At 42.4% G+C, this 115,804-nt stretch overlaps 3 protein-coding genes and 1 pseudogene across 4 annotated transcripts; 1 reads left to right on the top strand and 3 right to left on the bottom strand.

Moving 5' to 3' along the window:
• The first annotated feature begins 37,974 nt into the window (after positions 1-37,974).
• NUDT15 (nudix hydrolase 15) lies at positions 37,975-63,646 on the top strand. Its single transcript, XM_079779621.1, has 3 exons — positions 37,975-38,180; positions 57,566-57,762; positions 62,618-63,646. The coding sequence occupies exons 1-3, from the start codon at positions 38,023-38,025 to the stop codon at positions 62,773-62,775; spliced, it is 513 nt and encodes a 170-aa protein (XP_079635747.1). The 5' UTR covers positions 37,975-38,022; the 3' UTR covers positions 62,776-63,646.
• On the bottom strand, positions 44,305-44,969 carry LOC307104445 (diphosphoinositol polyphosphate phosphohydrolase 2-like; annotated as a pseudogene). The gene has a single exon. The product of its transcript is annotated as a diphosphoinositol polyphosphate phosphohydrolase 2-like (transcript).
• An 11,149-nt stretch (positions 63,647-74,795) lies between the features above and the next one.
• Positions 74,796-98,855, bottom strand: MED4 (mediator complex subunit 4). Its single transcript, XM_079778869.1, has 7 exons — positions 98,710-98,855; positions 91,904-91,970; positions 86,591-86,761; positions 83,928-83,985; positions 82,402-82,488; positions 79,354-79,485; positions 74,796-75,737 (listed from the first exon to the last, which is right to left on the bottom strand). The coding sequence occupies exons 1-7, from the start codon at positions 98,832-98,834 to the stop codon at positions 75,565-75,567; spliced, it is 813 nt and encodes a 270-aa protein (XP_079634995.1). The 5' UTR covers positions 98,835-98,855; the 3' UTR covers positions 74,796-75,564.
• LOC307104160 (3-hydroxyacyl-CoA dehydrogenase type-2-like) lies at positions 93,104-95,358 on the bottom strand. Its single transcript, XM_079778870.1, has one exon. The coding sequence runs from the start codon at positions 94,237-94,239 to the stop codon at positions 93,577-93,579; it is 663 nt and encodes a 220-aa protein (XP_079634996.1). The 5' UTR covers positions 94,240-95,358; the 3' UTR covers positions 93,104-93,576.
• Positions 98,856-115,804: the final 16,949 nt, after the last annotated feature.

Below are 115,804 nucleotides of genomic sequence, written 5' to 3'. Positions count from 1 at the left end.
TGTTTCTAGCTCTCTATCCCTCTCTCTTCCTCTCTGTAAAAAATCAATAAAATATATTTTTTCAAAAAAGAATAAGTGCTGAATCTCTGCTTGGAGGCAAACCCTAAGCTGAGTCCTTGGGATGCCACGGCGAATCAAACAGAGCGATTCTCAGTTGGTCCCAGCGTCGTCCTCTACGCCATAAGGTTGAGGTTTCCACTCCGGTGGGCACACACCTAGGTGGCGGCTCTTCCTCCTCAGGCGGGAATTAGGGGCCACGGATGGATGTTTCTCAGACCGATGTCTCTCCTCCCTCTCCTTCCCTCTCTTTCTCAAATCAATAAAAACATATCCTCGGGTGAGGGGGAAAAACACGCACAAACAGCGATTCCTGGGCTTGAAGGAAAGAGGGTCGCTACCACTTATCGATGCAGAGCGCACACCGGAGTTACGTGGGTAGCTTCTCTAAAAAATTCCTTTACCAGACTCTGTCTGAGGAGAGGAGTCAAGACATCTGTATTTCTTAGAGTTCTGCAGATTAATCAGGTGCACACATTGTGCGTTGAAAACCCTGATATGACGTGTGCCCCACCAAGGAACTGACCTCTGGACAAATGACTAGACGCCTCATCTGCCCTGGACGTAGGGCTTCAAGATGTGTCAGTGGGCAAGATCTTAATCTAGGAGGAGGTGGGCGGTGCTGACAAGCACTAAGCCAGGCTCTGGGACTCACTTCTGATGCAGTGACGGGATTCACAGAACAACACTGTAAAAAGAAAAAAGGAACCTAATACAAGCAGCTTATCGACTTAGGGAATAGAAAGGGTTTTTTGGTTTGTTTTTTTGCAGCCACAAAAATCTCAGTTCTTTTCTTTTTTTTAATGAAGTTCTAACTCTTTTTCTCCCTCTTTTTCCTTTTAAATTTTTTCCCCTATTTATTGATGAGAGAGAGAGAGAGAGAGATCAAGTTGTTGTTCCACTTATTCACGCATTCATTGGTTGATTCTTTTTTTTTAAATATATTTTTTATTGATTTTTTACAGAGAGGAAGGGAGAGGGATAGAGAGTTAGAAACATCGATGAGAGAGAAACATCGACCAGCTGCCTCCTGCACACCCCCCTCCGGGGATGTGCCCGCAACCAATGTACATGCCCTTGACCGGAATCGAACCTGAGACCCTTCAGTCCGCAGATTGACGCTCTATCCACTGAGCCAAACCGGTTTCGGCATTGGTTGTTTCTTGTATGTGTCCTGACTAGGGACCAAGCCTGCAACCTTAGTGTATCCGGATGATGCTCTCACCAACTGAGCTAACCGGCCAGGACAAAAATCTCTATTCTTAAAAGCAGGACTTTTTTGTTCCACTTGCACTCATGGGGGACTAACCGCAAGGCCCCATTCACCCCTAATAGATATTCCACACAGTTAGAAACAGGGTGAGAGGAAGCAAACATCGGTAGTTCATATAGCTCTTGCTCCACCCTTCTACCGCCCATCATAGCCAAATAAAATCTGGATAATGTGTCCAAAAAGCTGGGGCTGGGACCTGACAGTTTCTATTAGGAGCACATATCCCATCAAATATGAATACGGTGTACTTATTTTCAAGCCAGCTCATTTAAATTGATAGTAAACACAGTAGGTGAGTTACCAGTACAGCCAACTATCTGATTCTAAGGCCAGTTATTTAAAGGCACGTGGATAAACACTGAATAAGTCCATGTACTAAAAATGCAAGACTATATCCCATTAGGAGTCTAACTGGGTTAACTTTGCTTCAGATTCACATCACATCTCCACAGCTCTGTCCCTGTGATCCTGGCTTAAAAACAGGCACAATAGCAGCAGAAATATGGACAAGAGCAAGAATGAGAAAGAGAGTCTGCTGGTCCATGGGGCCCGTTCCGTCAGTGGCCTAAGCAAGGGGGAAGGGGCACTTTTCCCACAGTGCTTCTTGACTGTGTTCAGATCGCTGTACCTCTTGATACTTCATGGAAGAATTGAGTTATTGTTCGTCCAGTACAGTGGCATTCCTGCCCTTGAGCTTTAGTCTCCCACTTTGCCTATCTCTGCCTTCTACTAAGAGACGATGTATGCAGGGAAAATGGGAAAAGACATTTCCTGAGGAGAACACTACTTTTTTTCTTTCAAATCATTAAAGTTTTTCTATCCTCCACATTCGGATGCCCCTAGAGAAAGCAGAGAGAGGAGAGTGGAAACTGGTGGTTCCTGGACGAGGGTCCCTGTGCCGTGCACTTGCCAAAGCCACTGTGTCCAGGATGAAGGGTATTTCCACCCCTAAAGAGATCTGGAGACCTAAAACAAGGAGTACTGGAGTGAGAGCCCAAGTGCTGGTGCACTCCTGCAGATAGAGTTGAATCGTGTTCCCAGGATTTGTACCAACCCCAGCAGAGTAGGAGAAGGGCACAAGAGCTTCCAAAACCCCTTGAGAGTTACATTCCTGCATGAAGAGCCAGCAGGTGTAGCAAGGAGAATGGACCTGTAAGGAGCAATGATCCAGGGTGTTTGGGAAGAGGGATATGTCAATAGATGCTTACTTAGATGAGAACACCAAGGACTAGGTGTTCTCTGCTGATCTGTCACTGGGTATTTCCCTGGATGGAAGGAGAAGCAAGGGAATCAAATGTAATAGAGGTTACATTTCTGGCACTTGATGTAATAAGGGTTAATAGAATTTAAACTCAGATGTAGGAAAATAGTCATGGTTTTCATACACATGAACATATGAATGAACTTGGCATCAGTGCACCTTTGGTTCTCAACCTTGGCTGCACCCTAGGACTACTGGAGAGCTTTTAAAAATACCTTTGCATGGGCCCCACCACCAAAGAATGTATGTAATTCAGTTGTCTGGGGTGGAACCTACAGCAGTATTTTGTAAAAGTTCCCGTTTTTAATGAGCACCCAAAGATGACAACTACTCCTGTCTTACTCTTTCTACTATCCTCTCTGTTGTAAGGGAGAGTGGGGTGGTTAGGGTGTGGGGGAAGTGGTGGTTCAGTAAGGGAGGAGGCAGCCACCGTGATTGAGCATCGGATTTAAAGTCAGTGAACCTGGATTTGAATTCTAGCTCTGCCACCTACTAGCTGTATGGTCTGAAATTTCAGGTTCCACATTTGTAAAAATTGATGTCAAATTTGGTGGCTTTAAAAATCTCAGTTCTGGAGCCCAAAAATTGAATCGTTATCACCTGGCCACATTCAAGGTATAAGTAGAGTTACACTCCTCTGGAAGCTTTATGGGGAAATCTGTTCCTTTCCTTTTCCAGCTTCTGGTGGCTACTGGTACTCCTTAGCCTGTGGCCACTTCACTCTAATTTCTGCCTCCTTCTCTTCTCTGTCAAATCTTTTCTCTTATAAGGATACATGTACATTAAGGGTCCAGCATAATCCAGAATAATCACCCCATCTCAAGGTCCTCGGTTTAATTACATCTACAAAGTTCTTTTGCTATCTAAGGTAACATTTACAGGTTCCAGGGATTAGGAACTAAATATCTTTCAGAGGGCCATTATTGAGCCTATCACAATACAGCTAATAATGAATCCCCTGACCATCTGATAGGGTTATAGTTAGGGACAAGTAAGGTAAGTAAGTGAAAGCACCTGAAAATGTTATGCAAATGTAAGCTATTATCATCATTGCCACTTTCCATGACTCACCTATTAAAACCCCCCAATGACATGTGCTGTAACCCTGGCAACCCTAGCAGCTTCCCATATGTTCTCCCAGAACATTTCCTCTGGGGCAGAGCCAGGGCTACCCTAAGTTTATACAGGCCCTTGTGAGAATTAGAAAGGGAAGTGACTCTATCCTCAGTACACTTTACTTCTTTCTGTAGAATATTAACAAAATATATTCTACCATCCCTCAAAACCTTGTAAGGGATTTTGAGCAAATAAGTAAATATATTAAAAATAGTGGGAACTAGATTTCTCTATATCAAGGAAGGAGTTAAAATATGAAAAAAAGAGAATGTTAGAATTTTCTCGTATTGGTATAAACTCATGGTTTTCAATATGTAGCGATAGATATGGAAATAATTTTTTAAGGAAGAGTGATGTCAGAGAAGGACACTGAAAATCTTATTCCCAGTGACCGCCAATGGGTGCCCCTCCTCCCACAGTCTTAGTGAAAACCACATGGGGAGCCTGGACTTCTGCCCCAACCCAGAAGTAATGAGGCACTTCTCATCTTCCCCACTGGGGTGGTGTCAGAAGAGGCCTAATGGAGAGGCCTAACAGTCAATACTTTCACTATTGTCGAGTGATAACAAAACCACCCTCTGTGGTGTCAGTGAGAATGGGAACTCCCACCCTTAACCTGAATTAATGAGGAGCTCTCCCACCTTGGGGGTTAATGAAGGCCAAGGGGGGAACCTGGATTTCTACATCTACCTGACTGTACCTAAGCAGCACTTTCCCCTTTTTCTTGTTAAAGCTGTGTAAAAAAAAAAAAAAAGAAAAGAAATAAAAAAAAATCAGGCTAAAACAGACTCTCACAATATAATACAAAAATTCCAGGTTTTGAGAAACCAAGATGGCGGCATAAGGTAAACACCTATACTGCTGCCTTGCAGAACAATTTTAAAACTGCAACTGGAAGACAGAGTGGACATCGTCCAGAACCACCAGAAAGCTGGCTGAGTGGAAATTCAACAACTGGAAGGAAAGAGAAAAGGACACAGCCTCAGAGGAACTGTGGAGGTGCGGAGACCCGAGCACGTGGAAAGGGCAGGCGGCTGAATACGCGGCTGGCTTACTCGCAGCACGCGGAGAGGGCAGGCAGCTAATGCGCGGCTAGCTTTCTCGTTCGGGAGGAAAACAAAACCTCCCGACTGCACTGAAATCCAGCTCCGGGTGAGACTTTGGGTACCAGACTCATTCGGGGAAAAACTGGACTGTCTGGCAGCGTGCAAATCTCGAGAGCAGCCTTCTCTCAGAGGTGCGTGCAGCCATTGACGCGGGACACGGAGACACAGGGCCCTCGTAGGGCAGGGCTGATGGGAAACCAAGGCTGTCTGCTCCGCTTCTTAAAGAACACCCTTCAGCATTTCATATAATACTGGTTTGGTGGTGATGAACTCCTTTAGCTTTTTCTTATCTGTGAAGCTCTTTATCTGACCTTCAATTCTGAAAGATAGCTTTGCTGGGTAGAGTAATCTTGGTTGTAGGTTCTTGCTATTCATCACTTTGAGTATTTCTTGCCACTCCCTTCTGGCCTGCACAGTTTCTGTTGAGAAATCAGCTGACAATCATATGGGTACTCCCTTGTGGGTAACTAACTGTTTTTCTCTTGCGGCTTTTAATAATCTCTCTTTATCTTTTGCTCTTGGCATTTTAATTATGATGTGTCTTGGTGTGGTCCTCTTTGGATTCCTCTTGTTTGGGGTTCTGTGTGCTTCCTGGACTTGTAAGTCTATTTCTTTCACCAGGTGGGGGAAGTTTTCTGTCATTATTTTTTCAAATATGTTTTCAATATCTTGCTCTCTCTCTTCTGGCACCCCCATAATTCGGATGTTGGTACGCTTGAAGTTGTCCCAGAGGCTTCTTACACTATCTTCAACTTTTTGGATTCTTTTTTCTTTTTGCCTTTCCGGTTGGGTGTTTTTTGCTTCTTTGTATTTCAAATCTTTGACTTGATTCTTGTGATCCTCTAGTCCAGTGGTCGGCAAACTCATTAGTCAACAGAGCCAAATATCAACAGTACAACGATTGAAATTTCTTTTGAGAGCCAAATTTTTTAAACTTAAACTTCTTCTAACACCACTTCTTCCAAATAGACTCGCCCAGGCCGTGGTATTTTGTGGAAGAGCCACACTCAAGGGGCCAAAGAGCCGCATGTGTCTCGCGAGCCGCAGTTTGCCGACCACGGCTCTAGTCTGCTGTTGGATCTCTGTATATTATTCTTTATTTCAGTCAATATATACTTAATTTCTAGTTGGTCCTTTTTCCTATCCTTTAGGGTCTCACTAAATTTATTGGTGGTTTCTAGAAGATTCTTGAATAACCTTATAACCGTGGTTTTGAACTCTATATCTGGTCATTTGCTTTCCTCCATTTCTGTCATTTGTGACCTGTTTCCTTGTCTCCACATTTTGGCTGCTTCCCTGTGTTGATAGAGTGGCTTTGTGTGCTAGGTATCCTATAGGGCCCAGTGGCTCAGCCTCCCCAATTACCTAAGGTGGACACTCTTGGTGCACCCCTTTGTGGGCTGTGTGCACCCCTTTGTGGGCTGTGTGCACAGTCTTGTTGTAATTAATCCTTGATTATTGTTGGTATCTCTGGGAGGAATTGACCTCCAGGCCAATTGGCTGTGAGGATCAGCTCTGTCTACGATGGGAGAACTTCTGTGCTGGAGACACCCTTATGGCGTAAGATTTGCTTCAGTGGGGCTTTGGTGCTCACTGAGTCTGCCCCCTGAGTATGTCCCTTATGAATCTGAAGAGTTGTAATCTGGATGGTCCCACTCTGACCACTGGGTACACTGGCTCTTGGATCTCCAAGGAGGTGCAAATTTAGCCTCTGCCTGAGGCCACCCAGCAGGAGCTACAGAGAGATCTGCAGATTCCTCTTCTTTGTTTGGGGTTTGGAGGTGCCCAGATGAGGCCCAGCTGTGAAGCAATGCAAGCTGCTGTGGAGCCTTAAGCCTTATTTTGGAAGTTCTGGGGCTCTCTGACCCAGTTGCAGTTTGTTGGGTAATTTTAGATTTCAAAGGTTCAGGCCATTCATATGCAAAAACCTCTGTGCACAGGTGGGGTGGGGTTGTAAATTGGGTGTGGTGGGGTCTCAGGGAATCAATAGGGTAGAGCAAACAGCAATGGCTTCCCATCTGCCCTGCCCAAAGAGGCCCCGGGGTCTTAGTGTCCCGCTGTAATCGCTGCAAGCACCTCTGAGAAAAAGCTGCCCTCGAGTTCTGCCCGATGCCAGACAGTCCAGTTTCCTCGCCCCCCCCCCGCCCCGCCCCGTATGAGTCTGGGTCCCCAGAGTCTCACCTGGAACTGGAGTTCAGAGCAGTCGGGAGTTTGTATCTCCCTCCCGATTGAAAAAGACAACTGCGTACTCAGTTGCCAGCCCTTTCCGTGTGCGAACGCCTCTGTACCTCCGCACTTTACTTCAGCACCTCCTCTGAGTCTCAGTGTGCTTTTCTCTTTCCTTCTAGTTGTAGAATTTCCACTCAGCCTTCCTGTGGTTCTGGATGTTGTCCATTTTGTCTTTTGGTTGTAGTGTTGAAGTGGTTGTGTGATGCAGCAAGTTCAGATGTTTACCTATGCCGCCATCTTGGTTTCTCTCTTTGGGGACTTTTTCCATTTTGTACTTTAAAAGTTGTATATGGTAAGACATATTTTATTTTTGCTATATATTTTTACTGAATCATTTTATTCCCCATCCCAAGGCAAGCATGAATAAAATTAGGTTAAATGTGGAAAAATACCTGTGATTTATAAAGAGAGACACCGCCACCTATTGGCCTCTGAACTGGCATAGCAAGTTATGTTCCTGCAAAGATGTATGAAAATGTATGGAGATCTAGATGTCCTATTCCTGAATATGATAACAGTTCTCGCTTATGAAAACAAGGGCAAGGTTGACCAGGCAGCTGACAAGGCAAATCCTTTAATGGGTACCCTTAATAGCATTAACAGAATTCAACAAGTGGAACTTATTTGTCACTATAATGACTTAAGACTAAACTTAAGGACTATCTAAAGAGATTTGCTGATGAAGGCATGGTTGTAAAGAGAAGGAATATCCTGCAGTTTTTTGAAGAATTTCAGTAAAAAAAGAGAAAAGTGGATGGTATGCAGTATTATTGCAGCTAGAGTGGAGTATGGAGCTTTCTCATACAGGCCACCACGTAGACAAGTGTCCACTGATTCCTGGATGAGATGAATGAGAACTACAGGAAGTCAAGGCCTCAAAGAAACGGTCCATCCAGTGTTTTTCTGCATCACACCTAATTATAGATCCTCCTGAAGAGTGACGTATGGAGCTGGAAGGTCTTATGGTCACAGGAGATGCTTGTGTGGCCTGGACTGGCCTTGTAGAAAAATGGTAAACAGGCTAAATTGGAAAGCTCAGGATATCTTAGAGGATGTTTACAATCTCCAGCTTGGGAACTCTTCCAAGTCAAGATGTCTGCACCCCATTTACAAGGTTACACAAGTAGTGGACCTTTGTGTCTTGAAAGTTTATAACCTCTCAAATGTTTTATTTAACTACCAGAAAGTTACTTACTTCTTATGATAGGTCAGGACCAGGTCTCAGAGGTGACGCAATCCTGTGCAACACAATAATACAAATCATCCAGTGCTCAAGGGCTAGTTTGATGAAAGGTACTCTTCCTTCTTTTATGTTAACCAGAAAATCTCTCTTTTTAAAACCTTTTGTTCACAACTAGTTTTCTTATTGACTGTATTGGACTATCTCTTCTTGTAGAGACTGATTTTGGCCAACATGTGGCAGTTAATGAATGTTTCATGCAAAAGTATTAGTTGCTTTGAAGAAATTCTGGCATTGTATGTTCATTTTTGTAGAATTGTTACTAGACTTATAATTACATACTAAACTCCAACCAGGCTCTTGTAAAATTAAATAAAACGAATTCAAAATAGTGGGGAAATAACCCAAAACAGTAATTCGAAAGGATATATGCATCTCTATGTTTATTGCAGCATTGTTTACAATAGCCAAGATATGGAAGCAACCCACATGCCCATCACTAGACCAGTAGTGGTACAGATATCTAATGGAATATTACGCAGCCATAAAAATGAAATCTTACCACTTATGACAGCTGAATGAACCCAGAGGATATTATACTAAGTGAAATAAGTCAGAGGAAGACAAATACCATATCATCGCACTTAAATATGGAATCTAAAGGGTAAAATAAATGAACAAACAAAATAGAAACAGTCTCATAGATATAGAAATCAAATTGATGGTTGCTAGAGAGAAGGAGGCTGGTTGAAAAAGGTGAAGGAATTAAAAAGTACAAATTAGTAGTTACAAAATCATGTTTAGTTATTAAACAGAGCTGCCTGTTATAAATAACTTCACTCTCATTGTCTTCACCACTCTTTGTCCTTCTCCTAGGCCACCAATTTTCAGCCTTTTTCATCTCATGGCCCACAAACTAATTACTAAAATTCTGTGGCACACCAAAAAATAAAGTTTTTGGCAATCTGACCCCCAACAAAGGTATAATTTTGACTGATTCACACCACATGATGATTGTTGTGTTGGCTGTTATCATTTTTTTTTAAACTTGACAATCTAAGGGAAAAGAGGTCAATGCCCCTGACTAAATGGGTCTTGCATGTTTTAAAAATTCTTGCAGCACATCAATGTACAGTGGCACACTGGTTGAAATTGCTGTCCTAGGCAATGTTAAGAGCAAGTTAATTTGGGGATTTACATGGAACATAGTAGAGAAACCCAAGAAGCAAGATGACTGGTAAAACCAGATATGTGAATTAGTAATGAAGAGAATACAATGTCAAAAATTCACACACACACACACACACACACACACACACACACACACTAAAGGCTAGAAGTCACAGCAAGAAGGGTTAAGGTCTTTCCTCCACCCCCTACCCTGATACAATGAGGGCGTGGCATTAGGAGGTAGCTGAAACTAGAACAGTGTACAGTGATGTGTTAGGAGAAGGGTTTCCTTGTGAGCTGAATGTGTTTGCCACAAATACATACATTTGAAACCAGCTCAGCTATCCAGAATGGCTCTTTTACATGTTCTTTGACTATAGGAAAATGAAATCTTCCAGGAGATCTCCTTCCATGTTGATCTTTGTCTTCTGTTAAATTACACCAGGAGTCTAAAGAGGAAATAGTAATTTTTTTAAGATTCAGCGGATGGGAGGGCTGGCAACACTAACACATTTTTTTCTATTATCTAGCAATATAACCATCAAGCAGTCAAATAACCACTTTATGCTTCAGATTCTTTTTTAAATATATTTTTTTTATTGTTGACAGTATTACAAATGTCCCCTCCACCCAGCCCCTACCCCACTCCAGGCCTTCACCACACTATTGTCTGTGTCCGTGAGCTATGCATATAAGTATACAAGTTCTTTGGTTAACCTCTTCCCCTTCCCGGTCCCCCTTCTCTATGAGATCACTCAGTCTCTTCCATGCTTCTATCTATGCCTCTGAACCTTTTTTGTTGGTCAGTTTACTTTGTTCCTTAGATTCCACAAATAAGTAAGATTGTGTGATATTTGTCTTTTTCTGCTTAGCATAATATTTTCCAGGTCCCTCCATGCTGTCTTAAAGGATAAGTGGTCCTTCTTTTTTACAGCTGCATAGTATTTCATAGTGTAAATGTTTCACAGCTTTTTTTATTCACTCATCTACTGATGGGCACTTGGGCTGTTTCCAAATTTTAGCTATTGTAAATAACGCTGCTATGAACATAGGGGATCATATAGTCTTTCTGATTGGTGTTTTGATATTCTTAGTATATATTCCTAGAAGTGGGATCACTGGGTCAAATGGCAGTTCCAAGATTTCAGAAAGGAAGGAAGAGGGAGAGAGAGAGATAGAAACATCAATGATGAGAGAGAATCATTGACTGGCTGCCTCCTACACACCCACTGCTGGAGATCAAGCCCGCAACCTGGGCATGTGCCCTTGACCGGAATCGAACCCCAGAACCTTCAGTCCACAGGCTGATGCTCTATCCACTGAGCCAAACAGGCTAGGGCTACTTTTAATTTTTTGAGGAAACCACATTGTTTTCCATAGTAGCTGCACAAGTCTGCATTCCCACCAACCATGTAGTAAGGTTCCCTTTTCTCCACATTCTCACTAGCACTTGTTATTTGTTGACTTTTTGATGGTAGCCATCTGTCAGGTGTGAGGTGATACCTCACTGTAGTTTTAATTTGCATCTCTCTGATGATAAGTAACATTGAACATTTTTTTCCTATGTCTATTGGCCATTAGTGTGTCCTTTTTGGAGAACTGTCTATTCAGATCCTTTGACCATTTTTTAAATTGGATTGTTTGTCTTCCTTTTGTTAAATTGTATAAGTTCTTTATATATTTTGGAAATGAACCCTTTATGAGAAGTATCATTTGTAAATATGTTCTTCTTACAGTGGGTTTCTTTTTCATTTTGATGCTGATTTCTTTTGCTGTGCAGAAGCTTTTTAGTTTGATGTAGTCCCATTTGTTTATTTTTTCTTTTATTTCTCTTGCCCTAGATGTAGTGGCAAACATATTGCTATGAGAGATGTCTGATATTTTTCTGCTTATGTTTTCTGCTAAGATTTTTATGGCTTCACTACTTACATTTAAGTCTTTCATCCATTTTGAGTTTATTCTTATGTATGGTGTTAATTGGTGGTCTAGTTTCATTTTTTTGCATGTGGCTGTCCAATTTTCCCAACATCTTTTGTTGAAGAGACTGTCTTTATTCCATTACTAGTATATGCTCTTGCCTCTTTTGTCAAATAGTAATTGACCATAATGGCATAGGTCAATTTCTGTTCAGATTCTAATCTGTAATATGAGAGACCTTTGGGGTCTCTTTCCATGCTAAAGTGCTGTCAATCTATAAACCCCCATAAATTATTTCCTGTTCCCTCAACAATCAGCACAGGATAAACTACAATTGTTTCTTCAAATCAGAGGTTTTCCAAACTCCTCTCATTTGTTTCTGTAACAAATTCAGAAAAGCTACACCAGAATATTACATGTTACAACTGACCATTTCTTTCCTGACTAGCCTATCCCGTGATCTGGCAGAGAGAAAAATGTCCCCTTTCTAGGAGACAATGTCTGGGGAGAATGGCATATCTAAGTGAAGTAGTTGCATATAGAAAATGAGTTCTCTTTCCTATGCAAACATGACATTGCCTAATGAAAATAGAGCATATCTCTGGTGGTGATGCTAGTCTCTATGACACCTTGAGGCCCTTATTACTTGAGGTATACATTTGAAAGATTGCCAGCCAGTTTTAAGTATACAATCTGTGGCTATGCACCAGAGCTAAACTAGATATTAATTAATTCATCCATTCATTCATTCTATTCAATGCCCACCAAAGCAAACAGTGCAATATAGTGGTAAATACATGGGCTACAAAGCCAGACAACTTGGGCAGCAATCTCAACTCTACCACATGAAATCAATGTGACATTGGGCAAATTACTTAATTTCTCTGTGCTTCATTGGCAAACTGAGGGTAATTGATAAATAACTTTACTTTAGAGTGTTGTGAGGATCAAATGAGTTCATAAATATGTAGCATTTAGAACAGTGCCTTGCCAAAACCGGTTTGGCTCAGTGGATAGAGCGTCGGCCTTTGGACTGAAAGGTCCCAGGTTTGATTCCGGTCAAGGGCATGTACCTTGGTTGCGGGCACATCCCCAGTAGGGGTTGTGCAGGAGGCAGCTGGTCGATGTTTCTCTATCATCGATGTTTCTAACTCTCTATCCCTCTCTCTTCCTCTCTGTGAAAAATCAATAAAATATATTAAAAAAAAAAAAAAAAGAACAGTGCCTGGAACATACCTCTCGTTGTCATTGTTGTCATTATTCTTATTTGCTAGGTACTAAGTTTCCAAATAAATAAGCCACTTAGGAATTACGTGATTATGCTTAGAATATAAAACAAAAAGTGTAAACATTTGCCAAGACCTTTAATAGTCAATTACATATTTTGGACATTCAGTAAATGTTCACTAAATAATTTAATGAATTAATTAATGAAATTAATCTAAAACTAGTCAGCCAGTTAGCCAGGCACATGGATAATTTCCAGATTGTTGATTTGAATGTATAAATTTTTGGTTTAAAAATTTTACCTTAAAACTAATTGGTAAAGAAAACTTTTTGTTTTTATTTCTTGTCTTTTTATTAACTGAGCAAGAATTTTATAAAGTTTATTTTGATAAATATCAGAATATTTCATCATGGCATTACAAAACCTTGGGTGTATGCATTATAACCAAAGTGTGTTTGATTCAAGTATTGTGAAAATTTTCAAGAAAGGGTTTGCAGCCCAGCTGATGTGGCTCAGCGGTTGAACGTCACGTTGACCCAGGAACTGAGAGGTCACCAGTTCAATTCCTGGTCTGGCACATACCCAGGTTGTGGGCTCGATCTCCAGTAGGGGCCTGCAAGAGGCAGCCAACCGCTCTCTTATCAATGTTTCTATCTCTTCCTCTCTCTCTAAAAATATTAATAAAACATTTTTTTAAAAAAAGAAATGGTTTACAGCCATCTTAAATATTGCTCAGGAATCCTATATAATAAAGAGGTAATATGCAAATTAACCCACACGCCCTCACAAGATGGCTGCCTACGACCAGGCTGGCAGGGGGGTTAGTAAGGGATGACTAAACGACTGAACAAGCAGGCTGCATGGGTGATCAGGCCGGCAGGGGGGTTAGTGAGGGATGACCAAACAACTGAACAAGCAGGCTGCATGGGGCAACCAGGTCGGTGTGTGTGTGTGTGTGGGGGGGGGCATGAGGGGCCACCAGACCGGCAGGGGGAGCAGTTGGGGGCAACCAGGCCAGCAGGGAGGGCAGTTGGGGGCGACCAGGCCGGCAGGGGAGGCAGGAAGAGGTGACCAGGCTGGCGGAAGAGGTGCAGTTGGGGACGACCAGGCTGGCGGGTGGGGGGGCAATTGGGGGCGATTAGGCTGGCAGGAGGGCAGTGAGGGGTGACTAGGCTGGCGGGGGGAGGCAGTAAGAGGCGACCAGGCTGGCAGGGAGGTGCAGTTGGGGGCGACCGACCAGGCTGGCAGGGGGGGCAGTTGGGGGTGATTAGGCTGGCGGGGGGGCAGTGAGGGGCAACTAGGCCAGCAGAGGGGGGCAATTGGGGGTGACCAGGCCAGCAGGGGGGGCAGTAAAGGGTGACCAGGCCAGCGGGAGGGGGCAGTTAGGGGTGACCAGGCCAGCAGGGGGGCAGTTAGGGGTGATCAGGCCTGCACACAGAGGCAGTGAGGCGCAATCAGGCTGGTGGGGGGGACAGTTAGTGGTGACCAGGCAGGCAGGCAGGTGAGCAATTAGGAGCCAGCGGTCCAGAATTGTGAGAAGGATGTCCAACTGCCGGTTTAGGCCCGATCCCCAGGATCGGGCCTAAACCGGCAGTTGGACATCCCCCAAGGGGTCCCAGATTGGAGAGGGTGCAGGCTGGGCTGAGGGGACCCCCCGTGCATGAATTTCGTGCACCAGGCCTCTAGTTATATATAAAATGTATGCATCAAATAAAAGAGAAGAATCATATCTATAACAGATCTAGAGGATAACATATGCCTGAATTAATTGGGCTTCTTCTGTGTTTCTATCTTTTTTTTTTCCGGAGGTTGTAGCTTACTTGATAAATGAAATAATTTTGTTTCCTGAACAATGAAAATAAATCCATTCAAACTGTAAATTTGATTTAATTATTATAGACTAATGTGTAGAAATCTAACCCTTTTTGTTATTTTTAGAGCGAAAGGAAGAAAGAGGGAGAAACATCAATGTGATAGTGAAATGTCAATCGGCTGCTTCCTGCACGCCTCCAACTAGGAATCAAGCCTGCAACCTGAACATATGCCCTGACTGGGAATCAAAACAGCAACCTTTCAGTACACGCAATGATGTCCAACCAACTGAGCCACACTGACCAGGGCGAAATCTTACGAAATTTTCAATAATAAACTATAAAGGTGCTTTTTGTTATAAATATTAATTATACATATTACTAGTGGCCTGGTGCACGAAATTCATGCACATTAAAACAGAATTAGAGGAAATATTTTAATATTGCTATTTGCCCTTTCTCTATAATAGAAGTGTCAGAGATGAAAGGAAATTAGTAAAATGTGTATGAAAATAATATATAAATTTATTAATAAACTGGGCAGGGGTCACATCCCAGGCCGGGGACACAGGCAGGCAGTGTGACGTCTCAGGTCAGGGATGCAGGCAGGCAGCGTCACGTCAGCGCTGGGCAGGGATGCACACAGGCAGTGTCACATTAGTGCTGGGCAGGCCTGTGCGCGCCTCTGCTGGGGGCCATCTCCACCGGGGGCCGCCCTCGGGTTGGGTGGCCTCCGGGTCAGGCAGCCTCCAGGCCAGGCCGTGCGGGGGCTGCCTCCACCGGGGGCCACCCCTGGGCCAGGCGGCCTCTGGGCTGGGCCACATGGGGGCGCTCCTGGTGATGGCAGTCCCCGCCCACCCGCTCCTGCTGTGCATGCCTCCTGCTGAGCGGTTGTGATGTTATGGCATCCTGGACAATTTTCATATTCCTCTATTATTATATAGATAGGTTCACCAAAAGGAAATAAAAAGGCAAACAACAATCACAAAAGGACAAAATGAGGTTTATTTAACTGTCACTGTAATATGGATATCAAAACTATCCTAAATTCTAGCTCTAAGTAAGCCTTTAAATTCTTCCTTTGTTTAGAAAGGCTCATCTAAAATAGTTCCATAGGACAGTTCCAGCTGGGTTTATGACTTGAAATCTATCTTGTTAATGTGGAGAACAGCTTCCCTTTGGCTTATGGGCCATGGTGACTGGCTGTGGTACTCTTTGGCCCATAGCACCCTAAGAGAAAGACACAAAAGTGATGTATTCTTCAATATCCACTCTATCTTCTATGAATGGTAACGTCAGCTGGTGTGAGCTGTAACGCCTTTGCCCAGGTCCTGGTAAGCACTAAGAGTTCCAAATGAGATAAGGTTACAATCCTTAAAAGAATCTAGGTTACATATACAAAACACGCTACACCAGCAATTCTCAAACTTTTTTTTATCTCAGGATGTTTTTACACCCTTAAAGTTGTTGAGGACCCCCAAAAGCTTTAGTTTATGTGGTTATATCTATCAATATACCATCTTAATTTTCATTTAACCTGAGAAAATTTAGATTTAACTACTTACTTTAAAAATAATATAATATGCCCTGGCTGGTGTGGTTGGTTGAGCATCACCCTGTGCAGTGAAAGGTCTCTAGTTTGATTCCCCGTCAGGGCACATGCCCAGGTTGCAGGTTCAGTCCCCAGGCAGGGCACATACAGGAGGCAACTGATCAATGTTTCTCTCTTTCTCTCTCCCTCTTCCTTCCTCTCTCTCTAAAATCAATAAAAACATATAAAAGTAATAATTACATATTACATGTTAACATAAATATACTTTTTATGTTTTTATGAAAATGAGTAAAAACATATAATAACATATTACATGTTAGTGTAAATATACTTTTTCATAAAAACAAAACAAAAAAACATTAGTGAGATGAGTGGCATTGTTTTACACTTTTGCAAATCTGTTTAATGTCTGGCTTAATAGAAGACAGCAAGATTGTCATATCTGTTTCCACATTGAATCTGTTGGAATATGTGTTTTTGTTGAGGAAAATATGTGCGGATACATAGTTAGGAAAGAGGGGAGTGTTTTATTAGCCCTTTCAGATAATCTACACTATAAAAGAGTAAGAGGCAAATTGACCATACCGTCGTGACGCCCACCAGCCAATCAGGAGTGAGCATGCAAATTAACCCAACAAAGATGGCGGGTTAATTTGCATATGCAGGCGCTGAGTGGCCGGGGTCGGTGCGGGATGCCTGTGTCATCGCCATGGTGACGATGCAGGCATTCCACACTGCCCCCAGCCACACCGGGCCTCTGGGCAGCATGGGAAGGCGGAAAGGCGGCTCCAGGCCAGAGCAAAGGCAGAAAGGTAGCTCTGGGCTGGAGCGAAGGTGGTGCTGGCAGCCAGGGGAAGGAGGGCCCATTCTTGCACGAATCTTTGTGCATCGGCCTCTAGTCTATATATATAAAAGGCTAAGCAACCATCTGACCATCTGACCGGCCAATAGGTATGATGTGCACTGACCACCAGGGGGCAGACACTCAATACAGGAGCTGCCGAGCTGCAGTGACTTGGCAGCAGTGGTTCTTGGGTGACGCACCCTGGAACCAGAGAGGAAGGAGCCTGATTCCTCACGAGGCCCCGCGATTTCCACCTTCGGCCATGGGTGGAATATTTCTTTTAATTAATTTCCTTTCAATGTGCACAAATCTGGGCACCAGGCCACCATTTATAGATATTTGTCTTTGATACTGTACCAAAACTCAACCAGTGGTAGTTTCTTAAAGATTTGCTGCAGTCTGGCCAGTGTGGCTAGTGGTTGAGCATCAACCTATGAACCAGGAGGTAATGGTTCGATTCCTGGTCAGGGTGCATGCCCAGGTTGGGGGCTCAATCCTCAGTAGGGGTTGTGCAGGAGACAGCAGATTGATGAATCTCATTATTTTTTTTAAATATATTTTATTGATTTTTTACAGAGACGAAGGGAGAGGGATAGTTAGAAACATTGATGAGAGAGAAACATCAATCAGCTGCCTCCTGCACACTCCCTACTGGGGATGTGCCCGCAACCAAGGTACATGCCCTTGACCGGAATCGAACCTGGGACCCTTCAGTCCGCAGGCTGACGCTCTATCCACTGAGCCAAACCGGTTAGGGCTGAATCTCATTATTGATGTTTCTATCTCTCTCTCCCTCTCCCTTCCTCTCTGAAATCAATAAAAATATATTTTCTAAAAAAGATGTGCTGCAATGTTGAATCTGAAACCATATCAATGAACTTTTCATCCTGTTACTTTGAAATCTATTGGTCTACTGTGAATGTTGAATGAGTCTTTACCCAGGAATAATTTTGTACTGGCATGTGTTGTTCATTTGAAAAAAAAAAGTTTCTGGTTCTCTGAGTTATGTAGCAATTCTAAATGTTGACATAATTATTATAAAACACTTTTACAATGACATTTCTTAATATCACCACTTATTTCATCAGGAAAACCTCTGAGTACTGGGAAGCTGTCCAGTTCAGGGTGGCAGATAAGTTTTCCATAATTCTTACTTCCAATTAAAAGCTTAACTTGTATCATTTTAGCAATAAATAGTGTAAATTGTTTACCTTGATAAGACAAGCTTGCTTTGTTCATTTTGGGGGACAATGTCTATCAAATACCCAAGTCAGAAAAACATAACTTGTCTATTAGTCATTGGAAGTAAAAAACTGGTGACTCATGAATAAAAAAGCAGCTAGTTCAGCTCACAACTCAATCAAATTGTTTTCCTCAAGACAACCAACCTCCTTCAACTGCAGTACAAAATACTTTATGAACACATCCCATTTCATCACACAGAATATTAAAAAGAGGTACTTGTGGGTTGAGTTTTATGAAATTAATAATTTATACTGATTCATCAAGAACATCCTATATAATAAAAGCCTAGATGGTGTTGCGTGATGTCGTCACAAGATGGCCACCCCCATGTTGTCACAAGATGGCCACCAAATATGGCCACCCCCACATTGTCACAAGATGGCCACCACAAGATGGTCACTACAAGATGGTTGGCAGGGGAGGGCAGTTGGGGGCAATCGGGCCAGCAGGGAAGCAGTTAGGCATCAATCAGGCCGGCAGGGGAGAGGTTAGGGGGCGATCAGGCTGGCAGGTAGAAGCAGTTAGAGGCAATCAAGCAGACAGGAAGGCAGGTGAGCGGTTAGGAACCAGCAATCCTGGATTGTGAGAGGAATGTCTGACTTCTGGTCAGTCGGACATCCCCCAAGTGGTCCCATATTGGAGAGGGTGCAGGCCAGGCTGAGGGACACCCTCCTAGAGCCCCCCCTCCGTGCATGAATTTTGTGCACTGGGCCTCCAGTTCTTAAATAAAGTTGGCTTGAGCTTGTGTGTGTGTGTGTGTGTGTGTGTGTGTGTGTGTGTGTTTGTGTGTTGGTGAATAATTCAATGATTATCATTATGGTTTGGTGCCACAGCCTTGATTCTTGCTAAGTTCTAGCAGTTTACCCACCATTGCTTTTGATCCTAAGTGCTGGTATCAACACAAGGTTTAAAAGAAAAGTCTTTGTATTATGAAAATTGTCTTGGCATCACAGATCCTCTGAAAGGGTCTTGTGACTCCCAGGGGCCTTTTTGACCAAATTTGAGAACCACTAGACTGAACTTTGCAGAAAGAAAGAAACGTAGTCAAGACATAAGTGATAATGACTAAAAATAAAGAATTGGGTTTTATGTAGTAACCTACAATGTAATTCCTTATGCATGACCTCATTTGATCCTCATAATGCCCTCTTGAGGTGGTAGATAAAGCTGGTATTTTCACACACTTAAAGTAACATCCTTTGAATTGAAATGATGTGCTTATCATCCTAGCTAGGAAGTAATGGAGTTAACATTCAAAACCAGACTTTCTGACTCAAGTGCAGAATTTGCCCCACAATACCCCATTTCATCTTTGCCCTTCCATGAGATAGATATCTGCTTCTCTTCCTCCACCCCCCATTAATATGTCTGTAGCCTAGCCTCTGTTGATCCCCACCTACAACCCTCACCATGCTGAATTCAACAGGAACCTTCATATAGTGGATAGGATAAGGAACTGCAGAAACTGGCCCATGAAAGGAATTGAAAATTTGAGAGATATTTTCCAAAGGGAATGGAGTATATAACACCTGTCACATGAAGATGGTAAATGGTAAGCAGAGGGCATCTCAACAGACTGTTTAATTGATGCTGTTCTACAGAGGCCATGACGATGTCCTAGGAGCTGACAGAGCAACTGCTGTAAGCAACTTGTATACATAAATGACCCCAGGCATTGGAGCTACCCCACCAACACAGACATTTTACGTTGGCATGTTATTTGAGAAAGAAAGAAACCCGTCTGTTCTTCAAGCTACTTCACTGTTAACAACAGCTTAGTTTTGCCCTGATTTAATATGCCCTCATTTCTTCAAGATTTTAGCTCCTGGTTCACTCTTCCTCTCCCCAATCCTAATCCAGTGATAATGCTTTAGGATTTTAATGCCCACAAAGGTGATCCTTCCAACCCCTATACATTTCATTGAAAGTGCACTTAGCAAGATCACCTTGACCTCCACATTTCTAAATCGAAGTGTCACTTCTCAGTACTCTTTGTATTGGACCTATTGACAGTATTTGAAACACCTTCTGCACTTGTTTTCTGGAACAATACACTCCCCTGGTTTTTCTCCCATTTCTCTGGCATCTCCTTTATTGGTTTCTCCACATTTCCCAACCAAAACGTAGAACTATTTCTTACAGCCCTCAACTCAAAGATCAATTCAGTTTATAAAACAGAAACAAAAAATAAAGGTGTGGCATATTAATACATAAATAATCCAAGAACCCAGGCCAATGCAGGGATATATTTTGGAGTCTGGATTAGCAGGTGAACTGAATGTAGGTCTTTTAACCTGTTAACCTGAAATATCATTATCTCTTATATGAGATTTGAATAAAATTTTAAAGACTACAAGCTGAACATTTAACTGTCTGGCCTGGAGAGAAGCTACTCTAATGTTGCCAGTTAGAATCAACTAGACTTGTTAAGGATCAGGTAGACTCTATGCTTAAATAGGCCATCTCATTCCTGTTCTGGACATGCCTTGTTTTTCCTTAGAACACTGTTTCTCTAGAAAATAGAGAAAGAGGAACATCATGTCTTAAATAGATAAGCTGGGGTAGAAATTGCACAAAGGCTGTTAGTGTTTCTAAGACTCTCCGGGCAGCAACAAGAAGTGCAGTCACCTTAGGTAGGCCCTCGGTCTGACCCTTCCTCCCTCACTTATTTGGTATTTCTCCAAAGTTGCAAAGGAAACATTGAAGTGAAAGGGGAACCCAAAGGTTGTCTCCAGACTCTTTAAGCCACCGTTCAGTCCATCTTCACAGTGTGACCAGTTTACCAATGTAAATGCAGCGTTACTGTAGCTTCAGGGGCACAATTGTGTTTCCAAGTATAAAGGCTTCAGTGGTTCCTAAGCATACAAAACCTCTTCATCTTTTAGCTTGCTCCACATCCTTACATGCTCTGGAAACTCACTGAACTACTTGCTTTTGATCCTAAGTGCTGATATCAATACAAGGTTTAAAAGGTCTATTGCAATTAAAGGTTCTGGCACCAGGCCAGTGAACATGCTATTCTCTCTCTTACCCATCACTCACTGGGCAACAGTTTCCTAGTTGGCTTTTTGGACTCAGTACAATGGGAAACTCTTCTTGGGATCCTTTTCCACTGCTTCTTCCTGCCTCTCATCACGCCCCACTCCCATGCTGGCTGAGGCAGAAGTTGCTGTGATGTGCAGTCTTTTCATAGCACATATCATATTGTATTGAAATCACTGGGATGTTTAATTTCTTTTCCTTACTGAACTTGAGTTTCAAAAATAAGGACTACATATTCTTGATCATTGGTGATTAATTCAGTGCCTGGCAGCTGGTAGGAAACGAAGAGTTGAATAAGTGAAAGAATTCAACAAAAGTAACTATTATTTAATGTCAACTCTGATCTAGGAGCTGTGGAGCTAGGTAGGCACTTGGAGATACCACGGCAAGGAAAAATACACACAGCATCACCACTCATGTGACTTACACACTGTTGGGGGAACATACGTGAGTAAAATACCTTTATTAATGAATAAATACTGAAATTAAAATATGTGCTCTACAGATGAATAGCACAGTTCACTGAGAGCAGTTTAAAAAGACCATGACCTAGACGGCTTGTCCCTTTTGTTTTCTGGTTTTGTTTGTTTATTTTATAGGTGTAGATGGAAGAGAACTAACCATGGTTTATAATTGATGGGAAGGATTAAAACAAAATAAGTGGGAGAAGTTAAATAATATACACGAGAGACAAGAGGATGAAATAAAGCACAATTCTGCAGGGGATAGGTAGAGAAACTGGCGTTGGGTAAGAGAAAGAGTACGTCTTCTGAAACTACTAGAGGGAAAATTGAGAGTTGATGCAGCAGGTGGTAGATGGTAGATTTTGTACTAGACAATTAAATGAGGTCCTGTATGAAAGACTGTATTTACTTTGAGGGAGAGGAATCCAAGTTGTCTTCCTACCTAATAATAGACAAATATGCAAATTGACCATACCTACGACACACCCACAAGCCACGACCACAAGCCACGCCCACCATCCAATCAGAGCGAGTATGCAAATTAACCCAAACCAAGATGGATACAGCCACAGAGAGCAAGGTTTCCTAGGTAACAGAGGAAGCCAAGCTTTCCGCCTGCCCTTGCCAGGCCTAAGCCTCCACTCAAGCTACAAAGTTTCAATTATAGAAAGTAAACAAATTCAAACAAATGGCGGCAGGATGGAGCTTGAGAGAGCAGGCCAGGGTTGCCGCTGGCAACAGGGGAAGCAAAGCTTTCTGCACACCCTGGCCGGTAAGGCAACAAAGTTTCAATTATAACCCCAACAGAAATGGCTGCCAGCCTCAGAGGGAGCCCCAGGCTTGGCTCTGCTCCAGGCTACAAAGTTTCAATTGTAGAAGGAAAATAAATTCCAGATACCAGGGCCTCCCCTTGGGTTGCTGGGGGGCGTGGCCGGCCTGCAAACCACCACAGGCCCCTTGCTCAGGCCGCCCCATGCCCCAAGGGAACCCCCACCTGATACGGGATGCCCTTCAGGGCAAACCAGCTGGCCCCCACCCCTGTACCAGGCCTCTATCCTATCTAATAAAAGAGTAATATGCAGATTGATCATCACTGCAACACACAATATAACTGCCCCCATGTGGCAAAGATCCTGCCCCCATGTGGACACAAGATGGCCACCACAAGATGGCCAGCAGGGGAGGGCAGTTGGGAGGCACCCGGCCTGCAAGGGAGGGCAGTTGAGAAGGACCAGGCCTGCAAGGGAGGGCAGTTGGAGGTGATCAACCCTGCAGGAGAGGGCAGTTAGGGGTGACCAGGCCGGCAGAGGAGGAAAGTTGGGGGCCAACAGGCTGGCAGCAGAGTGGTTAGGGGGTGATCAGGCTGGCAGGCAGAAGTGGTTAGGGGCAATCAGGAAGGCAGGCAGGCAAGCAGTTGGGAGCCACAGTCCTGGATTGTGAGAGGGCAGTCGGACATCCCTCGAGGGATCCCATATTGGAGAGGGTACAGGCTGGGCTGAGGGACAACCCCCCGCTGTGCACGAATTTCGTGCACCGGGCCTCTACTTTGGAAATAAGGCCAAAGGTAAGAGAACCAGAGATTTGAAGAGACTGAGGGGGTTTGAAGTTTTCATTACAGAGTGCAGAAAGCAAGTGAACTGAGAAATGTAGCAGGATTATTGTGTTAAGAAGCTATATCTGGCTGGTGATGGTGACTATATACTGACAACAATCTGTCTATTGTATGATTTTTCTTTTATAGGCTTGGTGGTTCAGGGGGAAAGTATACAATTGGTTTCATTCAGGGTTGGGGTTTAGCCAAATTGTGATAAGGAAGTGCCAGTGTGTCAAGGGAAGTTTAGGATAATTATTAAGAATTTTGTTGAAATAAAAGAGCATGGAATCCAAAAGGAGAAGTTTGACGGATTGGAAAAAGGGGAGGGATGTCAGTGGACTGGAGTTCCCAAGGAGAATGACAAATAACTGTAGTGACAATCGTTGATCAGAAGGCTAGAAAGAAAGACTGGGGCATAGCTGGAGGATAGTGGGATAATAGAGCTACTACTGAACACATTCTCCAAACATAGAAACCTTTTAACAATATTGAAGATACTAAAAGTATGATGAGAAAAATGGTGCTTGCCTCTTCCCACCAACTACATCAAAAGTACAACTAAATTATAGAACAACCACCCTTGAGAGTCAGCTGAAGACTAGCTGAACAAAACTCCTATGACTAAGGATATAAAGAAGAAGCTGCATACAGACAGGTGGGAAGGGTGGAGATGTGAAACAGGCTGGTCCCACACCTATGTGTGACAGTTAAGAATTGAGAGGGATATCTTGGCTGTTGAGGTCCCCCATGAGGAGCAAGGGGTCTCAGATCCATACCAGTCTCCCGAGGCTGGGGCACCAGTGCCTGGAAGAGGAGTCCTCACAACATCTGACCATGGAAATCAGAGGGGTTTCTATCTGGGTGAGATGAAGGGCTGCTGGAGTCCCAGGCATTTCCTTTAAAAGGCCTATACAGAGACCTACTTTCTCTGAGCTCCATTTTGGGGCAGCAACACGAAAAGCACTAGAGACAGCTCTCTAATAAAATGGCAATATGCAAATTAACCATCACTCTGCTACATAAGCCACGCCCACCAGCCAAGCCACGCCCACCATCCAATCAGGGTGAAGTATGCAAATTAACCCCAATCCAAGATGGCTACAGCCACAGAGAGCAAGGTTTCCCAGGTAACAGAGGAAGCCAAGCTTTCCATAGCCGTTGCAGGCCTAAGCCTCCACTCAAGCTACAAAGTTTCAATTATAGAAGGTAAACAAATTCAAACAAATGGCGGCAGAATGGAGCTTGAGAGAGCAGGCCAGGGTTGCCGGCGGCAACAGGGGAAGCAAAGCTTTCCGCACACCCTGGCTGGGCTCACCCGCTTAAGGCTACAAAGTTTCAATTGTAGAAGGTGAATTAACTGCCACAGAGATGGCTGCCGCCCGGAGGGAGCAGCAGGCTTGGCTCCGCTCCAGGCTACAAAGTTTCAATTGTAGAAGGAAAATAAATTCCAGATACCAGGGCCTCCCCTTGGGTTGCCAGGGGGCGTGGCCGGCCTGCAAACCACCACAGGCCCCTCGCTCAGGCCGCTCCACGCCCCAAGGGAACCCCCACCCTTATCTGTGACACCCTTCAGGGCAAACCAGCTGGCCCCCACCCATGCACCAGGCCTCTATCCTATCTAATAAAAGAGTAATATACAGATTGGTCATCACTGCAACACACAATATAGCTGCCCCCATGTGGTCAAAGATCCTGCCCCCATGTGGACACAAGATGGCCACCACAAGATGGCCAGCAGGGGAGGGCATTTGGGAGGCACCCGGCCTGCACGGGAGGGCAGTTGAGAGGGACCAGGCCTGCAAGGGAGGGCAGTTGGAGGTGATCAACCCTGCAGGAGAGGGCAGTTAGGGGTGACCAGGCCAGCAGAGGAGGGAAGTTGGGGGCAAACAGGCTGGCAGAGGAGCAGTTAAGCATCAACCAGGCTGGCATGGGAGTGGTTAGGGGGTGATCAGGCTGGCAGGTAGAAGCGGTTAGGGGCAATCAGGAAAACAGGCAGGCAAGCAGTTGGGAGCCAGCAGTCCTGGATTGTGAGAGGGATGTCCGACTGCCCGTTTAGGCCCGATCCCACCAGGATTGGGCCTAAACGGGCAGTCGGACATCCCTCCAGGAGTCCCAGATTGGAAAGGGTACAGGCTGGGCTGAGGGACAACCCCCCGCTGTGCACGAATTTCGTGCACCGGGCTTCTAGTACAACTATAAACTGAAATGTCTGGCTTTAGGGTGAGGGCTGGAGGGGCAGCTCTAAAGTGCTGGCAGGCACCACTGTGTTTTTGTTGAGCCTTACCCCCACAGAGCCAACAGGCAAGTACTATAGGTCCTTCGTTAAGCCCTACCCAATCCCAGCCTACAGGCACAGGCAGGCACCAAATCTGAGTTTCTATCAAACCTGCTCCACCCTGTGGATATCTGAGAACTGGCACTATACAACTCACACATAGGCCAGAACCTCTTTCAGCAACTGTTACTCACAAGCTGATGGCCTCAGCCCATGCTATGAACTTCCGGAAAATCTCTGAAAGGCCTACAAACCCCAAACAAACCAGCAGCTGATCTTGGCATGCCCTCAACCTCTTGCTAATCAATCCACATCCTGACACTAGTGGCAGCCAGCCTTGGCTTGCAGAGTATCTTCTCCCAAAGCACATCCAAGCCCAGCATAGGCAACTGCCAGTAGCAGATCTTTGTAGCTCCTACCTGGTGGCCCCAGGCCAAGCACAGGCAAGGGTTGACCTGGATGTGCACTGGAGCCCCTCCCAAGAGGCCCCAGGACCAGCATACCCAGTAACCAGCTTTAGATCACACCAGATAACCACCAAATTAGGTCTACAAACAACACACCTAAGGGGTGGACACAGCCGGCACCGGAGGCCCACTACAGCAAATCCACTCTGTGGGATCCTCCCACCCCAACAGCTCATCCCCTGTAATTACAGCCAGTCCTCATGGTCAATCCAACCCACTGCATAGTCAACAGCAATCAAAGCTGAACTACGACAGAAGGGTACAGACAACTCATACAAGAGTCACACCTGAAACATCCAGCTCAGGTGAACATGGAGATTGTGACACTGGGCCCCAAAGGACACACTACCAATGTAGCAGTGCCGGGGTTCTTTTCCCAGCCTTACAAAGGGTTCAGCATTCTGAAGAAAGGGGCTGCACATAGATTCAAGAAAGAGTCCAAGGACGAAAGATAGTTTTGAAAGGCATTGGGGGTCAGAGGAGCTTCAGCGAAAAGGAACTGAAGACTCTACCTTGACCAAGGACCCGTGCTTTTATTAAATACAATTTGTCCCAAGGCAAGGTGGAAATATACACTTCAAAGGGTAAGGTATCAAAGGGTATTGTCAGTTTGGGGAATAGCCGACAGCTGTTCAGGTGTTTGGCCAACAGGAGGCAATAAAATGCCCTGAGCTGTCTGGCAGTTAACAACCCCATTCAGGTTTGGGGGAAGTGCCATTTAGCCGTTTCCAACAGGTAAATTACATATGTGGCTCACCCTTGTTGAGCCCCCCAAGTCCCATCAACCTTTTGACAGAACTCTTGTAATTATTACATGCTGGAATTGGTTCTCGGCATAGCAGCTCTACCTAATACATAGAAACAAACACAGGGAGGCAGCCAAATAAGGAGACAAAGAAATATGTTCCAAATTAAAGAACAGAACAAAATTCCAGATAAAGAACTAAAAATCAAGACAAGCAATCTACCAGATACAGAATTCAAAATGCTCGTTATAAGGATGCTCAATGAACTTATGGAATAAACAGATGATCTCAGTGAGAACTACAACAAGGAGGTAGTAAACATAAAAATGGAGATAAAAAACAAAACCAGTCAAAAATTAAGAGTACAGGAAATGCAATGAAGAATACATTAGAGAGACTTCCGGTCAAGATGGCGACGTAGGTAAACTTGGCACTTGTATCCTCCCACAACCACATCAAATTTTCAATGAAGCCAGAGAACAATAATAATTCAGAACCACCTTCAGTCCTACAACTAGAGAAGTAAAAAAGAAAGCACATGGAGACTGGTAAGAGGGGTGGAGGTGCAGAATGAGCTGGTCCATGTGTGGTGCTTTTTTTTTTTTTTTTTTAATTGGTAGGGATATCTTGGTTGTGGAGGTCTACATGAGGAGCAAGGGGCACCAGCCCCACACCAGACCCCTTAGCCCAGAGTTCCAGTACTGGGAAGAGAAGTCCCTGTAACTTCGGCTGTAAAAGCCAGTGGGAATTGTGTCTGAGTAACACAGAGGCTGCTGGAGTCCCAGTTGTTCCTCTTAAAGGGCCAACACATGGACTTACTCCAACTCACTCCCTCTGAGCTTCAGCATTGGGACAGCAGCTTGGAAGGATCCAGGGACATACGGGAAGGGACTAAATTGTCTGACACCAGGGAAAGAAGTTGGGGGTGGGGGCAGCTTTCTCCCAGACAAAAGTGATGCCAGAAGTCATTGTTCTTATGCTGAAATCTCCCCTGCAACAGAGCTGACTGATAGGTGCCATATCTGAGTTTCAATCAATCTGGCTCACACTGTTCACCTTGCCCTGATGACTCCCTGAGACCTTACCCTATCCAATTTGAAGCTCCAACCAAGCTGTTTGCAGTGGTCTTTCCATATGAATAGCCTGTCCTGGCTCAGGCTTCAGACTTTTCTAAAATCTCAAACAAGCATCAGCTGGCTTCCGCATACCCCAAACCTCTCAATAAGAGGCCCCAGGCCTGACATTAGCAGCAGGTTGCCTTGGTTTACAGTGTAATATTTCATTGAATATGTGCACCATTTATTCTCCTGGGTACTTTCAAGCCCAACACAAGTAGCAACCACCTTCAGATTGCTCTGTAGCTCAAGCCAGTTGACCCCAGGCAGGGAACAGGCAGTAGCTGGCTTTTCACCTCCTGGGAAGCCCTAGAGCCCATGCACAAGCTAGAAGAAATGGGAAAGTACCTAGAAACATACAATCTTCCAATACTGAGTCAAGAATAAATAGAAAATCTGAAAATACCTATAACTACTAATGAAGTCATATTGGTAATGTTAAAACTCCCAGCAAACCCAAGTCTTTTTTTTTAATTTAATAAATCTTTATTGTTCAGATTATTACAATTGTTTCTCCTTTTTCCCCCATAGCTCCCCTCCACCCAGTTCCCACCCCACCCTCTGCCCTTACCTCCCCACCACTGTCCTCATCCATAGGTGTACAATCCAGTCTCTTCCTGCACCCCCCATACCCCTTTCCCCTGAGAATTATCAGTCCACTCCCTTTCTATGCCCCTGATTCTATTATATTCACCAGTTTATTCTGTTCCTCAGATTTTTAATTCACTTGATTTTTAGGTTCACTTGTTGATAAATATGTATTTGTTGTTCACAATTTTTATCTTTACTTTTTTCTTCTTCTTAAAGAATACCTTTCAGCATTTCATATAATACTGGTTTGGTGGTGATGAACTCCTTTAGCTTTTTCTTATCTGTGATGCTCTTTATCTGACCTTCCATTCTGAATGATAACTTTGCTGGATAGATTAATCTTGGTTGTAGGTTCTTGCTATTCATCACTTTGAATATTTTTTTCCACTCCCGTCTGGCCTGCATAGTTTCTGTTGAGAAATCAGCTGACAATCATATGGGTGCTCCCTTGTAGGTAATTAACTGTTTTTCTCTTGCTGCTTTTAATATTCTCTCTTTGTCTTTTGCTCTTGGAATTTTGATTATGATGTGTCTTGGTTTGGTCCTCTTTGGATTCCTTTTGTTTGGGGTTCTGTGTGCTTACTGGACTTGTAAGTCTATTTCTTTCACCATGTGGGGGAAATTTTCAGTCATTATTTCTCCAAATAGGTTTTCAGTATCTTGCTCTTTCTCTTCTTCTGGCACCCCCATAATTCGGATGTTGGTACGCTTGATGTTGTCCCAGAGGCTTCTTACACTATCTTCAACTTTTGGGATTCTTTTTTCTTTTTGCTTTTCCGGTTGAGTGTTTTTTGCTTCTTTGTATTTCAAATCTTTGACTTGATTCTTGGGATCCTCTAGTCAGCTGTTGGGTCTCCAACAGCTGACTAAAAAATATAATATTTTTTTATTTCAGTCAGTGTATGTTTAATTTCTAGTTGGTCCTTTTTCATACCCTTGAGGGTCTCACTTAATTCATCAGCCTTTTCTAGGAAATTCTTGAAAAACCTTATAACTGTGGTTTTGAATTCTATATCCAGTCATTTGTTTTCCTCCATTTCTTTTGTTTGTGATCTGTTACTTTGTCACTGCATTTTCGCTGCTTCCCTGAGTTGGTAGGGTAGCTTTGTGTGCTAGGTTTCCTATATGGCCTATTGGGTCAGCCTCCCCAGTTACCTGAGGTGGACACTCTTGGTGCATCCCTTTGTGGACTGTGTGTACAGCCTTGTTGTAGTTAAGTCTTGATTGTTGTTGGTATCACTGGGAGGAATTGACCTCCAGGCCAATTGGCTGTGAGTATCAGCTGTGTCTGTGCCGGGAGACCTGTGCTGGAGACAGCCTTATAGGACCAGACTTGCAAAATTGCAAAAGCCTCTGTGCTCAGCTTGGATGGGGTGGAGTCTCAGGGCTGAGCAGACAGTCTTGGCTACCCGTCAGCCCTGCCTTTGCGCACATGCCTCCAGACCTCTGTCTTCCGTGGCTCCCCTGAGTTTCTGCCTGACAGTCCAGGTTACCCCTGTAAGAGCGTGGGTCCCCAGGAACAAGAGCACTGACCAGTGTGGCTCAGTTGGTTGGAGCGTCATCCTGTACACCAAAAGGTGGCAGGTTAGATTCCCAGTCAGGGCACATATTGGAGGCAACAGATCAATGTTTCTCTCTTACATCAATGTTTCTCTCTCCCCCCTCCTTTCCTTCCCCTTCTTTACTCTTCCTTACTCTCAGTGCAGTCAGGAGCTTCCAACTCCCTCCCTCTAGGGAAAGCCAGCAGCAACCTCAGCAGTCAGTCTTCTCTGCGCGCACTCGTGCACGTGCGCGCCTCCAGACCCCTGCCCGCTGCAGCTCCCCCGAGTCTCCGATTCTCCGTGTGCCTTTCTCTCTACCTGACAGTCCAGACTCCCCCCGTATGAGCCTGGGTCCATGGGGTTTCGCCCAGAACTGGGGTTCAGTGCAGTCGGAACTGGGGTTCAGTGCAGTAGGGGGCTTCCTTCCCCCTCCCTCCAGAGAAAGCCAGCCAGGCACTCAGCCACCCTTCCTCTCTGCGCACGTGTCTCCGTACCTCAGCCCTTTGCAGCTCCTCTGATTCTCCGTGAGCTTTTCTCTTCCCTTCTAGTTGTAGAATTTCCACTCAGCCAGTTTTCCTGTGGTTCTGTATGATGTCCGTTCTGTCGTTTAGTTGTAGTTTTGAAATTGTTGTGTGAGGAGGCAGTTTAAGTGCTTACCTATGCCACCATCTTGGTTTCTCGCAAACCAAAGTCTTAAACTGGATGGCTTCACAGATGAATTTTACCAAATATTCAAAGAACTAACATGTACCTTTCTCAAACTATTCCCAAAAAAATTGCAAAGGAGGGAAGCCCCACAAGCTCATTTTACAAGGACAGCATTACCCTGATTCTAAAACAAGAAAAAAAAATTAAAAAATAGAAAATTATAGGCCAATATCCCTGATAAACATACATGCAAATTACTCAACAAAATATTAGCAAATTGAACTTACCAATACATTACAAAGTTCATACATTATGATCAAGTGGGGGTTTATTCTGGGATGCAAGGTTGGTTCAATATCCCCAAATGAATTAACATGATATAACAAATAAATAAAAAAGGTTAAAATCATATGATCTTATCAATAGATGCAGCAAAAGCATTTTAAAAAATCCAGCATCCATTTATGATGAAAACTATTAGCAAAGTGAAAACAGAGGAAACATGCCTCAACATACTAGTAATAATGGCTATATATGAGAAACCCACGGCTAACATCATACTCAATGGTGAAAAGCTAAAATAGTTTTCCTTAAAATCAGGAAAGAAGAGCCCTGACCAGTGTGGCTCAGTTGGTTGGAGCGTCGTCCTGTACACCAAAAGGTGGCAGGTTAGATTCCCAGTCAGGGCACATATGGGAGGCAGCAGATCAATGTTTCTCTCTCACATCAATGTTTCTCTCTCCCCCCTCTTTTCCTCCCCCTTCCTTACTCTCTAATAAAACCCGAACAATCCCCCCACCTAGAAAAAACAAACATATCCTTGGGTGAGGATTATAAAAAATAATCAGGAATAAGACAAAGATGTCCACTTTCACCACCTCTCTTCAACATAGTATTGGAAGTCCTAGCCTCAGTAATCAGAAAGGAAAAAGAAATAAAAGGCACTCAAGTTGGAAATGAAGTAATATTTGCAGTTAACATTGATACTATATAGATAGAAACCTAAAGAATCCACCAGAAAATGAACTGATTCATTAATTCACTAAACTAGCTGGATACAAAATAAATGTTCAGAAATTGGTTGCATTTTATATACCAACAAGGAACTATCAAAAAGAGAATTTTAAGAAAACAATCCCATTCACAATTACATAAAAAATACCTAGTAATAATTGTAACTAAGTAGGTAAAAGACCTGTACTTGAAAAATTATGATATTAAAGAAAGAAATTGAAGAAGATACAAATAAATGAAAACATATACCAAGTTCATTAATAGGAATAATTAACATCATTAAAATGTCTATACTCACCAAAGCAATCTAAAGATTCAATACAATCCCTATCAAAATACCAATGACATTTTTCACAGAACTACTAGTAAAACAAATAATCCTAAAATTTATTTTTAATGGTTTTAAAATATATATTTTTAATTGATTTCTGAGAGGAAGGGTAAGGGAGAGAGAGATAGATAAATCAATGATGAGAGAGAATCATTGATTGGCTGCCTCCTCCACACTCCTTACTGGGGCACAAGCCCGCAACCTGACTGGGAATTGAACTGTGACCTCCTGGTTCACAGGTGAATGCTCAACCACTGAGCCACACTGGCCCGGTAAAATCCTAACATTTATATGAAAGACCCAGAATAGCACAGCAATCTTGAGAAAAAAAGAACAAAGTTGGAGGTATCACACCATCTAATAACTATACCGCAATACAACTGTAATCAGTAAAAGTATAACACTGGCATAGAAACTGACACATAGGTCAATGGAATAGAATAGAGATCCCAGAAATAAACTTACACCTGTTCACACCTATATGGTCAATTAATCTATGATAAAGGAAGCAAGACTATACAATGGGGTAAAGATAGTCTCTTTAATACATGGTGTTGGGTAAACTGGACAAAAAATGAAACTAGACCACTTTCTTACACCATATACAAGAATAAACTCATAATAGATTGAAGACTTAAGTGTAGCCCTAGCTGATTTGGCTCATTGGATAGAGTGTTGACTTGCCGACTGAAGGGTCCCGGGTTTGATTCTGGTCAGCGGCACATACCTCAGTTGCAGGATCCTTCTTGGAATGGGCCCTGGTCAGGGCATGTGCAGGAGGCAACCAATTGATGTGTTTCTCTCACATTGATATTTCTCTCTGTCTTGCCCTCTCTCTTCCACTCTCTCTAAAAATCAAAGGAAAAATGTCCTTGGGTGAGGGATAATAATAATAATAATAATAATAATAATAATAATATAAAGAGTTAAGTGTGAAACCCAAAACTATAAAACTCCTAGAAGAAAACATAGGCAGTAAACTCTCCTACATTGCTTTTAGTAATATCTTTTTGGATATGTCCCCTAAAGGCAAGGCAAACAAAAGAAAAAAATAAACAAATGGGACTATATCAAACTAAAACGTTTTTGTACAGCAAAGGAAACCATCGACAAATTGATAAGACAATCTACTGAATGGAGGAAAATACTGGCCAATGATACATCTGATAAAGGTTATATCAAAAAATATAAGGAACTTATACAGCTTAACAACAAAATGATAAACAATCTGTTTAAACAAGGGGCAGAGGTCCTGAATAGACATTTCTCCAATGAGAACATATAGATAGATGGCAAATAAATATATGAAAAGATGCTCAACATCATTAATCATCAGAGAAATGCAAAGTAATACCACAATGAGATATCACCTTACACCTGTCAGAATGGCTATCATTAAAAACTCAACATACAAAAAGTGTTGGTGAAGATGTGAAGAGAATCCTCATGCACTATTGGTGGGATTGCAAATTGGTACAGCCACTACAGAAGTTTTTCCAAAAATTAAAAATAGAACTGCCAAATGACCCAGCAATCCCATTTCTGGGCATTCTGAGGAAATCGAAAGCACTAATTCTAAAGAATATATGCATCCCTATGTTCATTGCAGCATTACTTACAATAGCTAAGATATGGAAGTATTTGAAATGCCCATCTACCTAATAAAAGAGGAACCTGCTAATTGACCGTACCTTCGTGACGCCCACCAGTCAATCAGGAGTAAGTATGAAAATCAACCCAACAAAGATGGCGGGTTAATTTGCATATGCAGGCGCTGAGTGGCTGGGGGCGGGGTGGAATGCTTACGTCATCACCATGGCGATGATGCAGGTGTTCTGCACCACCCCAGCTTCTCTGGGCCTCTGGGCAGTGTGCAAAGGCAGGAACGCGGCTCTGGGCCAGAGTGGAAAGGCTGCTCTGGTCAGAGCGAAGGCGGTGCCATCAGCCAGGGGAAGGAAGGCTCATTTTAAAAAAATATATATATTTTATTGTTTTTTTACAGAGAGGAAGGGAGAGGGATAGAGTGTTAGAAACATTGATCAGCTGCCTCCTGCACACTCCCCACTGGGCACGTGCCCACAAGCAAGGTACATGCCCTTGACCGGAATCGAATCTGGGACCCTTGAGTCCGCAGGCCGACGCTCTATCCACTGAGCCAAACTGGTAGGGCAGGAAGGCCCATTCTTGCACGAATCTTCGTGCATCTGGCCTCTGGTACCTAGATAATTGGATAAAGAATAAATGGTACAGCCAGGCTGTAGTGGCTCAGTTGGATGGAGTGTTGTCCCATACACAAGGTTGCCATTTGGATTCCTGGTAAGGGCACATACAGAAGGCAACCGGTCAATGTTTCTCTCTCACATCGACATTTCCTTCTCTCCCTCTCTCTCTTTGTCTCTCTAAGCATCTCCTCCACTGAGGATTAAAATAAAAGAAGAATAAATGGTACACATATTCAATGGAATATTACTTGGCCATAAAAAGAATGAAAACTACCACTTGTAACAACATGGATGGACCAAGAGGTTATTATGCTAAGCAAATAAGTCAGACAGAGAAAGACAAATAGCATATGATTTTACTTAAACATAAAATCTTAAAAATGACATAAATGAAGAAATAACCCATAGATACAAAGAACATAATTATGGTTGCCAGAGGGGAGAGGTTTGGGGGCTGTATGAAAAAGATGAAGGGATTAAGATTTACAAATTGGAAGTAATAAAATAGTCTCATGGGATGTAAAGTACAGCATAGGCAATATAGTCAATAATATTGTAAAAACTGTAATGTATTTGGGAGTACTATGTTTTTATTGATTTGAGAGAGAGAGAGAGAAATATTGATGTGAAAGAGAAACATTGATCAACTGCCTTCTGCATACTCCTACTGGGAATCAAACCTGCAACCCAGGCATTTGCTCCAACTGGAATTGGTGACCTTCTGGTACATGGGACAATGCCCAACTAACTGAGCCACACAGGCCAGTACACTTTTTTTTTTTTTTAAATTATGATGAAAAGGTGAAAGAGCATGAAATCAAGGGAGTGAGAGTCAATACACATAAAGTAGTAAAGGGTTGCACCTTTTTAGCATCATCTTTGCTTCTCCATCAATCATTAGCATAAGCCCCAAACCTCAACCCACACCCTACCTACTCAATTACAGATAAAAATGATTACATTTTTTATTTTGGAGATGGCAGTTTTAAATGATGACAAGATCCAGGATGTGGCTGTGGGAGTGGGTAACAGAAGTAAAGAGAAAGCCATTGGAGATGCGGAAGTCAGAGAGTTTTGCAGGGTCATACTAGTACACTGAGGGTGATGGCTCACTTGATAGAGAAGGCTTTGGGCTAAGCATCTGTCTTTATTGAATGATGAAGTGTAACCACAAGGTGGGTATATGACAGGGACTTAGAGAGGGAAAACGTAGCTGGTCAAAAGGCATGACTCTTAGTAATGGAGAAGTTTTTGCAAGTGTGAGGGAGTAATAGTCTGGAAGAAGTGATAAGCCAGGTGGACACAAACTAATGATGGTTCCTGAGGTTAGGTCAGTATAAGAGCATTAACAGCCAAAATTTAACTTAGAGGAAGGGACACATTAGAAGAATCATTCCTTATGATGTGCCCCAATGGATTCCATCAGCCCAAAATGTTTGTCATTCAAATTTGTCAAATGCACCCTACAGGCTAGCTGTGAATTTGGCTGAAAAAGTGCTAATATCAGAAAGTCAGATTTTAGTTAAGACAAGGAGATGGAAAGGGTAGTAGAGAAAGGCTGGTTATGGATTAGCCAAGGGCACAGAAGAAATGAGCCTTCATTTAAGAGAAAACTAAGGTTATCTGCTATCTAGATAGAAAGTTGCGTGATGGCAGGGACTAGATGTCTTGTTCACCATTGTATCCCTAGGGCCCAGCACTATGTCCCTAGCAGATAGCAAGTTCTTGAAGTAAGTTGTTAAAAGTGGAATGAACATCCTATTGCTAGAGTTATAACCTGGAAGGACAATGAGTGGAGGAAACAGTGATATGCACTTCCAACCTCCATTAGTGGAAAAAAGGTGGACATAAAGCACAAAAGTAATTGAAAGTCTATGCCCTCAAGAGCAGCTTTGCAAAGTGCCCTTGTCTTATTACTTCTAAGGTACAACTGACAGTGGATGAAGGAGGAAAACATATAATTAGCTTAATAAAAAATTATGATAACACATGTAAAGGGTTTTTTGGTTGTCTGGGATGCTTGTTCCCCTCAGACTTTTCCTTGCCTAGTATTAGACATTTTCTGTTCCTAATCAATGTTACTAGTTTATTATTGTTACTTTTGTTCCTGATATGTAAATGTTATACTAGATGCAGAAAAACAAAACTTGACAAACAGCAAAAAGACTTGGATCATGGTGGCTCAAAAATTAGAAATGATCCAGAATACTTTTTAACAAGGACATATAGGATCTGACTGCCTCCCATTTACTTGCTCTTTTTGAATAATAATAATTCGACCTTAAATGCCATCTAAGGTTATGGTCTTGCCCCATCCCCAGTGGTCCACTTGTTCAGCAAGACATGCTGACACTGAGACATCCTAGGAATGAGCCTTCCTTAGCACAGTGGGACTCCATTTTCCAACCAAAAAGTTGGTCATCAATGCATCCTTTGGATTGATTTATGACCAAAAGGGGGATGTGTGGACAAAAGGGGCCACATGCTGACCTGACAAGCTCAGGGGCGACCTGCATGGCAGTCTTGCAAACTCAGAGACCTAAAGTAACCACAAAGGATGGTCTAAAATTAAACTTTAACTAAGAGCAGTTATGGTGGGCAGTTACATCCTAGGCAGGTATCTTCACTGACAAGGTCAACCTTTACCTTAACTGAGCCTGTCTTTTTGCATCTACTATAACATACCCTTGAAGTGTCTGGGTAACTTGTAACTTCCCTTTTTCTGGACCCCCTGAGGCACAACCAAATGTGTGGGGCGCCAGGACAGATTACACAAATTCCTTCATTGTCATGTTAATTGTTCCTGCACCCACCTAAGTATGTGTCCATCATTTTACTTTTTATCCAATCCCAGGAGTTTCCTCGCTTTGCTTTCTCCTGCCTCTCTAATCTATCACCAATGGATTTCATGTCACCCACCTATGTCCCTTCCTTCGATTGCAATGTATAAATACAGATGTAACCCGCCATTTCTCTGGAGCATTATTTCAATTCATTGAGGTTCTGCTTCCTGGCATATGTTGACAGTTTGGCTCAAATAAACCCTCAAAAATTCTTTACAGATTTCAATGTTTTTTTTACGTTAACACTTCTAATAAATGTCCACACTTTTATTAAAGAAATATGTTAGTCCACGAATTTATTCTTCAACTTCGTCAGACAAGGACCCACGAGAAGTCTGCAACCCAAACCCCATGTTTCATTACAAAATGCAGAATAAACCTATTTCTTAAAAATATATAGTAATAATGTAAATATGTATAAAAATAACAGTTTAAAGAATTAAAAGTGGTTGGAAAGAGAATTAGAGGGTAAAATTGTTCTTGTTGCCATTTTTTTGGGTACCATTTGACCTTGTTAAATTGTGTGCACATTACTTTGGTAGAAGTAAAACAATTTATGATAATTTTAAAAAAAAGTAAATACTCCCCATAAAGAGAGAATTTTAGTTTGTTTTAATTACAACTCTGATTCAGCTGGGATTTTGTGTTGGTCAAAGGTAAGTAACTAGAAGTGTCTGTTTTTTCTCCCAAATAGGTTACAAACTCCCAGAACAACTTACTGTTTAGTCCTATTTCCCCCCCCATGATTTGAGAATATTTTTATTTATATTAGAGTGTTTCTACGCTATGTGTCCTTGCCCTGATACCACACTGATTTGAACTAGAGTGAGAATGGGTTTACTGTGTGCAGATCAAAGAAAAAAGGATAGGATGTGCAAAGGTACAGTTCTATAAAAGCAGGTGCCTGGGAAATGCATCAGTTGGAGGACTCAGAGTAAAGAATGTTGAAAGCACAGCAGAAGGTGTCATTAGTCAAGACGAAGACCTCGACACAGACCTTTCCAGAGCAACTGCTGTGCTTCTCAAGCTGTAACCCCTGGCGACCAGACGCCGAGCCCGCAGCCGGCGCAGGACGGGATTGGTGCGGCCCTGGGGGCGGGGCGAACGTCACCGGGACGCGGCTCGCGGTCCTCGTGCGCCATGCCGGGTGCGGCCGAGGCGCGGGCGCGCCGGCCCGGAGTCGGGGTGGGAGTTGTGGTGACCAGCTGCAGGCATCCTCGCTGTGTCCTCCTGGGAAAGAGGAAGGGGTCATTCGGAGCTGGCAGTTTCCAACTTCCCGGGGGTCACTTGGAGTTCGGGTAAGCAGCCGCGGGGCCGGCTGGGGAAGGCGGAACGCGCCCGAGCGGACCTGCGCGTTCCCGGTGCCGCGCGGCGTCCTTGGTCGCGCGTGCGCCCTGTGCTTCTCTCGGAGCGCGTAGGCGCCGGCCGACAGGGGGCGCGCGGCTGGATGGGGGCGGAAAAAGGGGGTCCTCGCCTCGTGCTTCATCCCCGCGCTGCTTACCCGCTTGTTTGTGAGATGTGTTTTCTTGGTGCTTCCACCGAAGAGGACGAAGACGGTGTTTATAAACCTGGAGCCGGCCAGCGTTGCCAGTTTAGACGTTTGCACTGTAAACGCACGCAGGGATATTGACTGGCTCCTGCCTGTGTAGGTCCAGTTGCGGACTAGTGGAACTTTGAGGCTCAGTTTCCCCATCTTTAAAATGCAGAAGGAAAACCAAGTACTCTCGACAGTCCCTCTCTTCTTTGACATCCTGTGATTTGTTGATATATCAGACAAAGATGGGCAGTTTAGAGGCAATTCTACACAGACTGAAGAAAGGTGCACTTTAAAAAATATATATTTTATTGATTTTTTTACAGAGAAGAATAGAGAGATAGAAACATTGATGAGAGAGAAACATGATTAACTGCCTCCTGCACACCCCCCACAGGGGATGTGCCTGCAACCAAGGTACATGCCCTTGACCGGAATCGAACCTGGGACCTTTCAGTTCGCAGGCCGACGCTCTATCCACTGAGCCAAACCGGTTTTGGCCCAAAAGGTTCACTTTAAGTGAGAATAAGTTTCAAGTTAATATCAGATAAATAGCATCTAAAGCATTCAGACCCAGTGCTTCTTTTCCTTTAGTATACAACGTGGAGAAAATAGTGAATCTTTATGTACCCATCACTCAGTCTGTTTTTGTCTCATTTTACTGCTCTCCCGCAGACACACACCCCTTGTTTTCCGGACTATTTCAAATTGCAGACATCCAATTATACCACCCCTACAGTATGTAACTGGAACAAACTTTTAAAAACATAACCACAATATTATTTTCACACCTAACAAAATAATGCTTTAACATCATACCCAGTCTTTGCCATTTCCCCAGTTGTCTTGAAAATGTCTTTTTACCATTTTGTACCAGTGGATATCAAAGGAAGGGCACATAATGCATGTGGTTAATAAAATTTTACAGTCTCTAACGCTAACCCTGCCGCCCCCTTTTCCCCATGGTATGTGGAAGAATATAGGTCCACCAATTTTTTTTATTGTTGAAAGTATTACATGTGTCCTTTTTCCCCCATAGACCCATTCTAGCTGTCCCCCCACCCAACCCCAGGCCTTCATCACCCTATTGTTTGAGTCCATGGGTTATGCATATATGCATACAAGTTCTTTGGTTAATTTCCCCCCTCCCCCTACCTTCCCCCTGAGATTCCCCAGTCTGTTGTTCCATGTTCTAATTCCCTTTGTTCATCAGTTTATTTTGTTCATTAGATTCCACATATGAGTGATATCATGTGATACTTGTCTTTCTCTGTCTTATTTCGCTTAGCAGAATACTCTCCAGGTCTCTCCATGCTGTCTCAAAGGGTAAAAGATCCTTTTTTACTGCTGCAGAGTAAACCATGATGTAAATGTGCTACAGCTTTCTGGTCCACTCCTCTGCTGATGGGCACTTGGGCTGTTTCCAGATCTTAGCTATTGTAAATTGCTCTGCTATGCACGTAGGGGTGCAAACATTCTTTCTGATTGGTGTTTTGGGTTTCTTAGGATATATTCCTAGAAGTGGGATCACTGGGTCAAATGGCAGTTCCATTTTTAATTTTTTGAGAAACTCCATACTGTTTTCCATAATGGCTATACCAGTCTGCATTCCCACCAGCAGTGCACGAGGGTTCCCTTTCTCCACATCCTCCCCAGCACTTGTTGTTTGTTGATTTGTTGATGGGAGCCATTCTGAAAAGTGTGAGGTGATACTTCATTGTCGTTTTAATTTGCATCTCTCTGGTGATCAGTAACTTTGAGCATTTTTTCATATGTCTTCGTTGGAGAAGTGTCTGTTCAGATCTTTTGCCCATCTTTTAATTGGATTGTTTGTCTTCCTGCTGTTAAGTTGTATGAGTTCCTTATATATTTTGGATATTAACCTTTTATCAGATGTATCATTGGCAAATATGTTCTCCCATACAGTGGGCTCCCTTTTCATTTTGTTGATGGTTTCTTTTGCTGTGCAGAAGCTTTTTATTTTGATGTAGTCCCATTTGTTTATTTTCTCCTTACGTTTCCTTTGCCCTAGGAGATGTGTGGGTAAACATATTGCTATGAGTGATGTCTGAGATTTTGCTGCCTATGGTTTCTTCTAGGATTTTTATGGTTTCATGACTTAAATTTAAGTCTTTTATCCATTTTGAGTTTATTCTTGTGTATGGTGTAAGATGGTGGTCTACTTTCATTTTTGTTGCATGTATCTGTCCAATTTTCCCAGTACCATTTATTGAAGAGACTGTTTTGACTCCATTGTATGTTCTTGCCTCCCTTCTCAAATATTAATTGAGTATAATGGCTTAGGTTGATTTCTGGGGTCTCTGTTCTGTTCTATTGACCTATATACCTGTTCTTGTGCCAGTACCAGGTTGTTTTGATTACAGTGGCTTTGTAGTATAACTTGATATCTGGTATTGTGATCCCTCCAACTCTTCTTTCTCAAGATTGCTGTGGCTATTCAGGGACTTCTTTGGTTCCATATAATTTTTGGAGTATTCTAGTTCTGGTATTTTAATAGAGATTACATTGAATCTGTAGATTGCTTTGGATATAGTGTGGACATTTTAATGATGTTAATTCTACCAATCCATGAACACACTATATTCTTCCACTTGCTTATATCTTCCTCTCTCTCTTTTTTCAACATCCTATAGTTTTTTGAGTACAAGACTTTTACCTCCTTGGTTAAGTTTATTCCTAAGTGTTTTATTTTTGTTGTTGTTGCAATGGTAAATGGGATTGTTTGTTGAGTTTCTCTTTCTGAGAATTGGTTATCCTCCTATATAATAAAAGGTTAATATGCAAATAGACCGAATGGCGAAATAATGGAACAACTGTTCGCTATGACGTGCGCCGACCACCAGGGGTGTGTGTGCAGAACATGGTGGGCATGGGCAGCAGGCGGCAGAGCGTGGAACATGGTGGGCATTGGCTGCGGCGGGATGGTGGAGCGGTGAGTGGGGGCGCCAGACAAAGGTGGGCACCGGTCACTGTCATCGGGGCGAGCCTCTGGTGGTTACTGAAAAGTCTTTGCTCTCACCCAGCATACGCACCTGCTGCCGGCGCTGGGCCTACTCGCACCCACTGCCAGCACTGGAGCCGCCACTCGCACCCGCTGCTGGCACCCGGCTCCGGTCCCAATCACTCAGCGCTGTCAGCGGGTGCGAGTGGCGGCTGCAAGCCCCGATCGTCCCTGAGGGCTTCTCCACCTCCCCCTGCTCCTGAGGGGCGATTGGGGTAGTAGTCACCACTCACACCTGCTGAAGGCGCCAGCCCCACTCGCACCTGCTGCTGGCACCGGCCCCAATCGCTCTGCGCTGTCAGCAGGTGCAAGCAGGGCTGGTCCCGTCAGTGCTTGGCAGTGATGCTGGTGGGAGCAGGGCTGCTGGCAGACGGGGGACCAGAGACCGTGGCGGGAGGGGCTGGCGGGGGTGCAGAGGATGGGCCGAGACCTGCCTCTGTGCCCACTGCAGCCTACAGTTCCTTTCAAGGTGCACAAATTCGTGCACTGGGCCCCTAGTTGGTGTATAAAAATGCCATCCATTTCTGGGTGTTAATTTTATATGCGGCTACATTGCCAAATTCATTTTTAAAACTAGTATTTTTTTGTGGAGTCTTTAGGGTTTTCTATGTACAATATCATGTCATCTGCAAATAATGAGAGTTTTACTTTCTCCTTACCAATTTGGATGCCTTTTATTTCTTCTTCTTATCTGATCGCTGTGGCTAGGACTTCCAGTGCTATGTTGAATAAGAGTGGGGAAAGCGAACATCCTTGTCTTGTTCCTGTTCTTAGGAGAAATGGTTTTAGTATTTGCCCATTGAGTATGATGTTGGCTGTAGGTTTGTCATATATGGCTCTAATTATGTTGAGATATGATTTCTCTATTCCCACTTTGCTGAGAGTTTTTATAAAAAATGGGTGTTGGATTTTGTCGAATGCTTTTTCTGCGTCTATTGATATGATCATGTGATTTTTGTCTTTCAATCTGTTTATGTGATGTATCACGTTTATTGATTTGCGGAATATTATACCAACCTTGCATCCCTGGAATAAATCCCACTTGGTTGTGGTGTATGCTCTTTCTAATATATTCCTATACCTGATTTGCTCATAATTTGTTGAGGATTTTAACATCTATGTTCATTGGGGATATTGGCTTGTAGTTATCTTTGTAGTGTCTTTATCTGGTTTTGGAATTAGGATAATGTTGGCCTCATAAAAAGAGCTTGGGAGTGTTCCTCTTCTTGGATATTTTGGAATAGTGTGAGGAGGATAGGTGTTAGTTGCTTTTTGAAGGTTTGGTAAAACTCCCCTATGAAGTATTACAGACCAGTGATTTTGTTTGCTGGGAATTTTTTTTTTTTTACTGCTTCTATTTATCAGTTGTTATTGGCCTATTCAGGTTTTTTAAAATTATTTTTTATTTTTTTGTTTAAAGTGTTACATATAGTAGTACATATATCTCCTCTTTTTTTTTCCCCATTGACCTTCCCCCAGCCTCCTCTACCCCCTGTCGCATGCCCTCATCTCACCCGCCCAGTGTCTTGTGTCTATTGGTGTGCTTATATGCATGCATGCATACAAGTCCTTTGGTTGATCTCTTCCCCCCCTCCCCAACACTCCCCAGCCTTCCCGCTGTAATTTGACAGTCTGTTCGGTGCTTTACTGCCTCTGTATCTATCTTTTTGTTCACCAGGTTATAATGTTCTTTATTTTCCATAAATGAGTGAGATCATGGGGTATTTTTCTTTCATTGCCTGGCTTATTTCACTTAACATAATGCTCTCCAGGTCCATCCATGCTGCTGCAAATGGTAAGAATTCCTTCTTTTATATAGCAGCATAGTATTCCATTGTATAGATGTACCACAGTTTTCTAATCCACTCATCTGCTGATGGGCACTTAGGCTGTTTCCAAATCTTAGCTATGGTGAATTGTGCTGCTATGAACATAGGGGTGCATATATCCTTTCTGATTGGTGTTTCTAGTTTCTTGGGATATATTCCTAGAAGTGGGATTACTGGGTCAAATGGGAGTTCCATTTTCAGTTTTTTGAGGAAACTCCATACTGTTCTCCACAGTGGCTGCACCAGTCTGCAATCCCACCAGCAGTGCACGAGGGTTCCTTTTTCTCCGCATCCTCGCCAACACTTGTCGTTTGTTGATTTGTTGATGATTGCCATTCTGACAGGTGTGAGATGGTACCGCATTGTCGTTTTGATTTGCATCTCTCGGATAATTACTGACTTTGAGCATGTTTTCATATGTCTCTTGGCCTTCCTTCTGTCTTCTTTCGAAAAGATTCTATTTAGGTCTGTTTTTTTATTGGATCATTTATCTTCCTTTTATTAAGTTGTATAAGTTGGCCTATTCAGGTTTTCTGATTCAGTTTAGGGAGATTGTATTTATTTATTTATTTATTTATTTTTAGGAATTTGTCCATTTCATTCTCATTGTCCAGCTTGTTGGCATATAGTTGTTTACAGCATTTTCTTACAATCTTTGTATTTCTGTGGTATCAGTTGTTACTTCTCCACTTTTGTCTCTAATCTTATTTATTTGGGTCCTCTCTGTTTCTTTTTTTTTTTACTATGAAAAAGTTTTCCCTTTAATATCAATTATTTTTGTAAATCCCCACAACAGAAGGATTTGTTGAATACATTAATGCTGTGAATGAGAAAACAAATTGGGGTGATAAAACATACTCACAAGTAAGGTGATCTGACAGAAACCACAGACCGACATCAAATGGACAAAAAACTGAAAAAAAAAAAAATGACAACCAAAATAACACGGAGGGTGGGATGGGGTCGGGGACATAGTTAAGGCATCTAAAAAAATGGCTTTGGCTTATTAAAATATTTTACACTATTAAAAAAATGATTCAAAAGCATCTGGAAAACATGCAAATTGCTTGAAAACCTTGTATGGAAAATTCAGACAGTTTGTAAGCGTCACTCAGATGTTTGCCAAGGAAGATAAAGAAGCCTCTCCCCATGAGATTGCACATGGTGGGAGATGCCCTCCCATTCTGTCTTATAGTAGATGGCAAGCCAGAGGTCTGTGCAGCAGTTACAAACAAGGTGTCATTGTCTGGGAGAGAAGGGACTGTGGAATTCCCATTGGATGGAGAACAACCCAGCTTTAGTTTTTCAGATACTCTGCATGCACAGGCTTATGACATTGGAGAACTTTGATGGCATCTTCTACTTTGAATTACTCTCTCCTTCTTCCTATATTAACAGAATCTTCCCAATCTTCTAATATTTCAGTGACAATGAGAACGTAGACATATGTTCAGTGCTTTTGGTCTTGGTTTTCAAATATGCCCAGGAGTCTGCTTAATTTTCCTGACTCCAGCCTCTTATAAACCTCCCTCATGGCAGCACCGCCAGGCTCCTCCTCCTGGACAATCCATTGGTCTGGGTACCGACTGCTGCTCACCAACAGCACCTCATCCTCGTGCTCGTTCCGGAAGCACAGGCACGCCACCCACTTCTTGAAGCCTTCCTGGTCGTAGGTCCTCATCTGGTTGGGCTTGAACTTCATCGTAGAGGCGGGCTCTGGTGCCTGCTTCTGCTCCAGACACTGCGGCGGGGCCCGGCTGCCGCCACCCCGCCAGGGAGTGGGGCCCTGGCGAGTTGGGCGCAGGGGTGTCAGGAGGCGAGGCAGCAGCTGGGGTGGGCAGTGAGGCCAGTCAGTCCCGGAGCCGGCGGCCGCTCCGTCGCGGGGCAAGGTGGGAGCCTGGGTCACTGGAGCCCAGGTACTGGGAAGGAAGCGCCACCTCTGCTCCGGCGCCTGCTGCTCTCCATGAAGCCCGCCGCCCGCTCGCTTCTGCTCCCTCCTGTTGCTGCCATTGCAACCGCCGCCCCGGGAAGAGCGAGGCTCCGGGGTCACACCATGAGGAGATAGTTGCAGAGACTCGCTCAGACTCTCTCTCTGTTTCTTGATGAATCTGGCTAATGGTTCATAAATCTTATTTATCTTTTCAAAGAACCAGCTCTTGGTTTCATTGATTTTTTTTTTAGATGGTATTTTTAGCTTCTATATCATTTATTTCTGGTCTAACATTTATTACTAGAGGCCCGGTGCCTGAAAATTCATGCACTGGAGGGAGGGTGTCCCTCAGCCCAGCCTGCCCCCTCTCACAGTCCGGGAGCCCTCAGGGGCGGGAGGCGACCCAGCGATCAGGGGAAGGCAACACCCCATCACACCTCTACTGCTGCCACTGCCGGCAGCGCAAGCCTCGGCCGGCCCTGGTTACCTGAGCCTTGGCAGCCCAGAGCGGCTGGGCAACCACCATCTGAGGCTTGCCTGCGCCTCGGGCCGGCCCTGAGCGGCTGGGGGGCTGAGGGGACTGGGGGGCTCCGGAGGCAGGCATGCAGAGCAGCTGGACCTGCCTGGGGGCGGACCCCACCATGCTGCACCTGCCACCCTGGCGGGGCTGAGGGAACTGGGTGCCGCCATCTTGTGGCTGTGGGCGTTGCCATCTTTGAGGGTGTGGCAGTCAATTAGCATATTCCCTCCTTATTGGCTGTGGGTGCCACCATATGTGTGAGGGTGTGATGGTCAATTAGCATATTCCCTCTTTATTATATAGGATTTCCTTCTATCTACTTTGTGCTTTTCTTATCCTCTTTCTAATTCTTTAAGTTGTAGTTTATTATTAACTAGAGGCCTGGTGCATGAAAATTCGTGCACTCTGGGGGGTCCCTCAGCCATGCCTGCACCCTCTCACAGTCTGGGACCCCTTGGGGGATGTCTGCCTGACAGCTTAGGCCCACTCCCCAGGGGATCAGGCCTAAGCTGGCAGTCAGACATCCCTCTGGCAGTCCAGGAGCCCTCGGGGGGATGTCCAACATCCTTAGCGCTGCCACAGAGGCGGGAGAGGCTCCTGCCACTGCCGCTGCGCTGGCCAGCCATGAGCTGGCTTCTGGCTGAGAGGTGCTCCCCTGTGGAAGCGCACTGACCACCATGGGGCAGCTCCTGTGTTGAGCGTCTTCCCCCTGGTGGTCAGTGTGCATCATAGCGACCAGTCGTTCCCAGTTGTTCTGCCGTTGGGGTCAATTTGCATATTACCATTTTATTATATAGGATTTATCTTGTTTCTTTTTATTTTTTTGAGAGCCAAATTTTTTATTATTTTTTATAATAAATCTTTATTGTTCAGATTATTACAGGTGTTCCTCTCCCCCCCCCCCCCATAGCTCCCCTCCACCTGATTCCCCACCCCACCCCATGCCCTTACCCCCTGCCACTGTCTTCATCCATAGGTGTAAGATTTTTGTCCAATCTCTTCCTGCACCCCTCAGACCCCCTTCCCCTTGAGAATTGTCCATCCCCTCCCTTTCTATGTCCCTGATTCTATTATATTCACCAGTCCATTCTGTTCTTCAGATTTTTTATTCACTTGATTTTTAGATTCACTTGTTGGTAGGTAGGTATTTGATGTCTTTTTGTTGTTCATAATTTTTACCTTTACCTTTTTCTTCTTCTTCCTCTTCTTAAAGAATACCCTTCAGCATTTCATGTAATCCTGGTTTGGTGGTGATGAACTCCTTTAGCTTTTTCTTGTCTGTGAAGCTCTTCGTCTGACCTTCCATTCTGAATGATAGCTTTGCCTGGTAGAGTAATCTTGGTTGTAGGTTCTTGCTGTTCATCATTTTGAATATTTCTTGCCACTCCCTTCTGGCCTGCATAGTTTCTGTTGAGAAATCAGGTGACAGTCGTATGGGTACTCCTTTGTAGGTAACTAACTGTTTTTTTCTTGCTGCTTTCAAGATTCTCTCTTTGTCTTTTGCCCTTGGCATTTTAGTTATGATGTGTCTTGGTGTGGTCCTCTTTGGATTCCTCTTGTTTGGGGTTCTGTGCACTTCCTGAGCTTGTAAGTCTATTTCTTTCACCAGGTGGGGGAAGTTTTCTGTCATTATTTCTTCAAAGAGGTTTTCAGTATCTTGCTCTCTCTCTTCTTCTGGCACCCCAAAAATTCGGATGTTGGTACGCTTAAAGCTGTCCCAGAGGCTCCTTACGCTATCCTCACACTTTTGGATTCTTCTTTCTTTCTGCCTCTCTGGTTGGGTGTTTTTTGCTTCCTCATATTCCAGATCTTTATTTCCAGATCTTTGGTTTGACTCTTGGGGTACAGTGATCTACAGTTGAGTTTCTGTATATTCTTTATTTCAGACAGTGTATGCTTAATTTCTGACTGGTCCTTTTCCATTTTTTTGGCATTCTCATTAAGGTCCTTGAAGGTCTCACTAAGTTCCTCGGAGGTCTCTTCAAGTTTCTCAGCGGTTTTTAGAGGATTCTTGAGCAACCTTATAAATGTGGTTCTGAACACTGTGTTGTCCAGTAGTTTACTTTCCTCCATCTCTCCTATTTGTGACATGCTTCGGTGTCTCCGCATTTTGGCTGCCTCCCTGTGTTGATGGAGTGGCTTTGTGTGGTCAGTGACCTATAGGGGCCGGTAGCTCAGCTTCCCCAATCACCCTAGGTGGTTGCTCTTGGTGCACCCCTTTGTGGGCTGAGTGCAAAGTCTTGGTGTAGTTAAGCCTTGATTGCTGTTGGTACACTGGGAGGAATTGACCTCCAGGCCAATTGGCTGTGAGGACCCGCTGTGTCTATAATGGAAGCACTGCTGCGCTGGAGACACGCTTATGGTACAGGACTTATTTCAGTGGGGCTTTAGTGCTCACTGAGTCCGCCTCCCGAATGTGTCACTTATGGATGTGAGGAGTTGAAATCTGGTGTGTCACACTGGCTTCTGGATCTCCAATGGGGTGCAGTTCAGCTACTGTCTGAGGCTACCCTGCAGGAGCTACAGTGAGAACTTCTGTCCTCTCCTCCCTGCTTGGAGCTTGGAGGCTTTGGAGCTGTCTGCACCGGGTTGCAAGTTTACTAGTTTAAACTGCAATAGAGAAGGCCATTCATATGCAAAAGCCGCTGCTAGGAGCTTGGGTGTGTTTGTAGATTGTGCGGGGCAGAGTCTCAGTGCGTCACTAGGCTAGGGCGTGGCAAACAGTGATGACTGGCAGTGAGCCGCCTCCTACCGTGTCCCCGCATTTCGCGCCCCAGCGCAGCCAACAGTTGTACCTCCACGCAGCTCCGCTAGTAGCCACCCTCACTCCGACCCGATGGCAGACAGCCCAGTCTCTCCCCAGAAACTGGATTTCAGAGAGATTGGGAACTTGTCTCTCTTCGGATTGAAGAAAGCAATGCCCGCGCCAGCTGGGTTCCGCCGCCAGCCCGTATCGCGCACGCTCCCCTGTACCTCAGTGTTTCAGCGTTTGTGCCCTGCTTGCTCCCCTCTCTTTCGGTCTAGTTGTAGAGCTTCCACTCAGCCAGCTTTCCCATGGTTCTGGGTGATAGACGTTCTGTCTTTTAGTTGTAGTTTTGGAAATTGTTGTGGATGGCAGCAGCCCAGATGTTTACCTACGCCGCCATCTTGGATCTCTATCTTGTTTCTTGAGGTAGGCCTGTAGTGCTATGAACTTCCCTCTAGGACTGCTTTCACTGTGTCCCATAGATTTTGGGTTGTTGTGTGCTCATTTTAATTTGTTTCCAGGAAGTTTTTTATTTCTTTATCTCTTGGGTAACCCATTCATTGATTAATAACATGCTATTTAGTCTCCATGTGTTGGAATGTTTTTGGGTGTAATTGCTTTAGTTGGTTTCTGATTTTATTCCATTGTGATCTGAGAAGATGCTTGATATGATTTAAATTTTCTTGAACTTGTAGAGACTTGTTTTGTGCCCTAACATGTGGTCTGTCTTTGAGAATGACCCATGTGCACTCGAGAAGAATGTACATTCTATACCTTTGAGGTGAAGTGGTCTATAAATGTCAATTAAATCCATCTGATCCAGTGTATCATTTACAGTCACTGTTTCCTTGTTAATTTTTTGTCTGGAAGATTTATCCAGTGAAGTCAGTGGGGTGTTAAAGTCCCCTACTATGACTGTATTGCTATCAATCCCTCCCTTAAACTCCTCTAGAAGTTTTTTTTATATATTTAGGTGTTCCTGTACTGGGTGCATATATGTTTATCAGGTTTATAAACTCTTGTTGCATCGATCCCTTTAGTATTATGTAGTTACCTTTGTTGTCTCTTTTGATGGCCTTCATTTTGAAGTCTATTTTGTCAGATATGAGGGTTGCTACTCCAGCTTTTTTTTTGTTTCTATTTGCATGGAAACTTTTTTTCAATCCCTTCATCTCATCCTGTGTGTCTTTTGTTCTGAGTTGGGTCTCTTGTAGACAGCACATAATTGGGTCATGTATTTGAATCCATTCAGCTATCCTATGTCTTTTGATTGGAGCATTTAACCCTTTTACATTTAAGGTTATTGTTGATAGGTACTTATTTATTGCCATTTTAATTCTGTACCAATGTTTCTTTCTCTCTCTCTTTCTTCTCATTACACCAGTCTCTTTAGCATTTCTTGCAATGATGGTTTGGTGATTATATACTCCTTTAGCCTTTTTTTTTTGGGGGGGGGGGGTCTGGGAAGCTCTTTATTTCACCATCAATTTTGAATGATAGTCTTGTTGGATATAGTAAACTTGATTTCAGATCCTTGCTTTTCATTACCTTGAATACATTATGCCATTCCCTTCTGGCCTGTAGAGTTTCTGATGAGAAATCAGGTGACAGCCTTATGGGAACTCCTGTGTAGGTAACAGTTTGCTTTTCTCTTGCTGCCTTTAAGATTCTCTCTTTGTCTTTAATTTTTGGCATTTTAATTATGATGTATCAGAGCGTGGGCCTTTTAGGGTTCTTCTTGCTTGGGACTCTCTGTGCCTCCTGAACTTGTGTGACTTTTTTTTCCCCACCAGGTTAGGGAAGTTTTCTGCCATTATTTAGTCAAACACGTTTTCTATCCCTTGCTAACTTTCATCTCCTTTTGGTATTCCAATGATGTGAATATTATAATGTTTCATGTTGTTCCACAGCTCCCTTAAGTTGTCCCCTGTTTTTAATTTTTTTTTCTTTTTGGTTTTCTGATTGAGTGATTTTTTCCTACCTTGTCTTCTAATTCATTGATCCGATCATTGGCTTCCCCTAATCTGCTGTGTATTCCTTCCAATGTGCTCTTTATTAGTGCTGTGTCGTTCTTCATAGTTTTTATATCTTTATTCATATTGGTGAGCATCTCTGCCACCATTATTATGAATACTTTGTCTGATAAATTTCTTATCTTCATTTCATTTAGCTCTTCTTCTGTAGAATTCTCTTGTTCTTTCATTTGAGGTTTGTTTTTTGTCTCCCCATTTTGGCTACCTATTAGGTAGATCTGCTACAACTTCCAATCTCTAGTGCAGGACAATGTCAGATGCTGTTTGTGACGGGCCCTGATTCCCCTGTTCGGAGCTATCAGCAACCCACAGGTTGTGGCTCCCTCTGCTGGGGCTGAGTGCCTTTGGAAAGGACCATGGTGTGCACCACGGTCTGCTTTTCCTAATTTCGTGCCCAGGATTAGATCACACAAATACTTAAAGCCTCCAGAGACCTGCCTCTGCCTGCAGTCCCATTGACACTCAGACTTGATTAGCCTTAGGCTATTGACTACAGCAAGCATGTCAAACTCGTGGCCCGCATGCAGCCCACAACAAATATTTTTGGAGCCCAGCCAATATGATAGTATGTAAGAAAAGTTTTAATAAAAATTTCGTAACTTAATTTTTACAATAACCTGTTACACATAATTATTAATAACGAACTACAACGTTTGCTAATGACTGATTACTATAATCACATTGCATTCATTTCCCTTACGTGCCTTATGCGCAGGCGTACCCTTTCTCTCCATTAATACTAGCAGTGAATATTTTAGCAGCCAATTGCCATGTCATTAGTCTTGGACTGACTTGTTTGGTGTGCGCAACAGGAAATGTTTCACTTTCGGAGGACAAGAAAAATAGGTTTATTTGCATTACTCTTATTAATTTGTGCAGTTATTCAGGGTCTGGTAAGTTAATGTTCAAGAAAAAGTATTAATTTTATTAAAATGTTCTGTTATTTTATGTTATTGATTACTCATTTATTTTAGCCCTTTGTATTCAGCATGTCTCTATCAAAATAAACCTACTTTTTATGAAAATTGAAGCTTTTGTTTTTTGCGGCCCACATAAACTTAAACCTTGTTTATTTGGCCCGTGTGAGCCTTTGAGTTTGACATGCTTGGGCTACAGGGTGGAGCGAGAGGTCTTCCAACAGGGTGAGGCCTTGCCTTCCCCTTAGGCAAAAACTGCCTGAATAGCAAAGGTCTTCTGCAGCTTGAGGAATGACTCAGCACAGCAAACTGGGGCGGCTGCCCCCTGAGCTCCAAGCCCAGTGCCCCGAGTCCTGACTTTTGCTCACACTGCTCCAGTCCTTTCTGCTCCCTCTGCCAGAGCCCAGGGAGAGTGGCTGCACATGAAATTTTATGCATTGGCCCTTTAAGAGGTGCCTGCATTTCCAGCTATCTCTTGTTGGCAGACAGCCACCCTGCTTCTTCTCACTGCCAGATGTTAAGTGGGCACTGTTCTCACTCTGGTGCTCTGGGATGGGGAGCCCAGCTTGGGGATTAGACTCAGAGTTCTCAATGGGAACCCCCCACAGCCGAGGTGTCCCTCTGGAACTTCAGCTGCTGTCTGTGGGAGTCCGGCCAGCCCTTTCACACCTCTGCCCTTCCTACCAGTCTCTATGTGGTCTTCACTTTCCATCCTTGATTTTCAGGGTTCTCTCCAGCTGGTCTTTAGTTGATTTTTCAGGGTGGTTTTTCTGTAATTTAATTGTATTTCCAGTTTGGTCCTGGGAGAGTGTTAGTGTAGTTTCCACTTACTCCACCAGCATTTTGGAATCCCCTGGTTCACCTATTTTTATAAAATGGTAGAAGTAGGGAAATTATACTAGTGAGCTTTTTTTTTTGGAGAAATTTTATGAGTTTATTTGAGCCAAACTGATGATATTTGCTGGAGAGCAAGATCTCAAATTCTCTGATCCTAGTGCCTTTTAATCAGACTTCGTTCTTTATAAACTATGGAATTCTTATGATCTTTACCATATGGAATTTTTTAATGGTCTTCAGAATTTAAAAAGCATCTGTAAGTTTATAATTATCAGGGAATTAAGGTAAACCATCAGTTAATAAATAATAAAATTTCTAGATGAAGAAACAAGTTGCCCAGATGGCACATCATATAACTTTGTAAATTGTTTTTGTGCATTAGACAAAATTAGATCACAAACTAAGCTCTACTTTGAATGTATAATTACTAGATAAATGACTAGAGATAGCAATCTTAACAATAACACAAGATAATATTGAAGTCTTGACTGAATTATTGACTGATAAGAGCCAACATTGGACTGTAATGAGTTTTACTAAGTGCTAGATATCATGCTAAGTTCTTCACATGTATGTTTTTACTTACCTTTATACAGTATAACTGTTATACTGAGTGGGCTAAATTTTAGGAAAAGACCCCAGGAAATGGCTTTATTTTCTCCTGTTGTTTACTTTTTTTTTTTAAAATATATTTTTATTGATTTTTTACAGAGAGAGAGGGAGAGGGATAGAGAGCTAGAAACATCGATGAGAGAGAAACATCGACCAGCTGCCTCCTGCACACCCCCTACCGGGGATGTGCCCACAACCAATGTACATGCCCTTGACCGGAATCGAACCTGGGACCTTTCGGTCCGCAGGCCGACGCTCTATCCACTGAGCCAAACCGGTTTTGGCTCTCCTGTTGTTTTCAAACATAATTTGTTTTTCCCATTTCTGCTGCTTCATGATATTTCCTGTAAATTCTGTTGTTTTCCTGTCTCTTGATTATAAAAATAAATCACATTTGGCAATTATGATCCACTTTCTTTCTTTTTTTTTTTAATTTAAATAAATCTTTATTGTTCAGATTATTACAATTGTTTCTCCTTTTTTCCCCCCAGATCTCCCCATTACCCGGTTCCCTCCCCCCCCACCCGTTGTCCTTATCCATAGGTGTATGATTTTTGTCCAGTCTCTTCCCATACCCCCCACACAGACACCCCTTTCCCCCTGAGAATTATCAATCCACTCCCATTCTATGCCTCTGATTCTATTATGTTCACCAGTTTATTCTGTTCCTCAGATTTTGAATTCACTTGATTTTTAGAATCACTTGTTGATAGATATTTGTTGTTCATAATTTTTATCTTTACTTTTTTCTTCTTTTTCCTCTTTTTAAAGAATACCTTTCAGCATTTCATATAATACTGGTTTGGTGGTGATGAACTCCTTTAGCTTTTTCTTATCTGTGAAGCTCTTCGTCTGCCCTTCTATTCTGAATGATAACTTTGCTGGGTAGAGTAGTCTTGGTTGTAGGTTCTTGCTATTCATCACTTTGAATATTTCTTGCCATTCCCGTCTGGCCTGCATAGTTTCTGTTGAGAAATCAGCTGACAGTCGTATGGGTGCTCCCTTGTAGGTAACTAACTGTTTTTCTCTTGCTGCTTGTAAGATTCTCTCTTTGTCTTTTGCCCTTGGCATTTTAATTATGATGTGTCTTGGTGTGGTCCTCTTTGGATTCCTCTTGTTTGGGGTTCTGTGCGCTTCCTGAACTTGTATGTCTATTTCTTTCACCAGGTGGGGGAAGTTTTCTGTCATTATTTCTTCAAATAGGTTTTCAGTATCTTGCTCTCTCTCTTCTGGCACCCCAAAAATTCGGATATTGGTACGCTTAAAGCCATCCTGGAGGCTCCTTATGCTATCCTCACACTTTTGGATTCTTCTTTCCTTCCGCCTCTCTGGTTGGGTGTTTTTTTCTTCCTCATATTCCAGATCTTTGGTTTGACTCTTCGGGTGCGGTGGTCTACTCTGTATATTCTTTATTTCAGACAGTGTATGCATAATTTCTGACTGGTCCTTTTCCATTTTTTTGGTATTCTCATTAAGGTCCTTGAAGGTCTCTTCAAGTTTATCAGCGGTTTTTAGAAGATTCTTGAGTAACCTTATAAATATGGTTCTGAACACTGTATCGTCCATTAGTTTGCTTTCATCTATCTCTCCTACTTGTGACATACTGCGATGTCTCCACATTTTGGCTGCCTCCCTGTGTTGATGGAGTGGCTTTGTGTGGTCGGTGACCTATAGGGGCCGGTAGCTCAGTTTCCCCAATCACTCTAGGTGGTCGCTCTTGGTACTCCCCTTTGTGGGCTGAGTGGAAAATCTTGGTGTAGTTAAAAGCCCTGATTGCTGTTGGTACACTGGGAGGAATTGACCTCCGGTCCCATTGGTTGTGAGGGCCTGCTTTGTCTATAACGGAAGAATTGCTGTGCTGGAGACACAGTAGGGCTTTGGTGCTCACTGAGTCTGCCTCTTGAATGTGTCCCTTATGAGAGTGGTTGAAATCTGGTGTCGTCCACACCGACAGAAAAGTCACTCTCACTCTCCGACCGATGGCCGAGAGTCCCGTAGGCGTCTGGGTCCCCCCGCGTGTCCCCAGAAACTGGAGTTCAGAGTGGTTGGGATTGTTGGTTTCACTGGCGGGAATTGATCTCCAAGCCAGTTGGCTGTGAGGATCAGCAGTGTCTCCGCTGGGAGAGCTTCTGTGCTCAGCTTGGATGGGGCGGAGTTTCAGGGTGGCGCAGACAAGCTTTGGTTTCCCATCTGCTCCACCCTAAGAGGGGCGGTTTCTCTGTGCCCGAATTAATGGCTGCGCGCCTCTGAGAGAAGGCAGCTTTCGAGCCTCTCCCGCTGCCTAACAGACCAGTTTCTCCCCAGCTGGGGCTGGATTTCAGTGCAGACCGGAGGTTTTGTTTTTCTCCCGAACGAGAAATCCAGCCACTGGGAGGGCTGTGCTCAGCTTGGATGGGGCGGAGTCTCAGAATGGTGCAGACAAACTTGGTTTCCGTCCTCGCCGCCCTAAGAGGGCAGGTTTCTCCGTGCCCGAATTAATGGCTGCGCGCCTCTGAGAGAAGGCAGCTTTCGAGCCTCTCCCGCTGCCAAACAGACCAGTTTCTCCCCGACTGCAGCTGGATTTCAGTGCAGTCGGGAGGTTTTGTTTTTCTCCCAAATGAGAAAGCTAGCCATGCAGCGTCTGCTGCCCTCCCTCTCCGTGGGCTGCGAGCAAGCCTGCTGTGTATTCAGCCGCCCGCCCTTTCCGCACTCACGGATCTCCGTACCTCCACAGCTCCTGAGGCTCAGTGTCCCCCTCTCTTTTTTTCTCTAGTTATAGGTTTTCCACTCTGCCAGCTTTCCGGTGGTTCTGGATGGTGTGCGCTCTGTTTTCCAGTTGTAGTTTCAAAATTGTTGTGGTAGGCAACAGTTAGGTGTTTACCTTATGCCGCCATCTTCGTTTTCCCTATGATCCACTTTCGAGTATTTATCTCTGATCTGTGAGGGGAAAGGAGGTGTGAGCCATTGTTTTGCTCTTTTTCCATTTACTCCTCACTGTTTCTAATTTCTTTACTTCTACAGAATATTGGGGAAGGAGGGAAGTGGGCAAACCTTTTAAGGACTGGTGCTGCTATAATCCATCAATTGGTGCTCTCTGGGTACATTATTCATCCGTGTGCTCTCTTCTCAGGATGTGTTTGTTGGTTGTCTGGAAGTCTTTCAAAGATTTCTACACCACACAGTTCCCTGACATAGGTGACTGACTTATTATGACACTAGTTCCCCTCTGCTAGCTCTTGCTTTTAGCATACTACCCTACGTTTTCTTTTTGCTGGGATACCCAGCAGTCTGTTGGCCTATAGGAAATTCACAATGGGAATAATGCATTCACTGCTGCCCTTTTTCCTGCTTGGCCCATAGGAAATTCACAATGGGAATAATGCGTTCATTGCTGCCCTTTTTCCTGCTTGGCCTATAGGAAATTCACAATGGGAATAATGCATTCACTGCTGCCCTTTTTCCTGCTTGGCCCATAGGAAATTCACAATGGGAATAATGCGTTCATTGCTGCCCTTTTTCCTTGCTCATTTATTGTGGGCTGCTCTAGCCAGTCTCCTTCCTTCCAAATTTCCAAAATGGGGATAAGTATCAGCTTCTGTGTTCACATGCATCCCTACACACCAAGGGATACATTTCAGACTTACCCAAGAGCTCTTAACCCTCCTGCCACCTCTACTCTGATGCATTGGGATAGGCCTGTGAGTTTCTGCAACTCACCGTGCAGGTCTTCAGCAGGGGAGTGTCACGGCCAGTATCTCCTTCATGAGAGTCACACGCAGTCTCCAGGACCAATTCTCCTGGAGTTCCCTCACTTGATTTGGGGGCAGAGTTGGCCCCTCATCAGGATGAAGAGAAACATTCCTACCAAGGTGAAAACTCACAACTTTTCTCCCTCCAGAGATCTCCTGATTTTCAATGTAGACTGGGAAGGGTGAGTAGTCCGCCCTTTCTTAGCAAACCCTAGAGTTCACATGGCATGTTTGCTCTTTTGTTGTCCTCTGTAATTTAGAGTTGCATACTGCCTGTTGTTCTCAATTTTGAGGCTTAAACTGAAATTCTGAGACTATAGGCAAGAGACATAGTCCACTTCTTGATACACTTACAACAACCCCATGAGAAACTAACATTCTTCTCTTTTTACTTATCCAAGGTAGGAAGTAATGTACTTCAAACTCAAACCTAGGTCTAATTGACTTCAAAGCCTGTGCTCTTAACTAATATACCAAACTGTTTCCTGGTTGCATAATGCTTCCAGGCATCTGAACTAGTACTGAATTGACTAAATGTTCACTTAAAAACAAAAATTTAGGGAGAAACCAAGATGGCGGCATAGGTAATCACCTATACTTGCTGCCTCTCACAACCACATCAAAACCACAACTAAACAGCAGAACAACTACCACCCAGACCGTGGGAAAGTATGCTGTCCCTCACTCAGACACACACACACACACACACACACTCACTCTCTCTCCCTCACTGCCATCCTTCTGGCCACCATCCTAAATGTTCACTTTTTGTTATTCAATATGAAGTCCTTTTTCTCTCCTGATAACTAGATACAGGATATACAGAATGTCAAAGGCAGGGTTTGATTTATTGTTTAAAGAATGAACCAATTACAGTTATTTTTGCTTTACACTAGGAATATCTAGCCAAGTATTTCTGGCAAAAACAAATTAAATGAATAGAATTGAATACAGTAGTATGTTTCTGTTTTCCAGTGAAAGCTGGGAAGAATGTGCTCAAAGGGAAACCTGGGAAGAAGCAGCTCTTCACCTGAAAAATGTTCGCTTTGCCTCTGTTGTGAATTCTTTCATTGAGAAGGAGAATTACCATTATGTCACTATACTAATGAAAGGAGAGGTGGATGTGACTCATGATTCAGAACCTAAGAATGTAGAGCCTGAAAAAAATGAAAGTAAGAGAATTATCTTTAGTAATGCATTTTTTAAAATTTAGACAAGTACTAGTATATCTTCTGAAGGAATATTACATTATGTTGCCACATAGATTCTCTTCACATAGAAATATAGATATACTTAAATCCTGGAATCACAAGGACATAACAGGAAAGAGAACTGGCGCCTGAGTTGGTTTGCATTTTGATGCTTCCACTTAGAAATGTGTGATCTTGGAGAAGTTATTATCCTCTATGCCTCTTTTGTCATCTGTGATAATAGTAACTACCTCAGATGGGTTGTTGTAAGGGGAAAATGAGTTAATACATTTAAGAACCTAGTGAGCACAGTAAGTATTCAGTAAATGTTAGTTTTATTCTTAGTATTTAATTTTTTTACAAAGTATAATTTTAAGTATAACATTTAATGTGTCTTTCTCAGTTTTCTCACCTGTGCAAGAGAGGTAATAATTTTCTTTTATAGAGAATGATTAACCTGACAAAACAGTTATCTGTTCCTCTGTGTTGAATTGTGTGCTCTGGAAATTTTAATGGCAATAACTGATGTTTATTATTTACTCCATGTTAAGCATTCTTCTAAAGGGTTTACATGTTTCATCTCTTCAAATCTGATAAAACTCCATGAGAAAAGGAACTAAAGAGAAAAATATCAAACTTACTAATTATATTATTTTCCATATGAAACTTTATTCAAGTGGTCTCATGTAGTGGAAATATTTCATTTCTTTTCTCTTACGGAAGACTCTTTTCATTCAATAAATATCCACTGAGAACTGTGTGCTGGACACTGTTCTAGACAGGCACTAAAGAAACAGTGGTGTATAGAAGTCCCTGCCCTCCTGGGATTTACAACTTAGTAGGGGGAAAGGCGGCAAGTTAGCAGATATTTTATAATTGTAATGATAAGGAATAAGAAAGAAAAACTGTGTAAGGATAGTGGTGCATGTGTGCCGTGTTAGGAACGGCCTTTGAGAAGGGGACATGTATACAAAAGCCTGGAGGAAGTGATATTTATAGAATGAATAAATCATATCTAACCTGTTTTAGAGATTAATTTGATTGAATGAACAGAAGCAATGTTCTACCCGAAAGTCTATTGAGTCATACACATTTTTAAAAAAGTAACTACTTGGAATCACCTAAAATGAACTAGCAAAGTCTGAGCTGAGTTGTTTTTACTCACAAAACTTCGGACACCAAATACGTTTTTTCCCCTCATACCAACCAGTTCTCCAACTCTCCAAAAATCAACTGGATGGCCTATATTTCAATTCAATTCTGACACTATCTATCCAGAGTTGCCCTCAGATCCCAAAAGTTAAAGAGCTCTGTCCCACAGACTGCCCCACTTCAAACACCATGCAGAAGTCCTGGCCTCCTGTAATTTTGACCACATAACTGTACATCAGGGGTTCCCACAGCTCCCTTCTCAGGTTCAATAATTTGCCAAAATGGCCCACAGAACTCAGAAAAATGTTTTACTTACATTACCAGTTTCTTATAAAGGATATAACTCAGGAACAGACAAATGGAAGAGATGCATAGGGTGAGGCGTCTGGGAGGGGTAAGGAGCTTTCATGCCCTCTCCAGGTGGGCATGCTACCCTCCCACCATCTTGATGTGTTTACAAACTCGAAAGCTCTCCAAACTGAGTTGTGTAAGGTTTTTATGAAGGTTCCATTACATAAGAACTTATGATTGATTAAAATATTGCCTATTGGTGATTATCTCAATCTCCCTTTCCCTCCCCCCTAAGGTAGGGCTAGAGGGTAGGGCTGAAAGTTCCAACCCTCTAATCAATCCTTGGTCTTTCTGGTAACCAGCCCCCATCCTCAAGCTTTCTAGGGGCCCCCAGCTACCAGTCATCTTATTAGCATAAACTTATGGTTGAAAGGGGTGTTTTATGGATAACAAAGATGATTCTCTCATCTCTATCACTCAGGACATTAGGATAAAGCTCCAAAGTCACTGGCTACCACAGCCTTTAGTCACAGGTGTCGTTCACCCTGCGGGCCCTCGTTCCATTTTTCAGTCGTTCTCCTGCCCTGTCTGGCCTTCGGAGGGATTTGAGTTGGCAAACCCTGGTTCAAATAATAACTTCTCATCTTGCTCTTCTGAGCTGCAGACTTATATTTCTAGTTGCCTTCTAGATATCTTTCACTAATGCTCAGAAGTTATCTCAAATTTAGCTCAATAATTCAACTTCAGATCATACTTTTCTTCCTTTAATGAACTTTGAATCTATAAAGAACAGACATTTTGGCTCATTCATCTTTGACTCTTCCAGGCCTGACACTATGCCTGGCTTGTAATCAGTGCTAGAATATGTTGAAGAAAGGAACAAAGGAATGAATATGCAAGCAAACCTCTTCCTGTGAGGTTCTCTAATATAGTATCTAGATTGGCCTACTTTTTTGTTTTAAACATTTTTTATCCTCACCCCAGGATATATTTATTTTTAGAAAGAGAGGAGGAAGGGAGAGGAGAAGAGAGGGGAGGGGAGGGGAGGGGAGGGGAGGGGGCCATTGATGTGAGAAACATACATAACACCCAGAATCAAATGCACAACCTAGGTGTGTGCACTGACTGGGAATGGAATTCGCAACATTTTGGTGTACAGGACCATGCTTCAACTGCAGCCACCTGGCGAGGGCCTACTTTTTAAATAACTTCTAAAAAATTACTATTCTACTTTGTTACTATATTACTGTATGTATTCTTCCCCCCTAAAATATAGTAATTTTAAGTAGTTTATATATATTTGTGATTCTTTTTATTCATTTACATAACCTTTTGAACTTGTCCGCCTTCATTTTTTTTAAAATATATTTTATTGATTTTTTACAGAGAGGAAGAGAGAAGGATAGAGAGTTAGAAACATTGATGAGAGAGAAACATCGACCAGCTGCCTCTTGCACACCCCCTACTGGGGATGTGCCCGCAACTAAGGTACATGCCCTTGACCGGAATCGAACCTGGGACCCTTGAGTCCGCAGGCCGACGCTCTATCCACTGAGCCAAACCAGTTTCGGCTGTCCGCCTTCATTTTGTTGAGTCTCTGACATGCTAGTAAGCTCAAATCAATCGGTGTGATTTTATAAGCCCCAAGGTTACTAGCATCAAATCAGAGTTGGTCAGAAACACTTGCTCCTCTTTCCATCTCTTAGTAATAATATAGCAGAAATTATTTTCTCTTTTTTCCCAGTTGCAACCTAACCAAGGTGCAATGCTTGGTGAGTCTTTATTTTATTTATAAGGTAGAGATACAGTCTCTGTCCCATGTTTATCAGGTCCTGGATCTGGATGTCCTGCTTCAATTTACCAATTACTGCATCTTTCCTCCAACCAACTGATCATCATTAAGAGGGTCATCCAGATACTTTTCTAGGAGATAGGATACACTTAACAGACAGCTCTCTTGAGACTCAGTTAATTTACCATCTTGCAACACTTTGTTGGGCAATATCTATCTGCCCCTCTCCCTGCCCCTCTCCTCTCTCTGTTAGTGTGTGCTCACAGTTGCTAATTAGCCCTTCCTGAACTTACTCCAGTTTCATGGATTATCTGTTCCCTGCCTTCCCAGAGTAAAACTACATGTTCTATTTATAGCCAGAGAAATAGTTAATGGAAGAAACAGTACTTATACATAGATATATTCATGTATTCATAAACTTATTTAGAACATGGAGTATACATATAATAAAAGGCTAATATGCAAATTGTCCCCTCAACCAGGAGTTCAAGCAGGAGTTCCACCAGGAGGCGGGGTGGGCCAGCCAACCGCCCTCGGCCCCTCCCCCCAGCCATCCCCACTCCCGACAGGCCTCCCCCACCCCGATTGGGGGTGGGGGTGCGGGGTGGGGGTGGCCGGCCAACCGCCTGCGGCCCCTCCCGCTGCCCGGCCCGGGCAATGGGCCCCGATTGGGGCGGGCCGGCCGGACCCCACCTGTGCATGAATTCGTACACCAGGCCTCTAGTATTTATATATTCACCCATCATGAGCATTTGTGCTTTATGTTACTTAAATAAAAGAAAATGCCATTTCCCTAGAATATTTTTTTCTAGGATTTCATGTATTTTAAACTAACAGACACTGTTAATATCTTTCTTGCTAAAATAGCTTAAAGAAATGAGTCCTCTCTATATTTGTCTTTCAATCTTAAGATATACTGTGGCACAGAATATTTTTTATTCTCTGTATAGTTTCCATTACTTTTTTTAAGAGATGGAGGAGAGCTTAGAAATTCTGTAATCTACCTTAATATTTTAGGTGAGGAAACTGGTATATTTTAATGTAGTGTACCCTCTAGTACTGTGGTCGCCGAACTGCGGCTCGCGAGCCACATGCGGCTCTTTGGCCCCTTGAGTGTGGCTCTTCCACAAAATACCACGGCCTGGGCGAGTCTATTTTGAAGAAGTGGTGTTAGAAGAAGTTTAAGTTTAAAAAATTTGGCTCTCAAAAGAAATTTCAACTGTTGTACTGTTGATATTTGGCTCTGTTGACTAATGAGTTTGCCGACCACTGCTCTAGTATATCAAGTTCTGTGCATTTTGTTTAGCCAGATATTTAAATGAAAATTGAATCAAACTAAATCTGGATTTTACCACAGTGTGGATCTTGTAAACTTGGCTTCATGTTCAAATAATGGCATATTTGAAATGATTACATTTTCTTTTTAAGATCATCATTCCAAATGCAAATTATTTGCATAGCATCACTATTGTACCTTCTTTTATAGGTAGGTGATTATTTTTAAATTTAATTAATTTTTAAAGTATAGGTTAACTTGCCAAAATAAATAACCTTTGTTTCCTTTCAAATTAAGTAAGTTGATTTGGTATCTTTCTTTTTTAGGTTGGGAGTGGGTTCCTTGGGAAGAATTTCCTCCACTGGACCAGCTTTTCTGGGCACTACGTTGTTTAAAGGAACAAGGTTATGATCCATTTAAAGAAGATTTGGACCATCTGGTAGGATACAAAGGAAATCATCTCTGGATGAACAAGATTAACTGATTAAAAAAAAAAAAAAGACAAAATAAGGTCCAGAGAATGAAAAATACCTGTATTTCAGAGCAACTCCATTTTATCTAAAAAGTCCCATATCATTACCAGTTTGTTTTCAGTCTCTTAATATGCTTACCACCCTTTCAGCCAGTACGTATGAAAAATTTCCTGGGATTGTATTATGATTTATATTCCAGACTCAGAAAATGTATTAAATGGTGATATTGTGATTAATCTGCTTTCCATATTTCACTATGATATTTTCTGTGTAGTTTGTCATTATCAACTTGCATGGAGTGCAATAGAATTTGCCTTAGTGTTTCAGTTCAAATACAGATCCTAATTCAGATGCTAACACTATATGCCTGTAGTAGAATATATCATGTTTGTTGATTTTTCTCTTCTGTTTTATCTAAGACAAAAGGTTTTTGGTAATATATTGTGATAGTCCTTTTAATTAGAGTGAACAGGACAGGTTATTAGGGTATATTTCCTAGGTTTCTGATTGGGAACCTAAACCAAGAGAAGTGAGAAATACCTCCTAGGATCTGTATTCTATCATTAGCAAGACATCTAATTTTGGATTTCTCTCTTAATCTCCTTGAGATCCAGTATTCTTAAATGTAAAATAGGGAGATTAGAGCAGTGGTTCTCAAATGTGATTTGGGGAAGTCCTTGAGCCCTTTGAAGGATACTCAAGATCCAAGCTGTTTTTTTAATACTAAGACATGATTTGCCTTTTTTACTCTCCTTTCCTGAGTCTACTGAGGAGTTTCTCAGTGCTGCGTGATTTGTGCTAACAGACTGAATGCAAAAGCAGATATGAGAATTCAGCTCTCTTCTATTAAACCACATATTAAAGACATTTGCAAAAATGTAAGACAGTGCCTTTTTCATTTTTTTGTTTGTTTTAGAAAACGTTATTTTTCATAAAAGTTATTTAACATTTGACGGGTTTTATTTGTAAATGAATTAATAACATTTTAAAAATATTTCCAGTTTTAATTCCTAATATGATAAACTAGTAGCCCTGCGCAGGAATCCGTGTGCCAGTAGCTCGCTGCCGCCCTCCTGTAGCTCCCCCCTCCCCCCCCCCCGCTCTTCCCCTCATAGCTTGCTGCCCTCCCCACTCCTGTAGCTCTCTGCTGTCCGCTTGTAGCTTGCTGCCCCACCCTCCTGCTGCTCCGTGATCCAGTCATTACACGGTTGGTCATTACGCTTCACATCATAACGACCGTTTGCATATTACATCTTTATTATATAGGATGTCACTGATAAAATCCTACAAAAACCAAAACTCTTTGGGGGTACCCAGTAATTTTTAAGAATATAAAGGGATTCAAATAAAAAAGTTTAAGAACTGCTAGATTAGATCACACGTTTACTTCTTTTTCTTTATGAGCCCACTTCTGTAAAATCCTATGCTTCTTTTAGAGCTGGTTACATTTGAATTTTTTCCTTTAAAAAGACTCAAGTATTACTATAATACATGCTACAAAAGAATCTTTTCTCCAAAAACTGGATATCATTTTTTAAGTTCTTATTTGCTTGCTTTTTCAAAATTATATGTGTACATTGTATAATTCACCACTTATAAATTTCATTTTCTATTAATTTTCAAATACTTTTCTTGATATTAGAATGTTTGAGGAGCTCAACTATAATAAGTGTATATTCCTTGAACTTCAGATAAACTGATGAATGTCACAGTTTTCTGCTCCTATTTGATTACTCCATATCCTTCTGTGGCTTGCTCATTATTTTTACTCCCTTCTTCAGTTGACTTAATTCCTGTCCCTGACTTCTTCCTGCATGGTAGACATGTGAGGCTAGATAAGAAGAACCCAGACAAGTCCTATAGGTGAAACTCTACCATAGGTTTATTTCAAATGTCGTTGGTTAGAAATTTATTGAGATATCTATTTATGCTGTACTTTTAAAAAAAAATTCTTTATTGTTGAAAGTATTACATATGTCTCCTTTTCCCCCATTGACCTCTCCCCACCTGCTCCTGCCCCCAGCACATGCCCTCATTCCCCCTACTATGCTGTACTTTTCTAAGCAGATATTTTATAGCTTCAAAAACTTGTCACAAACCTATAGAGTTTTACCAGGTCTTCTACTTTAAATTTTTAGTAGATAGAATGAGGAGCTTGGGAGGGTTTTTTGTTTTTTTTTTTAACCCAACTAGACATGAAGGTTTATTACAATGGAAAGAAAAAACTAACCCAAACTCTTATTTATAGGAAAAAATAAAAAGATAAGAGTTTTATAATAGAAGGGAATTGCATTTACCTCAACATCTAATATTTTCAGTTGGTATCCAGTAATCACTTGGTAGATATATCTGTAAATAAGTGAATGAATGGAGCAGTATTTAGAACTCTTAAGTAAACAGTTAACTCTTAGATGGTTTGAGAATTTCCTTTATTAGAAAAAACCAATGCTGACTACTAGCAATGTTGTCACATAAAATGAAATGTCAGCTGGAGTTCCTGAAGTATACTTCACTCTGCCAGGATACTGGGGAGTCGGAAAGACCTCTTCATCTACTTCCTAAATCAAGCCCTGAGACGTCCTCTATCCTAAGATAGGCAAGTGCTCACTCTGGCTACATCCTTAGCAAAAGTCATCCTGGTGGAGCATGTTGTGAATGCAGCCTCCCTGAGATCTACTTGAAAGAGAAACTCTGTTATCCTTACTGCCAGCTCTCCAAATAAGCCAACAATACTTTCAAAAGAAGTATTCTCTTCTTTGAGGCACCAAGGGCCATGTTAGTCCAGGATTGTGTAGAACAGTGATGGCGAACCTATGACACGCGTGTCAGCACTGACACGCGTAGCCATTTCTGATGACACGCGGCCGCTAAGGCGGCCGCATGCCGAGGATGAAACATTTGCTGCTCCTGAGGATGAAACATTTGCGAAATAATGTTTTTTCCTCAAAGTGACACACTACCCGAGTTATGCTCAGTTTTTTGGCGAAGTTTGACACACCAAGCTCAAAAGGTTGCCCATCACTGGTGTAGAAGGAAAGCTCAGGGAGTCATCCATAAAACATATGGATGAAAAAAGACATTGTCTTCTTCCAACATAAAATCACATATTGACACTGCCTCTGTATTTTATTTTAAATAATTACTTTATTTATGCTGTACATAGAAGTCAATACTCCATGTGAGTAGTGTTTATGAAAAATTCAAGTTAATAATAATACCCATTGCTTAAAGGTGTTTACCAAGCTTCCCATTTTATGGACTCCAAGAAACCAAATATGGAACTTCATACTTAAGGTCCTCCATAAACATTTATTTTGCATCTACTGTGTGCCAAGTACTGTGATAGGTGGTTAGTAGTATTTATATTTTAAGTTAAACCCATTATACTTACTTAATCCAACAAATTTCCATTCTAGATTTCCCTGTATTTTTATGTTTGAAATGTTTCAGTATTTAGCTTTTTGCATAATATTGCTTAATAGCTTAATATGCAATGATGTATCACTCCTCATCTTATTTTTCAGAACAATTTATGGGCAAAGGAACGAAGTAGAAAGCAAGCCGAGCTTGTCACCAGCTCCAGTTTGACCTGATATTCTTGTCCTGTATTCTTCTTTCTTGGCAGACTTACTTCTCACCTATTCTTTGATGACTCTCCAAACAGCATTACCGATAGCTTAGACTTTTTTCTAAGCTCCAGACCCAGTCACACATAGTCATCTCTACCTGAGATTTCCCATGTCCTTCTAACTTGATATATTTTTAACTGAATTTCCTCTGAGGGAATGACTTTACCATCTGCTGAGTTGCTCAAATTTACATTCCCTTTCCCCACATGTAGCAGTCACTCTGTCTTGTCCCTTCTGTTTCTCTGATGTCTGTCGAATCCGTCCCCATTCCATTGTCCCAGCTGCCTCTTCCCTGGTCCAGATCGTCATTATTTTTTTTATTTTTTTTTTGCAGACTGTTCCTGCATCTTTACCCATTCATTGACTAATTGACGTAAAATACACATAACAAAATTTACCACCTTAACCCTCTGACTGATTTTTGACATTATTCCTAAGAGTGACTTTTCAAAAACATAAATTTGGTCATGTCTATTCAAACTTCTTTTGGAGTTCCCCATCACCTGTAGGATAAAATTCTTAACCTTACATACAAAGTCTTTCATAATTTCCCTAGACTGACTCTCCCACACACTACACTCAGGCATATTTTCTTGTGCTTCCTCAAGTGTACCATGCTGCTTTCCACCTTCTGTCCAGAGTGTCTGCAGCGCCTTCTGAACTGAATGTCACTCACACTCTGAATCTGCCTTTGCAGAGCCTTACCAGTTTTTCATACCTCACTTCAGTGATTCCTTCCTCTGTGATGCCTAGAGATTTTCACACCCATGCTTTCTCCCACCTCCTTAATCTACCACCAGTGTGTTCCATATATCTTCCTCAGCTCTTCTCCTTTGATTCATGTATAAAATAAGCTGCAGATTCTCATCCAAGATGGCAGAGTAGGGGAAAGCATTCAGCTTCTAGGACCACTTCAAAATTACAAGTAAATTATAGAACAATCAATCTGGATAACCATCTGAAGACTAGCTGAACAGAAGTCATGTAATTAAAGTATATACAGAAGAAGCCATGTTGAGATTGGTAGGAGGGGCAGAGTTGTGAAATGGGTTGACCCCACACCCATGTGTGGCAGTTGAGAATTTGGAGGGATATCTCAGAGGTCCCCCCTGAGGAGTGATGAGTCTCAGCCCTCGGTGGGCTCTGCAACTCAAAACACTAGTGCTGGGAAGACGAGCCCACGTAACATCTGGCTGTGAAAATCATTGGGGATTCTATCTGCCCAGGTGAGTTGGAAGGCTACTAGAAAACCAGGTATCACCTTAAAGGGATAGCCCAGAAACTCGCTTGCAGCCACTCACCCTCAGCTCCGACATCAGCTTGGGGCAGTGCCAGATTCACAAGGAGAGACTTGAGTGGTGTGTCTTCAGGGCAAGGGCTGGAGGAATAGCCTCCATTGACAATGTGTTGAGTCCTCCTCACTCATGGCCCATGGGCACAATCTTTCCTGGTTTGAGCACTTCCCCCACACAGCATTAGCCTGGTGAGGCACAGAGCTCCACCCTGACAATTCCCTATGTCTCGGCATTACCATATTCCCACACAGCCAAAGGCCCTGACAGCAGGAACCAGTCTGGGCCCACATTTCAGTCTTGAAAAAAAACCTCACGAGGAATTCTGGTCAATGGCATGGGGGTGCCAGACCACACAGGGAAAATCTTGAGCTGTGTGGCTTTAGTTGCCCACCCATCTTCTCACATGGCTGATAGGTGCCACATTTCCTGTGTTGAGCCCTCCCACCATATGGCCAAATAGTAATCTGCTGTAGCCTGGTGAACTCTACTAACTCCACCCTTAGACCCCATCCCACCACAAAGATCTGCAGGCCCCAGGCAATGGCCTTGGTGAACTCTTGAGACTTTTTTGAGTGGCCTCAGACCCAGCACTGGTGCTGACTTTGAGTCTGTATTAACCTGGTGAACACTACTCCTACCTGGTGAATGACTCCTTGAGGACCTGCCTCATGCATGCAACTCGTGTACTATCTGAGGCTTTCAGTGGGTAAGCCTAATAGGCAGCCAGCATGCAGCAGTGGGTCTCAGGGTGCCTTGGGTTTTTGCCTACTTGCTCCAGGCCCAGTACTGGTGGTAGCTGACCTTGGCTCCAAGCTTAGCCCCTCCTAACCATGAATTGGTCACAGGCAGCATCTGAAATTGACCTGCATCAGAGTCCTTCCCAAGAAGCTCCAGAACCAAAACACTTGAGGTCTGGCTTCAGACCACAACAGAGCACCACCCAATTATCTCCACAAGTGGCACACCCAAAGGAAGGCCTCAGCAGGCAACAGACCCTACTGTGGCAAATTCTAATTTTGGGGTCAGGCCCTGCATAGCCCCTCCAAAGCAGCTCAAACAGTGGCCAAATCTCACAAACAAACAGCCTGGGGGTCAACCCAAGCCATGGACATGTCAACTGTAACCAAGGCTCAACTATAAAGGAGGGCACACACAATGCACAAAGGGAAGTTCTTGGAGTACCTAGCTCAGGTGGATCAGGGAGACTGCCACACTGGATCCCAGACAACTACCACCTCAGGCCAACCTACCAAGATTGGGAGACATAGCACATCTACAGAAACAAAGAAAGGCAGCCACAATGGGGAGGCAAATAAACATGCCCCAAATGAAAGAAAAGGAGAAATCCCCAGAAAAACAAAAAACTAAAACTAAAGGACAGAAGCAAGCAATCTACAAGATACTGAGTTCAAAATAATGACTAAAAGGATGCTCAAGGAACTGAGTGAGAACTTCAATAAAGAGGTAGCAAACATAAAAAATGACATATAAATTAGAAAAAGAACCAGTCAGAAATAAAGAATACAATAACTGACATAAATAATACACTAGAAGAGATCAACAGCAGATTAGATGAAGCAAAAAATTGAATCAGCAATTTGGAAGACAAAATAGCAGAAATACCCAATCAGAGCAGCAAAAAGAAAAAAGAACCAAAACAACAACAAAAAACGAGGTTAGTTTAAGTGATCTTTGGGACAACATCAAGTGAAACAATACCCACATCATAGGAGTAACAGGAAGAGAGCTATTTGAAGAAATAATGACTGAAAATCTCCCTAACCTTAATGAAGGAAAAAGACACAAGTCCAGTAAGTGCTGAGAGTCCCAAACAAGAGGAACCCAAAGGGGCCTACACCAAGACACATCATAATTAAAATGCCAAAGATTAAAGACAAAGAATCTTAAAAACAGCAAGAGAAAAAACAGTTAGTGACCAAGAAGGAACCTCTCATAAGACTGTCAGCTGATTTCAAGGCAGAAGCGATTGGCAGGAAATATTCAAAGTGAAGAAAAGCAAGAACCAAGATTGCTCTACCCAGCAAGGCTATTATTTAAAATTGAAGGAAAGATAAAGTGTTTCTCAGACAAGAAAAAGCTAAAGGAGTTCATTACCACCAAATCAGTATAACACAAAATGTTAAAGGGACTTCTTTAAGAATAAATTTTTAAAGGAGCACAAATATGAATAATAAAATGGCAGTAACTATATAACTATCAATAATAACTTTAAATGTAAATGGATTAAATGCTCCCATAAAAAATTAAGATCCATATAAATGCTATCTATAAGAGACCCAGTTCAGATCAAAAGACACATACAGACAGTAAAGGGATGGAAAAAGATATATCATGCAAATTAAAAAACAAACAAACAAAAAAACTGGGGTAGCAATATCTATATCAGACAAACTTTAACCTTTTGCACTCAGATGTCTAGTGTGACTCGACACGGTTGGCATTAGAATAAAGGAATCGAGAAAAAAGCAAGTGAGTGCAAAGGGTTAAAAGAAAGGCTATAATAAGAAACAAAGACATTTCATAATGATAAATAGATCAATCCAATAAGAACATATAACTTGTAAATATTTATGCACCCAATTAGAAGTACCTAAACATATAAGGCAAATATTGATGGACATAAAGAGATTGACTAATATAGTAGAGGAGGGAACTTTAACACTCCATTGACATCAATGAAGAGATCTTTCAGACAGAAAGTCAACAAAGGAAGACTGGCATTTAATGACACATCTGATGGATTTAATTTATATTTTTAGAGTATTTCACTCCAGAGTAGCAGAATATACATTCTTTTCAATTGCGCTTGGAACTTTTTTTCAGGACAGACCATGTTAGGCTACAAAACAAGTCTAAATAAATTTAAAAAGATTGAAATCATATCAAGCATCTTCTCTGATCACAATGGTATGAAACTAGAAATTAATTAAAAGTGTATGTGTGTGTGTGTGGGGGGGGGAACCCTGAAAAACACAAACACATAAAGGCTAAAAACACATTACTAAACAATAAATGAGTTAACAATGAGACCAAGGAAGGAATCAAAAGATACCTTGATGCAAATGAAAATAAAAACACAATCTAAAATCTATGTGACATAGGGAAAGCAGTCCTAAGAGGGAAATTCATAGCAATACAGGTCTATCTCAAGAAACTAGAAAAACAGGAATTAAACAATGTAATGTAACACTTAACTAGGAATAGAACAACAAACAAAACCTAAAGTGAGTAGAATCATGGAAATAAAGATCAAAGTGGAAATAAAATAGCATCTAAAAAAATAATACAAAAGATGAATGAAACTAAGAGCTCATTTGAAAAGATAAACAAGATTGATTTTTAACCAGACTCATAAAGAGGAAGACCCAAATAAAATGAGAAATGTAAGAGGAAAAGTGAGAATTGATACCACAGAAATACAAAAATCCTCAACAAAATATTAGCATACTGAATTCAGCATACATTTAAAAGATCATACACCACGATCAAGTGGGATTTATTACTGGGATACAAAGATGGTTCTCTTCTGACTTGCTGTACACAATAGCCCCAAACAGGGTTGACTTGGTCATTTTGAAACATGCACCATGTAAGAGAGTCTCAGACTCTTCCTTTCAGGACAGTGGGATCAAATAATGCTTTTTTTCAATGGGAAGAGCAGCCATCTAAAAGCATGGCATTTGTTTTTGTTTAAAAATTTGTGCAAACTTTGGATTACACTTCATGAGAGATCATGTGTTTGATTATAACCTTTTTTGTCCTTTAATCATATTTTAAAATTAACCCTCATAAGTGTATTTGTCTTTTCTATTTTTACATTTTTTAAATTAAAAATTATTTTAATGTTGACATTATTGCAGGATCCCCCTTCCCCACCCCACTTTGCCTACTTCCACCCTTTCCCATCTCCCCCAGAAGGGTATTTGTCTCTTAATACCTTTCTAACCCCTTACACAACTCTTTGGAGGCATTTTTTTTTTTTTACCTTCCTTTGGGAAGCAAGCGTTTTGAAATGTGTTGGATTTAGTACTCAGTCCCTTTTACTTTATTTATTATACTTAGCAATATCTGGATTTGTTTTATTCACTTATGTGATTATTATCTGTTTCTCCCCCGTGCCCCCCCCCCCCCCAAAAAAAGTCCAGGAAGGCTAGGTGTATTCTCAGCACCTGGGAGGTGCTCAAAACATGTAAGGAAGGAAAATACAAGGGATTGGGGGGGGGGGGGCAGGTGAGTAGTGGGGAGGAGGTGAGATGGCAATGGGGCACTAGACCACATCCAGTATGGCAAATATTCCTTCTTACTGACCGACCCGATTGGCCCAAGAAACCTTTTCAATACAGTAACCAGTCAGTCAATGCGAGATGAAGCGTAATTGAAACCTTTGCCATATGATCTCTAATGCTAATATTTGATTCTATGTATCAGAAGGTAAGGCAGTTAAGACACTTTAAGAGGTTTCAGCAAGATTTAGGGGCAAATATGCCTTAAGAAATATAAGTAACTACTGTGTGAAAACAAAACTCCTTAAATGGCCAAAAGGTCAAGTTGTTTATAAGAAAATCACTTTCCCATACAAACATTCTAATCAGAGAGATATATCATGACCAGATTTAGTCTTATAAAAATTGCTGAAAAACATTTTAAGTTGCAGATACAACAAAAATACTTGTTAACTGAAATATTAGCCAAATTCAGTTAAAATGGTCTTAAGAATATTATATATATTGGTAAACAAGGGACCTCAACATGCAAACATATATATCAAATAAAAAAGCAATTATCTCACTAGGATAAACATCCATTACACATTTAGTTAATAGTTTACACAGGCTCTTATGGGCTGAATCAGGTCCCCCCAAATTCATATGTTTAAACCCTAACCCTCAGTATCTCAAAATGTAACTATATTTGGAGATAAGACCTTTAAAGGGGTGATTAAGTTAAAATGACACCATTAGGGTGGACCCTAATCCAATCTATTGTCCTTATGAAAAGAGGTGATTTGGACACACGAGAGAGACACCAGGGCTGTGGGGTGCAAAGAAAAGGCCATGTGAAGACACAGCAAGAAGGTGACCATCTGCAAGCCAGAGAGACTTGCTAAACCTCCCATACCTTGGGACTTCTGGTCTCTGGAAGTGTGTGAAAATAAATTTGTATAAGCCACTAGTCTGTTATTTTGTTACTAGAGGCCCGGTGCACGAAATTCGTGCACTGGTGGTGGTGGTGGGGGGTCCCTCAGCCAAGCCTGCCCCCTCTCACAGACTGGGAGCCCTCAGGAGATGTCCTACTGATGGGGAGCGGGCCTAAGCCGCAGTCTGGCCTTCCCCTGCGGGAGGTGACTGGGCTGATCAGGGGAAGGCGCCAGCCCCATCACCCTGCTGCTCCTGCCACTGTCACAGCCACCAAGGTGTTTTCAACATGGACTCCAGTCCCTTCACCATGAAAAAATGACAGCTTTCTTTAGGCATTTTCAAGATGTGTCTTTCATAGGATATGACATTTCTTTTCTTTCTTTTTTATCCTCACCTGAGGATATGTTTCCATTGATTTTTAGAGAGCTTGGAAGAGAGAGGGAAAGACAGAAACATCAATGTGAGAGGGACACTTCGATTGGTTGCCTCCTGCATGAGCCCTGACCTGGGCCCTGGCCAGAGAGGAGCCTGTAACCTAGGTACATGCCCTTGATCAGAATCGAACCCAAACCCTGTGATCGGCAGGCTGAGGCATTATCCACTGAGTCAAACCGGCTAGGGCAGGATATGACATTTCTTAGCCCCTCCAGCAGCGGACCTTAGTTTTTCCTCCAGGAGTGAGGTGGAAAAACCCTAGATCACCTTCTTGGATTCTTATTACTCAAGTTACCAAGAACACTGTGAGAGGCAACTTACAGGGAGCTTAGCCAATGAGCAGTCAGAAAAGGTGTTTCCTCTGCAGCTCATGCACAGAGGACCTCCTGCATTGTGTCCGCAGGGCTTCTGTCCACTGGGCTGGGGGCATGGCCCAAGCCACACTGCGGGGGGCTGCCGGGGGCACGCCCCCAACCCAGCGGCCCGTTCTGTCAGCTGGGTTTCTGTCCACTGGGTCGGGGGCATGTCCCACGCCATGTGGTGGCGGCTCAGAGCTCACCCCCGGCCCAGCGGCCCAGCGTTAGGTTGGCAGCCCTTCCTCCCTCTGTGGCCTGGGCGTGGGACGCTAGCATCGTCACCATGGCAACGACGCCAGCGTCCAGCCCTGGCGCTATGGGCACCGCCATGTTTGTAGTGGAGTGACGGTTAATTTGCATATTACTCTTTTATTAGATAGGATTGCAGCTCTAGCAAACTTAACGGGTGACCTAAATCTCAATAAACGCCTGGCGTCATGGGTTCCCATACACTCTTTCCATGCCTGGAATCCTTAAATTGGAGCTCTGGCAGCATCGAAGCTATCTCTTAGAACTGAGTTGAAACTTTTCCATTCCTTGGCATTTGAAAACAGGGTATGAGGAGAACTTCTGATGTGGAAAACAAAGTAAGTTTTTAATATGAAAATTTTCAAACATATCAGTAGAAGAAAACAGTACAATAAACTTCCATATACCCTATACCCAGATTCAACAAGCTCCAAGATTTTCCTGTATTTACTTCAACTCTCTCCACCCTCTTTTCTTTTGGTTGGCTGTCGTATCATTTATTTAAAATTAACCAGCTAATATTTTATTATATTGACTGTGTAATGGACATTATGTAATGACTGTAATTTACATATTTTGGCATGTCATTAAAGCTACTTCATATTAATACAAAGGTAAAAAAATTGAACTGAGATAAAATATATTCTAAAATCTTTATTTTTAAGATCAAGTTTTAAGAAATTATTTAAAAAACCCAAAATACCACTTTATTCTTTTTCTTCCAAAAAGAGTGTCAGTGTGGGCCTTCGAGAAACCCACCAGCTGTGATTACTAGTGCAATTGTATTTATTATATCACATTCATTCACACACCAGAATTCTACTTAAGAATGTAAAAAATGCAACTGGATTTACAGAAATAATTTTCTAAACCACACGGGAAGTAGTTTAAATTAAAATGCATGCATAAACAGTATAAACAAGTTAGTTTATTTTTAAAAATTACAATAATTACAAATAGTACAAATTGAGGCATTTTTCCTGCTCCTGTGAAAGAAGCTGACAACCTTCACTTTCAGTAGGGTTTTTGATATTTTGATATGATGCACATTCAGTGATATGCTGCCTTTAAAAAAAATATTTTCTAAATAATTCCAGGAGGCCTATTAGTGATATATACATGGGTCATTTACCTCAAATCTCATTTCCAGAACTACTATGTACAAGTCCAACACAACTGGACTAGAACAGGGTAAGAAGGCACTGAATTGAATAATCTTTTTTCCCCAACAGTAATTTTTCTTTTTTAAATCCTCACTCAAGGATATTTTTCCATTGGTTTTTAGAGAGAGTGGAAGGGAAGGGAAGAGACAGAGAGACATCTATGTGAGAGAGACACATCGATTGGTTACCTCCCTCACACGTCCTGACTGGGGCTGAGGATCGAGCCTGCAACCAAGGTACGTGCCCTTGACCAGAATCGAGCCTGGGACCCTTCAGTCCATGGGCCAATGCTCTAACCACTGAGCAACCAGCTAGGGCCCAACAGTAAATTTTGATTATTCTCTAAATATTTAACAAATGAGTTAGAACTAAAATCATGATTTTTGGCTTTAAAAAGTATATCTGTGATTTTTAATGGGCTGCACATTTCCACTATGGCCAATATTACCTATTTTTATAGGTTTGCTATTGTTTAAGAAACAGAATTCTACAGTATTCAATTCTGTATGCTTTTTTAATCAGAGTCACTACTACTGCTTGAGGAGTCTGTTGACATAACCTCTACATCATCTTCATTTTCTTTATTATGTCCTGGAGGTTCCAACAAAAAGTCATTACTATGATTTGGTGGTAACATATTCATTGCCATATCATTTGACTGCCAGGGATACTGTGGAGCAAGGACATCTGGAGAAAAGAAAGAAGCACATATAAAAACACTTCTACTAGTAATTATTTACTTCTAGAGAACTCTTCCCTCCATGCAATTATTTTGAAGTAAGTTTTTTTTAGGCTAGAAATCAAAACACATTTGGCCAAATTAACATAGATCCAATTTATCAAGAAAGAGAGTAATGTTTTAGTAACTAGAACCTGTTTTATTTTTAAAAAATCATACTTTAGCATAAGTAACTATTTAGTCAGTAGATAATTTTTCTTTTGCAAAACATTCATAATTACAAATCACATATTTCCTATATCTATGGTTGTATGTACATATACAGGGTGAAGCAAAAGTAGGTTTACAGTGTGAGTATGCAACACATATTATTTTTCATTATTTACTAGAGGCCCAATGCACCAAAATTCGTGCAAGAGTAGACCTTCCTTCCCCCCCGGCTGCGGGCACCGGCTTTCCTCCAGCACCCGGGACCTGGGCTGGCTTCCCCTCCCCGGCCCCAGCTTCGTCAGGAATGACATCTGGAAGATATCTGGTCTAATTAGCATATTATCCTTTTATTATTATAGCTTCTTGTGTTACTTTCCATACAAATAACTGTATACCTACTTTTACCCCAACCTGTATGTTAGATGACATATTACTCTCTATATATTTTTAATATACATTATAAATAGTTAATGTATACTATACTATGCATTACAAGTTTAAACTGCTTTTTAAGTGTCAAATCCACTCTTCTCCCTGGATCCTAAAAACATTACTCCCTTGCAGCAGCCACACTGTTAAGCTTCAGTAGAGGGCACTGGAGGGACTCTATCAGAGGAACTGACTTCCTTTGGATCTGATGCTTTCTGTCTTACTCTTGTGGTGCTCACCTCTTAGCCAGTTTCAGTGGTGTCCCAGAGGATGGTTTCCCAGGAAGCTTCATCATTACCCCAAAGTGTAGCTTCCAAGCAAGTCTTGCTGGAATTCTAGTGGGTAATTTCCTGTTTGCCAGCTCTGGCCTTTGATACCTAACTTCTCTGCCATCCAGTGGGCCATGGCTATACCCCCTCTAATGAGGGCACCATTATATGAACGTAGGCCTTGGGATGGGGAGGAACCTTGGGTACTCTGCCTTGCTACTAGATGTAGTAGCTGCTCCCCATAGCTGTTATTCCCTTAATAGTTAGTATCTTGTTACTATACTAGTTGTTAATTCTTTAAAATTTCCTTGTCCACATTGCTGGTGTGGTTTCTGCCTCCTGAATAGACCTTGACTGGCATATGATATGGTACAAGTGAGACAGGCCACTAAGCCAGAACAAGTGGAACAGGAAACTGAGACAGACAGCTGAACAAACTGACAAGAGCTATTTATAGACACAGAAGGTCACCTCCCCAGAGATAACATCTGGGCCTCAGTTGTATTTCAGTTACAGACCCAGAAAAGCGGCAAAACCAGATGGGTGACACCAGGTCCAGCTGCCATGACTAACGATCCCCTCCCCTGACACTGACCAATCAGTGAAGACTATGACCCTGAGGAGCACACCTGGAAAACTGATGAACATTCTGTTGAAACCCTCCCCTGTGACCTCCCCAAAGATTCCTGCCTGCAAGAGAAATAAAAGCCTCAAGACAAAGGACCCAGCACTGGCTCTCCTTCCTAGGGGCACACCAGAACCTTCCTACCCCTTCTTCCACAGGCATGCATCTCCTAAACTCTAAGGGATCCCAGGAGGCTGTCACCAGGGCAGCAATGGGCAGCAGTTCATCCCAGGCAGCCCCCTGAACCTGTCCCCAAGGCCCCCATTTCTCTGACTTCTTAGTGAGCCAAAACAGACCAGCCTAGGCTCATTTCCCCAGGCCTTTCTTGTTTCACTCCCCAGCTTTATTAAATGTCCTCTAAAATTCACCTGGACTCCTGTTGTGAAAATTTTTCCTGCACAAAGTAAAAACCCCACACACTATCAGCTGACCCTAGGCAGATCCTCCAACAGCCAGGTCCCCTTTCCGTAACAAAATCACAAAGAGAAAAATGAGATATCCAGGGAAACTAATGCACAGTGAATTCCCAGTTTATACTTTAGACAATTAACGAAAATAATGCTTACAAAGCATTTTCAGTAACACAGGCGCATCCTTACAATGAGAAGCAAATAAATAAATATATTGTTTAGAGCACATTTTTAACAATGTAAATAAAACAGAGGAAAACAATAGATAAAATACTAAGTGATTGGTGAAAAGGTAGTATTTTCCTTTTTTAACTTTTAAAATGTTCTTCCAAATCAAAACAAGTCACTTCTATAAAAGATAGCATATGGAAAACATAAAATAACATACAAGAATAGCACAAACCATACTATATGCGAAACTTGAGCCAAGTCTCAGAAAAATGATATTTTATAAAGTTATTAAAAGCCTATACAAAGCTTTGTTATTCATTTTAACTTGGTTTTTTTTTTTAGGAGTGTATCCACTTTATCATCTTAAACTCAAAGTATGTATTTCTTACTGTTTATACAGTATGTCTCACAATTTTATTTTATTATTATTTTTTAATCTTCACCCAAGGATATTTTTTCCATTGAGCTTTAGAGAAAGTGGAACAGAGAGAAATAGTGATGTGAGAGAAACACATCAATTAGTTGTCTCCTGCACGTGCCTCAACCAGGGCCTGAGCCGGGGAGGAGCATGTAATCGTGACCGGAATCGAACCTGGGACTCTTCAGTCCACAGGGTTCTATCCACTGAGCCAAATCAGCTAGGGCTGTCTTACAATTTTAAAAACCAATGTTTAGAACAATAAAAAAAAGAGAGAGCCCAATGCCTGAGAAAAATGGCATATTAACAAATGAGAGAGAGAAAGGTCAGTTTATTCTAATTTCATAACCTCCATCTAGAACGATCCTTAAACTAAAGAGTAGAATAAATTGGCAGAAAACAGCTATTAAAATGAATCGGATCTGGTACCTCAACTTGTTCAACAGCCAAAACTTTGGTCTGTCTGAAAGCATTCTTTTAATTAATACTAGAGGCCCAGTGCACGAAATTCGTGCACGGGGGTGTGTATCCCTCAGCCCAGCCTGCACCCTCTCCAATCTGATATCCCTCTCACAATTCAGGACTGCTGGCTCCCAACTGCTCACCTGCCTGCCTTCCTGATTGCCCCTAACCGCTTCTGCCTGCCAGCCTGATCACCCCTAACCACTCCCCTGCCAGACTGATTGCCCCTAACTGCCCTCCCCTGCAGGCCTGGTTCCCCCCAACTGCCCTCCCCTGCAGGCCTGGTCCCCCCCCCAATGCTCTCCCCTGCAGGCCTGGGTCCCCCCCAACTGCCCTTCCCTGTAGGCCCGGTCGCCTCCAACTTCCCTCCTCTGTTGGCCTGCTCACCCCCAACTTCCCTCCTCTGCCGGCCTGGTCACCCCTAACTGCCCTCCCCTGCAGGCTTGATCAACCCCAACTGCCCTCCCTTGCAGGCCTGGTCCCTCCCAACTGCCCTCCCCTGCAGGCCATCTTGTGGTGGCCATCTTGTGTCCACATGGGGGCAGCCATCTTGTGTCCACATGGGGGCAGCCATCTTGTGTGTTGGATGATGGTCAATTTGCATATTACTCTTTTATTAGATAGGATTACCTGGCAATCTGCCTGCTGCAAGTGCATCTCCAGGTAAATGACCATTCACACCATTAGTGGAAGGATTGTTCATCTGACCCAATAATCCACTTCTCATCTCTAAATCAGTTGGGTATGGTCTCCGTGGGTCCCCTAAAAACACACACAAACAAAACAAAAACCCAAACCCAAAACAGATGACTTTTAATTCGATTGGTTCATTTTGAAAACTCAAGCTAAACGTTCAATTTTGAAATATGAAGGACATCTTATCAATTGTTATTAAGAGGATAATATATTTAATACATGTATTTTTATTTCTTCTCTGAATCTTCACCATAATATACTATTCTCTATATAAAAAAATGAAGTTTGTCAATTTAGCAAAAATTCAAAATGACAAGTTTAGAAAGTTAAAATCATCTTGACTCTTCTAACTTAACTGCATTATTTAGTATGAAAATAGTAATAATACATACTCTAGGGAGAACAGATCATGACACTTCTTTTTTTCTCCTGATAGAAAGGTCTGAATGCTCATGGAAGAACTGTCTAAATTAAAACTCTTTTCTAACCAATCTCATTCATCTTGTCATTTAAAGACTAATTCCTTGACTTTCCAGTGGAGTATCAGGGGTGAGTAATCTTTATTTCCAATCATAAAAGCATACTAAATAGCAGTTTGGGGTTGATCAAAACTGGGCCAGATTTGGACCAAATTTTTGGTAATATTTCTCACAAATTCCAGTTACTGACCCCAAACAATATAGTTACTCTTAGTTTTTTTAGTATGGCAAAATACCAAAATAACATCAGGAATTACTGAAGTTGAGATAACTATCTCCCACTCCTCCCAAGGCTGCTGCTCTACCTTAATGTCTCCATCTTATGTTTTACCCATTGTCTATTAATATAGTTGCAGCTGGTTACTCCTTTGCTGTCTTTTTTACTCCAGCTCTTCCCAGTCCTGTGTGTTTGCTATTGGGACGCTCAGTGCTCTATCTTTATTACCTAACTAGAGGCCTGGTGCACGAAATTCGTGCATGGAGGGGGGTTGTCCCTCAGCCCAGCCTGTACCCTCTCCAATATGGGACCCCTTGAGGGATGTCCGACTGCCCGTTTAGGCCCAATCCCACCGGATCAGGCCTAAACGGGCAGTCGGACATCCCTCGGTGGGATCGGGCCTAAACGGGCAGTCGGACATCCCTCTCACAATCCAGGACTGCTGGCTCCCAACTGCTTGCCTACCTGCCTTCCTGATTGCCCCTAACCACTTCTGCCTGCCAGCCTATCACCCCCTAACCACTCTGCTGCCAGCCTGTTTGCCCCCAACTTCCCTCCTCTGCCGGCCTGGTCACCCCTAACTGCCCTCTCTTGCAGGGTTGATCACCTCCAACTGCCCTCCCTTGCAGGCTTGGTCCCTCTCAACTGCCCTCCCTTGCAGGCCGGGTGCCTCCCAACTGCCCTCTCCTGCTGGCCATCTTGTGGTGGCCATCTTGTGTCCACATGGGGGCAGGATCTTTGACCACATGGGGGCAGCTATATTGTGTGTTGCAATGATGATCAATCTGCATATTACTCTTTTATTAGATAGGATAGAGGCCTGGTACAGGGGTGGGGGCCAGCTGGTTTGCCCTGAAGGGCGTCCCGGGTCAGGTGGGGGTTCCCTTGGGGTGTGGGGCGGCCTGAGCGAGGGGCCTGTGGTGGTTTGCAGGCCGGCCACGCCCCCTGGCAACCCAAGCAGAGGCCCTGGTATCTGGGATTTATTTTCCTTCTACAATTGAAACTTTGTAGCCTGGAGTGGAGCCAAGCCTGGGGCTCCCTCCGAGGCAGGCAGCCATTTGTGTTGGGGTTATAATTGAAACTTTGTTGCCTTAAGCGGGTGGGCACGGCCAGGGTGTGCGGAAAGCTTTGTTTCCCCTGTTGCCGGCGGCAACCCTGGCCTGCTCTCTCAAGCTCCGTTCTGCCGCCATTTGTTTGAATTTGTTTACCTTCTATAATTGAAACTTTGTAGCTTGAGTGGAGGCTTAGGCCTGGCAAGGGCAGGCAGAAAGCTTGGCTTCCTCTGTTACCTAGGAAACCTTGCTCTCTGTGGCTGTAGCCATCTTGGTTTGGGTTAATTTGCATACTCGCTCTGATTGGATGGTGGGTGTGGCTTGTGGGCGTGTTGGAGGTATGGTCAATTTGCATATTTGTCTATTATTAGATAGGACTAGAGGCCCAGTGCATGATTGAATCATGCATGTGTAGGGTCCCCTACACGCTTTCGCTTTTCGCGGTGGAGATGGGTGCCTGTCCGCTGGTGCCGGAGCAGACAGGCACCCAGCTCCCCCGCTTTTGATGGTCCGCGGCCGCTGAGGGTGGCTACCCTGCTGTTGAGAGGCGCAGGGGGCAGGACTCCCGCCCCCTGTGCCTCTCAACGACCGCTGAGGGGGGCTGCCGCGGACACCTGGCTACCCTGCCGTTGAGAGGCGCAGCTGGGTGTCCGCGGCAGGCCCCCTCAGCGGCCGCGGATCTGGCCGTTGAGAGGCGCAGGGTAGCCCCGCTCAGTGGCAGCGGATCCGTGCCTCTCAATGGCCGGATAGGCCACCCCGAGTCCCGCCCCCCAGCCTCCTGCCACCCAATCGTGGGCGTAGTGGAGTGGTGGTAATTTACATGTTACTCTGTTATTAGATAGGATAGTTGGAATTGTCTGTTTCCCAGGCTGGAATCTTTGTGGAAATCCTAATGGCTCTAAAAAGTTGGCTTCTGGCCAGCATGGGTTTTACAGGCATATAAATCTATAGCTTTAGAATCATCACATATTATCTTGTGCTTTTAAAAATTATTTATTATTTAAAAAATATAAAACAAACAGGTCCTAGTGGCAATAGCTTTGTAGAAAACCAAACCAATAAAACCAATGACCTATATTCTTACTTATAAAACCTTAAAAATGTGAAAATACGTAGCTAATGTTACATAAGTCTATATTTAAATACATTCTATATCTAAATCTTTTTCTCTATTTTTGTGTACAGTCATGTAAGAATTTTCACATATATCTAGTAAAAAGAGAAGTATTTTTACCTGGAACCCAGGTCAGTGGGGCACACACAGCATTACTTGCACTAATCCTATGTGCATACTTAATTATTTCTTCAGAGGAGATAGCACCTGAGAGAGTCAAGAGTTGATTATAAAGACAGAAGTTCATAAATGCATAAACCATAGTTACATTTAACACTTAATTTTTAAATGATCTGAAAATAGGATAATCTGAGTTCCCTAATAATATCTGAATGCATAATGTGACTTAAATCATATATATATATTTCTAAACAAAAGAGCAAGACATTCAGAAAAATCAGCTGACATAATTAAAATATTAAATTTGGGAGATTAGCATGAGAATGCTCAATGACCTCAATTTTTAACTACCATTAAATACTATTACTATTCTGAAAGCAACAGTGAACACAAATAAAAGAGAACAGAATATTTCATTTCCCAGTGATATGCAAATCAGAGCAGCAGTTCACACTGTATCACTCAACTGTTAACATAACGGACTCTAAGCTTATAAGTAGACCTAAGTAGAAAGATGTTTACAATATATTCCTTAAGTAAAAAAAAAAAAAAAAAAAAAGCTGTGAAATAATATGTACAACATGACCTGACTTTTTTTTAGAATATATGTATACATATGTATTTGTACTATTCTTGGTATATATGTGTTTATAGATCTAAAAAAACAACAACCCTGTCCTAGCCAGTTTGGCTCAGTGGATAGAGCGTCAGCCTGCGGACCAAACGGTCCTGGTCAAGGGCACATACCTCGGTTGCAGGCTCCTCCCTGGCCCCGGCCCTGGTTGGGGCTCATGCAGGAGGCAACCCATCAATGTGTGTTTCTCTCACATCGATGTTTCTTTCTGTCTTTCCCTCTCTCTTCCACTCTCCCTAAAAATCAATGGAAAAATATCCTCGGTTGAGGATTAACAAAAATAACAAAAAAATTCTGGAAAGACATACACCAAATATTAAGTTATCTGAAACAGGAAAAGAGGAAAGTTTGATAAGTCTGAGATCATTAAATGTAGATTATTAAAGGAAGCAGCCAGAGTTTTCATTACAATTCTGACTTTTAGTATGCAAAATAAAAGATCCAAAATGGGAGCCTTCTAGAGAGAAGCTGGAGGGAACAGGAAGGCCTGCTGTGTTTCTGCAGGACTAGTTCTAACTTCATGATGCTCTTAGTCCCACTACAACTGTCCAATGGATGTTTTCTTTCATCCTCTGTCCTATCTTTCAAGACTCAATTCAAATCCCACTCACTTCCAGCTCACAGTTCTCTTCTCCCAACAATTTTTTAAAGCCATTGTCTTTACTCATATTTGAGTACATAGCCATAACTTGCCTTATATTATTGCTTTTTATAGCTGAAAGAGGATGTAAGACTTGGGCACAGCACTAAAACATAGCTGACACTTTACAATGAAAATTTATTGGAACCTTTTGACAGCAGCAAATGATGACTAATAATACTCTCATCAGTTTCTTGAGACTAAAAGTTGATTTTTTTTCAGAAAGTCATTCAGTGTTCCCGCAGTACTAACCTTTTCTTGCCTTATCTATTGATTTCAGTTTTTCTTTTGCTTGGTAAACTGCTGTTGCCTAAAGAACATTAAAGAGAAATATGGTTTATTCTTCACAATATCAAGTGCAGTTTTTTGCTTAATTCACAATATCACTTATCCCACAGGAACAATATCCAATTTGGAAATCTCCACTATTTACTTGTAATATTCTGAAACAGCATTGGATATTACTTACATCACAGTTATACTTAATGAAGCAAATATTATATTCATGAATTAGCCTCCATTCACAAAATTACTTGCTGGAAATAACGTATAAATTGGATTGTTTACCAACATTTTTCTTTATGTCCTCTATCATTCAGAAGAGATCTAGACCATGAACCAACCCAAAAGCATCCTATTCTTTCACCTAATTCAAGAATAAAATATCTAAAAATTTATTTTTTAATTTACAAGATATATTCTTGCATTGATCTCTTATTCATTTATATATTACCATTACCTTCATGCTTAGTGACTTCTATATGAACTTGTCCTCACCCCCACACTTCTCACAAAGGTACACTGAAGGGTAAATTGAGGTTAACCTAGGATTTGCAACCTCAACTATAATACAGTGATTAAGAATATGGCATTGAAGAGATTTAGGTTTAAGTTACATCTCTACTTTTTACCCTCCTTAAAATCTTGGTTTCTTCATCTTTAAAATGCAAAATGACTTCATATAATTGCTATGAAGATTGAGATACTGCAAGTGAAGAGTAAAGCACAGGGCCTGGTGCACAAGTGATCAATAAATGTCAGCTGCTATTACCTATATCATAAAATTCAGTGTTCACTGTCTTTAACTCAATAATTATATTTGAAACTTAATCTAAAGAATATAATCCGAAATGCAAAAGTAAAAAAGCTTTTCTGAAAGAATATTCATCGAAGTATTCTTTGTAACAGAAAGTTAGAAAACTAAACGAGGATATAATTATATAAAAATGTTTTAATTTTAATAAATAGTAATAGAATGTCAGTTAGTACCTTGTTAATTACGATAAAAAAAATGTACACACCTGAGACTGAAAGGATCTACACCAAACTGTAAATAGTGACAGTCTTTGAGCAGTGCGACTAAAGGCAATTTTCCCTCTTCTTTCTACTTTTTTTGTATTTTCTGAATATCCTTTGATAGGCAAACCTACTTTCTGGAACATCTCCCATCTTGAACAATTCGTTTCTCAACCAGTTGTTCACAGAAAAAATGTCTCGGTTTTGGGCCTGACAACCCTTTCATGCTGATATCTCAGCGTGACAAAAAGCATCTCTCAGGCAAAAAAGGAGAGAATGCTTTTGTTGCTGGCGAAATCAAACAGACTAGTACAATTTTAAAACATAAAGGGGCCACCAAGAGTGCTAATGTTGCTAAGGGTGTGAAAGAAGCAATGATCACAGGCAACTGAAGAGGTAGAAAAACTGTTGTTGATTTGGATAAACAAAAAGCAGTTAGCCAGTGACAGCATTTTGGAGGCAGTGATATATGAACACACAAAGATGTTGCATACTGACCTGAAAGACACCCCTGGAATGAGTGCTGAAAATGATTTCTTTAAGGCTAGTATGGGGGAGTTTGATAAATTTAAGAAAAGAAGTATTTACTTATAAACAGTATATTAGATATGTACTGTATATACTAGTAAGAAAGGTCAAAACAGGAAATTATTTGGGGGTCTGGAACGAATTAATTCAATTTATATTATTTCTAATGTGAAAGGTGATTCGATTTTCGAACACATCGCTTCTTGAACAGCCTTCCGAAACAAAACTGAGGTTCCACTGTATTACTTTTGTAATAAAAATAGATTTTATTAGAAGTATTTACTTGGGAGCAAAAAAAAACCCCAAAAGAAAACAAAACAAGTAAAGGAAAGAAAAAAAAAAAAGAAGTTTTTACTTGGAGTCATTTCTGTAGTAGGAGTGGTTAATTTATCCCAAACTGCTCAGGCTTCTATATATTGGAGCCCATTTTGACACATTTTGGAGAGATTTATCAGGGTCAAGAATGCCAGCTATGTCTGGTCCATATGAGAATCAAACAGCTGTGTCTGCAACACCACCATACAACAATTACATTAATTAGTATATAGTGAAATAACTGGGCAAATAATAGCAAATAAATTGCCTCTTGGAAACAGTAGCCAAGAACAAGAAAAAGAAAAACTAGAGCACTTGACACCTATCCTAATCCCACCTAGTTTAGGATGGAAGACTAACTAATATAAATTTTAATCAATTTATAAAATTGGTACATATTTTTACTGATTTTGAAATATTTGACCAGACTGAAAAGTTGTCACTTTCAGACTTGGAAAATCAAGTGTCTGCCATTTCGAAATACTGATAATAGAGCCCTGGCTGGTGTTGCTCAGTTGGTGGGGCATTGTCCTGTGCACCTAAAGGTTGCCAGTTCAATTCCCGTTTAGGGCCCAGGTTGCAGGCTTGGTCCCTGGTAGGGGATGTGCAGGATCGATATTATTCTCTCACATCAACAATGTTTCTCTCTCTTTCTCCCTGTCCCTTCCTCTCTCTTTCTCTCTCAAAATCAATTAAAAAATACTAATAGTAGACTTATTTGTCAAGAATAATGAAATAAACAATATCTTTGTTAAAGAACCAGACTGCCAACTTACCAGTATTTGCTCGGCTTCCTTTAGCTGTTTTTGTAATTGCTGAATATCACTGTCTCTCTTCTCAACTTCTTTTTCTAAAACTTGCATTTCATGGTGAATCTTTCCCTGATTAAGTGCCAATTTCATTAGTTCCTGAAATTCTCCATCTCTGTGAATTAGTAACTCCAGCACCTGTCAGATAATAATTGATTAAAGCAGACAACAAAATAAAAAGCTACATTCCAATGAAACAAATAATCCATCTAATACTTGTCTGGGTTATAAAATTTTAACACATTCAAGTATTTTTAATCCTTACTGAAAATAAAAATAGCCTATTTATAATTATTTTGGAAAACAGATTAATATTAATATTTCCTTCTTTTTGTAATTATGTGCTATTTTTTCATACAAAACAAAACTAGCCTTTTAGAACTAGCAATATGCTAAACAAACAAGTTAATTCATTTCCCAGGGAAGAAAAAATTTAAAAGTTTATCTTTAAAAATACAATGCAGTGGAGGTTCCCCCAATTTTGATACTTGAGATTATTTTAGTTGGCACCAAGAACTTAAAAAACTTTATAATTACACATGTGTGCTAGTATTAGAAAAATGTAACTGTCATATAAAACCTGTGATTTCATGTATCGTATTGTTCAGGATGAAGATAGTTTATAAAGAGCAATTTAAAAAAATAGTAAATAAGTTTTGGCACTAACTATGAAGGTTAAGAAGCAAAAAATAGGAAGTTTGGGTTCAAATCTCTAGTTTTTTATTTATTAGCAGTATGACAAGGGGAAGTTATCTGACCTCTTGGAGCCTGCTTTCTCATTAGGAAAAGGGCAAATAGCAGTACTTTATCACAGACAGTTGTTATGAAGATTTATGATATAATGTATGTTAAGTACACATAGAAAAGCTCAATGAAGGGTAGTTGTCATCACCCACCTGCCGTTGACTACAGAAGCTGCAATCTAATCTAAATACCCTTACTTTACTATGCTAGTAGGACATAATATATCAGAAAGGAAATGGCTATCCAAATTCAGAATCAAATTTTTTAAAATATATTTTTATTGATTTTAGAGAGGAAGGGAGAGGGAGAGAGATGGAAACATCAATGATGAGAGAGAACCATTGATCGGCTGCCCCATTTACGCCCCCCACTGGGAATCGAGCCTGCAACCTGGACATGTGCCCTTGACTGGAATTGAACCTGGGACCTTTCAGTCCTCAGGCCGATGCTCTATCCACTGAGCCAAACCAGCTAGGGCCAGAATCAATTTTTAAAATATTATTAAAAATTTGTTAAAGTCTAAAAAATACAGATATGGGTGCATTCTATTTCATCAGCTTATAATCCCCATTCTTCTCAAGTCACAAGAGGAGAAACCTAGGTTTCCATTTCCATAAAAGCTATATTTAAAAAAAAAAATTATTAACCCAGTGATGGCGAACCTATGACATGCGTGTCAGCACTGACACGCGTAGCCATTTCTGATGACACGCGGCCGCTGAGGCGGCCGCATGCCGAGGATGAAACATTTGCTGCTCCTGAGGATGAAACATTTGCGAAATAATGTTTTTTCCTCAAAGTGACACACTACCCGAGTTATGCTCAGTTTTTTGGCGAAGTTTGACACACCAAGCTCAAAAGGTTGCCCATCACTGTATTAACCAAAGTTAGTAGTATACATTAGTTCCATGACAGCTTTCAAGAAATGTACACAGTTTGACCTATTTTATAAACCATCAGAGAATAGTAAAAATTCTCTTTAGATTTTATTGTTGAGTAGAAAAAATTATTCAACTGAAGTCAGAAGACCTAGATTCTAGTTCCACTTATCCATTAACCTTTAATTCATTTATCCACCCTGAAAGACAATCAGTTTGACGGGAGGTCAAACTGAAGACCATTAAGGTCTCTTCTAACTTTGAAACTCTATATATATGAAAATAGGAATATTAAAACAAATGGTGGTTAGAAAGTTTCAAATGGCATATCCCTCTAATATTTAACAGTTTTAATGACAATTATACAGGAATTCACACAGTACTAAGTATAAGATATAATTCACAGAATGCTAGTTCTTTATTTTTAAATATTGATTTTAGAGAAAGAGGGAGAAGAGAGAAACATCAATATGAGAGTGCAACATCTATCGGCTGCCTCCTTCATGCGCTCTACCAGGGGTTGAGGCTGCAAACCGGGCATGTACCCTGACCTGGAATTGAACCAGCACTCTTTTGATGCACAAGCTGATGCCCAACCAACTGAACCACACCGGCCAGGGCAAGAATTGCTAGTTCTTAAAAAAAGTATAAGAAAGGTTAGTGCAGCTTTTGGTTATGATCTTCTGAATAAACTGGGCGCCTGGTTCATAGCTAGCATTTACTAAGTGCCTAGAAAATAAAGTAAAAACTCATTTTTCACTTTTTGCTCATCCTATATAACAAAAGTGTAATATGCTAAGTGTCCAACTGATCAGTTGACCGTTCAGTCGACCATTTGACCAGTCGCTTTGATGCGCACTGACCACCGGGGGCAGAAACTCTGATCGGTAGGTTAGCTTGCTGCTGGGGTCTGGCTGATTGGGACTGGGCGAGAGGGCTGAACATGCCCTGGAGCCCTCCTGCAGTCCCTCCCCGGCCGGCCCCCATCAGCCCCGATTGGTCTCAATCGCTGGCCAGGCCGAAGGACCCCACCATGCACGAATTTGTGCACCAGGCCTCTAGTTTTGTATACATTCCTAATTAACCCCACGTTTTCGATAATAATGGAAGCATAATATGCTAATTAGACTGGACGTCCTTCCAGACGAAGCTGTGGCAGTGGGGCTGAGGCAGAGTTGGCCGTAGCGGCGGCGGGGGCCAAGCCCCTTGCATGAATTTCGTGCATTGGGCTTCAAGTTTAATAATAAAGAATCTGAGATTGGGATTCTTTTAATAATACATTTGTCTCTAGGCTCTTTTTCTGAAAACAAACCAAACCAATAGCAACAACAAAAACCCCCAATCCTAATATCCTTAAGCAAGCAGCTTTTTTTCAACTTGTAGCCTTATCTGATTCTCCCTCTCCTCTTGAGGGAATTGATTATTGAAGAAAACAAGTTCTAGGGCACCTCTATTTAGAGCACATCAGATTTCTCTGCCCTCAAAAGATATCATACAATGAAGTTAAGATAATGGGGGAGAAGAGTTAAGATAATCAGACACCGTCTCCTGTTCTGTCTTACATCTTTAAAAAGGTTAATCCTTCCCTTTTCTCTCAAAAAGTTTTTTTTAATTGTGTCCCCCTCCATAGTATAAAATGTGCACTCTTAAAAAGTCTTGAACCAGAAAACAAAAAATCTGTTCACTGTAGGAAATTAGGAAGCACAGAAAAGTATAAAGAAAATAAAAACTACCTGTAATCTCAACATCCACAAAATATGTAACCTTTATTAACAATTGTAGCCAAAACCGGTTTGGCTCAGTGGATAGAGCGTCGGCCTGTGGACTGAAGGGTCCCAGGTTCGATTCCAGTCAAGGGCATGTACCTTGGTTGCGGGCACATCCCCAGTAGGGGGTGTGCAGGAGGCAGCTGATCGATGTTTCTCTCTCATCGATGTTTCTAACTCTCTATCCCTCTCCCTTCCTCTCTGTAAAAAATCAATAAAATATATTAAAAAAAAAATTGTATGCTCTTTTAGTTCCATTCAGGTTGCATAAGGGAAACCAATCCTATATAATACAAACCTAATATGCAAATCAACCGGTGGAATGACCAGTTGCTATGACATGCACTGACTACCAGGAAACGGACACTCAATTCAGGAGCTGGCCCCAGCCTGCAGGCCCCAGGCCAGCCAAGGTGGGTGCTAGCGGGGGCCCCCTGATGGCCTTGCCGGTCACCCCGCAGAGGGAGACAACCCACGGCAGCGGCGGGGAGATTGCGGGGTGTGGGTGCTGGGGGGTAGGGGAGGGCCAGGCCGACCAAGGTGGGTGCCAGCGAGGGCCCTCCAACTGCCCAACCGGTCGGCCCACAGATCAGCCCTGATCGCTGGCCAGGCCTAGGAATTTTACCTGTGCATGAATTTCGTGTGCCGGGCCTCTAGTCCACCTATATAATAAAAGCCTAATATGCTAAGTGTCTGGTTGTCCGTCCAACCAATCAAAGGATAATATACTAATGATACGCTAAGGCTGCTCAACCACTCCCTATGACATGCACTGACCATGAGGAAGCAGACAGTTGACAGGTCGACCAGTTGCTATGACATGCACTGACCAGGGAGCAGATGCTGGTTGCTGCTGGGGTCCGGCCAATCGGGTTTGAGCGAGACGGGCTGGACATGCCCTGGAGCCCTCCCATGTTCCTTCCCCAGCTGGCCAACCTCCCGCGTCCCTCCCTGACCTCGATCGTGCACTGATGGGGTTCCTCGGCCTGGCCTGTGCCCTCTCGCAATCCTGGACCCCTCAGAGGATGTTGCAGAGCCAATTTCAGCCTAATCCTGCAGGCCAGGCCGAGGGACCCCCCTGGTACACAAATTCATGCACCGGGCCTCTAGTATATAATCAAAGGGTAATATGCAAATTGATCCTAATGGCAGAACGACCAGGAAGGACCAGTCACTATGATGTGCACTGACCACCAGGGGGCAGAAGCTCAATGCAGGAGCTGCCCCCTGGTGGTCAGTGCACTTCCACAAGGGGAGTGCCGCTCAGCCAGAAGCCAGCTCATGGGCTGGCCAGAGCAGTGGCAGTGGTAGGAGCCTCTCCCGCCTCTGTGGCAGCGCTAAGGATGTCCGACTAATGGCTTAGGCCCGCTCCCTATTGGGCTACATCCCCTAAGGGCTACCGGGCTGCCAGAGGGATGTCTGACTGCCCCGGGGAGCAGGCCTAAGCTGTCAGATGAACATCCCCCGAGGGGTCCCAGATTGAGAGAGGGCGCAGGCCAAGCTGAGGGATCCCCCCAAGTGCATGAATTTTCATGCACCGGGCCTCTAGTCCTACAATAAAGGGCTAGTTTATGAGAGCACTGATCTTTTTGATTCCAGAAACTATTTTGATCTCCATTTAACAAGACTTTATTGGATGATTCAAAAGATAAAAATGAATAAATGGGTAATTGCAATTAGAACTATAGGAAACAATACTGCTAAACCCTTAGACAACTATTTTCTTGATCACATTGTTACCTTATGTAAATGATACACATATCAATTTAAAAGTTTTAATTAGTAACTTAAAATGATCCAATCTTTCTGTCCTCACACAAAGTAAATATAAATAGGAAACTTGTGGAAATTATGGTTTGGTTTGGTTTTGAATTAAAAAAGAAGCCACTTACCTGGTTTTCTTCTCCAGCCTGTAACAACTTTTGGTTTCTTGAAATTGCCAGCATTTCTATGAGCTCCCTAAAAAGAGAGAGAGAGAGAGAGAGAGAGAGAGATAGGAGAAAATTTAAAAAAAACAAACAACCAACTAATTAACAAACAAAAAAACTCTTTGCAAAGTAAATACACTAGAGGCTTTCTTAACTTATCTCTACCAGACTTGCTGGATTCATGGTACGCACAGCACTAAGGACAAATGGCTACTGCCCCTCAGTCCACTACGACTGTGGACTTCAGCTCTCACTAGCTGTGTTTGCTATCAAACTTATTTATGTAAGTTTTACTTATTACTATAATTATATACATTAATATTCAATATATAAATACCAATAAAATATGATTGTGAACAGAAAAGTTGTTTTGGTAAAAACTGAAGTTAAATGCTTGGAAAGACTCAACAACAGCTGTAAAGAAGCAGGGGAAAGTAAAAAACTCAGCAAAGGTCTGCCCTAAGACTGCTTGATGAGAGCCTAAGTTCTTACTTCACTTTAAAGAAACCAAACTAGAAACTGCAGCCAATGCATTATGGGTGGTTTATGCATGAAAAACTCCTACATTAGGGGTCTGTCTGCAGGCCAAATCCAGCCCAGCACATCTACAATTTTCATAAATACTGCATTTTTGGAACAAAGCCATGCCTCTTCATTTACATATTGCCTATGGTTGCTTTCCTACTACAATGGCAGTTGGTAGTTGCAGCAGAGACCTTATGGCCTCCAAAAATATTTACAATCTGGCCCTTTACAGAAAAAGTTCCTTATCTCTTGTCTTATATAAAAAGATCAGTGAAAATATAACCTTTTATGTGTTTTAAGGTAAAATAAAACAAGAAATGGATGAGTCATTTTTAAATAATTTTCTACTTTAATTGAATTTTTAAATTAACCAAACAGGTATCATATAAAAGGCAGTAGAGGCCCGATGCACAAAATTCGTACAAGAGTAGGCCTTCCTTCCCCCGGCTGCCGGCACCGGCTTCCCTCTGGCACCCGGAACCCAGGCTTCCCCTGCAGCCCGGGCTTCGTCTGAAAGGATGTCCAGTCTGGTATAATTAGCATATTACGCTTTTATTATTATAGATTCTTACACACTATAATAAAATCCTATCTGTCTAGAAAGCTCATTTACTAGATATGCCAATCCTATAAGAAAACTAGTGTATAGAGCAGGAAAAGATGACTAGCAGGTAATATTCATATATTAGTTCCAAACTTGTTGACAGATGAGATTTTTCAGAAATTATGCAGGAGGGGACAGCTTCACAATTTGCTACCTCACATGACTAGCCTGCCCTAGTGTTTGTACTTTCTCCCTGGCCACCGGGCTATTTTTACCTCCCTATTTTCACCTTCCTTCCTGCTAACCTCATACTTTTTTTTCTGGTGTCAATTAAGACTCAACCTTCTCACAGGATTGTATATTGAATTAATTAGCTAATTAATGAAAAAAGTGGGTGGGGAATGGAAGGTCTCTTTTTTTTTTCCTGTCAGAAATAGACTTTATTAGGCACAGAAGGTGATTAGTGGGCAGAGTTACAAAATGGCTACCGGGCTTCCTCCCGAGCTGGAGTACAGTATGCCAGGGGAAGGACGGGTGGAAGAGTGTGTGTTTCGTCTGCCCGCTCCCTTCAAGGCTGCGTGCGGATGGCCCCATCCAGCCGGATGACCTCTCCGTTGATGAACGCGTTCTCGATGATGGACTGGACCAGATGAGCATACTCAGCAGGGTGGCCTAGCCGGCTGGGGAAGGGCACCTGGCTGGCCAGGAAGTTGCGCACTTTCTCGGGGAGGCTGGTCAGCAGTGGGGTGCCAAACAGACCTGGAGCAATGGTTATCACCCGGATGCCCACGGGAGCCAAATCCCGAGCAATGGGCAGCGTCATGCCCACGATGCCCCCCTTGGAAGCAGAGTATGCAGCTTGCCCAACCTGGCCCTCATAGGCAGCCACGCTGGCCGTGTTGATGATGATCCCACATTGGCCTTCCTGGTCTGGTTCATTCTGGCCCATCTCACCAGCCACAAGGCGGATCACATTGAAGGTGCCTATGAGATTCACATTGATCACGCGTTGGAAGTCCTCCAAGGTATGGGCCTGGTTCCTCTTTGAGTTATATGTCTTGAGGGCCACCGCAATGCCTGCACAAGTGACGGCCACATCCACGCGGCTAAACCTTTCTTTTGCTAAAGCCAGAGCTGCCTGCACGTCCTTCTCTGAGGTCACGTCGGTTGGGGCAAAGGCGCAGCTCTTCCCTAACTTCTTGGCCTGCTCCTCCCCATTCGAGCTGGGCATGTCCAGAAGCACAGCACTGGCCCCCTGTCCCACCAGTCGCTCCGCTGTGGCCAGACCTAGGCCCGAGGCTCCTCCGGTTATAACGGCAACCAGGCCCTTCACGCTCCGCCACGCCGCCGCAGCCCTCTTTCCCACGCCTCTGCCCACCCTGCTGCCCGCGCTCCTCCAATCTGGAAGGCCTTTACACACTCATGTGTCAAATATTTCTTGAGTGCCTATTACTTGCCAGGCACTTTCTAGATGTGTGGGTTATAAAAGTGAAAATTAGCACTTGAATTCTAATACAAGTGATAAGAATAACTAAGAAAATACAAAAATAAAACCAAAGTTAAGGGTTAGGAAGAAAATATATTTTCTCTTCCTTATGACTTAATAACATTTTCTTCATTAGTTTAACTTAATGTAAGATACACTGTACGCCTAGTCAGTGTGGCTCCACCTAAAACCACAAGGTCACCGTTCAATTCCTAGTCAGGACACATGCCCGGGATGCAGGCTTGATCCCAGCATTGCAGGAGGCAGCCAATCAATGATTCTTTCTCATCATTGCTGTCTCTCTCTCTCTCTCTTCCTCTCCCTTCGTCTCCGAAATCAATTAAAATTTAGTATTTAAAAAAAAAAGAATACAGTATATAATACATATACAAAATATATGTTAATTGATTGCTTATGTTATCAGAAGGCTTCTGAAAAATGGTAGGCTACTAGATTTGGGGGAGTCAAAAGTTATATGTGGATATTCCACTGTGTGGGAAATTTGTGCCCCTAACTTGCATTGCTCAAGGGTCAACTGAACTACACTTGAGATAAATGAGAGGTACACAGAATTAACAGACGGGTGTGGAAACTTCAAGACTACTATCAACATGGTTTCTGTGGGACAATGAATTCTGAATTACAAACAGGTTAAGAAAAACTTTTAGATTACAATCCATCTATGTTTTTATTTTTAAAATTTCTACAAAGACTACCTTATTCTATTTCATTTTACAAAGTAATAAATATACTGAAAAGCTACATAATCAGGTAATAGTAAAAAATATATCCCATATCTCAAACTCACTATTTTGAAAAGTCAGAGGTTACATCAACCAGAAACTTTTCATTTTTCATAAAAAACTTGAAACAAGAGAAAAATTCATTCAGAGGAAAATGACAAGCTTCCCAGGTCACATATTGGGACTTTACTCAAAGTCAATCACCTGGAACTGCCTCATTCTGTGGAGAAGTTTCAATGAATCTTAGGTGGCAAACCACAAAGTGACATGTTTTCCACACCACCACCAACCACCAGGATTGTAGAAGAGGTAAAGTTTCACTATCTACTGTCACCCTGTCTTTCTTTAGAGATGAACAAATAAAAGATCATGATAAGTCAAGAGAAAATCAGAGAAAAAGAAAAATGAACTTTTAAGACAATGGTTATTACTGAAGCCTATCACCTGTCAATAGATTCAGTGAGGACTACAAATTGACCGGAATCGATCCTGGGACCCTTTAGTCCGAAGGCTGATGCTCTATCCACCAAGCCAAACCGGCTAGGGCAAGAAATCAAAGTCTTTTGGCATTCTAGGAAAAAGAGCACTAGAGGAAATGCAACTTCTTTAGAGGAATAGAAAACTCAGCACCTCAATTGTACAAGTGGAACACTGAAGAATGAAGTTTCAGAAACAGTGAGGGTCTTGAGGAAAATTTAAACTATGATTCACTACGTGAGTGAGTAAGCACATTTCACCACACAGAAAATGCTATACTTGGTAATCAAGGGAAGAATGAAATATAAAGTAGGATAAATTGATCAAATCTAGGTACAAGAGAATTTCAAGTTAGTCTCAAATTTAACGTAACTTATAAATTATTTAATTATGCTATCTCAAGTCTAGAGTACATGGATATCAAGTATATGTACTCCTACCGATAGCGTTAGGAAAACACACCTAAGATACACAGCTCAGTAGCACAACAATCCAGAGGCAAGAACTCAAGATTGACTGCTGGGTTGTCCAATGTCAGAAAAAACTCTCCAAGACCATTACCCTGGATGGGCAGGCTAAGGATTTTAGTTCCTGAAATTAGTGAATATGAAATATATTCTAGGGAATATATTGAAATTCTAAGACTAAGACCCACTCCATGCAAAAGGCAGCAGCCACAACTCCCCAAAGGGTGAGTCACTTCTTCACAATATCAACATATTTACAGAAAAATTAATCACTACCATCCATACCATATGGTTGGTCAAAATGAAGAAATAATAAGGAACATTTTAATTTGACTGATTTCATACTCAACAACATCATCAAGATTCCTTAGCAAAGATTTTAGAAGCCAATCAAGTATTAGACTTGGCTTTCTGGTGAGAATTACTCCCAAAGAAGAAATAGTTCAAAGGACCATTTCAAACAGAAGATTCAGAATTCAAGAAGTGGAAAAATTGGGTCATACAGGAATTGGCTCATACAAAAGCAACAGAAGTATTTTCCAATTAATTATTAGTTCTGAATCTAATGAAACACAAATTTGTATCACAACTACATGGCTACCTACTTAAGGCACGTCAAGGTGCTCAAAGAGACAGTTTGGATGACCGGTGATTCTAAAAGCACTCGTTAGAATGAACGCACTGTTTTTCAAATGACAGTTGGTCCTATTTAGAAAAGCAGTGGGCCAGTCAGCATTTACGGGATATTAACTTGATCTTGAGTAACTTCCAAAGAATAAGCCCTCCACATAAACTAAATGAAGCTTCAATTAGTGTCCCAAAGATAGTCATGACACACAGAGCAGAAACATAAATTATTTAACTGAAAACTCTGTCTTGCTAGAGTCTTTTTACTAAGAAATCATCCTGGTATTCATGGACAGGATTAACTAACAAGGTCTCAGCCAGGAACTGCAAAGTCAACAAAGACAGAAGGAAATACAGCACTTGCATTACTTTGTGAACATTTACACAGGGCAACGCACTGACAGCTGCCTTGTGCCCGAGTTTCTTGTTCACTGTGCCGACTGCTGGATGCCTGAAGAGTCCATGTGCCCTACTTGTAGTCAAGCAATATTTGAGTCTAATAAAGGCTAACCCGTGAACTAAACACATGCACTATTTAACTTACAGTACGACATCATTTAATATTGTGCTGACCTAGTAATCTAGTAAGTAATGCTCGCTATGGCAAGGACTAAATCACAGTAGATAAAATGCTGATTATTAGTAGGCCAGGTAATACAATATATAAGATTTATTCTAAAGCTGTCAATGAATGTTGGCTGTGGAAATGGTGATATCTGAGCCGGATGAATGAATGAATGATTTATCAAGATGGATGTGGAGTGGGAATGACAGTAGAGCTGAGGAAGTATGACTGGAATGGGGTGCATTCAGGAGGTTGGAATGAAGGGCACGGAAGAGCGGAAGGATGTGACCTAAATGGGAATAACAGGATGGATTAAGAGGAGATGGAGAATGGCTTTATCTATTGTACACTTAGCTAAAGAATATGGACTTTATCTCATTAGAAGGTGGAAACCTAACGAATATCTTAAAGCAGAAAGGTGATCTGAGATGGCTTTTAAAAACATAGCTCCGCTCTTGGGCAAAACAGACAGATACAGCGGAGATGCATAAAGGCAACTAAAACTGTTGGGAGGCTGCATTAAGATTTTTGATGGGAGGTAAAATAGTGCGGATGGGAACAAGAGGTCAAATCTGAGTAACATTTTAGGAGAAAGAACCCAAACAATTTTCACACCCAAGTGAACGTGAGGACATTAAGAGGGGCACCAACTTAGCAGACTACCATGAAAGATGACGGAATAAAGAAAAGGACATGCAATTCCATCAGATTACCCCTGCCACACCCGCGGCACCGCAGCCACCCCAAACTGATCACTCCACCCGGGCGTGTGTGCTCCCTCCTCTCTGAAATCAGTAATATATATCGTTGCTGTTCCAACTACCCGCCGCTCAGTGACGGGTCAACTCGGTCTCGCCCTGCAGGCCTTCCTCCAGGAAGCCCACCCTGATGACAACCGGGACAGGCACCTGGTCCCAGCGCGGCCGCAGCCGCAGGCACGCCTCGGACGAAGTCACGGTCCAGCCTGTGTCTCCCACTTCCAGGGAGTGGGCTCCTCCCCGGCGACACCGTCCCACCCTCACCGCCGTCCTCCAGCGCCTGGCACCCGGTGGTGGTTCTTTCAATGTCTGCGGTGGCCGCGGTCGGAGGGGTTCACATCCGCAATCTCTAAGGCCGGCCACGGTTCTGACAGCCCAGGGATTCCTGGGTTACTGTCGTTACTAGAACGTCCTGGGGGCGGGGGGAACGCCGTCCGGCGACCGGGAGGGCTGCGGGCGCCGCGTCCACGACACGCGGGCGCGGTCTTCGGGTCTCTGCGCGCCGGGGTCTCCCTCCCGGCCAACCCCCGGAGACAGCCCTCCCGAGAGCCCCGCCCGGCGCAGGCCTCCGGCAGTACCTGGACAGGACCTCCAGATCTTCCAGCGCAGACAGCAGCCGCTCGCGCGTGCTGTTGCCGCAGGCCGCTCCCGACCCGCCTCCCGGCCGCTCCTTCTCCTTCTCGCCCACGGAGGACGCCGCCATGCTGCTCCCGGGCCGCGGAGGCTGCTGCGCCACTGCGCCGGCGCAGACGTGGGCGCGGCGGCAAAAGGGTCCCCGCGGGGAGGAGCGGCCCGGCCAGAGCGCCCCCTGGGGGCCTGGGGGTGCACTGCGGCACAGCGCCCGCTTCTGGGCCCGAGCGGCCTTCTCGGTTTCAACCCTGACAACAGTCAGACGCAGGGCGGTCAGCTTCAGGTGAGCCTTCTGTTCCTCCAGCTGGACTGTAAGGCTGTTGCTCAACGGGTTTTAAGCATTTGAAGGAAGTAGTAATGGCCTCCCTCTTGTGTCAACTTCTTCGTGAAATGGGCTGGGTCTTCTCAGTATTAACCTGTAGTCTGCATTCCCTTAACACGATTCCCACCTGCTGGTTGGCCTGTCAGGAGGCTGTGAGCACCATAGGACGGGGGCTGTAGTCCATGTTGTCGTCCCTTCAGTTTTCTTTATTGTAGTGAAATACACGTAACAACATTTACCATGCTAACCGCTGGCGGCGAAAACGGCACCGGTTGTTTCAGGAGATTGGGCCTGGGGTTCAGCGACCTCAGTTCCTGAGTTCTGGCTAAGGGAAGAATTCAGAGCCAAGACTCAAATTGTAAGAGAAAGTTAATTTAGAAAGTCACAGAGGTAGGAACAGTGAGCCATAGAGGAAATGGGCTCAAAAAAACAAGTTACAGCAAAAGAAGAGCCCCTGGAGCTTAGGGGTAAGAGAAAGACAAAAAAAAAAAAGTGCCTTGGAGGAAGGGGTGGGGAAAGACAGGCTTTCAGGCGTGTGTGTGTGTGTGTGTGTGTGTGTGTGTGTGTGAGAGAGAGAGAGAGAGAGAGAGAGAGAGAGAGAGAGAGAATGAATCAGGGGAGAATCTCAATGCATTCTTCATCAGCTTTCCAGGTGGCCTCCGCTGATTTGTCGGCGCCAGGGCAGGGTCACCTGTCACTGCAGCTGGTCCTGCTGTCAGCCATGACTGCACGAGGCCTAGATGTATTTGATGTGGACCAAAGCCTCATTGTCCTGGGGCTTAATGCTTCAGGGCTACTCTTCGTCCCCCTGGTTCTTTCCCACTCTGAGGGGGGGGGTCTAACTCACATGACCAGCAATATGCCAGAGGAGGAAAGGTCAGCGGAGGGTCCCAGCCCCAGGACCAGCGATGTGAAAGGTCAGGGGGTGCTAGGGGAGGAACGGTCACCCTGGAGCTAGGTACCAGCCCAGTTTTGCCCTGGGGCTTTACATCCTGGTGACCTTCTGTACCTGGCCTATCATCCTTGCTCTGCTCATGGCTGTCTAACTGCTTACTAAATTAACCATGTTTTCATGTAAAATTCAGCAGTATTAAGTATATTCATATAATTGTGCTACCATCACCACCATTCATCTCCAGAACTCTTTTTATCTTGTAAAACTGAAACTCTGTACCCACTAAACAACAACTCCCCTTTCCCTCTTCCCCGAAGCTCTTGGAAACCTCTACTTGCTGTCTCTGAATTTGACTGCTCTAACCTTGTAAGTGGAATCATGCAGTCTTTGTTCTTTCACGACTGGCTTATTTCACTTAGCATAATATCCTTAAGGTTTGCCCACATTGTAACATATGTCAGAATTTCCTTCCTTTTTAAGGCTGATAATATCTCATTGTATGTATAGACCACATTTTGTTTATCCATTCATCTGTCAGTGGAGCTTGGGCTGCTTCCACACTTTCATAATCCATTTTTATAATCATACTAGTGACCCAGTGCACAAAATTCATGCACATTAAAAGGGAATTAATTAGAGGGAATATTTTAATACTGCTATTTGCCCTTTCTCTATAAAAGAAGTGTCAGAGATGAAAGAAAATTAGTAAAATGTATATGAAAATCTTACTCCTGTCAGAGTCTGGGGTGCGCCACGGGAACCAGAGTCAAGTCCCCACCCACCCACGTGTGCCTTGAAATCGCACAAGACCCAGACCTGGCCGTCCCCACCCACATTGGGCTAGATCCAGACCCGGCCAGCCCCACCCGCATCAAGCCCCACCTGGTGGGGCATGCGGCCTCAGGTCGCCTGGCCTGGCGCCAGGGTGGGGGGCGTGGCCTGAGGTCCCCCAGCCTAGCACCAGGGTGGGGGGCGTGGCCTGAGGTCCCCTGTCAAGCCCCACCAGGAGGGGAGCGCAGCCTCAGGTCCCTGCTGATTGCTCATTAAGGCTCGTTACAGGAACTCGGCCTCCGTTGTGGGCGCAGCCATCTTGTGTCACGGAATCCCTGCCTCTGCTGTGGGGGCAGCCATCTTGTTATGGTGTGATGGTCAATTTGCATATTCCCTCTTTATTAGATAGTATGTTTCCTACAAAATATGTTGCTCATTGTTCAAGATGACTGTTGAACTGAATCAGTATAGTACGTAAGTGGTAGTTAATGAAATTAGTTAAAATAATTGCTGTAGCACATATTCGAAATCAGAACTGGGTGTCAAAGCCAAAAGTGTAGCTTAGCCCACTTTTCTAGGGTAGAACAATGTAAAGCGGACTTTACCTACTAGGGAAACCCAAAGTTATAACAGTATTGGGAATGGGAGTTCTATATCAGGCCAAGTTGCCGTTATAAAAGATGAGATGGAGAGATGCCAGCTACAGACATCTGGGAATGAGGTAGGAGTACCCATGCCCCCCTCATTACAGCATCCTGTCCTCTGGTCTGTTCTGCTCCTCACTCAGAGTTGAGGATTCCCTTAGGCCTCATGCTAAATAAATTTATTCATAGCAACTGCTGTTCAACCAAGAATGCCGATTTATTCACTTATGATGAACATGATTTTACTCATAGAGAAACCTATACAGAGAGCCAAATTATCACCAGTGCATTGCTTGATAAACTTGGATCAGAACAAATGAAGATAAATTTAAAAAATAACTAATGCAATCACCAGGATTTGCATCTCCATAGTGTAGGGATGTTTGTGTTAAAGAGATTGGAATAGGAGAAACCAAGATGGTGGCATAGATAATCATCTATACTTGCTGCCTCTCACAACCCCATCAAAGCCACAACTAAACCGCAGAAGAACTACCACCCAGAACCACGGGAAAGCTGGCTGAGAGGAAGTTTCACAACTAAAGAGGTGAAGAAAACTCATTGAGACCAGTAAGAGGTGCGGAGGCGCGGAAAGTGCTGGCACCTGGATGTGCTGCTCTTTAAACCGGGAGATACAAGTTCCCACTTGCTCTGAACTCCAGTTCCGGGCAAGACTCTGGGGGACCCAGACACATATGGGGAAAAACTGGACTATCTGGCATCAGGACAGGAATGCAAGGGCGTCTTACTCTTAGAGGTGCTTGCAGCGATCATTGTTCCTGCACAGGGGCGCGGGATGTGGAGAACCTGGGACTTCTCCAGTTCAGGGCAGCCATTGCTGTTTGCTCTGCCCTGGTGATTCCCAGGTACCCCGCCCCTCCCAATTTACAACCCCACCCAAGCTGTGCGCATCGGCTTTTGCATATGAATGGCCTGTCCTTTCATCTAAAAAAAAACTGCAGCTGAGCCCCAGACATTCCAAAAGTAGGCCCACTGCCTGGCAGCAGCAGCGGCATTGCTTCACAGCTGGGCCTCGTCTGAGCACTTCCAAATCCCATACAAAGAGGAGTAATCTGCAGATGTCTCTGTAGCTCCTGCTGGGCGGCCCCAGACAGTGGCTGACCTTGCACCTCCTTGGAGATCCAAGAGCCAGTATACCCAGTGGTCAGAGTGAGACCATAGCGGATTACAACTCTTCACATCCATAAGAGACACACTCAAGGGGCAGACTCAGTGAACACCAAAGCCCCACTGAAACAAGTCCTGCCCCATAAGGGTGTCTCCTGCGCAACAGACCTTCCACTATAGACACAGCTGGTCATCACAGCCAACTGGCCTGGAGGTCAACTCCTCCCAGTGATACCAACAGCAGTCAAGGGTTAACTACAACATGACTGTGCAAACAGCCTACAAAGGGGTGCACCAAGAGCATCCACCTCAGATGACTGGGGAGGATGAGCCACTGGGCCCTATAGGACACCAACCACACAAGGCCACTCTATCAACTCAAGGAGACTTAGCAGCTACCCAATACATAGAAACAAACAGGGAAGTAGCCAAAATGCGGAGACAAAGAAACAAGTCACAAATGAAAGAAATGGATGAAAGCAAAATACAGGATATAGAGTTCAAAACCATGGTTATAAGTTACTCAAGAATCTTCTAGAAACCTCTGAGAAATTTAGTAAGACCCTCAAGGATATGAAAAAGGACCAATCAGAAATCAAGCATACACTGACTGAAATAAAGAATAATATACAGAGATCCAACAGCAGACTAGAGGATCCTAAGAATCAAGTCATAGATTTGAAATATGAAGAAGCAAAAAACACTCAACTGGAAAAGCAAAAAGAATCCAAAAATATGAAGATAGTGTAAGGAGCCTCTGGGACCACTTCAAGTGTACCAACATCTGAATTATGGGGGTGCCAGAAGAAGAGAGACAGCAAGATATTGAAAACCTATTTGAAGAAATAATGACAGAAAACTTCCCCTACCTGGTGAAAGAAATAGACTTACAAGTCCAGGAAGTGCAGAGAACCCCAAACAAAAGGAATCCAAAGAGGACCACAACAAGACACATCATAATTAAAATGCCAAGGGCAAAAGACTAAAAGAGAATCTTAAAAGCAGCAAGAGAAAAACAGTTAGTTACCTACAAGGGAATACCCATATGATTGTCAGCTGATTTCTCAACAGAAACTATGAAGGCCAGAAGGGAGTGGCAAGAAATATACAAAGTGATGAATAGCAAGAACCTACAACCAAGATTGCTCTACCCAGCAAAGCTATCATTCAGAATTGAAGGTCAGATAAAGAGCTTCACAGACAAGAAAAAACTAAAGGAGTTCATCACTGCCAAACCAGTATTATATGACATGCTGAAGGGTATTCTCTAAGAAGAGGAAGAAAAAAGTAAAGATAAAAATTATGAACAACAAAGTGACAACAAATACATATCTATCAATAAATGAATCTAAAAATCAAGTGAATAAAAAATCTGAAGAACAGAATAAACTGGTGAATATAATAGAATCAGGGGCATAGAAAGGGAGTGGACTGACAATTCTCGGGGGTAAGGGGGTGTGGGGGTGTGGAAAGAGATTGAACAAAAATCTTACACCTATGGACCAGGACAATGGGGAGGGGGATAAGGGAATGGGGTGGGGTGGGAACCAGGTAGAGGGGAGCTATGTGGGGGGGGGGGGGGGAGAAAGAGGAACAACTGTAATAATCTGAACAATAAAGATTTATTTAAAAAAAAATAAAGGGATTGCAATATTTGTGTTCATAAGTCAGGGTGTCTTTCCCCCTAGACAATGCAAAAGACTAATGGACACCTTTTTTTTCCCCAATCATCTCCCACTTTTGTGCCTAACATTTTCTATTAATACAGTCAATCTCAGGCAATGGAATAAATTATATTTAAGCTTTCTTAATTACAGTTGTATTCTAAGCATGCCTGCCATTAGCTATAGTCTAGCGGTCACCAACCAGTGGTCTGCGGACCACTGGTGGTCCGTGAGGTCCGAAAGGTTAGCGACGGCTGGTTTAAGGAAACTGTCTAGTCAGTATCTTATGTTAGGTTTCCAAGGAGCTAAACTCCCACTTTCTCTGTGGGGTTTGTTTATTCAACTCTCACAGGTTCATCTTGGGCCAAGATTCCAGCAGGTGGGGGTGGGGTGTATTGGTGGGGGCTCATATTAGTGTAGCTTCACCATGAAAAATTCTGCCAGGATTATAATCCGTTAAAAATGACCGATTATAGCCATGTCAGCATGGTTCAGTGGTTGAGCATCGACCTATGAACTAGGAGGTCACAGTTCCATTCCTAGTCAGGGCACATGCCAAGGTTGTGGGCTTGATCCCCAGTAGGGGGCATGCAGGAGGCAGCCAATCAATGGTTCTCCCTCATCACCAATGTTTCTATCTCTTTCTCTCTCTCCCTTCCTCTCTGAAATAAATAAAAATATATTTTTTAAAAAGACCATTATAGGTTCTGCTTTACATACATTGGGGATCAATGTATGGCACTATATGTGTGTTGTGAAATCCAGACCTCCTGAAATTTATTGCGAATTCTTATACACATTGAACATGGTCTATAGACTGATAAGTAATAGCATATCCTACAGATATGTTCTTTTGAAAACAGTGTAGTCCAGGTGTGATAAAAAATATGAATTATTTATAATAAACAAATACAAATATTTTATAGTTATTGTAATAACTGAATTCCTGGTAAGTTTAAATGTAAATTATTTCTTCAATCTATAGATTCAAAAGAATAAGTACTACCTTCTTGTGAATTTTACAAATTTAACCTTCTAGGCACTGTTCTAAACACTTATAAAAATGAACTCATTTAACTTTCATAACACTCTTAGAGGTAAGTATTGTTATTATTTCTACACTAGAGGCCCAGTGCATGAATTCATACATGGGTGGGGTCCTTCGGGGCTGCCTGTGGGGATTGAGCCGAAACTGGTAGCCCAATGCCGCCTGCCACTCCTGCCTGCTGCTCCCGCTAATCCCGGCCCCGCTGTGCCCATCAGGAGAGGCTTGTGCTGCCACACCTGCACTTGCCAGCCGTGAGCCCTGCATCTGGCGCCCATCCTGAGGGTGGTGGGAGAGGGTGGGATGCCATCAGCACTGCAGGCAGGCAGTGGGACACCCTTGCCAGCCCAGGATCCGGATCCGTCCGGTTGTTGGGAGCCACCTGGTGGCCATTTTTATATAATTTCTTCCTTGCAGAGGGTCTAGGGAGGAGAAGTGGCCTTGGTGTCTGAGGCCAACTTCCAGGAGGCCAGTGGTGCTGTTAAGTTTAAACTGGTTTTTAAACTGGTTTTTATATTAAAAATTTGGTTGAGATCACAGAATTAATCCTCTCTTTTAATTAGACCATTAAACAATAAATTTTGAACTACTAATTTATCCAGAGAAAATACAAGTTATTTAAAAAAAAATAAATTTCTATACTTCATGCATTTTGTTGCCACAACTATATAATTTCTCCTAACTTAATTTGAACTTTAAACTTTTAGAAGCCTTAAATTTTAGCTGGCAAGTTATATACTTAGCATTTCTCAGATTAATAATAACTTCATATTTTTTAAAAAATGCAAGACATATTTAATTAATAGATTCAATTTTGTCTTCTAGATTTTTCATATGAGGCAAACTCAGATTAATATTTCAGTATTTTGTCATTTTAAAATACCTAGACATTTAATAAATTTTATTATTTAATTCAGAAAACTCTAAAGTTTCAAGTTGCCAACATTTTGGAGGCAAGCCTGTAGCCATTTAAATGCAAAATAGCCACATTCTTTCCTTACAGATAACAATCTAAGGGTTGCTGCTGCGGGAAAATCTATATTTTTGGCTGGCAAAACAGGTTTGGCCTAGCCACTTGATTTAAAACTACCATATTTTTTTCTGCTGGAAAAGGGCGACCAGCCCCTTCCTCCAATAAGGAGTGAAGCCAGTTTCCCCCTGGGCTACTGAGACCTTTATAATTAATATATGATTTAGCTATGTTTCAACAATTTTGAGATTCTAGAGCCAATTATTATTATCCAAGGCATTTAATTTGGCAAATTCTGTAACAGAGATAATTTACTGATTTTTTTTGGTGGCTTTAATGTTAACTTTGGAATGTGGTCCATAATTATTTTAAAAATTACCCTTTATTATGGAAATCTTTGGGTCATCTTTCTTTTGAGAAAAAACAGCTTTGGGTTTTATTCTGTAGCATTGTAAAGAGATTAAATTTAGCTAAAAACTCTCTAAAATCTGAAATGGATGGTGTGCACATTTGTTTTAAGTTAGCTTCTCTCTTCATGAGCACAGAAATCCCAGATGCATTTCTAAATTTTTTAAAACTTTTAAATTATAAACTGGAAAAATCATGGCAAAGATGAGGCTTTTTAAATAGCATTCTCAGGAGTGGGCATCCACCTTACAGGATCACCACGTGTCTCCCTTCCCCCACATCCTGTTTGTTTTGGGAAAATTTAGCAACTGACCTGGCTGCATTTCTTTTCTTATTAAATGAAAGGCATGCTTAATAGATGACAATAAACACATTAAACCAAATAAAATGACAGATCCTGATTTTTTTAATTCCACTTTCCATAGTAATCTATGGCTTTTAAAGTTATTTTTGCCAAATTTTGCCTGTCCTAAGGTGTCTGATAGTAATTTTTAAACAAAGCATTATAGAGTTTCTCAGCGAGAGTATTAGCAGCTCCACTCTCTCTAGCTGCCTTTGAATCTCTCGACACCAGAAGCAGAGGATTTGGCAAGGCTTTTTTTCTTGTTATGGACTTTAGAGTCTCAATAAAAATTAGGTATTTTGCAATTTGAACAAGAAGCCACATAGTAAATATGACAACGGCACTCTTTTTTCTTGAGCCTGATTTAAGAAAGTGCTTTTTGCCCTGACTGGTTTGGCTCAGTGGATAGAGCGTCGGCCTGCGGACTGAAGGGTCCCAGGTTCGATTCCGGTCAAGGGCATGTACCTTGGTTGTGGGCACATCCCCAGTAGGGGGCGTGCAGGAGGCAGCTAATGTTTCTCTTTCATTGATGTTTCTAACTCTCTATCCCGCTCCTTTCCTCTCTATAAAAAAATCAATAAAACATATTTTACAAAAAGGAAAGTGCCTTTTGACATTTTTAATTTCTTTATCCTTGAGCATGAAAGTTAAAAATTTACAATGATATTTTTGCCTTTAAACCGAATTCTTCTCCATAATAGTCTGGCTGAAATAAAAAGAATGTACTTGCGCACTTACGGATCCGCGGGCTTCCGAAGCTGACGTGAGCTTTACACGAGCTAATCTCCCACCATCCGGTGATTCACCTCTCCGGGTGATTGTTTTTTCACTCAGGCGAAATCTTCTTCTCCAGACATCCTGTTTCGAGGTGCCATTAATGCCGGGGTGTTACTCAGCATCTAGAAGGGTTCAGAAATCTGGAGAAGGGGCTGTGTGTAAATTAATAAAGAGACTAGACATAAAATATAAATTTAGAAGGCATTTTGGGGAGCCAGAGGAGACTTAGCTATAGTAACCAAGTTCTTTGAATCTCTGGACCCCTAGCTTTTTATTAACACAAATTGTCCTAAAGCAAAGCAGATATGCATATCAAAAGGTAAGGTTTGGTATACAGTAGGCATTGTTAGGTTGGGGGAACTGCCTTCAGCAGTCAGGCAGCAGGCAATAATATATGCAAATCTTTAGGTTTGGGGAAATGCTTTCGGCTATTCCAGCAGCAGGTAATAAAATGTGCAGATGTTCAGCCCTGCTAAAGCCTCAAGATTCATCAACCTTTTGATGAACGTTTTGCATTTTATTATGCCCTGCTGGAATTAGCTTCCAGCACCTTTCTGTATTTCAGTTGTAATTCCAGCTTGTTCCTGGAAGTATGTCCCTGCAGCATCCACCTACCTTGCCACCATTTTTAATCCAATTTGTTCTTTTTTAAAAAAATTATTTTTATTCTCATCAAAATAGCACTCAAAAGTTAACAAAAACAAAAGTACTCAGTCACCACCTCCCTAATCCCCATATCATGTCACATCATTCTCCCTAGCAGCAACCACTCTCAGCATTTAAATTTTTAAAAAATATATTTTTATTGATTTCAGAGAGGAAGGAAAAGGGAGAGAGAGATAGAAACATCAGTGATGAGAGAGAATCATTGATTGGCTGCCTCCTGCAAACCCTCTCACTGGGGATCGAGCCCACAACTGGGCATGTGCCCTTGACTAGAATTGGACCTGGGACCTTTCAGTTCACAGGCCAACACTCTATCCACTGAGCCAAACCAGCTAGGGCTAAATTTTTTTTCTATACTTTATTTCCATGTATATATATTTTTTAATTCTCACTGATGAGAGAGGGCGGGGGGGCGGGGGACATCGATATGTTAGAGAACCATTGATCAGCTGCCTCCCTTATGTGCCCTGACCAGGGACTGATTGAACCCAAAACTCAGGTATGTGTCCTGACTGGGAATCAAATCCACAACCCTTCTGGTATATGGGCGATGCTCAACCAACTGAATCAGGCTATTTACATATTTTTAAAATAATATGCACATGTTCTATATGTCTATTCAACTCTTTTAGAAATTAATTTCTGCCCTAACATGATGAATAAGGATTTTCATCTCTTTTATGTGTCCCATTTTCTTCCTCTATCTTTTTTATTGATAGAATCCATTTTTTGTTAGTCAGTGCTTACATTACTATACAATTATTTACATATAACTGTGTAATTATTATTTATTTGAGATACCCAATAGATGCCCAAAAACTCTGAAGAGCTTTAAAAAAAAAAAAAGAACAGAACAGAAAATTTCTAAAACATCAAAGTGCATCATATTGTTTTGTGGAAATGTCTTCCAGTTATATATTTAAGCATGTGTGTACTAGGACAAATATAAAATACATTTTTTGCTGTTGATTGAAATATTTTGCAAGAATTGGAGGGTAGGGAGGATACCAACCCCACTTCTTAGAAAAACAACACCTTCTGCCCTGGCCGGTTTGGCTCTGTGGATAGAGCGTCAGCCTGTGGACTCAAGGGTCCCAGGTTCAATTCCAGTCAAGGGCATGTACCTTGGTTGCAGGCACATCCCCAGTAGGGGGTGTGCAGGAGGCAGCTGATGGATGTTTCTAACTCTCTATCCTTCTCCCTTCCTCTCTGTAAAAAAAAAATCAATAAAATATATTTAAAAAAAAAGAAAAGAAAGAAAAACAACACCTTCTACCTGAAGGGCCCCAGGGCAGAGGCTGTATAACTTGTATTTCAGAGGCAGAAAGTTAAAGCAAACCAGTACAAATAAAGCGGTGTGTTGAGATAATTATCTAGGATGCATTACACAGGTGTGTGTGTGTGTGTGTGTGTGTGTGTGTGTGTGTGTGTGTCATTGGCTAAATTGTATGCCCTCAAAATTTGTATGTTTTGACCCTACCCCCCAGTGTCTCAGAATGTGACTATATTTGGAGGAAGGACCTTCAAAGTGATGATTAAGTAAAAATAAGTTGGTTAGGATGGGCCCTAATCTACTACTACTGATGTCCTTATAAGAACAGACCAGGGATGTGTGCACACAGACAAAAGACCATGTGAATCAAGCCTCAGAAAAAACCAAACCAACACCTTGATCTTGGACATCCTCCAGCATCCAGAACTGTGAGAAAAGAAATATCTGTTGTTTAAGTGGTATTTTGTTATGTCAGCCCCATCGAACTAATACAGAGGGGTTGTGAGTCAATGAGTATCTGGAGATTTCTAAACATTGCCTTGAATATACCTTTGACTTTTTTGCTCTGTCTTTATTTGTTCTACTCTCTTGGCAAGACCACACACTGGGATAAATGCAGCTTGCCTGTACCAATGCAGTTGAAAATGGCTGGAGAAAAACACACAAGATAGTTAACTGATTATACTTGAAATTCATGACTCCAAACCCGAGACCTCCAGTGGGCCTTGATGCTACTGGGCAATCAGACTGTATATTCTTGTTCAGATACTCTCCACTGTCCTTGATACAATTTCCCATTTCCTTTCTACAAAACCCTACCATCTTCATTCCCTCCTAACTACTCTCAGCTTAGGACTGTTCTTTCTAATTCACTGAAAAAAGAGGATAATTTAGAAGAGAGGACTTGCATAGACTCCTGCCACCAGCATGATCTCCCACCCATCAGCATCGTACCCACAGTCCTGCCACCTACTGTACATTCACTTCAACTGCTCCTGGCCAGAGTACATTCTCCTATTAGCTCCTTTTCCTTAAAAAGGCATTGAATAAGCAGTTCACCTCATCATCCACCTTATCAGTTTTTCATCCTCTATTCAGTATTCCCATCATCATACTGCTGCTATTTTTCTTATTTTAAAGACCTCAACCCTACTTTCTTCCCCAGCAACTAATTCACCTCTTTGCTCCCCTATGTAGCAATTTTGTTTACAATTTTATTCCTTCCTTATGTTGATTTCAATTAGTTTTTCATCCTCATTTTCCTTCAAAACTCAGCTTGTAAAGGCCATTTAAGACTTCCATGCTGCTCAGTGCTTTCTGTGTTTGATCTCTCAGGAGCCCTGAACATGTCAATCTTCCCCTTCTCCTTGATAACAGTTTCTTCACTTGGTTTCTGGGATGCCAGACTTACTTCACTTTCCTCATCCTTTCAATCTCTCTGGGTGGTTCCACCTCTCAACCCTGACCTCTAAACAAGAGTGTTTTAGGGCAACTTGTTACTTCTCATCTCTATGTACACTCACTTTTGATCATTCACATAGTCCAGTGCGTTTAAATATAATCTGTAAACTTATATTTCCTACTCAGACCTGTCCTCTGAATTCAGGCTTGTATATTCAACTCCTATTAGATACTTCTACTTCTTCCATTGGGTGTCTAAAGATATAAGCAAAACCAAATTCCTTATCTATACCCCTGCTTCCCCATCCACCCACACCACACTTCCTGAAACCTTCCTCAACTCAGCTGATGGAACTTCCTCAATTCTATTGTTTTATCCTTGACTCTTCTCTTTGTTTCTCATACACTATATCCAATTTATCAGAAAATCAGGGTAGTTATGTCTTCAGACCATGCCCAGAACTTGTCCACTTTTCACTTTTTCTCTTCTAATTGCAGGTCCACATTTCCATCATCTCTCACCTACGTGTACAGAAATTGCCTTCTAACTTTTCTCTCTGCTTCTCCCCTTACATCTGCAGGCTGTTTTCAACACAGCATCAAGAGTGATCCTCTTTAAAACTCAAGTTATATCATATTATCCCTCAGCTCAAAACTCTGCAGTGGCTCCCCATTCCATTCAGTGGAAAAACCAAACACAAGGAGGTATGAGACCTGACATAATCTGATCCAGCATTACTTTTCTGACCTTCCCTTCCCTTCCCTTCCCTTCCCTTCCCTTCCCTTCCCTTCCCTTCCCTTCCCTTCCCTTCCCTTCCCTCCCCTCCCCTCCCCTCCCCTCCCCTCCCCTCCCCTCCCCTCCCCTCCCCTCCCCTCCCCTCCCCTCCCCTCCCCTCCCCTCCCCTCCCCTCCCCTTCCCTTCCCTTCCCTTCCCTTCCCTTCCCTTCCCTTCCCTTCCCTTCCCTTCCCTTCCCTTCCCTTCCCTTCCCTTCCTCCCTTTCCCTCTACTTTACTTTACTTTACTTTACTTACTCTGTTCCAGCCATTCTGGTTCTCAAGCATGCCAGGATACTCCTGTCTAAGGACTCACGCTGGCTACTCTCCCTGCCTTTATCTGTTGGCCCCCCAATAATCACATGGCTAATCTTTCACTTCTTGCACAAATCTCCCTTTTTCAAGGAGGCCCACCCTGACCACCCTATTTACATTCCATTCTGACCCCCACATTCCATTGCCTCTACCCTGCTCGTTTTTTCCCCATAGCACTTATTTTCTAACACTCTATATAATTTAGTGGATGAGTGTTTTGCTAATTGCCTCTTCTAATAGAATTTAAGCTCCAGGAGACTAGAATTTCTTGTATCTTTTGCTCACTGATATATCCCCAGTGCTCACACAGAGTGGGCACCATAACTATTATTGGATTTGTTGTTGATGGAGGTGCTGAAATCACCAAAGACACTGAACACAAACTGTAACTATTTAAAGGTTTGCTTCTAAATGCCAAAACATTGTTTTCAAACTTTTCTATCCATATTTTCCTTGAGGATTCTCAAAGTAACTCCAAATATTTATAATATCCTTAGCCAAAAATGGAATATTTTGCAGCTGTAGGGGAGTGTCAACTTTCTTCTACCTTCAAGGTTCTTTTGACTGGTATAATAACCAAGTAGACATGAAACATTAACAAAATAACCAAATTTAATACACATATATGTATGGGGACCCCACATACATGAGAGTCAGAGACCCTACATGCAGGAGAGGTTCAGAGATAGAAAGGGTAGATGGGTATCTAAGACATTCTGAGCTAGGGATGAGATAAGGTATGTTGGGGGATAAGAGTCATTGCAGAATGATAAACGGAGCAGATGTTCAGTAAAGAGAAGTTTGTATTGCCCTCAGACAGGTTAAAAGAGATTATCTATGGTAATCTCCCATTATAGGCAAGGCCTCTAATTAAAATTCGTCCAGGTAGTCAAGGGAGGTGAAGTCAGAAGTTTCTCCTGAGCCCACAGCTAAATTGCCCTTAGCTCAGAATAATCCACACACTACAGAAACACGTCTTCTGGTGACCAGCTCTGAATCCCCACACAGAGTAGTGGTGGGGACTGTCACAGGTACCTTGCAACTCAAGAAACACTACTTATGAAGCTACTTTCCCCAGCCAGTTTTCAAAGTAAGTTTGAAAGCTCATATTCAAGGTCAAACCCACCAGGGTGGAGTGGAGAGTCAAACTAAGTAATTTCTCTACAGGCAGTGAGAAAAGGTGAGTAAGACAACTCTGGTCAGGGAAAGCTTCCTAAGAAGGTAGGAGTTGGCTGGGCTAAGTGTTGAAGATGAGGCTGGAAAATTGAGAGAGGAAGAGAGAGGGAGAGAGAAATATCAATGATGAGAGAGAAACAACAATCCTCTGCTTCCTACACACCCCCTAATGGGGATGGAGCACACAACCTGGGCATGTGCCCTGACCAGGAATCAAACTGGTGATGTCCTGATGCATGGGACAATGCTCAACCAACTGAACTACGCTGGCCGGGCAAAATAGGAACATTTAAATTCTGAAAATTATTCCACTCTGCTATGCTAAATAATTGACCAGCAAGCTAAGTAGCTGAATATCTATAATTTGTAAAATTTTGGGTTTAAAGATATTTATTATTTATTTTGACAGTTAATAAAATTATATAGGATTCAGGTGTACAATTCCATAATACATCAACTGTATTGTGTGTTCACCACACCATCAATGAGTTTGAGTATTTCTTGAGATAGGCCTGTAATGATATAAACTTCCCTGTTATTGCAACTTTTGTGGTTTTCCCAACATTTTAATATTTTTTATTGGTATTCTTATTTGTGTCTATGAACTGTATTTTTCCATGTATAAGACAACCCCCCTCACTTTTCCAACCCAAAACTAAGAAATGAATATTTTAAACATAAAACAGAACACATTTTTATTTAGTAATTACTGTAGGTAATGTTTATATACTAGTACTATGATATTATGCAGCATATCACTTTATTCAGCCTCTGTTGCATCACTGCTCTCTTCTTCATCACTATTAATTCCAGATATATCAATTTCTTCAACTTCTATTGTATCATTGCTGTCTTCTGAGTCACTGTCTATATATGTGAGATCATCCTCATAAACTGGTGGCATTTCCTGAGCTAACTTTGTTCATGTTCTAATGGTCAACCCTTCTCTCCTCATGGAATTGAAGCACCATTTCACCTTTCCTGTAAAATCAACAATGTTCATTTCGCTTGCAAACATTCTTGCCTGACATTGAATAAGCTTGGTTGACACACATAAGCCACTCTGGCACTGCTCCATAATCCAAGTCTTAAGTCTCTGCTCCAAGTTTTCCCATTTTGCTGGTTTTCCTCTTAAGGCCTTCTTCTTTTTTGGCATCTTAAGGAGTTGTTCTTCCTGTTTTCTCCACTGTCTTGATCATACACTCAGTGGGAGGAGGTCCAAATTGTCTCTCTGCAGCTCTATTTCCATGCTCTTTTGCATAGCTGATTACATTCAGTTTGAATTTTGCAGAGTAAGACAATGGCTTACTGGTATTTATCTTTTTATTTTTTGACATCTTTATGGGCTCAGAACACTCTAGTCCCAGTTGCATCCACGCACCCTCCACCTTCATCTCCAATTACGGCATCGGCTGATGTCAGTAACAATAAGGCTTATGGTTGGAGGAAGCCTGTTTAACAACATAAAGGGCAGCTACGTGCCTCGGCTGACTTTCGTGTATAAGATGCCTCTCGATTTTCAGTCTAATGATTTTAGAAAGAAATAGTGTCTTATACATGGAAAAATACAGTATTTTTTGATGTCTTTTATTTCTTCTTTGATCCACTCGCTTAGTAGCATATTGTTCATTCTCCACATATTTGTAATTTTTCCTGCTTTTTTTGCAGTTGATTTCCAATTTCAAAGTATTTTGTTCAGAGAATATGCTTAGTATAATTTCAGTCTTCTTAAATTTGTTGAATGTAGTTTTGTGTCCCAGCATATGGTTCATTGTATACTAGAGAAAAAAAAAATTATAATCTAGTGTTCTGGGATTAAAGGCTCTGTAAATATCGATTGTGTTCATTTGGCCTATGTGTCTTTTTGTTGTTGTTAATCCTCACCCAAGGATATTTTTTTCTGTTGATTTTAGAGAGAGTGGAAGGGAGGGGGAGAGACACAGAGAGAAAGAAACATCGGTGTGAGACCTGTTGATCAGTTGCCTCCTGCACGTGCCCCAACCAAGGCTGACAATTGAGCCTGCAACCAAGGTACATGCTCTCAACTGGAACGGAACCCAACCCTTCAGTCTGTGGGCCAATGCTCTAACCACTTAGCCAAACTTGCTATGGATCTAATGTGTCATTTAAGGCCAATATTTTCTTTCTCTTTTATTTTATTTTTAATAAATCTTTATTGTTCAAATTATTACAGTTGTTCCTCTTTTTTCAGCATTTCATATAATACTGGTTTGGCGGTGATGAACTCCTTTAGCTTGTTCTTATCTGTGAAGCTCTTTATCTGACCTTCAATTCTGAATGATAGCTTTGCTGGGTTGAGTAATCTTGGTTGTAGGTTCTTGCTGTTCATCACTTTGAATATTTCTTGCCACTCCCATCTGGTCTGCATAGTTTCTGTTGAGAAATCAGCTGACAATCGTATGGGTGCTCCCTTGTAGGTAATTAACTGTTTTTCTCTTGCTGCTTTTAAT

The sequence above is a fragment of the Cnephaeus nilssonii genome (genome assembly GCF_951640355.1).
Source record: "Cnephaeus nilssonii genome assembly, chromosome: 8".
Classification (NCBI taxonomy): domain Eukaryota; kingdom Metazoa; phylum Chordata; class Mammalia; order Chiroptera; family Vespertilionidae; genus Cnephaeus; species Cnephaeus nilssonii.
Note: the sequence above shows the minus strand (reverse complement) of the source record. Positions and strands in the feature narration are given on the sequence as shown.

Excerpts from the sequence above, each read along its gene's own strand:
- NUDT15 (XM_079779621.1), top strand. The coding sequence starts at position 38,023 with ATGCCGGGTGCGGCCGAGGCGCGGGCGCGCCGGCCCGGAGTCGGGGTG. Across the intron at positions 38,181-57,565 it reads GGGGGTCACTTGGAGTTCGG|TGAAAGCTGGGAAGAATGTG; the intron begins GTAAGCAGCCGC and ends TCTGTTTTCCAG. Across the intron at positions 57,763-62,617 it reads AGAGCCTGAAAAAAATGAAA|GTTGGGAGTGGGTTCCTTGG; the intron begins GTAAGAGAATTA and ends TTTCTTTTTTAG.
- MED4 (XM_079778869.1), bottom strand. The coding sequence starts at position 98,834 with ATGGCGGCGTCCTCCGTGGGCGAGAAGGAGAAGGAGCGGCCGGGAGGC. Across the intron at positions 82,489-83,927 it reads AATAGATAAGGCAAGAAAAG|GTGCTATCTCCTCTGAAGAA; the intron begins GTTAGTACTGCG and ends TGACTCTCTCAG. Across the intron at positions 79,486-82,401 it reads CCCACTGACCTGGGTTCCAG|GGGACCCACGGAGACCATAC; the intron begins GTAAAAATACTT and ends GTGTGTTTTTAG.
- LOC307104160 (XM_079778870.1), bottom strand. The coding sequence starts at position 94,239 with ATGCCCAGCTCGAATGGGGAGGAGCAGGCCAAGAAGTTAGGGAAGAGC.